The 143823-nt window shown below is 41.8% G+C and overlaps 4 protein-coding genes across 12 annotated transcripts; 2 read left to right on the plus strand and 2 right to left on the minus strand.

Annotated features, from left to right (window-relative positions):
* Positions 1 to 650: 650 nt before the first annotated feature.
* On the plus strand, positions 651 to 57013 carry LOC311429967 (complement C4-A-like). Of its 3 annotated transcripts, XM_084506275.1 has the most exons (42): positions 651 to 834; positions 11878 to 11960; positions 14672 to 14864; positions 15722 to 15905; positions 16716 to 16786; positions 17188 to 17273; positions 17786 to 17868; positions 18843 to 18930; positions 22461 to 22566; positions 22744 to 22867; positions 24796 to 24911; positions 25581 to 25748; positions 26483 to 26680; positions 28378 to 28569; positions 29593 to 29742; positions 30146 to 30272; positions 30633 to 30704; positions 31553 to 31756; positions 32265 to 32376; positions 32602 to 32672; positions 33281 to 33420; positions 34412 to 34624; positions 35938 to 35989; positions 36529 to 36609; positions 37642 to 37845; positions 39346 to 39421; positions 39807 to 39963; positions 41471 to 41569; positions 41909 to 42077; positions 43067 to 43233; positions 43673 to 43831; positions 44445 to 44504; positions 44948 to 45041; positions 45727 to 45898; positions 47881 to 47968; positions 48547 to 48621; positions 49847 to 49955; positions 50974 to 51063; positions 51426 to 51518; positions 52285 to 52368; positions 55922 to 56054; positions 56664 to 57013. In XM_084506275.1, exons 2-42 carry the CDS (start codon positions 11896 to 11898, stop codon positions 56800 to 56802), a joined length of 5064 nt encoding a protein of 1687 aa, XP_084362401.1. In that variant the 5' UTR covers positions 651 to 834; positions 11878 to 11895; the 3' UTR covers positions 56803 to 57013. The 3 variants fall into 3 exon arrangements, with proteins under 3 accessions (XP_084362401.1, XP_084362402.1, XP_084362400.1); XM_084506276.1 differs by lacking the exon at positions 11878 to 11960 and having other exon boundaries at positions 652 to 834; XM_084506274.1 differs by lacking the exon at positions 651 to 834 and having other exon boundaries at positions 11812 to 11960.
* A 556-nt stretch (positions 57014 to 57569) lies between these two features.
* STOML3 (stomatin like 3) lies at positions 57570 to 71919 on the minus strand. Of its 4 annotated transcripts, none has more exons than XM_084506283.1 (8): positions 69551 to 71919; positions 65738 to 65858; positions 63928 to 64031; positions 63018 to 63090; positions 61706 to 61788; positions 60485 to 60688; positions 59502 to 59636; positions 57570 to 59348 (listed from the first exon to the last, which is right to left on the minus strand). In XM_084506283.1, exons 3-8 carry the CDS (start codon positions 63967 to 63969, stop codon positions 59148 to 59150), a joined length of 738 nt encoding a protein of 245 aa, XP_084362409.1. In that variant the 5' UTR covers positions 63970 to 64031; positions 65738 to 65858; positions 69551 to 71919; the 3' UTR covers positions 57570 to 59147. The 4 variants fall into 4 exon arrangements, with proteins under 4 accessions (XP_084362409.1, XP_084362410.1, XP_084362408.1 ...); XM_084506284.1 differs by lacking the exon at positions 69551 to 71919 and adding an exon at positions 66388 to 66420; XM_084506282.1 differs by lacking the exon at positions 65738 to 65858.
* A 147-nt stretch (positions 71920 to 72066) lies between these two features.
* Positions 72067 to 93010, minus strand: PROSER1 (proline and serine rich 1). Of its 4 annotated transcripts, none has more exons than XM_084506279.1 (13): positions 92877 to 93010; positions 89636 to 89701; positions 88817 to 88885; positions 88276 to 88370; positions 86520 to 86613; positions 85921 to 86031; positions 85121 to 85204; positions 84143 to 84221; positions 81625 to 81720; positions 81458 to 81502; positions 77367 to 79131; positions 76573 to 76720; positions 72067 to 72395 (listed from the first exon to the last, which is right to left on the minus strand). In XM_084506279.1, exons 1-13 carry the CDS (start codon positions 92919 to 92921, stop codon positions 72390 to 72392), a joined length of 2703 nt encoding a protein of 900 aa, XP_084362405.1. In that variant the 5' UTR covers positions 92922 to 93010; the 3' UTR covers positions 72067 to 72389. The 4 variants fall into 4 exon arrangements, with proteins under 4 accessions (XP_084362405.1, XP_084362403.1, XP_084362406.1 ...); XM_084506277.1 differs by lacking the exon at positions 72067 to 72395 and adding an exon at positions 73474 to 75187; XM_084506280.1 differs by lacking the exons at positions 72067 to 72395; positions 92877 to 93010 and adding exons at positions 73474 to 75187; positions 90285 to 90499.
* Positions 93011 to 93279: 269 nt separating this feature from the next.
* Positions 93280 to 102455, plus strand: NHLRC3 (NHL repeat containing 3; the record flags this gene model as incomplete). Its single annotated transcript, XM_084506281.1, has 7 exons — positions 93280 to 93648; positions 94476 to 94628; positions 95638 to 95785; positions 96315 to 96515; positions 97630 to 97721; positions 99257 to 99369; positions 99900 to 102455. The coding sequence occupies 7 exons, from the start codon at positions 93280 to 93282 to the stop codon at positions 100126 to 100128; spliced, it is 1305 nt and encodes a 434-aa protein (XP_084362407.1). The 3' UTR covers positions 100129 to 102455.
* Between the last annotated feature and the right edge of the window lie 41368 nt (positions 102456 to 143823).

A 143823-nucleotide genomic window follows, 5' to 3' on the forward strand; every position in this document is an offset into this window, starting at 1 on the left:
GCTCTGGGACTGTCAGTTGCAGGGTCTGCTTCCAGCTTGTGCTCCTCAGTCATGGTCTGCTGCAGGGTGCTCAGGAGGGGCACAGCCCTTCCCCCAAATGCCTCATGCCTGGAAAGATGTGGTAAATGGCAAGTGAATGCACTGAGAAGAGAAGTTGAGTGACAGAAGTTCTCCAAACCATGTGTCAATACCTCTTCTATCCACCTTCCAACAAGATGCTGCAGCAGCAGGATTTCCCTATCCCAAGTGCTTACAGCCTGGGAGCAAGAAAGCATCATCCATGGCAACTTTATTCTTGAGATCTCCTCCTGGGCTTCCGCTCTCTTGGCTCCCCTTCTGTGACTGCTGCGAGCTGTTTGTGGTCGCTCAGTAGCCTAGAAATGACCCCGAGCGGAGAGAAAGGCTCAGTCAGTGTGCACGGGCCTCCAAGGGCCAGGGACAGCACGATGCTGCCAGCGTCTGGACCACGTGAGTCCTTTCTGCCAGGTCCCCAGACATTTTAAGCCTCCTTCATTTGGTGAAGGTAAAAAACTAAAATCCAATCAGGGAATGAGGGAAGCTGGCCGCTCAGCCTGCTGTGGGATGTGGTCCAAGGTGCCTCAAAGGGGCAGTAGAGGAGCAGCTTTACTCCCGAGTGCCCACAGGCTGGGACTTGGTGGTTTCTGGCACCCTCCAGCTGGGGAGGAAAGGGTCTCTTTGATCCAGCTGAGCCCTCAGTGTCCCCCTGCTGCCATCAGACCTAACCTTCAGCCTGTCCCTCACCAAACAGGCTGAGCATCTGCTCCTAAAGCGAACGGGGGAGCCTGAGACTTCAGGGACAGGACATCCCGCCTGGTGAGTAAGGGGGCTTCTGTGGCAAATAGGTTTTTCATGCCTCTGTCACACAGCCTTGGGCAAATCTGTTGGTTATAATAGATCGATGGCTAAGAAAAGAGATAAATATGTGCTTTCAAGAGAAGTATGCAGCCAAGAGATGCTGGCAGGTTAAAAGCCACTTGACTGCAGAAACAGTTTCACAAAGGCAGGCTGACTATTCAGAAAGACCTTCATCTGATGATGTGAGAACAAATAGTTCTGTCATCATCACTAACTTATTTCTTTGTTTATTTACTTTATTTACTTCTTTTTTCGCAAAAATAAATTCATTTTTCCTGTGTGCCTGTTGCCATTTCTCAAATGGCTGTGCTTTAAAGGAAAGCTATCAGGGACAGGACAGGACAGGACAGGACAGGACAGGACAGGACAGGACAGGACAGGACAGGACAGGACAGGAAAGGAAAGGAAAGGAAAGGAAAGGAAAGGAAAGGAAAGGAAAGGAAAGGAAAGGAAAGGAAAGGAAAGGAAAGGAAAGGAAAGGAAAGGAAAGGAAAGGAAAGGAAAGGAAAGGAAAGGAAAGGAAAGGAAAGGAAAGGAAAGGAAAGGAAAGGAAATCACATTTTCATTTTACAATTTTCATAAAATGTTTAAGTACTGGAAATGAAGTGCACCACAGCTGACTGTGCTTTTGTTCAGTCTAGCAAACAGCTCTTGTGGCATCAATGTGTTTCATTACACTGATGGGCAAAAATAGCCTTCACTGCTAAAGCAATTGTTAACAGCAGAAACATATAGAATTGGTATGGTTTGGGCTTGGCTGCTTCCTTCTGTATTCCTTTACTTATTTTCTTCCTCTTTTTCTCCTCCTTTAGCTCCTTCCTGTATTTCTTTTACTACACTTTTGCCATGTGAAAATGCAGAAAACATGCCACCTTCTGTTCTTTTCAGCAATTGCACAGTCCCTGAAGAGCTGACCCCCAGAAATCTCCCAAAAATGAGCACACGTGCACACACAGGTACATGCGGGCACATGCACATGAGTGTAAGCCTACATAGGCACGCATCTCCTAAATCCCTCTGAGCTATCAAGTTCCTCTCATGCACAGGTCTTTCTTTGGTTACAGGCCAGGACGACAAATGTGCTGACGGCAGGGTGTCCAAGGAAACCAGAACTAGGGCACCTCTGACCACTGCTGGATCCAGTCCCTCTCTCCTCTCCTCTCCTCTCCTCTCCTCTCCTCTCCTCTCCTCTCCTCTCCTCTCCTCTCCTCTCCTCTCCTCTCCTCTCCTCTCCTCTCCTCTCCTCTCCTCTCCTCTCCTCTCCTCTCCTCTCCTCTCCTCTCCTCTCCTCTCCTCTCCTCTCCTCTCCTCTCCTCTCCTCTCCTCTCCTCTCCTCTCCAATCCCTGATGCAAAGCTGCTGAAGGGCTCCTGCCAGCGCATCCCCACTTGCACCCTACTGTAGAAAGCAGTGGGGTGAGGAGATCTAAGAACTCGAAGAACAGGTCTGGTCCCAGATTTTACCTTCTGTCTCATGACTTTCCACCAGAGTTTTTGTATTGTGAGTGATCTCTTCTCCTCAAAAAAAAAAAAAAAAAAAAAAAAAAAAAAAAAAAAAAAAGTAAACATTTTTAAGGAGCATTAAAAAATCATAATGGGCATTTTTTACACCAGTACCCACCCCTCCACCAGTTTATGCCAGTAGCTCAGTCTTCAGTTATCCCAAATAAAGCACATTATGGATATTAGCAGACTGGTCTGCATATATTGACCGTGTCCGTATTTTCTCTACTGCCTTTTAAAGGGGTCAGCATAACTGCAGATAAACTTGGACCTCAGCAAGGCCTGCCTGGCTCCCTAAACCCCAAGGCATGGGAAATATTTTCTTTTCTCTGACCATGAATAAGTTTTGAGCTTCTTTCCCAGAAGCTGGGGCTGGGTACAGGAGTTTTAGGTTCTTTTAACTGAGGGCTTTGTGGTGGAAAATGATTTGGCAGGAGGCATTTCTGCTTTGGGTGGTAAGGGCAAAAAGTAGCATAGGAGGGATGGCAGGGGGCATATGCAGCTGTAGGAATGGTGCTTGGGGGTTGCCTTTGCAGGCAGACAGGGAGGTGCTCAAAGCACATCTCTCAAATGCATCAACATCTGCAGTAAAGGGGAGGATGCCTTATTCCTTACCTGCACTTGCATGAGGAGTATTCTGCTAAGTTCAGAGCTGCATTCTTCTGCACCTTATCCACATTATTTCTATGTGATCTCACACAGCTCTATGTAGAGCATCCTGCCTGTCTGGCTCCTTAGAGAGGTCACTTTCAGGTATTTGAGTTGTAGACCTGGTTATTTATTCTTTAAGAGCACTGTAAATACAATTAAGCCAGCCTTTATTTCTACTATAACCCCTGTGGCAGAAAGGCTAGCTTCAGACTGTAAAGAGGGATAAGTAATGAAAGTAAGATAAATATCCTCTAGTAGGTGTATTTTCCTTTCTGTTCTTCTAACCTCAGTGATATTTGTTATGGCAGAGGAGCCAGGACCTTCTCTGCCTATTGCTGTGTGCCAGAAAGGTGTTAGCATTCCTAAATAGGCGGCCTTATATCACAATGCCTTAATGTGCTTTAACGTCTGTGTCTGTAAAACTAGCCCTCTGCCTACCATGAAATATAGGGAGCTTAACGATGATTTAAAGTAATCCCCCCACGTCCCCCATAAGTGGAATTTTGCTGGAACAGAGAACAGGGGCCCCACATTTTCAAGGCATCTGTTTTCCCAGATAAGCTCTTGACTCACAAGGAGTGGGAAGAGACGAGCATGTTGCAGTAAATCAGAAAGTCCATAAGGTATGGAGTGGGGTCAGGATCCTGACTGCAATCACACTTCTGAAAGGATGCAAATGAGATAAGCCCTATTCTTGGCATTGAATGTAGTGGCCAGCACAGAGTATTTCATCATGCCTTATGGGGTCTAATGCCATGAGGCAGATATGGCTGGGAAGGACGTATTGTTTCTGACCAGCTCTGAGCTGTTCTGCCAACTAAGGACACACTGAATTTATTAAAAAATAATAATAATAATAAAATAAAAAATCCTGAACACCATAGCTTCTGCTGTTGCATTTTCTCTCAAAGTGACAGACAGGGCAAGAGGTCAAAAAGCTGGCCATAAACTTGGATTTGTGTCCAAACAGGACGGTTTTGGAGGCAGTCAAGTAAAGTCTGTGGAAATGTGATGTCAAGTGGTGAGCTGATCTCAACATCCCAAAACAAATCCCACCAGGGATGTCTCAGAAGATGGCATGTTTGATGCTCAACTGCCAGAGGGCCACCTGTGCGTGTCTGTGTTGCAGGAAGCACGGCCAAAAGCACAACAGACACCAGTATGGTCAGATCATGCTCCATTTTATTGCCCGAATAGCCTAACTTTTATAGTGAACTTAACAGAGGTGGATAGTGTTTCACACAAGATTATTGGTCAAAAGCACTCAGACAAACAACTACAAGAAAACAACCCCACCTGCAAGAAAACAACCCCCTTGTGATTAGCAGTCACATAGACCTTGTCCTTGAAGCCAGCGGCTGGTAACAATATTTTTCTAAATTCCTCAATAGGGCGATGTGGGAACGCTGTCATGGGAACTTCTCATAGTTGCCCTGGTAGCTTGGTTTGCTCAGCTGCAGAAAGCCATGGGATCTTTGCTGTTTCAAAAAATCCCTCAACATCTCTGGAAGGGGAGTTAGTCTTTTTTGTTCTTCTTTTGTGCATGCAGGAGTTTAGCCCTTCTTCCCTCAGACGAAAAGAAATGATCCTTAACAACCTGCACTGAGTGCCATGGAGCTCGGGCACCCAGCTCACACATCCCTGCACCCACCAACCCAGAGCTGAACCTTGCCACCCCTAGTGCCCGGCTTGGGATAAAAGGGGGTCTCTGAAAGCAGGGATGGCATCTTCACAGATCTTCAGGAAAATTTATTTCAATGGTGGGCAGCACATCTGCCCACTGGATGGCACCAGGGCTCTGTATGCACACACATACATTCCTCCAGCATGGTGGCTCTGCTCCATCAGCAGACCAAGTAGTGCTTTGCAAATGGACACAGCAAGGCCCTGGGAGCAAAAAGACAGAAATTTCAGATGTTAATGCTGTCACTGAAGATGCACAATGCTGTCACAGATAATATTGTTAAAGGGGGACATGATCTTTTATACACACACTGTGGCATGTTACAGAGATGGGAATATTCTGCAGAGTAGTTGTGTTTCCTTTCCATGCAGGCTTCAGTTACACAGAGCACACATGTATTACACACCTGGCCTTTCTACCTATATGATTTTGGGGAAAATATTTTTATTTTTTCAGACTGTGGCTTTTCAAAGTTTTCTTAATGCTGCTTCAAGCTATATCGCCAGCAGTGTGTGGTTACTGGGAGGTTTAGTGGAGTCTTCTTGCATAATTGCCTGCCTCAAAGTATATTAACATCCCATGTGTGACCTGGTCAGAGGCACTGATGTTGCCACAGTGAGCCAAAACATTTCAGTATCTCACTGTAAAATGCATACAGATAAACTACGGCAGATATTTATAGAATACTCACAGAATCAGAATATCCTGAGTTGGAAAGGACCCACAAGGATCATCAAGTCCAGCTCCTGGCTCCACATATGACCTTCCAGCACAGGGTTCCCACGGCCCCATCCAGGCGCCTTGTGCCACTCTCCCAGGAGGAGCCCCCACAGCCTCTCTGGGCAGCCTGGGCCAGTGCTCAGCCGCCCGCCCAGCACAGATGTGCTGCCTGGTGCTCAGAGGGAGTCTCCTGCCTGCCCCTTGGAGCCCAAAATACGTAGCAGGACACTTGCTCACATATTATCAAGGGCAGATCCAGGTTCCCTCCAAGATATGTTAACAAAATAAATGCAAACATCATCTGTGTTCACAGTTTGTCACAGTTACATCTTTTATCTCTAGGTGCAATGTGCAACCCACATAATCTGGGCAGGGTGTTACTGACCCAATTGTTGACAGCAGGGCTTTGGGGATATCCAACCAGTCCCCTTCTGAAGACATCAGTATTCCCAGCTGCACCTAAGCCAGCTTTCAGTGTCTTTTTCTGTATCATTTTGTGGGAGGCATTTTTCCGCAAAATTGTGTTGGCAAGAAGGAAGATTTCTGCTATGATGGCTGTACCCAGACAAGCAATACCCATCTGACAATACCAGGAGGCAGGTGGATCATCCAAATATCTGCAAAGGGTCAGAGCTGCATGGGTAAATCTCTGCAAAAAGAAGAGATCAGCATGCATCACCTGAGCAACTACCCCCCTGAGCTCCTACAGAAGTCATTCTGATTTTCTGGTTCAGCAAGACAGGAGATGCTCTGCCCACTCCCTGGGGAGGCACCAGAACTCCTGGCCCTGAAACGTGTGATAACTGAGCAGATTCTAATTGACAATAACAGCACAACTCTCCCAACACTGATATCCTGGCCCCTTTCCCCCTTTCTCTTTGAATTTCATCTCTGAACTTTAAAACCAAGGGATCAAAATAAGCAGGACAGCTTCTGATCCATGCGTGGAGTTGGCCTGAGCTGACTTGGGTGAGATGGAGATTGAAGCAGAGCCTTTTCCCAGGCTTAGGAGAGAAGTTCTTGTTCCTCGTGTTTCTCAGGGTTACTGTGTGAAGTAAATGTTTTAGATTTAATTAGCAGATTTGAGCAAATGAAAGGAAACTGTCTGTGACAGGCAGGCACCCAACGAGATGTAGTTGAGGATGTTATGTGTTGTTTTTTTTCCCTCCTTTTGTTTTGAAACATTTTTGAATATAACAGTAGGTCAGGAAACACAAGGAATGAAGGTCAGTGATGTTTTAAAATTAGTTCTCTAAATTCTGCCTTTAAAAATGTCTGGCTTTACTTAGTTTCATGGTATGCTCCCAAATCTGCAGATCAGGATGTGTAAGCTGGTTGTTTAACCTCCCCAAAATCCAGGGTCCTTAGTGAGAACAGCAAAATCTAGGGTACATTGGTTTTCCTCTTCACAGAGACTTTATATATATACATATATATATACATATATGGTTATTTATATATATATATTATATATATATGAAATGCCTCCTGGGTTTGTCTACTGCATTATATATATACAGTGCAGTAGACACAAGTAGGAGGGCTAAATGCAGAGCATTTAAAGGAAATATAGGCAAAAAGGCCAATATTTCATGGCAATAGCAAATAGAGCCTATATTCACTTTTTAATTCATGACAGTTTAGGTAAATTAAAAAAGAATAATTTCCATTCACATTGGTGCTAGGGAGAAATTACCCTTGCAGTTAAGAGGAGCTTTTCAAACTAGATGCACACTTCATGGTCTGCTGTTGAAAAAGGATTTGAAAATCTAATTTTCTGTAATGTCAGGAGTGAAATATTGCCTTTTGTGTTTGTCACAATTCTCTGTAGTGCAGCAAAGAGGGCATCACTGCAGCACTGGTTTGTGAAGTGTGCTCTGTGAAGTTGTCCTTTGTACCTTCCTGCCAGACAGAGCAGAAACTGAAAGAAGAGTTTGGTCTTGTTAACATTTAGGCAGATTAAGGGGGGGAAAGGATTTTTGGAAGAACTTCAAGCCAAAGAACAAAAACTACTGCTGGTGCTCACAACATGGTGAACACCTATAGATGAAGGTTTTCCAGGTGAAGCCACTGAAAGGACAGAGAGCATACATTCAAAATCAAGTCTATCTCACCCAGCTAAGGTTGGCTAGTTCCTTCTAGCACATATCTCAATCCCAGACTGCTGAACTGAACTCCAGGTCAGCAGAAGAATCAATAGCATACCTGATGAGTAAATATGAAAGGACTTTGCCTTTAGACAAAGGGCAGGCAGAATAATTATTTTAGGGTGAGTTTTCTGTGGTGTCTCTTATAAGCATGTGTTAGAGGCTTTCAAATGAGAGTTTAATTTTATCTTACTATGTTATATTTTAGCATGGCTTTGGACTGGACTATTTTGTGTCACAATAGAAATTACAGTCCCAGTCAGTCTGAAGAATTTGTGGTACAAGAGAAGCAGTGAAATGATTGTTTATACTAACCCCAAGAAGGACAAATAAAGCAGAAAGAATTTTAAGACTAGTTGTATAAATAATTATGAGACTGTATACACTTGCTCTTCTATGTTTATGAGATAGAGTGAGAAAATCCTTATTTAATTATAGTAGCTTATAATTTATATATATATAGTTTATATTTTGGACCAAACAAATTACAAATTTCAAATAAATTATGTTAAGAGTCATACCTCACAGAGAAGCAAAATTGTGCAAATCCAATTAAAAAAAAAAAAAAAAAAGTGAAAGCAAAATAAATAGCTTTTGCAAGGTTCCCTTTAAAAATTGATCCATGAAAGTGTTTCAGTGTGAGTTCATATGTGGTAGAGCGTAACAACTGCCAACCCAAAGAGCTATTTGTATAGCTGTATAAACAGATCTCGGTCCCCTGACAAACAAGCCAGACCAGACAAAGGAAACCTCCCCTGATAAAGACAGGCACAAGAGCAAGATTTTGGTATGACCCAGAGTTTCTTTTCCTTTGACTTCATGTTGCAGGCTTCTGCAAAGTGGTGTCTTTTCAACTGGGAGACATCCTTAATGTGTTTCTCAAGGAAAGGCCACTAAGCTTGAGGATGTTGTTTGTTTTTTTAAATAATCATAATCATAATCATAATCATAATAAATAATGTCTGACCAAGGGTGGCAGCCATGTAGACCGAGTGGTGGAACTGTCCCTGAAAATGGCCTTGCCATACTCTACATCTACTGCTGCTCTAAGATAACCTCCCTCCTTATTTTCCCTTTGGTCATGCAGTAGTGAGAAGTACTTATTTTGCAGTTAACAAGCCTCTTCCGCTCCCCAGGGAGAACAGAAACCATGTTCCCTAGAGATCTTCTTCCACAAACCTCTGCCTTTTCTTGAGCACAGACTGTCTTTGTGGTGGTAATCTCTGCTCTTCTTTACCAGTCTGTTTGTGTTTGGGAGGCCAGAGGCTCTGAGAAAGTTGTGATATTTGGCTTACAACTGAATCAGTTTGGTCGTCTATAACTGCAGTGGGAATGAGAGGGAGGGGAGGGGAGGGAGAGTAAAGTGAAAATAACTTTTGTTTAACAGTTCCTGTTTCTGATGTCCTGAACATCTCCCATAGAGCACAAATCTGGGCCCTGGGGACACTCAAGCACCTTCCCTCACCTTCTCCCTCCTGGCTGACAGCTAAAAGGAGCAGAAGTAGAAGCCAGTAGAGGAGGATGAAGACTACTGGAGAACTCACTTTGAAGGCACAGAAAACGATTAAAATTTCCTCTAATTTCTTCAGGATTGCTGATTCTGATGGCAGTCCCTCATCGGTGCTCACCTTAATCAGTGTTTTCTGTCTTTATTATTATAATAATCTGGGACATAAATTTTATTTTTCCATTGCAGGATATCTCAATTAAGCCTACTGAAGTTATCAATGCCATAAGTGTATCACTTGCTGGCCTGGTTGAATTTTCTCCTATATTAAATACTCGGAGAGTATTCATCTGATCCAACCAAATATTATTGCAATGGGGCTAATAAGGCATCATTTTGCTAGAAAGAAACTGAAAGAAATGTGGAACAAACATTTAGATTGGTTTCTGTCCAATGGTCTTTACAGTGTCACAGAACATCAGTGAACATCACATCCTTATAAAGCAAATATTTCCACATTTCTTAATTTTATACTGAGAACAATCCAAGGCTGCAGCCCATTCCTTTGGCTCAGTTCAGATATCACTTCTATGCTACTGAAATTTGGCTGTCCCAGCTAAAGCCCCGTGTACAATTGGCACATTGTATCTCCCTGCCAACAAGAGTCAAGCAGAGGCTCCTAGAAAATGGTCAGAAAGTCTGAGATAACTGGTAACATTTCTAACATAGCAGTATTTTATGTATAAATTGATTGGCATGGTGACGAGAAGCAAGTCCCTTTGAAGCAGTCAGCTGAGTGAATTAAAAAGTCTCCTTTATTCCTCATCACAGCTCTCACACAGCCTTAGGTCTCCGTGATGACAGAGTCCTATATTTGCCTTGCTGTGTTTATTAGCTGTTGAATTACTGCATGTTCTGTTCTTCAAGAATAAGTCTTATGGAGATCATCTGACTCCTTTTTGCTGCAGCTCTTTGGGATACTAGTGACCAGAGAAACCTAGATGGGCTTGGTCAGAAGACCTTCCTGAATCAACAGTTTATAATTAGGTTAAACCTCTGAAAGTAACAAAACAGCCATAATAAAAATATGATCATTCACTTTTTCACAAGCTAAAATCTATTTTTTTTTGTTTGTTTCATGATACTTTACACATTTATTTTTGATGGGCATAACAATTCTTGTTCCTCTGAACTGCAGGACAATTCCTACCACCTGCTAATATACTTTCAGTTCTCATTGTGCTCTTGCACTGACCTCATAATTTGTCTCAAGAACCACAGCATTAATCAAAAGTGGAATAATTTTACCTGTTAGTAGATACTTACCATAAGTAGATACCTGTTACCCTAAATTGTCTATGTCCTAAATTGTCTTTTGTTGTTGTTGTTTGTTTTGTTTTGTTTTCAAGTCAGTCCTTGCATGGGATAAATTTCAGTGTCTTGGCATAGCTTTTGATGATCTAAATTTGAAGCCAGAAATATTTTTGTTGCTACTGCCACTGGTACTTTCCATGACCACCACACTTGCCATCTATCCGTGTATGTCGCAGAGGGACCTATCATGTTTGTGGCACAATCAGGGTAAAATACTGAACTGCCTTGTTGATGCCTTACAGCTTCTTCTCTTCCCCTGCCTCCTTGTCTTGTAAAATCACTTGCTGGAAAATGCAGAACTGAGGAGCTGCTTATGTCAGCAAGGCAAGGGGTGTCTCCTAGGTGAGGCATGGGGTGAGGTGGGGGTCCTTTCACCCTCACAGCACAACACATTCAGACCTTGCTGTGAGGGTGAGGTCCTCTTACAAATAACAGTGTGCTGCCTTAAGGTTTCAGTTGCTAATAGTTAAAGACACCAGCTTAAATGAGATAGACTAAAGTGCAGTTTAACCCCAGACCTTGAGGGCAGCCACATGACCATTTCTGGGATGTGAGCTGCCTGAAGATCAGATGGGCATTTTTCCATTTTCAAGAATCAACAAAATGATGTTTGGGAGACAACAATCCAAGGCTTGCAAAAATGAGACACAAAGTGAGTTGCAGTTTGTTCTTTCATTTTGCTTTGATCAAAACTGGTTCTTGCACAAGCAGTTACATTTCAGACATATTTTTTCCTGTATTTGAGTATTCTGCATTTAAGGCATTGCGTGTCTTTTTTGAAGATGGAATGCCTTCTATTGATGTGTCATCTTACATGTTTATGCTAAGAGGAGTCTAATGACCCTCTGGGAAAACCCTTGGTCTTGACCATGAAGGAAAACTGTACTGACTAGCTCAGAGACATCCATTTTAATCCCACTAAAGTTAAAACAGATGATTTCCCTTTAAGCACTACAGATGGGATTGAGTTGTACAGGCAGATGTCCACCACAATTCCTTTTGTGCTATCTAAGCCAGAAGGAGCTTTCTCTCACCTTTGCTGGACTATAGAGATGCCTGGAGTTAAGTAATAACATAGAGAAGGGATCTGCCTCATGCAGTCATCTCCATTTTTGATTGCTTTAAAACCTCTCTTTTAGCCATGGTGACTTGTTTGATTTTGGGATTGACTTGGTAGTATTTGTGGGAATGCTGCACATGATTGTTAGTTACTGGAAGGTGACCATACTGAAGCTGGGAAGAGAATGAATGAATAACCAAATGTAAAATTCTGGCTAATCCAGAATGTCTCTCTCCCAAGCTATTAATTTGTGCATAATTAACATGTCTGTCATTATTGGTTGTACAGCTTTGCAGGTTATTAATAAATAACCAAGATAGGTAATGCTCTTACGTGCAGTGTGCCATCAGCCATTTCTTTCTAAGTGTACACAAAGGACACATTGACGGTGGATTTTTGGTATCTCTGTTTTTTCAGATGTTATAGAGTTTTCCAATGGAAAAGCTGGTATTTTTGACAAGCTTTTGTTTGCTGTTAGCCAATACACAGCAAGCACCATCGTAAGTACATTTTATTATTAACTTTTTCACTCCTAAGAAATCCCTTGAAACAGACAATAGGATATGCTCATGATCTTGGCAGAGAATTAAAAAGCCTATTCCTTGGAACACTGAAAATTTATCTAACCTTAAATAGAGAACCTGTAACTGCAAAAGGAAGAAACTTGATAGTGCTTTTGTTTTCCAACAGGAAAGATCTGCTCTCAGTGAAAAATAATTTAAGATGTCCTATTGAAGTATGATGTTCATAATGCTATTGCTGTTTGCTTAGCTTCTGACATTTACAGGATCTGCAAATCTTGGAAAAAAAAAAAAAAAAAAAAAAAAAAGTCATTCCTTTCTATAATCGATTTAATACATTACAGAAATCAAAGGTTTCATATCTGGGAGAGCTTCAGGGCTTTTCTGTACTTATTCTTTATTGTAGTAGATTTGCATATGTTGATACTGGTTCTTCTAGTTCTGGAGAAATAGATATAACTCTTTGAGAAATCCTATACAGCATGTTAAGGGTCCTTCAAACTGGTCCATAGGTCAGAGGGACAGAAGTCACTGTGTTCCCACCAGGATCAAGTAGATTCAGTCACTTACTATAGCTAGAGGAGAGTTCTGATGATATATCTGGGGCAGATGGGACAAGCCCTCTTCCCCTTCCATGCCAGACCACACTTGAAGTTATCTCCTGCCCCACATGCTTCCCTTTCTGCGTGGCTTTATCAAGGAGCAGATTTCTGCCTTCTAGAAATGCATCTGGATGCATGCTTCATCTTCAGTAAAGCGTAGGCATTGTCTTCTGTAAAAAAAAATCTTAGTGGGAATGGGGATTAAGGTATTTTTTTCCAAGGTAATTGGGTAGGGGACAAACACGGTGTTGAGTCGTCTACGTATGTTAAAATGAACATCATGCCAGAAAATATCATCATGATGCTTTGAGACCAGAGCTGGCTTTTCTCTGGCTAGCTGAGATTGTGGGCAGTGTAGGCTAATGGCCATATCGGTCTGAGCTATCACATAGATAAACTTTTAAATGACTAAAAAAAAAAAGGACCCTTTGGAAGATCCCTGATTTTCTTTGGGCTATTGCAGTGAGCAAATGTTGCATTCTCTTTTCTCTGTGTGAAGACGTGTTGTGTATAAGTTCACTCACTCCACTTTTGCTAGAGCCAGCAGACTCTAAGTGGGTGGCATAGTGGCACTTTCAGAACAAATCCCACTCAGTCTGCGAGAAATGGCAATGAACACAGCTGAAAGTGAAAAATTTCCCCTCATCATTCAAGCATTTGAATGCACAGAGATGTCTTGCCTGACTAAAGAATTAGAGAAAACATATGGAAACAATAAAGATTGGGATCAAGTGTTGCATAAGGATAGATGTAACTGAAAGACAAGTGTCATTAGTCATTGTAAACTAGAAATACTAGAAAGTAGTTTCATGAATGTACATGTAAAAATGACAAAACCTTTTAATGTTTATTGAAGTTTGCTCTGTGTTTTTCTTTCTCAAATTTCCTATGTTTATGTGAAGATTTACATTATGTGATACATTTCATTAATCATATAGAAGCAATTTTAGTTTCTATTGAAAAAATCATATCACCTTTAATCCCTCCTTGCTATATACTTTCATTTTATAAACTTAAGAAAGAAGAAATGTCAATTTAAAAAGGTAAATATATATATATATATAAATAAATACAGAAAAAAGAAAGAAGGAAAGTTCAGTCAAGCTATTCTGATAATGGTGCAATCATTTACTTTTTACCTCTTTAGAAAACTTCTGCAAAATAATCGTTGTCAAAAAATGGCTTTCTGAGCCCAGAACTGTTCTTCATGTATGTGCCATTAATGCCATTAATGCCATTAATACATAGCTCTTCCCATAGTTGTCCAACTTTTGTGGGTAAAGGGTACTTGAAAAAAGAGGTCAAGAGTCATGATCTACATTTTAAAGGTCATGAAAATAATTACTAAGTAATACCATGGAGATAAGAAAAAGGGAAATAATAGAGAGAAAACTGAATCTCAACCTGTTCCACAGTCTTGTTAAGGTTGTGGTCTTACTTTCCATGGTCTTGCATTACCAGCCTTTCATTAATGACATCATCTAAGGGAAGATCAGCTGCTTGAAATTCCATACATACAGTTACATATGAAATTGATACCTTCTGACATATTAAAGCATAACCTGGCATAATGTAGCTACTAGTACATGAAGATATGTGAATTCATAGTATCAAGTATGTACTTACACATATCCATTCATATGCATTGGCTCTTAATCCATGGCTGTTTGGTTTTTTTTTTTTTTGTCTTTAGAAAGTTGAGTCTGTAGAATTTTCTCCAAAGGTTCTAGGAGGCTATTAATAACATAAGCAGTCCCTGGGACATACGAATGTGTTTTTGTTGTTTTTGTGGTTGTTTTGCTCTGTTTTTCACCTGTCTATAGGGTTGATCTTTTGTAGGGCTTAAATGTGATGATTCAGAAATTGGGGTTCAGTCAGGGAGAAAATACCTTATTTTAACATATACTGTAACTAGCAAGTGCGGTGGGCTAGGTGATCTCCACAAGGCCCTTCCAACCTCAGCCATTTTGTGACAGTGGAACTGACAAGTCCACTTTTTTTTTTTTTTTTTTTTCTATACAATTCACATTGTCTGGACTTTGTATTATGCAGAATCATTTTGGTTAATGTACTTCTATGTTGTTTTAGATTTCTCATCACTGCCCCAAATGTGGTGCATGTGGGCACAGAGGAGACAATAACCATTCAAGTTCATGGAGCAAAAAGCCCCCTGCAAGTTACCGCATACTTCAAAGATGAGATGAGAAATCGACTTCTATCAGAGAGGATCGTCTTTAACCTTAACCAAGAGAATAACTACCAAGAGATGAAAAAACTGATGGTAAGTCTACCATCATAATGATGTGTTTTAAACACCTGGTGATATAAATTGCTTAATCATAAAACACATTAAACATATTGATATTTGGAACAGATTTTGGAAGAGTGCCTTTTCATCACTGTAGATCAGTAATGAAATTTAATTTTAAAACATTTAATTGTTTTGTAATTCTTTTATAGATACATTTTTTGTTTATCTGTTTGTGCGTGTAGCAGTTTAATTCCTGGGACTGTATTCTTGTCCTTATTTTCTTGGCCATCCTACAAGAGAGGGGAAAGCTTGAAAAACTTGTAAGTTGTTTAATGTAACTTTACACCCACTTTACATCATTTGCTGCTGACATGATTCTGTGAAGTCCAGCAGCATTTGATTCAGGAGTACTAGTTTGGGATATTTGGTTGGAAAACAGCACACAGCAAGACTTGGTTTAGATCTGATAACTAACAAAGCTAAAAGCTGAGGTGTCAAATCAGGTTCCTCTTGAACAAGATGTTTAGAAACCTGCATGAATTAAAGTTCTGATCTCAGGGACAAGATTTTAGCAAAGAAGGATTAGGGAATGCAGCTACCAAATGGTGTGGTAACTGAAATTTGACATGCATGTAGACTGAAGAAAAGTCACTGAGATTGAGTTATTGACACTGAACAATAAAAATTGTTATTTCTATGGCATAGAATGGAAGAATAACATTTCTACTTAAAAATAAGATGTCAAAGAAAGACTTGAGTATCTTCCGTTGAATGGTGCTAATTAAATGGTTTAAGCCTTTTGGGTAGTTTTGGCCCCCAGTTGTCTGGCTCCGAAGTTACCAAGTTCATGTCTGATTCTATGTGGTTCTTCTTTTTGTTATCTTCAGGTCAAGCCAGAATTTCTGCAGCAAGATGTGTTCAAGAAGAGTAAAAGGCCGTATATTCTGCTTGTCACCGAAAGCAGGGACCTTTACAAGGAGGCTGTTGAAAACATCCGCATCCTCCTGTCCTCCAAGAAAGGCTACATTTTCATTCAGACAGACAAGCCTATATACACACCAGATTCCAAAGGTTAAGATAAAAATGCAGCACTTCAGATGCTGAATATAAATGTTACAAGGGCATGATTTTAAAAAGTAAAAATGACTCGATTCTAGTTAAAGTAAATCTTGTTTTTAACCCCAGCTCTTTCTGTGCATAGCACACCACCACGCTAGATTTGCACTCTGCATCCAGGGCTTCTTCAGGGTCTGAAGTGCACATCAAGTGTGCATCACAGCAACTGTAATGGAGACGACACGGGATTCAGAAAGTCTTTCTCTCCATCCATTGGGAGAAATAAATAAAATAAAAAATCCACTTCTTGCTTAGAAAGCGTAGTAATGACTTTCTTTCTGAAAACAAAATAAATTGCAAGGACCTTCCAAGAAAGAAAGGACCTTCCTCCTGTTTGCAATGCCAGCACTAAGCATCCTTTGCACTTTAAGGCCACAATGGTTTTGTTACTTACTTTATTTAAAAGTAGAGGGAGGTAAAAAAAAAAAAAAAAAAAAAAAAAAGTAGTCCTTGACTGCATAAGGAACACAAGGGAGTGGGGGTGGGGGTGGGAGGGGAAGGAGGTAGAGTGGTGAAGTTCCCTGCATATTTTTCAGAAGTTGCTTTAAAGAGATACTTGTTCAATCATATAACGTGTAAGAATATGGAAGAATGCAATCTTTAAAAACAAACAAACAAACAAACAAAACATAATAATTTCTCTTCTTGAAAATAGTTTTATGTTAAACTTGATACTCATGTAAGAGCTAATAATAATTGTTATCTAGAAAAAACAGAAACAAATATGTGAACTCTTTTTTTTTTTTTTTTCCTTCTGCTAAACAGTAAAATACAGGATCTTCATTTTGGACAATGCTATGAGGCCAGCAGAAGACACAGTTACAATTACTGTGCTAGTGAGTATACAAAAAAAACCACACTACTTTTAATAAATGCTTAGTCAGAACAGGTACTATGAAGGGCTTCCACAAAAGGTACAAGAGTAAAGATGTATATATATATAAAAATATATTTTCTCTCATCTCATCTCATCTCATCTCATCTCATCTCATCTCATCTCATCTCATCTCATCTCATCTCATCTCATCTCATCTCATCTCATCTCATCAATACATATATATCGTGAGGTATAGCTACTAATTTTTGGCCAATGTCAGGTGCATGGAGGGAGATGTAAAGCATGAATATTAAGGTAAAGAACTAAATAGAGCATGTCATTCTTAGGACCAGTATAGGAACTTGAGCTTCTTGCTTGGCACCTGTTTTATGTTTGCATGTTTCCTCTCTCTCTCTACAGAATTCAAAAGGAATGGTGGTTAAAAAGTCAGAACGGAAAATAAAAACAGCGTTCAGTGAAAATTTTGAAATACCTGACATTGCCGAGTACGTTACTATGCCTTGTTCATTAAAACAGTTCACACATCCAAATGTCTCTTTCTACAGGCTTCCTTTAGGCACCTCATCTTGGCTTTAATGTTAATACACTATGGTTAACAACCTTTATCCTGCTAAGGAACAATTTGTCAAACTGCTTAACTGTTTGCACTACTGTATAACTACACTCATGATAACACTTCTGTAAAGGCTTCGCTTGTGAAGTGTAATACCTCTGATTTGAAACAGGCTTAAGCTTTTACTTAATATTCAACGTGTTTTTGCATGCTGGCCTGATTTTGACATCACAATGAAGATAAGCTATAGGGAATATATAGTGAGATCTCTATTTCTGTGGGATTTAAAAAAAAAAAAAAAAAAAAGTTAATAAATTGGTTTGGGAACAGATAAAAGAAAGGAAAAAGAAAGGAAAATAATAATATTTAGCAATAATTTAGATATGTTAAAATCATAAAATATCTGAGGAATCTTAAGTATTTTCTGCTGAATCTCAACTTTAGGCCTGGAAGCTGGAAAATCAAAGCCTGGTTTAATAGTTATGAAATGTCCAATGTTTCAGCGGAATTTGAAGTTAAAAAATATGGTAAGAGAATATTCAATTTGGATGATATATATGAGGCCATTGCTCTTAGTTACAAGATATACAGCAGTGATAAAACCTGACTGTAGTTAGGTACTAAGGACATGATTCACAATGTGTTCAGTTCCTCATGGCTATGTCTGATTTATGGAAGGAGAATTTTTGTGTGTCTTACATTTGGAATAACAAGCAATCAACAACAACAAAAACACATTTCATTTTTATACAAACTCAGCAACATTTGTCACAAATCATCCTTGTTCAGAGATGAGCTATTAAAACCATTCAAATGCTGGTTAAGAACTTCATTAAAGACTAGAATGGAAAAAAAAAAAATTAAAGATCTAGCCATTTTCTCACAGTGAAATGCAGTTTAGAAGATGATTTGAGTTGTCCCCGCATTCAGAAAATCTTTCTGTAAGGAAATACATGTATATAGTGTAAAAGAATAAAAACGTAGAAATACAAAAATTTGAAGGAATAAATAAATACGTGTGCTGAAATTATGCTTTCTTGAAAATTTGAGTATGTTTTGTTCCTTTAAAACAAACAAAGAGAAACAAACCCCTGGACTTTATGAAAATGTCATTTTAACAAATCTATGTGTTTTTTTAGCTAGTGGGTAACTAGTAACAGAGCAGTGGATCCTACTGCATCACCTGTAAATGCCTATATCGAGGATCAGATAATAAAATCAGAAAATTAGGATTTTCTGGATTACCGTCATGGGATAAATCCATATTTTGTGCTTCAAGACTGCTTCATTAGGTGAAGCAAATAAGAGTAAGGGAAAGTGATCAGGAGATTTTTTTCAGAATGCTGATCCAAACTAAAAGGCAGTTCCATCCTCTCAGGGGGTGTTGTAACATGCCAGGAGTTTATGATATGTTTAAATACACATGCCGTGACATTTTGTTGTCTTTTTTTTCTTTCTTTCTTCTTTTTTTCTTCTTTTTTTTTTTTTTTTTTTCATGTAGAGCTTCCATCTTTTGAAGTCAAGCTCATCCCACTCCAGCCATACTACTCCATCTGGAATGAGAACTTTATATTTGATATTGAGGCAAAGTAAGTGTGTTTAAATAAATGTTATTTTAAGATGCAAATAAGTAGGTAATGAACTTCACTGCTTCCTCCTCTCCTCATCATTAACAGTTAACCATGTTCAGGCTTTCCTTGAATCTGATTTTAGTCTTGCATAATCTCTGTTTCCTCTCCACTGACATTTGAGGCATCAGTGTAAAACACTACATGGGTCCAGGTGGTGGTGACCTAAAATGGAAAAAGATTTTCTGAATGCTTTATACTTTTAGAAATAGGATGGTGGTTTAGGATTCTCCTCTGTGTTGCTATAAAAGATTACAGACAAACTGATAGTCTGTTTTCCTTTATACTTTTTGATTTAAACATTTAGAAACAATCTAAAGCCTCAGATGTTGCTATTTAATGCAATTCAAACAGAGATGGATTAAAGTTTGGATGTGAAAATTTGGGGGTATGAAATCTCCACAAAGCCCAGTGAAGTTTGGAAGAAAAAATTTGAGAATTTTGAATTAATGTCTTGCTGTCTCTGTGGTGATTAAGTTAGGACCTGGTACAGGTGTTTTTTATTTTGGAAGAGGAATAAATTGTGTGAGAGGAGCACAGACAGCTGGTCTTCTTTCATAGTTGGGAGGAATCTTTTCAGTTTCAAAGAAACAAGGACCATTTTACTGCTTCTGTTCACCTTTTTATTTTCTTTGGTTTTGAGGATATGTATATATATCTTGCAATATATATCCTGAAATAAGGTACTCTGCATTATCTTAGTAACAATGAAATAATTATCCTGCTTATTTCTCCCTATTTAGACAAAAGCTCAGACATATTTTAGGACAATTTTGATGTGTGAGAAGAGAGTTGAACACACACTATCAGCTAGTAACGCCAGGCCTTCACTAAAAACACCTTCTTAAAAATGTCAGCACGTCCTGTTTTTTTCAGATTAACCATGTTCCTTAACATTCTTTAAAGATAAAATAAAAAAGGGATCACAACAAGTTATTGTAGTTTATATTGTTAAATTGTTGCTAGTGTTAAAGATTGGGTAAGTTTTATGCACATAAATAGTACCCAAGATACAGGAAAGTGAACAGTATAAAATGTATTAAATACTCATTACTTATTTTTGAGCCATTTAAAAAAAAAAAAAAAAAAATTACTGTATCTATTTACTTTTAATATTTTGATTATTAATGGTGTGCAATTTTTTGTTGCATAATACAAAAATAACTGCATAATTTTTGCATAATACAAAAAAAAATACAATAATAACTGTTTATACTACTCTTATATCCTCACAATTAATGTTAGTATATGTTATGACAGTGAGTTTAAGTTCTGGTAATTTACTAATACAGAACAATTTTTTTTCATTATATCAAGGTATTTAATTAAGCTTATTAGTCAAAGCCCCCTGGAGTAGTGTTTTTTTGCAAACATACATATAACTGAATAGTATAAGAATATGTTCCTGATTAGTCACTGTTGGGCAGTAATTTGCATCATCTCAGTATTCGATGGGATTGGTAAGGAGGAGATAGTCAATACAGAAGGGAGGAAAGAGCCAGGTATTAAAATTGTTAATATAGTATGCAGATTACAGTAAAAAAGCCTCATCTATACAGCTAAACTTTGTGACTTTGTCAAGCACTGACAGCAACTGACCTTTCAAGTAACTGTGCTTAAAGCTTTAATTAGATAGGCATTAAATATTAACGTTAAACTATGGGAGTGTTACATGGTTTAAATATCATCACTCCTGACACCATGTCTGTTTCATCTTGCATTTGACTTCAGAAAACCCTCCACCTTGAGAACAGCGAACAAATTATTGTTAAAAATTATCTGAGTTATTATTATTATAATAATCTGAGTTATAATTATTATAACATATATTCTGAGTTATTATTTATTAGGTGTTCCCCTTACATGAGGAATTACTCTCAGGAGGCTTTGGTTGTACTTGAACATGACACCTTTGAAGCACGTGTGCAGTTAGTGGAACTGTCCCAGGAAAGGTTCCCAAGACATGGAGCTTGAATACTAGCCCTTTGGCTAGTGCTTGTCACAGGCCTGGCCTTAGCCATGGAGCACTCCCCAGATAACTCTATTAACTTTAATCATAATTACCTGATAATATCAGTGATAACTGGCTTTAATATTTTGATCCTTTATAATCTTTTCACTTTATGCCTTTGCAGCACTCAATTTTGAGTTTACAGATGGAACAATTCCTTCATATATGCTTCAATCCACATTACTATCATTTTTAAGAGGAAAAATGATGTTGAATATGATGTTGTTTTTTTTTGTTTGTTTATTTGTTTTAATTGGAAAAGGTCCTAGCGGGGTTAAACAGGCTTGCTTGACTTTCATCACAATCAACAGATAGAATTCCTGATAACTGAACTTACTTCTCTGAATTGGCCATGCGTGTAATGAACAGTTATTTGATATATTAATTGTTGTTTCTCATATTGATCGTTGTTTCTCTCAGTTCTTTCATTTTAAGCAGTTTTCATAACAATTGCCTCATAGTCCACTGAGAAACCTCACTTTTGAATTTTAGCACTGGTATAGATCAGTGCTGCTGATCAAGCCAGTTCAAAAGAATCACCATTTAAAAAAAAAAAAAAATCCATTATAGAACTGAAAAGAAACAGGATTTCCACAAGCAAGTGACAACAACACTGGAGGTTGGACTAGATGACAGTTACAGGTCCCTCACACAAACCATTCTGTTTCTATGGCATGAGTACAGGCACAGTACAAGCTGTGCTGCAGGAGGATGCCATCTGCCAGGGTTTCCTTGAGAAAGGAGCCTGCCAGGTCCAACAATGTGCCCTGTTCTATCTCTCCATCCATTGAACTCTCCCAGTAGGGAGAGCTCAATGGTGTTCTGACCAGATGCGTATCTGGCAAATAGTTCACTTAGAAGGGGTCTCTGTGCTACATTGCCTAAATGTATAGAAGATGCACAGGGTGGCCGGTGTCTACTTTGCCTAGTGCAGATATGAAAACTTCAGCAGGTGAGCTCTGACTCTGGAAGTCTTCAGAGGTACAAACACTTCACATTGGTCCCTGATACAATTGCTCCGCTCATGAGTTATCTAATACAAAGGAATTAGCTGTTCTTCCAAATTAAATAGATGCCTCCCTTGCTGTCTGTGAAGGGGATGAATTTCAAGAGACCTCACGTATCTCCCCAACTAAAGTTTTCCTTAATTTGTAAAATAAAACAAAATAAAATAAAATGTTTAAATTACTGCAGTACATGTATTTATTTTGTCAGATGATGTCTCCAGATGTGATTCTGTCAATGCAGTTTACTCCATATATTTGTCAGGATGTGAAATCAGTGCTTTGTACATGGATATCTTACAAAAGTCTTCCTTATCAGTGGGTGGGACTATTTTTCATTTACAAGCTATTAGTTACAGTCAGAATACCCACAAATATCCCTATTTTATTGCAGCATAAAATGAATAGTCTGATTTATGCTCACCTCACTTTTATAAATTTACTGATTAATCTCCCTTCTTTTCTTCCTTCCAAAGGCACTCTTATGGAAAAGGGATTCAAGGAGCTGCATACGTGCGATTTGGAATAATAGATGGAACTGAGAATAAAGTCTTTCTTCCAGGCCTGGAACAACAGCTATCAGTAAGTACTGGAGTTCAGTGGAATTATTCATATTTACCCCAGGTGAGCTGAATACTGTAAGAAATCATCAAAAGATAGATCCATGTACTACCACAGTCATGCTATGAGCAACAAATTTGTGCTAATCGCAACAAACCAGCAAGGGCTGTCACTTTTTTTTTTCCACTTCTGTTTTAGATTCAAAATGGAAAAGGAAGAGTTACTTTAAATACATCACGTTTGGAAGAAAAACTAAGTAGGAGTATTTCTACTCTAGAAGGGTTTCATTTATACGTTGCTGTTACTGCTGTAGAAACTGCAAGTGAGTATACAATGCCTTAGCTGATGCAGTCTGTAATATTTATGTTGATCTTCTTCTGGGATGATCCTTCACGTGGGAGATCTTGGCCCATGTTAAGCAGCCCTGTGAGGATATCTAAGATATTCTAGACTATCTGAAGCAGCATCAGTCAACTCTTTGGAAGCAACTAAATTGCTTCCCTTGAGACCTTGTTTGAGCACTTGCTTCAGCCAGGCCTACTCCTTACCTACAAAGTTACTAGCTGGGCTCTGTGCCTTAACTTGCTTTGCTCCTCAGCTTGTTGAGCTATTGGTGTAAAGGTGAGACATATACCACAGCCACAGTGTGATGTAGAGAAGGATCTAACCCTTATGACTCCTTATGCCTTCCCACAGTTTTATCAGACTGTATCTTATTGCCATCTTTCCACACCTAGTGCTGCAGTAAGCCATCTACAGAAACATTCTGCTGTTAGATTATTAGTTGATCATTTCAACAGTCCCCCTAGATTCCTATTGAAAATGTGATGCCTAGGAGATCATGTTCCCAGCATACCAGCTGGCCAAGAACTGGCAGCAAACCCTAGCTCCCTCTTCTGGGAGCCACTTAAATCAGACCTAAAACTGAAGAACCCCATCCCCACCTCATTGTAGCCTCCCATGAGGTAGCTGTAGAGCGATGGAGCTGACCCTTCAAACTTAGACAATATTTGTCCTATTGTTGTTTAAGATGGGATTGGTCTGTTTTATTTTAGTAGTCTGGAGTAAAATATCTCGTCAGAGCTAGATACTGAGACACTTGTATATTCAGTAGGCAGGATGGATGGGATAAACAGTACTCTAGGGGTGTTGGTTCCCGCTGACTGTAAAAGTAGTCTAGTTACTCAGCTTAGAATTACTAGAATCCTAAAAAATATCCTAAAAATACTGAATATTTATCAGAATTCCTTAGAATCTTAAAATTAAGTCAAATGCATTCAACTTGCAGCCGTGCAAGTTTATAGTATATTTACTGTAGGCACCTGTATGTACTATTCCTACAGCACCTATTGCAAGAGACTTTCCATCCCATTACCACACCAGCATGATGTATCTCATCATGCAACACAGTCTCTACAACTCTGTGAACACTTCCTCTCCTCTCCACACACAGGTTGCCTCCACACTTGCAGACTTGCTGGCTTTAATGTTACTTATATGCATGACAGGGCAAGGCCAGCAGACTCTACTGGCGCCTTTGAAGCTCAGAGTGTTAAAAGTAAAAAATAAGGACTTTGAATGTAAGCTTTTTTTTTTTTTTTTTTTTTTTTTTTTTTTAGTTTAAAGCAAGTCATGTTTTTAGAAGTAGCTGGAGGAAGTGCTTTAACTAGAAATTAGCATCTTAGATGAGAAGCAGATGTCATTACCAGTAGCCAAAACTGAAATAAATAAATAGATAAATAAATAAAAACTTTCAGAAAATTAGAGATTTAAGTCCCCCTACTGATTCTGAATGACTTTTTCATGAGATTTTACACAACCTTCTCCCAGTAACAAAGCCCAAGCTGGTCAGAGAGGCAGGACCACAGCCTCAGCACAAACAGTTGTATTTGTGCATTCTGTGTCTGCAAACGCCTTGTACCAACTGATGTGTTAGAGGTGAATTTTTGTGCTGTGAGGAAAACAGCCCTTTGCAGCTCTCCATTTCCAAGCTGTGGAGAGCAGGCAGCTGCCAGTGCCATCCTGCTGGAGCAGCAGACACTTGGAGCTGCCCTTGCACTGACCCTGCCCTGGTTGGTCCGTATCCATCTCTTCGTCTTCTCAGGACTGAAGATCTTTGGGGAGAGTTCATATTTTAATTTGCTTTATATGCACTGCTTAAAATGGGATGAATCATAAAAATGGAAAACCATAATAAGCAAGTAAATAGTTACCGCTCTCACAGCAACATATACTGTTTGGTATTAACAGGTGGTGAGATGAGGGAAGAGGAACTCAGCAATGTGAAGTTTGTGAAATCTCCTTATGTGGTTGATCTGTCTAACACCAAAAAGTACTTTGTGCCTGGAGCCCCCTTCTCTGTTGTGGTATGTAGTATTTAGCTATCTGTTCTTCCATAGCAAGGGATTTATATCTGTTATGTTTATAAAATCCTTATCTGATCCACTGGGAGTTCTGTAGGAGAGACCTTCAGGAACAGGACCAACAAGGAGCTACTGTTGGTGTTTCTGGTTTGTCTTCAGCTTAAACAGGGAAATCAAAGCCAGAAACTTCGGTGTTTCTGTTCTGGAAGTCATCTGTGCACTATTGCACTGCAATGGTTTATAAAACATGTAACAGTCTCTTCCTCTTTCATTATGGAAATGTTAAAAGAATCACATTTCATTAGATCAATCCTATATCAAATTAAAGTTCTGAAAAATGAAATACAGGGTGTTTACTTTTTTTTAAAGTGCATTTAACTTTTTTCTTTTTTTTTCCTTTTTTAACTTCACACCTTCAAGTTTTCCTACAACATTTTCTATAAGTAATTAAGGCTAGCAATTTATCTAAAAGTAGTTAAAGTAAACTATCTCTGGGATCTGATGAGATCTGTAACAGATGCTACATGAAAATATGGAGCAGCTGTTAATCTGTGTTCATTGATTTTTATCTTAGAAGGAGTCCAGACTTAGTCAATCACTACCCTTCACTACCCTTCCTTCAAATAATGGAAAAAGACTTTTTTTTTTTTTTTTTTTTTTTTTTTTATATAGGCCTCTGTCACTTTGGTTGATGGCTCTCCTGCTGCCTCTCTGTCTGTCACTGCTACTGTCACCTCACCTGGAAAGTCCTCCATGAAGAAGACTGCACCTTCTAATAAAGAGGGCCTAGTCCACTTTACATTCGACATCCCTGCAGATGCCCAAACACTTCAAATAATGGTAAAGAAAACCCAAACATTCAGGTTTAAAAACATACTGTTGAGAAGAGCTCATAAGACTGTTGCAAACTTGTGACTTGTGAAGATGTTCAGTTTTCATTGTTAGCACAGAGAAGGGAACATGATTTCTTACACCATAGCTTTGCATAACTTTGTCAAGGTTGTATAAGATATTACATAGATCAGAGCCCTGAGGGATGCCTCACTGAAGTTAATGACATTCTTGTACATCAGACCTTTGGGAATATGTGTATGGGTCATGGCACAACTTTGTGTGGTTCAGATGTGCATTTTCTTGGCATGGGGGAAGGGAATGGAACTGTAAACAACACCATGAGAAGTAACACCAAATGATGAGAAGAGGCTGTAGGAAAAGTTCATGTCCAATACAGACTCTAGTCTACATTTGGACTATATCAGAGGGTTCAATTATGTGCACAATATAGAAAGAGAAAAAAAGCTGTTGAAGTACCACTCTGTGATCTTAAACCATAGATTCTGATTCAGAAGAAGACAGACCTGAAAACTATCAAGCAGAAATATGGCAAAAGACCAAATAGCATCAGGTAATAAGTAGTGAAAATCATGTGTTTTTACAGATGCCAGGTTCTGCTAATGAATCTTAGTAAAGCCTCATTTCATTTCCCAGCATTTTCTAAATAACCCAGCAAGATATGAATTAAGACTGACATTATTGTCTCTTAACGGACACTTTGTCCTTTTTTCCTCTGACAGGTAAAGGCTGAAGAAGGAAAAGAAAAATTAGAATCACCAGAAGCCAGTATCAGAGCTGAAAGATACCAGTCTGCTAACCACAACTACCTCAGCATCAGCATCCCACATACTGTCCTGGCACCCGGAGATACCTTACGTGTTACTTTGAACGACATTCATCAGTCTGGCAGTGGAAAGATTGACTATTTCTATTATATGGTAAATGGAATAGCGGCATATAAATAATTTATTTTGGAAATTATATTCTCCAGAATATCTGTTTATTTACTAATATATGGGAAGCCAGAGGGGGTCCAATGAAGCCAAGATGATACTTACCGAGAGGTTGAGCCAACTGGGCTTCTTAGGTGTGGGAAAAAAGAGGCTAAGAGAGAGTTACTAATAACCTAAAATTACTTGAAGAGAAATTAAAGACATAACATAGACACACTTTCCTAGGATGTACCATGCAATATGGCCATGCCATCCAATATGGACAGGCACTACGTTGAGCCGGGGGCAATACTACAGCTTGAAAGACTCATTTTGGAAAAGTCTTTTCACTAATGATGAATATAATACTGAAATAATTTCCACAGAGATTTTAGGGAATTGCCACCCTCTGAAGCATTCAACACTCACTTAGAAAAAAAAAAACATATCTGATCTACTTACACTGACCAATTTTTGAGCAGACAGTTAGACCAGAGACTGCCACCAGTCCCTTTGTGATACATATTTACATATATATGTTTGGATTCATAATATTTTTTTATTTTTTTTTCTGGAGAAGGAGACATGACCATGAATTTTGTTCTGTAGTTTCTAATAGTCTAGAGCAACTAGGCCAATATGCATAATGTTTACATAATTATGTGGGTATACACATTTATTAAAAATACCAAGTTGACAGCCTCCCACTCCTTCCAATCTGAATTCTTTCTTTTTAAAAGTCAGTATTAAATATTGTTTTTATTGATATGATTCTTATAAATACCTTTTCTTCAGCTACTACAAAATTGCCTACCTTGTTGTGAGCAAATCATATGTATAGCTATATGATTCTCTCCCCACAAATAGAAAACCTAGTCATATTCTAAAGGATCTTGAATATCTCAGAAAATGCCTGTTGTAGTTAATTACTGCTTATTTCATGAATAATACATGATTCTTAAATTGCCGAGGATCCATATTACTTCCATCTGATATCAGTTAACAGGCAAGTCACTGTCATCTCCAACAGAATATGTCATGAAGGGCCATGGAAGGCTTTGGCTGTTAGGGTCTTAGATAGAATCCTGAAATTGGACCCAAAGATAGTTCTGTAAATGCAAAAGCCAGGATACAATTGTGCTCAGCCAGGACCAGGCATGCAAAGTTATTTAATGTTCTGAAGGAGACAAATGTATTCATGGATACGTTCCAGGAGCGAATCTGTTGAATGTCAAACGTGTTTAATTCCCTTTCTCTCTCTTTTACTCATAATTTCCCTTGGCAGCTAAAATTTCCCAGGCTAATAAGCATCATGAGCAACAGCTCCCATTTATTTTTAATAGGACTTTGATACTTTGGAATAATTGCATCCCGAGGAGTTACGTTTAGGTTTGCAGGGGCTGTTTTAATTAGGGGGCTCGGCATAGGGTTGGAGTTGCTGCTTCTGGGCATTTGTAAGGTATAGCACTGGGCAGGCAGGGTGATGAGGACACTACTGGAACTTGGTGGTGAGACTCTCTCCCAGATTTTGGTCCCCTAAATGAGGTCTGTGAGGATTTCATCAGATGGCCCCAGATAATTATATCCATTATATATATATATATATATATACACACACATATATATATAATGCCATGTACTGCCCGATCTATTCTGTTATCACTATGCTCATTCACTTTCTTACGTTTGTTTCCACTTTGCAGGTTGTGGCAAAGGGACAAGCTGAGCTTTTGGGAAGAGTCCCCTCCTCAAACAAAGCAATAAACCTCAAAATCACTGAGAAGATGGTTCCCACCTTTCGCTTCTTAGCTTACTACTTTGTTGAAAACCAGGGCCGTCAAGAGATTGTTGCTGATTCTGTATGGGTAGACGTTATGGACGTCTGTGAAGGAAAGGTACTTTCAAAGCAAATAACTTCTGATTCTGTATTCCAAAATGATAATAAAAATCACCAGAGAGAGTGCAGACCTGGGGCTGAAAAGTGAAAAGCATGATGGACATTTTCATTTTTTATTGAAAAAGACAATCATCAGGATTCTTGCTAAAAGGTGAAAGACTCCCAGGGATGATATCAGAGACAATTTTCTTCTATAGGACAGGCTGTGCCTCAAAAAGATGAAAAATATGGTTTCACAGAGGTAAATCCCTCTATGTATGTGCATAGATAATAGAAATCTACAGGGAAATGCCAGCAGGACTCCTGAGAGATAGAATCCCTTGAGAGCTTTGTTTTTCTGCAGTATGATTCATCAAATGAAGGAAAGTGAACTTATCAGGAAAAAAAAAAAAAAAAAAAAAAAAAAAAAGAAAGAAAGAATTTTCAGTAATTTTCAACTTATTTATTTTTATTCTTTTCTGAAATTTTGTAGCACTTCAAAAGCACTTCTTAACAATTATTTTCAGTAGAAAAAAAAATGTGGACAAAATAGGAGTCCTCCTATGCTTTTCCTTCACCTTCCTTCTCCTTTTGGTATTATAAAATAATAATAAAAAAATAAATTTATTTAAAAAAAAAAAAAGAATATTTTTCACTAGAGCATGAAACTCAACTGCTGAAAACTGTCAGCCATCCAAAATTACTTTTGTTTCCATTGGAAAACAATGAAGAGTTGTTTCAAAGCTATATTGAAAGCCCTGGTTCAGCAAAGCCCTTACACATACTTTTAATTCACATTGGTGCTTATGTCCCATTGAAAGGTAATGTCCAATATCCTGCACACAAGACTTTAAACCTTCCTCTTTGTCCACCAGTGGGAGGTATCTTTCAGAAGACAGGATCCCAAGCAGAAACACTGCATAATGGAAATGTACCCCAGCCTCATGCTGGTGACAGACACAGCTGATAGTATTCCTTGCCCAAAGAATGTTTGTGCTTTATTAACAAATGTGACATTTTTGTTTCAATGTTTTCTGTTTAGATTAAAGTGAGAACAGAACATCAGATGTATGAACCAACAGACAGCGTCAATTTATTGATTGAAACGGACCATGCGGGAACAATTGCCTTAGCTGTGATTGATAAAGCAGTTTTTATTCTGAACAAGAAAAATAAACTTACAGCCAAAAAAGTAAGAAAACTTTAAGAAGAAAGTATCATATCTACTAGTCAAGAAAAATTTTCCATGACTAATGAGAAGATTAAATGAAACTAGTGGTTATTAAATCCTTAATCAAATTTTTGTTAAACTTGAAAAGGTTTTTCTCTTGAAATTTTAGATTTAAAATGAGCAGTCAGAATTTCCATGCTACATCAGATGAGACTATAAATTATAAAAAAAAAAAAAAGCATTAATTGAAATTATGTGCCAACTAAAACATTCCTCAGCTTTAATCTCACTTTCCAAGTGTAGTTCATCCCACCAGTTTGTTTTGCTTCTGCAAGTCAAAAGTAGTAAGAATTTTATAATATAAATAATAATAATAATACTCTTGCAAATGTGTGCAATTCATCTATGCTATTTTATTTGGCAGGTATTTAATGCAATGAATTCGTATGATCTTGGATGTTCTGCAGGTGGTGGTAGAGACAGTGCTCAAGTTTTTACTGATGTTGGTCTGGCCTTTTTATCAGACACAATTAAATCCAAGGTTCGGGAAGGTACGTGAAATCTGCCCTTTGCTTTAGTTGTTTGTACAAATCACCATACATATGGTGAGGCTGATAGCTTGAAAATCAAATCATTTTATCATGTTGTTGTTGTAAGAACCACCTTCCCTCTGGATTTTTCTTTTCCTTTTCTTCCACTGGGTGATGGGAGCTCAGACAGCCCAGATGTTGGCTGATGGTCCTTTGGCACCCAGCTCACCCGGGATCAGCCAAAGCTGGCTGGGGTTGTAAGGTGCCTCTGCAAAAGGCAGGTCTTCTGTGAATGAGGTGGGTCCTTCCACAAGTGACCTGAATGGTCAGGCTATTATTGCCATAGCGTCGTAACAAAGCTATTCTCTTCTGCTTTCTCAGGGTACACGTGCCTCCAAGCTACCGGAAGACAGAAGAGATCTTTGGATTTCCGGCAGAAAATTTCAGGAATTGGTATGTTCATTCATCTAGGTTTCCTGAAAGGCTATTAGGAGAGGGGATCTGCTGGGAAACTAAGTAAAGGACACCAAGATAGTCATAGTCCCAGTTGTTGTGTTACGTGATTTAACATAGAATATGTGTGTATACTATGCCTTGTGACATGATGCATCATCTATCAAAACAAACCAAAAAACAAAGGCAAAGATCAGTCTGGATAGGCATGAAAACTAGTTCAACATCTTATAATAAACCCAGATGTGAAGTACTTCAACAAGATATCATGCTATGGAATCAGTTTTGGCCTTACATTTTTTCAAACTTATTTTTATAGACAGAAGTTGTTTTATTGCCTCTCCCTCATTTTTTTTTCCTTGACATTCTGCTTCAAAGTTGTGCCAGCTTTGGTACTTGTGTTCCAAGTAAGAGAATTGCCAGTACAATATTGGACCTAAATTTTAAAAAATATGCAATAAATTATTTCTTTTTTAAATGTTCCTTTAGACCAATTTCCAAAAGGTGATTTTTGGTATTTCCTTGACAGAAGACACAAGGGCTTGAAACACACAGCTTTGACTATTTCTATCATGACTTCTAATTCCAACATATCAAGGGGACATTTTTAATTCACAGTCTCTATTTGAAGTGAAGCATACACTAGAATACTTGAGATGGTGTAGGACCTATGCTTTGCTCCTGTGTTTATGGACTGATTTTAGAATGGAAAGTAGGTCCCTGGATGCAGGTAGACTGTTGCAATATTAATAAACTTAATATTAACTGCTAGTAATGACAGGAATGAACACAATGAACACTTCCTGCTGCTTCCACAGCACTAATTCTGGGCTTTATTTACATTGCAGTCAGCAAATATCAAGACCCTGGTCTTCGAAAATGCTGTGAAGATGGAATGAAATTAATTCCCATGAGGTTTTCTTGTCTGCAAAGACTATCAAAGGTTGCTGGCTCCCCTGGATGCAAAGAGGCTTTCAAGACCTGTTGTGAAAATGCCACAGCCCTCAGGAAGGAGGCAGCAAAGAAGAAAGTCAGAGTGGGCTTGGCACGATGTAAAGAATGGTGATATGCAACTGTCTAAAAAAAATGACCCTTCACTGGGGGGCAAGGGGGGGCTAAGGGTTGTCTACACTGCTACTGTCACCAAAAAAAAAAACCTTCACATTGAGAATGACCACATTCAGAGTGATCTCTGCTATCATGTTTCTCATTCACTGTCACAAATATGTGATGGTGGGAACATCTTTGCCACTTATTAGTTAAGGGGAGTAGGTGACTATTTTCTTGTTTGGCAGCATGCAATTATTGAACTTAGAAATAATTATTTTTTTTTTCTTTTTTCCAATGAAAATCTGTAGTCATTGGTGTTTTTTTGTTTTGTTTTATTTTGTTTTGTTTTTGTTTTGTTTTGTTTTGTTTAATGTACAGGATTAAATCCGTATGAAGTCTTTTCATTCTGAGTACTTTTCACACTACCTTCTCTCTGTCAGATGCCCTGCTAGACAGTGTAAGGTCATCAGCCAAAACCCTCAGAAGAGAATCCCCACCTTTGTTTTTCAGACTTTGATGAACAAGACGAAGTATTTGATGAAATGTCTCTCAACTTACGCAGTTATTTTCCTGAGAGCTGGTGGTGGAATTTTAAAGAAGTGAAAAATCCTGGAAATCATAGGTACGGTATTACCTGACTAGATGAATACACCTAAGTTTGTACAGTAAAATGTATATAAATATCAGTTGCATATGTTATCTGATACAGAGGAATTCAGAATATTTGCAAGTGTGTTGTCTCAACAACTGAGGGATTTTTTTCCCCTTAAAATATTCAAAGTTTTGCAAATAGCAATGTTTACACATATAAACTCTTCTTAATACATTTTTTTTGTGTGTTTTTTAGTGTAAAAAACATCGCTCCTGACTCTATAACTACCTGGGAAGTCCAGGCAGTAAGCATATCTCCCGAGAAAGGTACGCAATTGCTATTCTATTGGGTTACTCTGTGCGGATGAATAGAGAATGTGTAATTTTCAAAACAGATGTCAAGTTGACAGAGTATGACAGTCTATACTGAAAAGCTACTGGGGGTTTTTACCACGATGTTTACTTCTCTTCTCTTTCATGTCATATTAAAGCTGGAATGTAAAGGATAGATGTATATTTACAAAAACAGGATGAAATGAGCTACAAAGGAAGATGTACCAAACACTCAGAAGAGTCTTCTTTTCTTTCAAATCTCTAAAACTTCTAGTTTATTTTCCACACAGCTGTTATCTTACACAAGAAAGGCAGTGGTGATAACACTGCTTTGTATTTTAATTTTTGAGGGAGTGAGTTCTGACCATCTGTACCCAAGGGTTCAGTAATGGTCATGGAGTTTATTTACAGAGCGTGAAGAAAGGTCATTATGTTTTAAACTCAGCTTTTGCAGGAAGGCTGGGCCACTTTTCATTCACAGAAGCTACTGACATCACTGCCAATTTTTACCTGTTAAGAACCATGTCCATAATTCCAGGCACTTTTATTTGACTTATGTTAAATGTGTAATTCACAAGTATGCTTTTTTTTTTCTATCCCAGGATTTTGCATAGCTGACCCCCACACCTTTGATGTTTTCAAAGACTTTTTTGTGTCCTTGAGATTACCATACTCAGTTAAACGACATGAACAGCTGGAAATAAAAGCAGTGATTTACAACTATCTGCCTGAAGATCTCCAGGTAATATTAGCATCAACTAGTGTGATATAGATAGATGATAGATAGATAGATAGATAGATAGATAGATAGATAGATAGATAGATAGATAGATAGATCTCAGAGACAGACTCAGTATAGGGTGATTCATGTATATTGCCTATTGCTAACAAACTAGAGCAATGAGAAACTAAAAGTAAACTAAAGACACCTTCCCCCCATCCACCCTCTTCTACCTCCTCTCCCCAAGCAGCACAAGAGAACAGGGAATGGAGGCTGTGGTCAGTCCCTGATGCTTCATCTCCGATGCCCCTTCATGGTCCCTCTCTGCCCCTGCTCCCTGTGGGGTCCCTCCCACGGGATGCCCTTCTTCCTGAACTGAGCCTGCGGGGGCTGTCCACAGGCAGCAGCTCTTCAAGAACTGCTCCCACACGGCTCCATACCACAGGGTCCATCCATCCCCCAGGAGCAAACTGCTCCAGCACAGGTCCCCCACGGGTGGGCGGCAGCTCCCCCCAGCCCCCTGCTCCTGCATGGGCTCCTCTCCATGGGCTGCAACTCCGGCCCAGGGCCTGCTCCTGTGGGGGCTCTCCATGGGCCCCAGCCTCCTCCAGGCCACATTAATTCTGCTCTCCCAGAGGCACAACCAGCATCACTCACTGGCTCAGCTCTGGCCAGCAGTGTGTCCCTTTGGAGCTGGCTGGAGCTGGCTTTCATCTGACATGGGGCACCCTCTGGACTGTTCTTATAGAACAGAGGCCACCTCTGCAGCCCCTCTGCTGCCAAAAGTGCCATGTAAGGCCAATACAAGCACAGGAAATTCAGGGGAGCTGATTGGAAATCACTTTCGCTCTTGCAAAATGTCTGTATTGCTGTTTCCTTTTTAAGCAAAAGCAAAAGTCTTGTGTTATATCTGTTTCTCATTTCCCTCTCTTATCTCGACATGGTGGAGCTGAGCATTTCCCCATGCAGTGATGCGCCAGCCCTGACTGCAGGCCTTGCCTTGTCCCCGCAGGTCACAGTGACAATGGATGCAGTGAAGGGGCTATGCACTGCAGAGGCCACAGAGAAGTCAGTGCAGCTGAAACTGCTGGTTAAGGGGAACTCTGCAACACCAGCCTATTTCTCAGTTGTTCCTCTGATTGTGGGAGAAATTCCAATTACTATTTCTGCTTTTGACCAAACTTCAGGGTACGGTGATAGTATTAGGAAGAACCTCAAAGTTGTGGTAAGTAGAGCCAGTTGAGGGTGGACACTTCATGAATATATATTGCTCCTCAAATACAATATTCTCTATGTGTGGAGCTCTTGTGGAGGGAGTGATATCCAAGAAACATAAGGCTGGAAGCAATCTCATGAAACCTGTTTCTCAGCAAAGACTGAGCTATAACAGGGGGAAGAAAAAAAAAATGGAGGAAGAAAATCTGTGGTGAGCTTGTAAGTAGTATACATGGAAAGACAAAAAGGCATCCTTCTACCAGTAGCATTGCAACAACATCCTTTGCAGTCAGTGTACATTTCTTAATCTTTAACTTCTACCTGTTTAATCAACATTTGCAAACAGTCTTTTTCTTTTATGAAGCCAAGATTGAAAATATTCATCTAGGAATACTTTGAGAAGCAGCTTCTGCTAAACATAAAGTTTAATACTATTATTGTATATCTAGTTAATTGGTCTCCAAGCTTAACGATTGCAGAGGTAAAACACATGCAGGCAAGCAAAGACATTGTATTGATTATTTGATATATTGGTTCTTTTTTTTTTTTTTTTTTTTTTTTTTTTTTTTTTCACTTTGAAAATTGAACTTTAGCCTTCTCTTCTAAGCCTTTTAAAAAAATAAATTACTTTTCAAAAGTCAGCACTGATCTGCACAGACTCATTACAGAATCGAAGTAGGACACTGAGAGCCCTTTTCAATCCACACAAAAAGTGCAGAATATGAATCTCTGCAGCATTAGTGCCAAGGTGCAACCTTGTGGGCAAAGATAATGCATGTGATGCTGGGGACTTGCTGTTGTTACAGACCATAACTGTTCTGGAGATAAACACAGCGTTTAGTGGTACACCAGAACAACATAATTGTCTGTAGAAAAAGCTTTATTAAAATACAGGCTTTTTAATGATGAATGTGTGGAAATCAGAAGGGAAAAATTTTTGAGTTTTAACAAGATAAACTCAGAACTCAGTGGATTTCATAGAAAAAAGGTTTATATAAGTAAGTGCACCTGTGAAATTGACTTGTATAGTCACAAAGCTGAGAATAGACTTTAAAGTTTCATTTTTCTGGTTTATCTTTGGTTTCATCAAGGGAAATGTGTCGGTAATAACAAAAAATCAGTATAATTCATTAGTGTTTCAACTGGGAAACTGAAATTCTGATTTCAAGCTTCCTTTTTACCTGGAAAGAAATTTTACTTCAAAATGACCTATTTCTGCCATCTGCTGGTATAATGAAAAGGTAGAGATATGGTTGTCTTGCAGCTTAATCTCAGGTGTGAGTGGTGGCAAAAGTTTTGACTTTTCTTTCTTCATTTACACAGGCTGAAGGTGTATTAGAGAGAGAAGAACAGACCTTTTGCATTAATAGTGACGGTAAGTTACACTTAGGGGTTAGATATGTATCAGGTCTGGGATAGGAATAGGGGTTGTAAAGCCTGATGTGAATATCTGACAGCTGTGATGAAGCATTTCATAAGGTAAAAACACTCTTCATCCAAAACATAGGACAAAAAAAAAAAAAAAAAGTAAAAAACTTAGAAAAGAAAAATAATTTTATTCTAAATGTCTGGAATTCATTTGTGTTACATCTGTGTTTATAGGTAGCATTTTTAAAATATTAAGTAGGCCTCTATTTTATTCAGTAATGGAACTTAACATAGATTTAAAAAAATCAAATAAGGAATGGAAATTAAAGTCTTCCTTTAAAGTAAAAAATGCTGTTGATTAAAAAATAAAATTAAGAAAGATAAGCATTTTCTTTCATAATTTTCATTTAATATTTCTGATAACAATTCTGTTGTAAATTTCATCAGCTGTAAGACATTTAATTAAAAGTATGTTTTAAAATTGTACTGTACTTTTTTATGCTTAAAGAGTTTTGATGTGGATCACTATTTATTATTTCTTTGTAGTTGAGTCCCATACACTGGATCTGAACAGACCATCTAATATGGTACCAGGTTCTGACAGTCGTGTATTTGTTAACCTGAAAGGTAAATGTTATTTTCCATCAATAAATTTCTGTGGGTAAGAAGAGACACACACCTTGTGCTGTTCATTTCAGAACACCAAGTCTTCATTCCTTCCTATTTTTTTTTACCATGATCAAAATGGTCTCCCTTACATGCCAGAGTCACAAAAGAAAACAGCCCCTAGTTTAATCCAGTAGTTCACCTCTTTCTAATTACTCCTTCTCTTTTGTATTGGATATAATACTTTTATGCAGTCCATCCTGCCTCACTGCACTGAGGCTAACTTTCTGGGAAGGCCAGAGAAGAAAGGAAGAGTTCACCTTCTTTGGTAACTCCACACTGCATGACCCCTGTAGAAATTTTCTTTATTCTTCAGAAATAAGGATGCTACACTCTGATGTATAAATTCTGGAAAGATCTGTTTTTCTGAAGAGAAGAATCATATATTAATTTAATCAAATAATCTTATACATACATATGCTCATGCATACATATTTTAAAAACATTTAATATTCTTATTAAATATAAAAATTATTTTTCTCAGGAACTGTACAATAATGCATCCTTGATGCAAAGACTATTCCATTTCAAATCCTTGTTCTAAAGTATGGACATACTTAAACTCATTAAGTGAGAAAATTGTAGAGGGAAAAAAAAAAAATGCCCCAGAAGCTTGACATGATTAAGGCATGATTTTTATTGTTGTTTTTTTTTTCCCATCTGTGGGAGGATCAAGTCTGGTTTGACAAGACCTTTCTAGTCTGAATCTGAGGCACCAGTCTTTCCCCTGCTCCTTGCTTGCCTCCCTCTAACAGCCTCAGGACTCTTTCTCTTCCATCCTCCTTCATTGTCTCCAACTTTCCCAGGGCGTGGGAGCTCACCTTTGTTCTTCTCCAACATATAGACATAAGTGGCTGCAAACTGTTTAATAATGAGATACAGGCAACTGTGTAATCAGGGCGTGCTGGGGTGTCACTCTGTGGTTAGTATTGCATTTATTCATGTTATACCAGTCAGTTTGAAATATAGAATGTCTTATGTCTTTTACAACAGGAGATCCCATGGGTGATTCTGTTGAAAACTGTCTTAGTCTCAATGGAATTGAGAAACTTATTAAGGTGCCCACGGGTTGTGCCGAGCAAACAATGGTGAAGATGGCCCCCACAGTCTATGCTATTGAGTACTTGGATGCCAGCGAGCAGTGGAAGAACTTTAATCCTGAACGTAAGGTTGAAGCCATCAAGATGATTGAAAAAGGTACACAGTAAAAACACAGACACCATCTGATACTGGCTTTGTTATCTCCTTGCATTGCACATTAACCACTGCTGCTCTCAAAAGGAGTGAGCCTTGTCTTAACACAGCCAAGCAGAAATGCCACTGACAACCTGCAGATGGACATGAGAAACAAAATGAGTGAGGAGGATTTAGGTGGTTGTCTGCTTGCATCTGACATTGCAGAGTGTTGGCATTCACAGTCCACCCTCTCTCTTGCCTAATTTAGAAGTGGAAAGTAAAATATGAGCTGATCAACAGTAACTCTTCTCAGATCAAATAGACATAAATGGGCAGTTGCAGAGTATGAATCATTTCAGACTAATGTAGATGTGCACAAGAGAGCAAGATGAATCATGTTCTAAAAATGTTATTTTCTATCCCCCTGGGTCATAAACATTGATTAAGATGACCAGCTCAAATTTAGGCATCTCTGCTACAGATGTCTGTTTTTGGCAAAAGCTGTATCACTAAAGAAACTCCCAATGGTAATCATGATATTACTATTCTCTCTTGCACACTTGGGTATTCCCTACATGAGCTAGAATAACTCCAACAGCCTTGAGCAGAGCAATGGAAGAAGTTTACTTTGGGAGAGGACAGCTGAAGGGCTGCTTCTTCAAGAGTCCATTGCAAGACGTGGTCCCAGGATGATGTTAAATGCACACCAAAGCCAGGGCCACAGCATCTGGAAGTGGAGATGTCTCAGCTCACAGGCACTAACACTGAGCTTGAATGCTATCAGTATTGTATCAGGTATCATGGATCTTTCTAATTGTAGTGGTGTGCACATGGCATAAAGCCTACTGAAGAAGAAAGGTAAAAATAGAGATTAAAAAAAATACATGCTAATAGTTGCTGAATGGAAGTCGTTGCCCGTTTACCTAAGATTGTCCAAAGTGACATGATGTCTTGCTACTTTTATAACTTGCTGTTTGTTATAACATACATATAATGATATAAACACCAACATTTAGTCTTTAGATTATGTTTTTACTGATTCTTATTGAAGAACATCACTGGGGTAGAAAATGAGTTGTGTAGAACAGAGGCAACAACTCATGATTTTAAAACATTCATCTGACATGAGTAGATATTTTCTATGCTTTTTGATTCTATGCACCATAAAGTCAACAGCTTGGCAAATTGGGGAATGGGGAATAATAATGGGGAATAAGCCTCACAAGATTCACCATGCAGAAAGTGCCTTGGTAGCCATGTATCTATAGAAATCTGCAGTTGTCAGGTTGTTCTCATTGCTCTGTTAAATCAGACAAAACAAAATAATGTCTAAATCTTGCATTTTTTCTGTGTAAAAGTCTGCTGACACAGGTATTTCATTTTTGCTGTACTGGTGAACATCTCCATGCACACATCCACTAGTCAATGATGAACACATCCATGTTAATACAAGTGCTGTACGAAAATGGCCAAGAAATATGTGTATCTTCTGAGCAATTATATGGTGTCTTGTTCCCACAGGTTATACTAGACTGCTTGAGTTTCAGAAAAATGATGGTTCCTATGGAGCATTTAAATCAACCCCCAGTAGTGTATGGTAAGCATATTTTTCATAATCAGCTTTGGTTCTTTTATGTGCTTTTTTTTTTTTTTTTTTTTTTTTCCCCAAAATACCACTGCTATCATTTAATGCATAATTATTGGGGGTGGTGGTCAAAATCTGGTGATTGTGGTGTTGCCTATGTACTTTTGTCAATGGATAGTGAGTCTTATAAGTCTCTGTGAGTGTTCAGTCCTTGATGAAAGAGAATTATACTGAGCCCCAGATTATTTTGCATTTGCCACAGAGTGTTCACACTATCATTGTGAGTACATTGTATTGAATGTGAGTCTACATGCAGATTGAGAATGTTTTTTTCCCATTAATATACTCATCTATAAATATATGTCAGCATAACTTTGGAACATTTTCTTTTGTGCAGGTTAACTGCTTTCATTGTTAAAGTACTCACAAGGTGCAAAGAATACATTAGTATTGAAGACAATCATATACGCAATTCGATTACATACTTGCTTATTCAACAGCAGGAAGATGGTTCATTCCACGACCATCATCCAGTATTGGACAGGACTATGCAGGTAAGTCATTAGTATTAAGAAGATTCTGTTACATCTTTAAGGTTGCTAGAGATCACAAGGAATATTCTGAAATGTTGAGTAACAATACATGTTTTTAAAAGAAAATAAAAAAAAGCAACACTGCAATGTAAGTACAAAATCTGTAAAGTAAAATGAGTCTGTTAACAGATCCATCAGAGAAACATGGCTAGGATGTCACCACCTTTATCTTTTAATCCCATCTTGGGTGATTTTACAGCTGACCTGTACCTCTAGAGGATGTAGAAAACTAGCTCTTTTTGCTTGGTAAAAATCATGTTTTTTATTGACAAAAAGCTATAAATTCAAACAATCATAACTTATATTTGAAGGGACCTCCGGAGGTCATCTAGTCCAGACCCCACTCAGGAGAGGTCTAATTAGATCAGGTTGCCCAGGGCCATGTCCAGCTCAGTCTTGAGCACCTACAAAGATGGAGATCCCACATCCTCTCTGGGTAACCTATTTCATTATTTAATGACTCTCATGAAAAGCAAAAATCTTAATATTTAATCAGAATTTCCAAGAGTATATGCTAGCCTACACATCTCCTATAAGTATCCAGAAAAACTAAATTGTTACTCTCTATGCATCTAGGATATAAAAACAATATGAACCTTCCAGAAACCATTGAAAATGAAGATATCTTCGCATTGACCTTACAAAGAAAAATATATATATATATATTAATTATATAATTAAAATCAATAGTGTGGATTTTACCCTCAAAGCCAGTTCCACAGCTTATATAATGATGTTAAAAACCATCTCAGGAACTGGCTAAAAAGCTTTTTAACCTTTGTTTATGCTAGCATACTTATCTTCTATTTCACATTTGCTTCAGGAACTGCTCATAATACTTTTGTACAGACATGAGTCTCTCCAAAGAAACAATCTGTCCTTCTCCAAAGGGTAAACATTTGGGGCTGAGTGAAACAGAAGGGTAATAATGATCCTATTGTCAAAGAAAAGCATGAGCAAAATAATCAGAAAGAAGAAAAGAAATGAAAATGCACATCTTCAGGGAAAAAAAAAAAAAAAAAAAAGCTACAGGGGGCACTGTGTTTACTGTGTTTAGCTTATCAAGAAGAGTGGGCAATGATCTTGTAATGGTGAATAAATGCTTTTACAAGGGAAAGGTTCTTGGTTTTAAAGTGCTTTTGAATATATAGGGAGTAGCAGACAAGCAAAAACAGTTGAAGCTAGGACCAGTCCAAACAAAAACTGCAAATCTTTAGTATTGAGTTAATTACATTTTTTATCACCAGATGAAGGATGTGGTGGGTTCTCAATCTCTTAACATTGCCATAGTAGAAGATATGCTATTAGACAGACACAAGTTGTTGAACAAAATTGAAGGGTGAAACTGCATGTTTTGTGGTTAGATGTTTTGACAAGATCCTCATCTTTATTAAAAGTAATTTTGTACACTTAATCATAAGCAAGAACATGTACGTTTTACTTTTCCTTTTCATGTTTCATCTTCCAGGGTGGCATTGGGACAGCAGAAGAGAATTTGGCACTAACAGCCTTTGTAACCATAGCATTGCAACATACTCTACAGATTTACAAAGAGTCACCTGATGTGGTAGGAAACCTATCTATAACCTTGAAGGCATTTTCACAATGGCATGTCCACCCCACTGTCTTAAAGTACTGGGGATGGCAAGGTCTGTTTAATACATCTGCAGACAGGAAAAAGTGCAGTTGCCTAATGCAACTTGTTGCATTATTATTAGTTGCAAGGTGTTTTGAGCTACACACTCCATCACTGATGGCTTTAATCACAAAGCAAAAATTATTAAAAGTGTGTTAAAAATGACTGTACTAGTAATTATTAAAAGTGTGTTAAAAATGACTGTACTAGTACTCACTAACAGTTAGTAGTCTTGATGAGCTTTTCAGATGGATCCTATTGTTTTCACAGGTACAAGCTGTTAGAAGAGCTGTAGCTTACATGAAAATGCAACTTCCAAGGAATACTAACTGCTATTCTACAGCCATCACTGCTTATGCTCTGACGCTTGTTCAGTCTGATGGTGGTGAAGCCCAGTCGGTGAAAGAAAAGTTAAAGAGCTGTTCTGTTTTTAATTCAGGTACTAGTAACTATTCTTGAAAATTCAACTAGAATCACTCCTCATAATTAAAGTGCTTTGAGCACTCTGGTATAACAATAAAGCAAAATCAAGTAAGTGAAGGGCATTGAATTTTATAAAAATGTGTATGTATATGTGCAATATACTTAAGTATTTTAATTACATAACCATATATGTAATTTGTGTAATTGATATCACTACAAAGTAAAAATTTAACACTGTGTATTTTGCTTGTGATCTTATCTGTTACTGGAGATGGAACAAAACCATAGTAAATAGACAATCATCTTTTCTGCTTCCCTTGCTGCTTACAAAGTTTCTACACCACTAAAGCACATCTTTTTTTCTGACCCTGTCCTCCTCCCTCCCTTCCCCTCCACCCCCTCCCCCCCCATACACACAAAAATAAGTGTAAGCCAGTAAGCAGAAACTTTTGGTGGGTTGTGGGAATGAGTAGCTAGAGTAGCTACATATGCAAAAAGTGTAGAATTTGTGAGGAAGAGGAAAGATGCCCTTGCCATCTTCAGAGCTCTCCTTGAGTTCTGAGTGCTTTGTTTCAGCTCCACATGGACATCACTTCTTCCCCTTCATTTTATGGCTGGGATCAATGCTGAGTCAGTTGGTTGTATGGCTGCACTTCCCAGCTATTAGTTTCTCAATTTTTGAGAAATAAATTATGGTTTAATAGACACAGCTTAAGTGTAGGGACTTACAGAGATAATTAATATGTTTGTCACTGGGTTACCACTGAACACAGTGCTACCACTCCATCACATGGACATCACTGTACAATGGGGTCATTAGACTGTGATGATTACAAAAGCCAAAACTGAAAATGGCATGTTTTTCTTTTCCATTATTTCTGCTTCCCTATTAATACATTGGTCTCATGACAACAACTGTGTCTTGTGGTTCCTTAGTGCTATGGCATGCAATATCAATTGTGTAGGCTTTTACCAAGGGGATTCAAAACTGAGTTATTCTTGCAGAAAAGCAGCAGCGTTACTGGGGAAATGGCAACGATGCAGTCTCGGTGGAAACCACTGCATACGCATTGCTTCAAGCATTGCTCCTGAGAGACCTGGAGTATGCAACGCCTATTGCTACGTGGCTGATGGAAAGGAAGAACTACGGTGGTGGATACTGCTCTACACAGGTGCTTCACCATCAGCCCACATGGCGTTTTGGGATGTGGGAAGAAAATAGTAGATCCCTGATGACTTTATTATTTAGGTTTGAAAGCATCATAACAATTAATCCTAAACTTCTGCAAACTTTGGTTTATGAAACACCCAAGATTTTGGCCCCTTAATTGACAGTATTATGAGCCGGCAAAGATTCTTTGTCTTTATGAAGATTTGTAATTGTCAAGGATCAGACCTGCAGTGTTTTGGGGATTTTAATGACAAAAGAAGAAGATGGGTAGTGAAAAAAAAGAATAGTCTGTGCAGATGGGAACAGACAGATAGAGGAGAACTTCAAATCAGCAAAAAGGGTAGAACTGAAGAATAGCTTCAGGTAACTAAGCAACCTTATGTACTGTTGAAATAACCTGTTATGATTTTTACTTTTATTTTTATTTCTGTCTCACCTAGGACACAGTGGTGGCCCTGGAAGCAATGTCAGCATACAGCATACAGGCACTAGATACTGGTTCTACCAATCTAACTGTAAAACTGGGAACACCTGGAAGACAAAAAGACTACACTATTGTTTTGACTGGTAGTGATGATGGAATTCAGAAGGAGCTAGAGGTACACAACCATTCATTGTTCCAAGATTTTTTTTTTTCCTCAGACAGGAGAAACATTGGGCTACTTGGCATAGTTTTTCTCATGTTAAACAATCGTGATAGATGAGTCATGCTGGTTTTCAACAGTTTAATCTGTAAAACAACCACATAATATTTTTAGAGAGAGAAAAAAAAAATCAACAGCTGCTTATCAGGAAAATTTAGAGGCCCTGCACTGCTCCTTCAAGAACTTTGGTGATGTGAACATTCCCCAACAGTGGCAAGGAGCCAGGATCCCATTCAAAATCTTGCTAAGGAGTGAAGAAGGGAGCAGGGAAATATTCTGCTATTCAGTGCGATTGGACCTGTGGAAATGTCAAATCCTGGCTACAAAAAGGAAAGTGAAGTCAGGAAAAATTTGTCTCCTGGGCCCCAGAATAGCAGAATAAGATGCTCCAGCCCAGCACATTAAAAATCACATTAGGCTTGGGGTCTCACAACCCCTTCCATAGCAATATATTTCCCATGTCTCAATTTTGAGGGGAAAAGCCATAGAAGACTATTAAGATCACAGGAAAGTAATACATCAGATGCTGAGCGCACACTAAATCTCTACATTTTGCTTTTGCTTGCAGTTTGATCTTGGGAGAAAACTTCAAGTGTCTGTACAAGGCAGAGGAAACGGGACAATGAGTGTAAGCCATAAATCAGAAATTAAAAGTCCAACTGGACTTCTTTAATTCCTGTTTTGAAAACCAAGTGAAAAATTACTTCCCATGGCTTCAACCTTTCTTCTCCTACCACCAAACTTCTAAAATTCATGGCCTACCATCTGCACTGATAAACATTTACTGTTGCCTATATTTAACACCATGAAATACATGAAAAGTTAATTAGAAAATACTGCAAATAGAGGTGGCTGGAGTTTCAAAGAATGTTTTGTGGTGTGGATGGGGAGTTGTGTCAAAGGTCCCTGGCCATTTGGGGTTTGCACATGGACCTCCCCTGTGTCTAGTCTGTGCCTATGAGACACTCCACATTCGCATGTCTCATCAACATTTGCTGAAGTCCTGGATGAGTAAATCCCTTGTCATTTAAAAAATTTTTAATGGGTTTGATGGTTGTGCTTTTGTCTTAGGTCTTGAAAATGTACTGGTCATCTGAGGTGAAAAACAACATATGTAATGACCTGATTTTGACAGTGGAAATGGAAGGGAGGGTTAAGTATGCTGGTGAGTGAAAAGAGATGTGGTTGAGTATCAAAGGAGATGTGTTTGACCAAGTGATAATAATAATGAATGGTTTTCCAGACTCAGAGAGTGGGAATAAATTTGAATAGTTAAATAGCTCTCTGAGTGATTGTGGGTGCAGAGGGTACCTAATAGATACATTGGTACTATCAGTAACTCTTCTGTTGCTGGGAGGAGAGGGGGGATAAACTCCCATCATGGTGTTCCTGGCTGCCATGCAGGGAAAGTTCAGCTTAGCTCTTTGGCTAATGGAGACCTACCAAGTGGTCTTAAAATATTCTTTGGGGCAGGTCTGTTTTAGACATTTTCATATGAGCAAGGCTATATTTTCCTTTCCCTGAAGTGTAGAATCATCCCCTCTGCCTATGTCTGCATTTTTTTTTTTTCTGTTTGAATAGGTAAACTTTTGAGACAGGGATTGTAGTTTATATATAAATGTATGGCCCAAACTCCATTCTTAGCTAGATCTGCTTGTTCTTACTATAATTATCCCTCATATTTTAACTTTGGACTGATTAGAAATACTGAGACGGTGTACCACAAACTTTTATAAAGCCCATGGAGATGGCATGACTGCCCACTTGTATTTATCATTATACAAAAAGGAATCAAATTAGCAGTTCCTCAGTCAAATATATGCATGGCTGATTGTGTTTATCACCTCCAGATTCTATATACTCTGAGGAATACTATAATTATGAAGACTCTCCTGCTGCAGACGACAGTACATATGATGAGCCCCTGTCTAAAATAGACTGGTTTGATATCCGCAGCAGAACAAAAAGGGATGTGGTCTCTCCCAGTACAGAAGAATCTCTGCAATACAAAGTCTGTGTCAGGTAGGTTTGGAGATCAAGCCTTCGTTAAGAGATATATTCATTTTTATTTGCAGTTTTTCTTGGTTGCCCTCTTCATATTCATGAGCTCAGCATTCCACCTGGCAACCTGGCAGGTACACATGCATGGTGAATCTACATCCTCAATTCCAGTTTCCATACAGTGTAGGGTTAGAGAGTTTATGTAGACCTCAAACACCCATTGCAGTTTATGCCTCGACAGACTCATTGATGATGACTCGTTCTCTGGGGAGACTGAATTTTCTGGCTACCTAATCATTTGAAAGAAGCCATTTATTATGAGAAGAGAGCCAGGCTCTTTTCAGTGATGCCCAGTGACAGATCAAGAGGCAATGGGCACAAAATCACAGAATCACCGAATCACAGAATTTCTAGGTTGGAAGAGACCTCCAAGATCACCTAGTCCAACCTCTGACCTAAGACTAACAGTCCCCACCAAACCATATCCCTAAGCTCTACATCTAAACGTCTTTTAAAGACTTCCAGGGATGGTGACTCCACCACTTCCCTGGGCAGCCTGTTCCAACGTCTAACAACCCTTTCGGTAAAGAAGTTCTTCCTAAGATCCAACCTAAAACTCCCCTGGCACAACTTAAGCCCATTCCCCCTCATCCTGTCATCAGGCACAGTTTCCATCTAAACTTCAAGAAGCATTTCTCTACTGTGTAGGTGATAAAGCACTGGAATAGGTTTTCCAAAGAGGTTGTGGAGTCTCCTTTCTTGGAGGTCTTTAAAAGTCATATGGATATGGTCCTGGGCAACTTGCTATAGATGTCTCTGCTTGAGCAAGGGGGTCAGATGAGATGACTTCTAGTGGTCCCTTCCCACCTCAACCATTCTGTGATTAATAAAGTAGATACAATTGGAAAACAGTAATAATACATTTACAGAGGTTTTGTTGTTGTTGTTGTTGTTGTTTGGTTGGTTGGTTTTTGAGAGAGATGCTATTATTTCCTTCATGGTTGCACTCTTGCCTCATAAAAAAGAAAAGATATCTACTACTATGTGGGGGAGGAGAGAAGGCAGAAGTGGTATCCTGTTGGTATGGAAGTCAAGAAAAGGCAAGGAAAGAAATTCTCCAAACTCAGGAAAGAACTCTTTGGAAAGAAATTCTCCAGTGCAGAGTAACACTGGAACTTGCTCCCTCTCACAGTTTGGCAGGGTTTGCAGAAGCCCAAAGTAGTATCTGCCCTGAGTTCACCTTCTAGAGAGGAGCAGAGTGGTGGAACATTTTGTTCACCAGAAGAATTTAGCTTTTCCATTGACTTTTGTCAGAGCCTCAGAAGCAGTTTTTTTTATCCCTCTTCCTAGACAGTGACAAGAACTTCCCCAGACAGGGCAGGACTGGAATTACTCCAATTCCCAAGCTTCTCTCTTCTTGGTTAACCGTGCATTCAGTGAACTGTCTGCTGGTTGAAGCATTATTTTTCTCATTCGTCACTATGAAACATCTAAAACATCTATCAACTATCAAATCCACGGTTCAGAAAGAGATACTGAGTGCTAGGGCAAGGCTTAAAATAAGATTCTGACTTTGAAGAGTAAGAGCAGTATAAATTTAACTTATAAGAAATTTAACAAGCCACTTTCCTAGCTCCTCCTCTCTTTACATAATGAAAAACAGACACTTTACAAGTGCTGTTTACCTTCCCTGTCTTTCTTCAACCGTATTTTTATGGTGGGATAAACAGTACTTTGAAGGTGATTGTTTCTGTCTATCAGCTATTAAAAAAAAAAAAAAAAAAAAAAAAAAAAAAAAAGCCTAGGTGAGAGACGTGTTTTGTATGACCATTTGACTAGTTTAGGTGAGTAATTTTGCCTCATGACTCTTAATGAGGCAAAAATAACAATCAACTTCAGACTGGATTTTTGTCTCACACTTAGCAAACCTGAAGAACTAAACTTTCCAAACAAAGCTGGCAGTTCTGTGCAGATGTTCACTGTTGCTGGTATTCCTTATAAAGGTCCACAGGTTCCAATCCACCAAAGATGTCCCTGGTCGATCTCTCTCTGCTGAGTGGCTTGGAGCCTGACACAAAGGAACTTGAACAGGTGAGAAACGCATTTTTTGTGGAATCCTTTATAGCCTTTTCTATATATATTTTGTCTTCATAAATATTTCCAAAGTCCATGGAATAATCAGAGTAAAACAGATTTTGGATATTCTTGTTTTGAAAATGTGATGAGCATGAAAATGTGATGAGCAGAGTTCAGCCTTTATTTCTGTGAAGTAGAAATTAGGGCATGTCTTTGGATGGCATTTAAATATTTTCCTGTCTTTACACATATTGCCATCCCCACTAGCAATAATCTCATACAGCACATCAGCATGGTGTCTCCTGTGCTTACAAGAGGGGTGTTAAAAATGTCTTTCAGAAGGAGGGAAATGAAGCAGTGAAGGCAGCTAGAGGTGTATTTTTTTTTATTTTTTTTTTATGAGACATGCCGGTTTGATGGAGGTTTGTCCAGGTTTCTGCTTTCAGGTACTGTTTCTTTTAGGGTAGAAGAAAGAAGGCAGAATAAAACAAACACTTGAACAAAGCAAAACAGAATACAGAGGATGATAGCAATTGTGCTACTGTTCTGTTAGGTTTTTGTTCTGATATTGTTTCTTTGTTGTTTTCCTGCAGTTGGTAACATCTTCAGACAAATACATTCAGCACTTTGAGTATAAGGAAGGAAAGGTTTTACTCTACTTTGGTGAGGTAAACAAACCCAATGGTTTTCTGTTTCGCTATTTCAGTTTTGTTTTGCTTTGTTTTTAAACCTTACCATCATTGTTTTTCACACTGCATTACCTTCCCGTGACTTTTGCCATATATTATTATTCAATAGTTCAGTTCATATGGAGTAGGAAAGGGAAAGATGCACCTTCATCCCCTCCATTTCCATGTTATGGATGATATAGTCTGTGTTTCAGGTTTGGGCTTCAGTCCCCAAAATGAGAACTCCTCTCTAGCCAGAAGAGTTGCCTTCATCCAAAATTAATGAAGCATTATTTGGTGGTCCTGAAAATTTGACTGGCATGTAAAGTTCAATATTTCTGGATCAAGAGCCATTCAGTAACAAACAGATGTGATCTTCAAACCGCCTAGTTTCTGTGTATACTGCCCTATGTTTTGGATTATGACTCCATCCTACTACACTCAATGATCCTGGTGGGTCCCTTCCAAATCAGGTATGATTGTATGGCAGCCAGGAGGGCCAACTGTACCCTGGGGTGCATCAGGCCCAGCACTGCCAGCCAGGCAAGGGAAGGGATTGTCCTGCTCTGCTCTGCGCTAGGCGGCCTCACCTCCAGCACTGTGTGCAGCTCTGGGTGCCACGGTGTAAGGAGGGCACAAAGGAGTGCCCAGAGGAGTGGCTGAGGTCCCTGGGTTTGCTCAGCCCAGAGCAGAGCAGGCTGAGGGGAGGCCTCATGGCGGCCTGCAGCTCCCTCACGAGGGGAGCGGAGGGGCAGGCGCTGAGCTCTGCTCTCTGGGGACAGCGACAGGACCCGAGGGAACGGCATGGAGCTGGGACAGGGGCGGGTCAGGCTGGGGGTTAGGGAAAGGATCTGCACCAAGAAGTTGGTTGGGCACTTGGACAGGCTCCCCAGGGCAGTGGTCATGGAAATGAGCCTGCCAGATTCAAGAAGTGTTTGAACAATGCTCTCACACATATGTTTACTTTTTAGGTAGTCCTGTGTTGGATTCAATGGTCCTGGTGGGTTCCTTCCAACTCAGGATATCCCATGATTTTATAATTCATAACATCTCCCAGTAAAATCATGGAAGAAAATGGCTTCTTCAGATTGAAGGCAGAGCTATCAGGATTAACTCACCAGTGCCATCAGAAACAAGCATTCAGTGGCTAGTATAGGCATAAATGAATAAGGAACTGACAGCAGATATTTTACTCATCACAGCTATTTTTTTTTTTTTTCTCCAGCTCACAACTGGACCAGATCCCGACTGTATAACATTTGGGGCAAAGCAAATTAATCCGATGGGCTTGGTTCAGCCAGCAAATGCAATCCTTTATGATTTTTACAATCCTGGTAAGGACAAAGAAAAAAAGATGTAACTTACCAAAGAGATACTCTCAAGAGCAAACTCCAGTCTATTGAAAAGTATTTTTAATGCCTTTTAGTGTTTTTAAAAACATGAAACCGTCTGACTTTGCTGAGAGTTAAAATAGCCTGTCTGAAATTATTAGTACCACAGTTGAAGATTATCTAAATTGAGATCTTTTAAGGAAGGGTCTGTTGTTGCAAATGGATTGGAAATAGAAACTTTTACACTTATGGATTTTTAAATAAGGTTTCCTGACATCTCGTTTCTCTTGGTATTATTAATTATGTTACATTCAGTTATCTTTTCGCTCAAGCTTTCTATACATGTAAGATAGGCAGCCTCAGAGGTTTGGCTTATGTATTGTGCTTCCTGGGCAACCAGTCTCATTACCCATTCAGAGAAGATTAAATGCAAATCATCCCCATTTGCCAGAATCATAAAAACAATATTTGAAAATTAGATCAAACCTCTGCTTTGCCTGAAGCTGAGGAATTCCTGACAATTTACACTGCTTAAAATTTGTTCATGCTGACTTTTTGGTCTAATGGCTATAGATACTAGGTTTAACCTATTAACTGGTTTAAAACTGGTAATCTAATCTCCTTCCTCTGATACAGTGCAGTGCTTATTGCTGCACTATTGCCAAAGGTGATTTTTTAAGATGGATGTTTTTCAGAGAAAAGAAAAAGAAAGGGGTGTGGGGTGGAGGAGGGTGGGGGGCAAGAGCACAACTTAAAAAACAAAAAACAAAACAAAACAAAACAACAAAAAAAAAAAAACAACAGAAACAGTAGCCCAGATTCTTGTCCAGCTGAAAGTCAAGGTGATCCCTCTACTGTAGGTGTTTAGGCTACAGGTCTTTGTGGTACAAGGTACATCTCATCCTTTAGTGCTCTGATTTGTCTGGACCAGGGAAAAGCTGGGCTGCAAATGTTAGAGCCTATTGCTTAGGCTCTTCCACCTGAGATATATAAGCCAATCCATTTTATTTCTTTTCCACAGACAGAAAGTGCAGTGTCTTCTACAATGCTCCCCAGCACAGCGCCATGCTTTCGAAGGTGTGTCAGGCCAATGCTTGCCAGTGTGCAGAAGGTAAGGAATGACTGAACATGCCAATTTAAAAGAAACATTAACATGAGAATTGTTATGCCCAGAAAGGACCAGTACATTTAGCCTAATGCATTACACAGGACACAAAGTGTCCTCTAGTATGCTTGGTACCAAACTGAAAACTTTTGTTCTGAAGATATGATTGTTTTGATAGTTTCATGTGATATATATAACCATATGTATATGTACATAAAAAAAAAGCACTCCATCACACTTCTAACAAAGTAATTCTGCTGTTTTATTTTGTTCTCTGTTGTAATGTTGAGTGGATGAGTGATTGTATGCTATATCTATCTAAATATCCATACCTGCAGAGACAGATACATTTATTTTCCTCATTCTAGGTCCCTGCCCAAGACAAAAATCTACTTTCAGTAAAACTGTAACAGAAAACTCACGTTTTAATTTTGTGTGCTACCAGCCTATTGCAGATTATGGTAAGGCATGAAAGACAATTGTTGATGTGTTTTAAAAACAATTAATTTAAAAAAAAAAATGAATAAATTTGAATCCTTGTATGCCTAAACCTTTCCTGAAATGAGTAGAGTTTCTGCATCTGGCCTGGGGGCTGAGAAGATGAAGTAAAGCCATCCAGGGGTGAAGGGGGAAAGTAAAGACGTCTGATAGCTGTAGTGGTATGTTGAAGAAGGAAAAGTAGATAACATTGCATTGCAGGGTTTAGAAAAGTCCAGTGGTGGGGATATCATTGACCCCATGATCTGTAATGTTTCAGAATGGAGATAGAGAGTAGTTTTTACAGTCAACATGCCATAGTTTAGCAGCTCCTTTTACAGAGTTAGGTGAATATTTTCTCTTTGGTTAATTTACCTTTCTGGCCTCTTCTTTGAGTGGAAAGTTAGAAACGCTACTGAAGGAAAACTGTTTCAGCAGCTTTGGTGACTTAGATATGATCATATCTAAGGATGGGGAAAAAAAGTGAGAACTGAATCACAAACTATCTTATTCTAAAAAGTATATATGCGAAGGGAATACAAGTCTAGAGGTTGATGATTTGTAGCTGCCTTTCTAAAAGTATATTAGATACACAGCATAACTATCTTGTTGTCTTTTATGATCTTATGGTTTGTGAATAGATGATATACTGACCTCCACATTGACATCTGGTGAAAGCATACCTATTTTTCAGTTCTGTATGTAACTTCATGTTTCTACCCAGACTCACAAAGTTGTTGTCTGTTGCAGTGTATGAGGTGGAGCTTCTCAACAGTACACAGAAGAATGTTTTTGATTATTATGAGGTCAAAATTGAGAGAATCCTTAAAGCCTGTAAGTATCAAAATGTTTGGCTCCTTTAGTTCACCTTTAGGAAAATGTTGATTAAATGCTAACCAGCAGTAGTCATACAGGTGTCTTCTCTTGCTGCCAGAAGTACAATCAAATATATTTATACATTAAGCCTGAAAGTAGACTGATTTCTTGAAAGACTCCAAGGTTGCTTTGGTTCACATTGTGCAGCAATCCCAGAGCACGTGACCTTCACTCCTTTCAAATGAAACTAATCCAGAAGATACATTACAGCTGCATTCAGTCCCTGGCTCCAAATTGGAGCTAGTCTAAAGTAAACCCTCCAAGAAACATGTGGATATTATGTCCTTTGCATCAATTATTTCACTCTGTAGACTGCTGATCCACATTTTTTTCTACTGTAGAAGTACCCAGTAGCTTCTGTTTTGATATGGGATGAATGCTTGAAGTACTCAGTTTGTTACTCAGTTGATCACTAAGCACTTGCAACCCTCGCAGAACAGGCTAAGACTTGTCCACAGCAACTTGCCAGTATTGGATGACTTGAAACCAATGAACACAGAAAAACCTCCAGGACATTGATTTAATAATTGAGATAACAAAAGAAGCAGCCTTTCTCTTCATTTCTTAGGTTGCAGTGTAAATATTTACACAGCTCTCAGAAAATGTCCTTTTGGAGACGTGCCTTCCCAGCTGTCTCTGTGTGAATGCTATTTTATCAGCATCATCAGTGAACACTGATATTCTTCAAAACTATTTCTGGGGAGGCTGTCAGATGATTTCTCAGACTTCATTCCACCAAGCCATCATGTGGTTGTCAGTTTTGAGTTTGGCAGACAGAGACTGTCTTTAAAGAACAACTTTAAATGTTTCAAAATCTTCACTGCCTTGAACAGAATTATTATTTCACTTCCTTGATCTTTACCCAGAGGGTTGGTGATATCATCCAGTCCTTTACAGCACACAATGTGATCTGTGCACCACATCCAGTTACTATCAGAAAACCAGGTCCATACTTCATGTGTCCAGAGATAGCATTGGTGATACCCAGGGCTTTCCATATGCAGGGACATCATAATATAATTTAGTGATCAAAACACTGGTTTGGGGAGTTTACAATACCATGATGGAAAATTTAATTAATCCCCCTGCAATACCTACAGACTCTAAAGCACTTAGAGTTCTGGGTCTCACTGCATTTGTTCTTGCAACTCATGGGCAAGTGCTGGAAAGATTTTCCTTCTTGACACTTGAAAGAGATTTCCTTTGAATCTGAAATTGAACAGAAGAGGTGACTTCTCACATTCCCACTTTCTTCTTTAAAATACTCCTTGGTTTGTGTGGTATGAGGCAGCTTATGAGCATCAGTGGGTTATGAAGATTTTCAACAGGGTTGGGAAAGACTGGGAAGTGGCATTAAGCCATGATGATGAAGGAAAAGCAAGATGTTGTGTCCAAATCAGCTCATCACTGAATTGAATTGTTATATTCTGTATTTTCTTTGACTGTTTTGAGTGAGGCTTGTCTTTGTTGCCATCATCAAGGGCAGATGAGAATTAGCACATGAATTCTCATTTTCTGGACTCCGGGCATTATTTTAGTAAGAATCCTTGCAGATAAAAGTTGCTTTAGAAGAGAGATGGAAAAACTCATTTGTGTTTTGGAGTCAGCAAAAGAGAAGGAGCACTCCCTGGATTATTTTGATTATTAAAAGAATAACTGCATGTGTTTTAGATTACTAATGTTTATGCTTTCCTTTGAGTCCTTTATGGGAAAAGTATGGCAAATACACAACAGCACAGAATCTTTTTTTTTCTTTTTTTCTATTTGTTTGTTTGTTTGTTTGTTTGTTTACCATTATGCTTTCTAAAGCTTGAAGTAATTTTTCCATACATTCTGCTTGGAAAGTTTTTGTTTATTTGTTTTTAAATTGGAGATTGAAAATTGCAAATTACATAACTGTTAAAGTAACAGCTCAAAGGCCTACGATCCTCAGAGTCTGAATTCTGTCAGGACATTTGTGAAGCAAACAAAATGAGAAGTACCATGGTAATTTAAACACAATGAACCCGAGGCAAAACATTATAATTTTCTCAAGTATTTCTGATCCGTCTTTGCATCCCTTTATGTTCTTTGAACAAAATGAAAATTCAGTACGCCATGTAGAACAGGAACAACAGAAAGATCATTATATGAGAAAATCTACAGTACTGAATTATTCTTTGGAAATATGCAAATGTAAAGCAGCATACAGTACTGAAAACTGACTTTTCTCTGGCCTATAAGTACCATATGTAAAATTAATTCAAGTTTTAACTAGGAAATTGATATGGTTCTTAGTGCTAGGTTTCACAGTTCAATGCTCTATGTCAAATTCTCTGAAATCTTATTAGTGTTAAAATATTTTTTATTCTTCAGGGTTTTATTCTCTTCCTAGGATTTCATTTTGAATACTAAACTTTTCATACCTGTAATACAATACTTTGGATAGAGGAGGCTGCACAAGTTTGTTAGCTGATAGATGATAGTGTTTTACCTGCAATCTAATCTGTTTTGTCATTGGATTGGTCACCACCATTGTGCATGATGCTTTGCGTTATGGTTAGAGAGAATGTGGGAAATAGTCAGGCACTGGGACAGGTTGCCCAGGGAGGTGGTAGAGTCACCGTCCCTGGGGGTGTTCAAGGAAAGGTTGCATGTGGTGCATAGGGACATGGTTTAGTGGGTGACATTGGCAGTAGGGTGATGGTTGGACCAGATGATCTTGAAGGCCTCTTCCCACCCTAATGATTCTATGATTCTAAATTAATGTACTGATGTTATCTGCTTCTTTTTGTTTATTTTGTTTTGTTTTGTTTTGTTTTTCAAAAAACTTTGGGAACTTTGTAAGGACTTTGTAAGCTGGTATTCTAGCCAAAAAATGCAGTATCCTCATGACCTATGTTAGCTTGTTGAATAAGTATCTTTCCAGCTCTCGTGTCATTGCACTAATGGGGTGTGCAGCTCTTGAAAGAATAATCATCTGGGCCAGAATCCAGACCACAATCTTCTAAGGCATTTTAATGTGGAGATCTCTAAGTACATGTCCTATAGAACAGCTTCAGGAGGAACAGCACAGGGGTTAAATCAGTGAAATTCAGCACATTAAGTAGTGTGAGTTTTTAAAACTACCTGCTGCATTGTTGAACCACAAGTCACTTGAATTTAGTTTGCTAGCTCTTAAGACCACTATAAACCTGAGCAATCTGAAATATAGTATGTTTTCTTTTTTCTTTTGACTTTTTTTTTTCAATCTCTAAGATTTAAAGAAACCCAATAAGATTTGAAAGATCTCTATAGCAAAAGCTGCTTCAATAACTATTAAGGAGCTTAAGACATCCAGCAAAGAAAAAAATGACATGCTTTTAGCTGGGTAATGTTAGTATGTCTTACTACAGCATGGCCATTTACTCCCAAATGAGATATAATCTTGGTTTAACAATGGAGTAAATACTCACAAAGGTTTGTGTCCTGTGGGCTATGGTTCTGCTCTTTATCATGAAATTTTATGGATTTTTCTCTTCTCATGTCACAGCTGCTGATGAAAGCATCCAAGTGGGTGCCCATCGACAGTTCCTAAAACGCTCCACTTGCAGGCTAAACATGGTACCTGGCAAACGATACCTTCTCATGGGGAAAGATGGGCAAACTGTTGATTGCAATGACAAGTAAGTGCATAGTTCCTGAGCCACAAGAGTGCTATCACGAATCAAAATGGTACTCAAACTATTAAAATGCCTCCAGAAAGCAAAAGGAGGGACAGATTTCTCAGGGACTAACTCCGCTGCCTTTACTAAAATGTGGTGTACCACTCCATAATCAAAAGGGCAACTGTGAGGAACAGCTGAGCCACGCAAAACTAGAGACTATGTCTAAAAGGAGCCCTCAAAGTTTTCTACGTCATGAGTGCAGCTCATTATTCTCCTTTCTCATTTTCACACTTGAGTGAAGAAAAAGGGAATTTATCTGAGGAGGAATTTAGTCTGCCTCTATTAAGCTTTTAGTGAGGAAGACATCTTAAATGTTTGATTTCCCTGCACAAAAGTGGAGAAAGGTAGTGCCTTTGAAACTTCAAGGAGGGAGACCACAGTCAACCAAATTGTAAGTGCCACTTCCTAAAATCTTAAAAGGTCCCACCAATATGAGTGCTTAAGTTAAGTGCACTTAAATTAAGTGCACCGCGGTGGAGGGAGGCAGCCTCACAAGGTTTATGCTTTCTAGTTGCTCCATGTCAGCAGTGATAACTGACCTCATTTATCCCTCCCTCTTGCACTCAGGATGCAGTACTTCCTTGACTCCCAAGCCTGGGTAGAGAAAATTCCAGACGACAGCGAGTGCCGCACCACCCTGCACCGGCAAGCCTGTGCTCACCTGCAGGAGTTCATGAGCAAGCATGACAACCTCTGCCTCTTCTGAAAGATTGCTCCGCTCCTCACATCCCACCCGTGTTACTGCAACTCAGCTCCTTCCTATTTTTTTCTTGCAAATCCTGTACATTGAAGAGGCACCTGAGACATGGCAGAGCTGCTTCTGTTGCTAGCTGTTCTTCTTCCAGTGGCATACTTGTTGAGTGGGACTTCTTCCTGTAGATGTATGTGCAAGGCTAATATAACAAAAATTACAGTTACTCTACTGGTTGTTGTGTTTTTTGTCCCTGACATGGGTGAAGAGGGAGAAGGAATTTCTGTCTCCCTGACCCATTACTCAATAGGGCAATTATCCTGCAGGGGATTAAATTAGTCTTTTTTTTTTTTTTTTTTTTTTTTTAAGCAGACAACTGTGCTTGAAAAGATGATTAATTTCCCTAAATGTTGTCACTGGATGATAAAGAGGCCAAAAAAATTTCGTGGGTCAAAAAGAAAACTGTGCATTCATGGGTTTACCAAGCACAGCCTGTGATATGATGAAAGAAAAGGGATACTAGTACTCACACTTCAGCACATCAGTTCATTTCTGATATTAATTGTAGGACCACATGTGGGTGAACAAATGACCCCACTTGTACCCACAGCAGGATTCCCATACACACTTCTGAAGCAGGAACTGGCTCAGCATCAGGGACGGATGACTGGGCTGGATGTGCCCTGTGCCTGACCCTGGAGCCCTGCACGGGCTAGTGAATAGCTCACCAAGGGCACAGAGTTATTTTCTAATTGCAGTCTGCAGTCACATGTCTTTCAAGCTTTTCCTTTCTACAGTTTAATTAATTTGCATTGCTTTAAAGTAATGATGCAATCTGTGGGTGCATTTCTGTAACACACTGATGCTTCTGTGGCTATGCAAAGCAGCTCTGTAGTGGAGATGAAACAGTTGTCTGGGAGAGGCAGGGGAATTCTTCTGCCATAGTTATAAAGGCTTCCACAAAAGACAAACTAAATTGAGAATGAAAAATAACACCCAAATTCAAAACATCTCTTTTCTTAGGATAGGAGCCTTTCTGCCAAATGTTAGGAAGAATGATTTGTGAATGCAGGTTTTACATCTTTGCCAACAAAAATGCCATTTGGCAGTCATGTCTGAAGCAGGGAAGAGAGCTGCAATGAAAAGCTGTGTTTGCTGAGCAGGTCACCATCCTCAGATGCTCACACCACTGCCTTTGTGCCAGCAGTTACTGAGTGCAAAAATTTGTCACCTGGACTGCTTGTGCTACCTTGCAGCCAAAATTAGATGGGCCTGTATCAACAATATAATTAGCAAATCCATGCTGTTCTCATGAATTTGAAGTCAAATGACCTTACCATATAGAGGGGCAGCAGTGAGCCTTGTGTGGACGAGACACTACACAGCTGCATCTACCAGAGCAGCTATACCACAAGAGACTTCAGATTCAAGTACAGACAGCCCATCGCTGGATGGCAGCAATGTGAACAGCCCACAGAATCACAGCCCAGCTGCTTTTGGAGGCTGTAAACTCAGCTAGTATAGCTGAACTCAGATATCAGCCATGTCCCCACTCAGCTGCAAGGAATTGCATGGGTGGAGGGTGGGGAAGGCTCATTTTATGAAAATCTGCACTACCACTTTATGATATCTGCAAGGCAGAATAAGAAACCTCTTATGGGTGAAAGAGAGACACTTAAATTAACATAGGATAATTTGTTTTCCCTGAGGTTTGCATCAGTCTTCAAATTTAGGAAATGTGACTGCAATATGTGGACGTATATTCTCTTCCCATTACAAAGCTTAGACAAACGTCAGTGATACAGCAAAATCCCATTTAGGTCAGTAAAGCAACTGCTAATTTTTCTCACAGAAGATAAAGAATAGGCTGTTCCACTGACATACCAATGATCCAGTAATTCTGTTGACAGTTATGAAAGAATACTAAGAATACTAAGGTTGGGACCAAATCCTTCTTTCCACTCCACAGGACTTGATTAATACACCAGTATCTGACCCTTCTGCTGTGTGGAACAGGTTTGTAATCTCATCAGGAGCCCATAGGTTCTTAATTAGCAGACAGATCATCAAATAATTGCTATGCCCAAGCACTTGCAATAGGTGGTGAAAGCATTAAAATTTCTTATTAGGTCTCACACAAATTTTACATATTTTCTTCCATTTCACCTGGAGATGAATCTAAGATGAAACTGCTTGGTGCCTGTATTTTGCAACCTTCAGTGCTCAAAGGCAGTCTCCTAGTGTGCGAACTATGTGTGGTTATTAAACTATTTCTACTCTAGCTTTGGTAATCTGGAACCCTTTGCTTGCTGAGAAACCCTTTAAATCTCTCAGCCCAAGCAGCTAGCAAAGAACAGTCTCTATCCCCCTCTATTTTTCTGTCCCAAATTTTCAAACATATTAACAGGGAGAGGGAAGACAATGGTGGAATTGTTCTCTGCTGCCAAAGTTGTTAAAGTTTGCAGGTAGCGCAGCTGAAGACCTGCTGTGGAGTTGGCCAGCACCACGGAGGCCTGCTTGAGGGCTTTAGAAGCATTCCTCTCTCCCTCTGCTGCCACAACCTGCAACATAAGAGAAATGGAAATGGCATTGCAACACTGACCATAGCAGGGAAAAGTCACCTTTACAACAAGGAGAAAACAAAGATGCACTTGGATGCCCAGGACAAAGGTGTGGGACATTGTAGCCTGTGAGTAGACAGCCATGGGTCTCACCTTAGCTCTTGCCTCTTGTGCAGCTTCTGCTTCAGCTGCCATCGTCCTCTGCATGGCCACGGGAATCCTGATGTCTTTGATCTCCACACGAGCCACTTTGATTCCCCACTGCTCCGTGGCACTGTCGAGGATGTCCTTAGAGACAAGCACCAGCATGAAGAGCACAGTGGTTGGAGAGAGAACACAGTGTGATTTACTGCTGCCTTGACAGGAGAGGCAGAGGGCAGACCTGCACAGCAGGAAGATGGAGCCCTCCTGGGGTGCTAGTACCCATGGTGGTGTGAGCATGGCAGGTATCTCTGCCTTATGAAACTCCTCCTGATCAACACCTGTGTCTGAGACAGGGAGCTGGTTGGTACCTGAAGTTTCTCTCTTACGTAGGGCTCTTGTAGGGGCTCCCTCCTGCCCCCTAATCTATGATTCTCACCCTTTCTTTAGGCAGACACTTACCAAACTTCTCTCTTTTACAAAGTAATACAATAGCAACTTCTGAGAGCAATTGTCATTGTACAAACATATTGGTGACTCACACGTCACAGCCCTGCAGCACTCAGGATCTGTGTTGGAGCACCATAACCATCAAACTCCTCAGTTCTGTACTTGTAGCCATTATGGCACAAGACCTGACAATTTAAACCTCAATCAAGGGTCTGCTACAGATAGAGCTTCCCACAAAGAGCTGACGTGTTTCTCATTGCTTGAGCAATCTCTGAGCGAAGTCTGCTTATGCTGATTTATTCAACTCACTGGATAATTTCAGCAGCTTCACTGCTTTTTGATGGAAAATAATTCTTCTACAGGAATCTGGGGAAATACATTTTCACTAATTCTTTCTTACTTCAGGCAATGAGAAGTATAACTGAAACGACCATTCAGGAAAATTTTGCTATCACTATTAAGGAAAATAAGGGAGATTGTTTCTAATTTGCCACTCCCCAGAACAAATCTCCCTGCTTACCAATGAATTCACGAGCCGGATTTACCTGGATACCATGAGCAATCTCTTCTCGACCAGCCAGGAGCTGAGCCAAGCTCTTTGTACCCAGCACATTTCTCAGGGTCGTCTGTGCCAGGAGGAAGGTGGCTGCATGGACATCGGTGACGTTGGCAACAGCACTGACCGCACTGTGGATCCTGTAGTACACCACCCCATCCACTTGGGTGGTAACAGCATCTTTTGTCAGAATCTGCATCGTAGAAACATGCAGAATTACAGAAGGGTCCAGTAACACACCCCTTGACAAGGAAGGGGAATTACTGTTATTCCTTTTCCTTAAGTGATGAAGAGAGCCTGATAATTCAAGGAAATTAAGCATTTGTTTTGTTTTCTTTGGTTTCTTCCTTTTCAAGAAAATCATTTTTGCAACAGCAACAGTTTGAACCAGGGCAAAATGTTACACATACTATTGAAACAGTACTTTAAAAGCTAGGTGAATCTCATCACCTGCATGAATTTCTGCTGCAATAATAAAGAATGCTTACCCTGTCTATTTCTTGCAGAAAGTGCCAGAACTGGTTTTACACATTGCATGTCATTTGGAAGACCAGTGCAACTTTAACCAAGCAATGTATTTGTAAGAAACACATACAAATTAAATCAAAGGTGAAAATCAAAGTGCAAAAATCAGTGAAAAGAAACTCCAAAAGCTATTTCAGTGTTCATAAAGGAGTTTTTTTTCATTTTTGCCAGTGCAAGGAGAGGCAAATGCCCTGTGCCTCAGCAGACAGCTGGCCTCAGCTGAGCATTGATGATGCTACACTGTTTTTTCCCTCCTCAGCACCTTTTCCCACCACAGAAACTCTGCCAACAGCTGCAGAAATCTTGCCAAAAGCTGCTAAACCTTGTACAGCACAAGTACTGCAACCATTTTCCTTCCTGCCTTCTATTTTGGGGGATCCACCCCTGCAGCCTCTCTTCTCTCATCCCATCTATCTTCTATTTGGAGCTCCGACCCCACCTTCTTTATCTTTTATCTCACACATCAGCAAGAAGAGTCTGCTTGGCCTGCAATGATTCACCTGTGGGTTTTCATAAGTAGAAGTTTTGTAAGCTGTTTGGAAGTCAGAAGATACAGCAAATAAGCTAAACTGTATATGACAGCTCACAGCTGCAAGACTACAAAACACCCACACTATTTTTGATCGTGCCACAAACCAGCTCCATGTTTCACTTCTCTTTTGGGTGGCTGCTAGAGAATAGTTACCTCTTGTGGAGGAATGTTACAGGTAACAGTTCGAAGATCAACCCTGATAAACGTATCTGTACATGGAAGTATGAGGATCAAACCTGAAAAATAAAAATAATTAGATGAAATGCTTTGGAGAGATGAGTATAGAGCCAGGTACCAGCACAATGCAAACAGATGAAAATATCCACAGTGTGGGGAATGAGCCAGGGAGCCGTGCAGCACTTTATTACTGCAGCTGTCCTTCTGTTGCAGGAGGTGACAGCAGAGAAGTTCTGCATTTTCAAGCAACAGAGGGGAATGCAGATATCTGCAAAGATGTGAACTTATCAGGCATTAATGGCTTAGAGCTCTGGGCAGGGAATGGACAGACTTCCATTCTGGTTTCAAATCTGCCATGAGACTTTTGGCAAAAATTCCTTCCAGGCCTTTGCTTATTTTCTTCTCTTTCAATCATAACTCATTTGCAGTATAATGTGTTTGACCCCAGGAAAGACACCTCCCTTCTCCAGAGTCCTCTACCACCTGTAGAAGTTCATATTTGGAACGTTGTCCTCAAATCTGAACTATCCTGTGAAGTGGGAGACTTGACACTATTTTTTTAACCTCTGCACCTTGCTTAGGTGCCCAGAGCCATGCAGAGGAGTTCAGCATCTGCCCTAGCTGTATTTTGGACCACATTGCTATTATTTAGGAGGAAAGACAGTATCTGAAAAGGACTTTTTCCTTTTATTTCAACTCCCAATTTGCCCAGTTTCACTGCACAAAGGTGGTAATTGTATGTAATTACTTGGTGTTGTTGGTTTTGTGTTGTATTTGCAGTTTGTATCCTCATCTTAGGTGACTGTAACAGACTCTGTGTGGGTGCAGAGTGTGGGAAGGCTCCTGCGCTGAAACATTCACAATTTTCAGAGCACAATACAGCTAAAGAGCTGGCAACAAAAAGTAACTTTGGAAGTGAGGAATAAGGAGAGTGGCCATGATCACCCCAAAAAAATTCTGTGGCAGAGCTGAAGGCTCTACAGTCACCCACCAGTGCCTGCAGCATGGAAGCTTCTGTCATCCCATATATGCAACAGCAAAGCCATTACCTTGTCTTTGCTTAAACCCGAAGGTCTTTAACCTTATGTGTTGTGCTGTGATAACTGGGTGGCATTACTTTCTATTCAGAAAACATAACATAACAAACAAACATAAACCAGCTTGCAGGCAAAGGAACTGCAGCAGAGGACCTTCTCACCCTCCCTTCTGCTGTGAAGGTTTTATGGGCCTTTGCAGTTCTCTGTGCGGTTACAGTGCATCTTAATAGAATAAAACTGCATGCATTCACCTGGTCCCTTTGATTTCTTAGGCAGTATACGTCCCAGCCGAAATACAACAGCGCGTTCATATTCTCTGACAACCTAGGAAAATATTTTAAAATTAGAATTTTACAACTAATCCTATTCCTCCATTCTAGTATATATTTTTAAATATATATATGTATTTGACATCCACATTATGTGAGAAATACAGCTAATATAGAGACTAACAAAACTGCAAGTCACAAAGCATTTTTATGTTTTCTCACCTCATCCTTTGCTGGAAAAAACTCAGACCTTGGCCCTGTGAATAAGTCATAAAATAGACCAAATATACAAGAAACGTCACTGATTTAACGATGCTATCCACAACTCTTTCAACATCACTGCTACACTCAGAAGAGCTAGTTATAGGCAGAGTAAAATATCTCTCACATCAGATAATCTACTCAACTACTTCAGACAGTAGGATGACTCATGTTCTGGGGTTCACAGCAATCATCCTGGTAATTCACCTCTAAAAACTGCTTTAAATGAATCATATTATGCCCGCATCTTTAAGGGACTGTGGGCTTAGGTTGCATAGTCCCTCACTGTTGGGACTTGACTCCTTTTTCTCTCATTACCTATGTTAATGACTATTGCTGGCAGCATCACATGACTTCTTCAAAAACATTTTTAGATTTATTCTCCCAATGTGTTGTAAAGCAAGGAAGACAAGGAAGCTTAACTGATTGTGGAAGCTGACATGGGAAGAAATCAAATGAGTAAGTTGTGGTGCTACAGAAAGTCAGTGGAAGTCCGTGGATCTCTTGGTCCCAGACCACAAGCCCTTATTTCCAAAAAGCTAATGTGTGCTTTAATAGATCAATAAATAAATAGATCAAACAATAATGGCAATAGATTGTTCTTTCTGTGCCTCACATCCCACTAGCTTACCTTGATACATGCCCAGATGGAAAAAGGAAAGGTAATAACCATCAACAGGAAAGAAATTGAAACCAGGATCCAGCCACAGACACCAATTCCTTCCCGCCTATCAGCTATAAAAGAATAGGGAAAAAAAAGCAATGAATGCAAATCCTGAAAAAAAAGTTATCAAAGAGAAGTAGATCTAACCTACTACAATAATGATGATCTGCAAAGCCTACAAAGACTTGGTCTCTCTTTCCTCCCTCTCAACACTCACCAAAAACACCAAACCACAAACATCCTCCTGCATGAAAAATTAAAAGGTTTAGAAACCATGTTTTGCAGCAGGAAAGAAGGCAGAAAAGCGACAGGCATTGCCAAAGCTGGGAGCTTGAAGAAATAAATGATCAGGTGGAATATCCATGGATATGAATCAATGTCAGTGTGCCATGGCTGGGACAAGAGATTTAATTTATATGAAGCAGGTAGTAAGTAAAATGAGGGAAAGTCCTGCTATCTTTAGATGGAAGCTTTGAGGAATACTGATGGACCAGTTCCTCCACTGAAAGATGAGATTCAGAATCAGTGCTTGTCAAAATGCACACCCAGGTACTTTGGGTAGCTCTCTCACTGTGTTTAGCTCTTCCCATCCCAAAATATTAATTTAATTATCTTAGTGCCTGAAGGGAAGGCAGTGGTGAGTTGTTGTTCATGTACTAAAAGTTTGGGAGGGTTTTTGTAGGGGAAAGGGGATCAAAGAGCTACTGGTCTTCAGAGAGATTAGCAGCTGGAGCTGCTGAGGTCTTCACAGAAGAGGCAGAGAAAAGGGTGAGGAATGGACAGGCCAGTCCTGCTGTAAGGACTGAGTGATGCAATGTCAACTGAATGTTGCTGAAAGCAGACACGTGTTTGAATTGAAGAGGTGCAAGAAAAGCAGAAGAAGCAGGGATGCCAGCTGGGCATCCATTGAGAAGAGGACTCCTGCAGGCATGACCATCAGCAGAAACAAAGCTGAACTCAGCAGGCTATGCTTCAGCCCTTCCCAACACACTTCATCACAGGCAGAAGAGGAGACAAAGGCTCAGAGGTCTTCTGAGCATTGGGAATTTCTGACATAAAATAAAATTCATGTAATGACAGAAACTGATAAATAAGGAAAAAAAAATAAATAAAGCTTTATTTTATACTTTCAGAGAAAAACTTGTCACCAGTGAGACAGCATGAGGTTACCGGATCCCCAGGGCACAAGTTAACAGAGCAGTGGAGCTGGACTGACAGGTTTGTCAGAAAACCCCTGGTGATCCTGCAGGAGACACACACCACCCCTCCCGCAATGCTGGCCTCTTGTAGGAAACTTCACACAGAGCTCCTTACAGGCTCTGGCAAGGAAGCCACACTAACTGCACACCTGGATGTTACAACTGAGCACTTTGCTTCTTGTAGGTTTTCCCCTACCACCTCTGAGGTCCTCACTAGGGGTTTAATCACTCATAACTAAGTTTGGGTCTGATAGGGCCCGGTTTGAGGCCTCTCTCTGAATGCTGGCTGTGAGAGCTGGGCACAGAACTGCTGCACTGGGAGCTTGGCTTTCCTCCTCACCCTTTCTGACAAATAATCTGAAATCCCTGGTTGGGGCATCATCAGCTATTCTGTAATCACTGGTAGAGATGGTTTGAGGAGCTCCTCTGCGTAAATTATAATGCAGACCCCAAGGCGATGTGTTTGAAGGCAGGACTTGTAAAATTTTATGTGAAAAGCTTTAACACTTTCACTGGTACTTGTTTACCACACGACATTCTTCACATTACAGCAATGGTGCACAGGCTACAAAAGGTACCTGCAGTACCAGCAGTCAAGTGTCTTCTAATCAGTGGAGAGAAGGTCAAAGGAACTTATGGAGGGGTGTTCACGTCTGATCATGAGCATACAACGCTCTGCTTTCTCCCTCTTCATTGCACCTAAACGATTAGCATAGAGAGATGCCTGAAAATCCTTTTCTCCAGTGCCAAGTTTGGCCATGAAGAATGGCCCTCAAAAGCTTATTTCAGATTGTAGCATCATCTGCCACCACCCACCTGAGACCACTGTGAAGATAGATGGGAATGACACAATCCTAATAGGACTAACACAACACACAGACGAGGGGAGGGGGTTGGCAGAGAACAAATGCCTCTGTGGATAGATATGTAAGTGTCTGAGAAGGGGAAGGTCAAGGTATCACCACTATGGGTAAGAAGCTGTCGTGGTTTAACCCGGCTGGCAGCTAAATACCACGCAGCCGTTCGCTCACCCTCCCCCCTCCCTCTCTGGGACGGGGGAGAGAAATGGAAAGTGAAGCCCGTGAGTTGAGATAAAGACAGTTTAATAAGACAGGAAAATAATAATAGCAAAATAATAATAACAATAATAACAATAATGTTACAATGGTGATAATAGGAAAGTAATAATAATATGTACAAACAAGTGATGCACAATGCAATTGCTCACCACCCGCTGACCGATGCCCAGCCTAACCCCGAGCAGTCCGCCCCCCCCCCCCCCGGCTAGCCACCCCTATATATTGTTTAGCATGACGTCAGATGGTATGGAATACCCCTTTGGCTAGTTTGGGTCACCTGTCCTGGGTCTGTCCCCTCCCAGCTCTTACTGCACCCCCAGCCTGCCTGTTGGCAGGACAGAGCAAAAGGCTGAGATGTCCTTGGCTTGGTATAAGCACTGCTCTGCAACAATTAAAACATCGGGGTGTTATCAGCACTCTTCTCATCCTAAGTCAAAACACAGCATTCCACCAGCTACTAGGAAGAAAATTAATTCTGTTCTAACTGAAACCAGGACAGAAGCACACGTCTAAACCTTGACAAAGTTCTACTGACTCCTTCGTGAGACCTGTCCTGGAGATCCTGATGGGAGCTAAAAGTGCAGATTCCAATGAGAAAAGCAGTGAATGAAAATACACCTGCTTAACAGTGAATCCAGACCTAATCTCCAAAGGACATCACAAATATACTCTGATTACACCAAAACTTCAAACCATTTAGCCACAAGACAAATGAAGATTTCTAGAAAAAGACAATTGTGAAGAATAACAACTACCCAACATATGACTGACTTGATTTTGCCATCCCCATATATTGACTATAGTAGTCACAACCAGCAAAAACCTCCCTCAGGTCTAGAGGCCATAGCAAACTAAAAGGTGCAATACACTGCAAAATGAAAGGTCATGGAGAACAGGAGAGGTGCCTGAGGACTGGAAGAAAGCCAATGTCATGCAAGAAGAAGAACCCAGGCAACTAATGGCCAGCCAGCCTCATCTCTATCCCTGGAAAGGTGATGGAGCAGCTCATCCTGATGGTTATCTCCAAGCATTTGGATGATAAGAAGGTGATCAAGAGTAGTCAACATGGATTCACGAAGGGGAAGTCATGCTTAACCAATCTGATAACCTTCTATGAGGGGATGACTAGCTGAATAGATGAGGGGAGAGTGGTAGATGTTGTCTACCTTGACTCCAGCAAAGATTTTGACACTGCCTACCATAATACTCTCATAGACAAGCTCTGGAAATGTGGCCTGGATGACTGTGGACTGCGGACAGTGAGGTGGATTGAGAACAGGCTGGATAGCAGAGCTCAGAGGGTTGTGCTCAGTAGTGTGCAGTCTAGTTGGAGGCCTGTAGCTAACAGTGTTCCCCAGGGGTCAGTACTGTGTCCAGTGCTATTCAATTCACTCAACAACCTGGATGATGGAACTGCGTGCAAGTTTGATGATGACGCAAATCTCGGAGGAGTGGCTGATACCCCAGAGAGCTGTGCTACCATTCAGAGGGACCTCAACAGGCTGGAGGGTTGGGCTGAGAGGAACCTCATGAAGTTCAACAAAGGGCAAGTGCAGGGTCCTGCCCCTAGGAATAATCCCAAGCACTGGTACAGGCTGGGGACATAGCCACTGGAGAGCAGCTCTGCAGAGAGAGACCTGGCAGTTCTGGTAGACAGCAGGCTGACCATGAGCCAGCAATGTGCCTTTGTGGCCAAGAATCTGCATTCTGAGCTGCATTCAAAGGAATGTTGCCAGCAGGTCAAGAGAGGCGATTCTCCCCCTCTACTCAGTCCTGGTGAAGCCACATCTGGAGCATCCCTTCCTTCTGTTGTATCAACTACACCACTCAGCTTGATGTTGTCTGCAAACTTGAGGGGGTTGCATTCAATCCTGCTGTCTATGCCATTGTTAAAGATATTAAAAAATGTTGGTCCAAGACAGACCCCTGAGGGACATGACTCATCAACAGCCTCCACCCGGACATGGAGCTGTTGACCACCCTTCTCTGGGTTTGGTCTTCAAGCCAATTCCTTATCCACTGAATGGCCCACCCATCAAACACATCTCTCCAATTTGAAGACCAGGATGTCATGTGGGACTGTGTCAAAGGCCTTGCAGAAATCCAGGTAGATGACATTGGTCAGTCTTCCCTTGTCAACTGATGCAGCCATAGAAAGTCACCAGATTGGTCAGGCATGATTTGCCCTTGGTGAAGCTGTGCTGGCTGTCCTGGATCACCTCCTTGTCTTGCATGTGCCCTGACACTGCTTCCAGGAGGATCGTTTCCATGATCTTGCCAGGCACAGAGGTGAGGCTCACTAGTCTGTAGTTCCCTGGGTCCTCCTTTCAACCATTTCTAAAAATGGGAGTGATGTTTACCTTTTTCCAGTCACCAGGGACTTCACCTGACTGCCAGAACTTTTCAGGTATGACAGAGAGAGGCTTGGCAGCTCCATCAGCCAGTTCCTTCAGGACCCTGGGATGCACAGCATCAGGCCCCATAGACTTGTACCTGTTCACTTCCATCAGGTGGTCTCAAACCTGCTCTTTACTTACAGTAGGAGGGACTTTGTTCCCCCAGCCCTCATCTATGGGCTCAGGGAAATGAAAGACTTGGGAAGACTGACTGGCAGTGAAGACTGAGGCGAAGAAATTGCTGAGTACCTCAGCCTTCTCCATGTCTGTCGTTATCGGTTCGCCCTTCTCATCCAGCAGAGGGGGTAGATAGGCTCTCCTTGGCCTTTCTTTTCTGCCAGCGTACCTAGAGACTCCCTTCTTGTCATTCTTTGCATCCCTTGCCAAGATCAGCTGTATCCATGCCTTGGCTTTCCTGCCCCCATCCCTACACACCCAGACAGCATCCCTGTGCTCTTCCTAGGTCATATGTCCCTGCTTCCCCTGCCTGTGCATTTCCTTCTTGCACCCCAGTCTGACCAGCAGGCCCTTGCCCAGCCATACCAGTTGGTATCAGCTCCCTTGCTTGAAGGGAGTACCAGGTGTTCGTTACACAATCCCAACCACATTAAGTGTCCTTTTTGGGCTGAAAAATTACTTTGCCTTTCTTCACTTACACCTATTTTTCCCTTTCTACTCTGTCCCTATGTGTATGCTGACTTGGTCATTTTAGTCCCTGAGGTCATTATCCTGGAAGGTAAATGCTGAAGCATTCTGGCAGGGCAGTATGAGGTAATTTGTCATGTCACTTACAGCAGCAGATTCTGAATTTTCATCTCCAACATATAAGGGAGACCTGCAATGAATGCCTGGATTCAGATGTACTTTTGGATTATTACTGAGAAAAACACAAATGCACACAAAAAATGAGGCTTACCAATTAGATGCTCTGTGTTGTTTTTCTTGGGTGTCTCTCTCTGGGGATCCATCTCATTCTAGGGAAGTTCTGATCCCCTCACAAAGACAGCAGCATACCTTGAAACACCAGAGCACTCATACAAAGCACAGAAAAGGGAAGCTCTGTGAGAGAAGAAATCCCCACTTGCACGAGAGCCCTCTGGGAGTCAGTAACCCTGGTGAGGATGGCATGTTTACAGAAACAAAGTCTCGCAGGTCACTGTTACCTCTGATGTAACTCCACGCTCTTCTGTGGCAGGTTTTTGGCTGGGAATACACATGGCCCAGCTGGTTTTACACCCTACAGTATCCAAGCTGGAAATCATTTCTGTGGGTCACAGTAATATCTGCCACCAAAGATGAAAACAAAAAGCAAGACAAAACAGAAAGAAAAGATAAAGCTAGTGGGTGTAGACTGAGTACTGCTCACTTCTTAGTAGGTGAAGTCCCCCTGCCGTGTGGAATATCTCTTCAAACATTTCTTGATACTTTGCAGCACAGTGTGTTGAACCCTCTTGTGCTAGATAACCAATAAAATAAAAACCCAGTAGAAGAATTTCAGCCCCCCAAGTGTTAAAGTTTTCTCCCAAATAAGAGTAATCTTCTAAAACACCTTCCTTCCAATACTGGCATCAAACCAAGTATAATTGGTCTCTCAGCAGAGAGCAGACTTCTCAAAGGACACAAAACTGCTGCATGTAATGAGAAAAAATAAGGGGTGGTTTTTCATACTTAATTTACAAATTTAACTTACAGTTGCATTAATTCAATGGTTGTTTTCTGTGGGCATCCATCATCTAGAGTACCTTGGAAGAGCTGGCTCCAGCTTCATGCAACATAAGTCTTCATCAGTGTCAGTCATCACATTGGTCCCAGATGGGTCATTCAAAGCTTATTGCTCCCCGGACAACCCTTACAGCTTCACAAAGACAGGAACCTAACTCCACTGAATGGGCATTTTAAATCACTGTGAAAGCCATAAGCACAGCTTGCAAAACGGGGATTCACATGTTTATCGTAATGCCTTCCCTAACATATCACAGTATCTGTATGAAGTCATTTGTTGCATTTTCCTAATTATTTGGCCTGTCATGCTTAGGCTGCAAGATCAAACCTGTCCATGACAAAAATCCTACTAATAGTGCAGCATGGGTGAAGAGTTAGAAAAAATGTGTGCTTTTAATTATTTCACAAGAAAAATCTAACATGCAAAACTACCCCATTTTTTTTTTAAATCAACCGTTTTATGGAAAATGGCTTGTAATAAATGAAGTTATCTGAATGCTACAATCTACACAGCGGCTTACACCGTCAGATAGATGAGCAAAACATTAAAATCTAACAGAAATAATCGCTCCCTGCTGTTTTCTGGGAATACCCCGAGGTGCTTGTAAAAATATCCCTTGAAATGTGGCTCAAACAGATGGTATTTTTCTTTGATGTTGAGGAACATCACTGTACTACTTTGTGTTAACTTCCGCTGCACTTTTATTCTTTCATTTTCAAAAATTTGAAGTCAAAGTCAGGGCAATTATAATCCTTTTTCCTTGGGGCTATGCTGGGAATGTGGCTAACAGTCACTAGTTCTCATGTCTTCAAGTACAAAATACACGAGCATTGAAGCAGTCTGCAAGCTGGAATTTTACTAGCGCTGAACAACCTGGTACAGATCTGCAGTACTGAGCAGTATCACAAAGAAAAACAGCTGAAGTCCAAAGCCACTTTAGCAAGGCTTATTGACTTAGATGTAGCATCAGGTGAATGGTAGGTGGCCATTGAGGGATTTCTGCAGTGTTCTGATGTAGCTAACACAACTTCTAGTCCTAAAACAGCACAAAGACACGATGATTTGGTGCTTACCTGTAAACAGTCCATTCTCCAACATTTCCCTGCACCAATAGCTCCATTTGCAAAATGTGACCAGTCCTTTACAGTTCAAAGTTTCCATCTGCTCGTACTACCCATTGATATATTTGCATATCATAAGATTTGCATACAACATAGTTAGTTTTTCTTTCTATGATCTTTTTAGGCCCATATTACTCTTTCCCTCACATGGATCAGTGGCTTTAGCCATCCCCTAAAGACTTCTCAGCCTCTTCCTCTTCCGGCCCTGAACAGACACTAGCCTATTTGCTTCAGGCTTCTCATTCATCTCCCTCAGATAAAAATTTAGAAGGGGCAGGACATAGAAAATCTTAATACTTGTAGGAACATCCACACATTGCTCCTTCTCCTTTAATGTGAAAAAGACATCAGCTTTCAAGAGCAGAAAATGTGGAGATGACAAGGAGAGACCCCTTTGGCTACACTTCACTACAACATAAATAAATATGAGAGAAAGTCAATCAAAGGGGTCCCTTACCTCTCAGCCTAGAAATGCAGACAATCTGCAAGAAAGTAAGAATGCTCGTATCGTAAGTTTCTTAAGCTGCAATTAAAGTACCTGTAACAAATAGCAAAACCTGTAGTTGCAAACATAGTCCCAATATGTTCTCATGTTCTGAATGAAGGTTTTATTTCAAAGAATGTTTCACTACACCTTTGTAGTCTCTCAGCATGGCTGAAATACAGCAGTAAGAAGCAACCAAACAATCAAATCACAATTAGTCCAGACTTAAGTCACACAGCAACAGTCCTTTCCCAACATAATCTCAGTGTAAGATCTGGCACGGTTTGCCTCAGGAGCAGGCTTTTCCCTGGCTTTTTAAAATGGGGCTCAAGTAAGCATGAAAGAACTCAAAACAAATCATCCCCTTCAGAAATTCCAAGGTTGGGTCACAGGAGCTTGCTTCAAGCTGCAGTGCAGAACACTGACTTTATTCCTGAGGAGAAAAAATTAATAAAAGACAATTTTACATCAGGAAAGACTTTTAAAAAACTGAAACTTACCTTAATCCTAACCACTTGACAGTTCAATTTACAATATCCTGTTCAACACGGTTCAGTAAGAGTCAGAGAGCCCATTCTAGAGAAAACACTGTCGATAGTTTAATGCTTCTTAACCAATTTATTCACTTGCCTGACATTGATGACAAGCTTCTCTCTATCATGACACCAGCTGTGCATGAAATTCTCTTTTCTTGGTAAAGGACATTTCCCAGCAGGTAGGCACCACTTATGAAGTACATTGTTTCGGGATAACATTTAATACAGTGGATAGTAACTACTTCTCACCTGACTGCATTTGGAGAAACAAGATCTCACCATCTCCTACATATCTTTGAGATGTCTAAGGTTCAGACAGAAAAAATCCACCACAAACACACAACCCATGACCATTCAATATATGTTTTCAGAAACAGACATACAAAGTGCTTACATTTGATAAAGCAGGGCATAATAGCTGATGTTTGGTACTTGTTTTAAAGAACAAGGTAAAGTGAGTTAAAGTTTTTTTTTGATTGCTTGGTCAGGAAACTCGGACTCAAATCAGTGATCAAACTCAGCACCTTGGTAAAGTTACAAAATAAACACTAATATTATTATTTTCTCCTTCTCCAATTGATCTACAAATCTACAAAGAACAGCCTGTAAAAGGAATGAAGACCAGAGTACTGAAAGATGGTTGAATTTTTTTCTGCAGATTTCTTGAATCAAGAGGTAAGGCACTAACTTTAAAAGCAGTTCAAAGTGGAGAATCATTAGAAAGCAACAGCTTTCATGAAATAAAAAAATTGTGAAAAAGCAACATATTTCTAAATTTAAAGTAATATGTTATTTTGATTATAAAAATGCAAGACTACCTCAATTGCTGACAAAGTATGTAGGACACTATTAAGTTTTCTATCTAAACACTTCATGGGGTATCTCTGTTACCACTCTTTAGGAAACCTATTTTATAATTCAGTATCTAATTCTCCATCATAAAAACCAGCATAAGTAATATCAAACATGAGGAAGTGTCTTAGCAAAAACAAATTTATTCATCTATTTTTTAAGCAAATAGGTAAATGGTCAGCAAAGCCTTTTTGCCATGACTGTAAACTTTTTATTTTAAAAAATTGTGTTAAAAACCAGTACAGGAATTTCCATTAATGTTCTAAAAAAGTTTGTTCACATCTTGAAAGAAAATACATTAGCAACATCTCCCAGCAGAATTCATCTTTAAAAAAGTAAAACTCTAGGTGCAGAGCTTTTCTACATTATAGTATCTTCTACGTTTTAATTTAACCACAAGATTGAATATCATTCATCTCTGTTATCTCTAAAACATGATCAGGAGTTTACCTTACATAGATGATATTCAATGATATTCAATGATGTGTTACACATTGCCACAGGTACTAGCATTATTAAAAGAGTGCACAACTGAATTTCACTAACAAAGCAAGACTTTTCTATATACTGCATCATTACCCTTCCTAACCAATACAGTTAATTTAGCTCTATGCCTTTAAAATCATGTACATTTTCCAAGGAAAAATACTAAAAAACCCATGGTCCAAATTCTGCTCCCACTTACATTCACAGGATAACTCATAAGCACCATCAGGTTGTGGTTTATAGCCAAAAAGCTAAGAGAGAACCAGTGGGTTTGTGAATATAAGGGAGAAAAGAACTTGACACATGTCTGTAAACATTCACAAAAGTCTGCAGTCAAAAGTGCCGGATAGGCAGCCTATCCGCAGTACAATTATTTCATTCACAGAGAGGTGTGGGGGTAGGGAAAATGTTACGGAACATTATTTTAGATGCAAATTAAAAGGCTTTTTATGGACTTTGGAAAGACATATTTCCAGCTAGCTAAACCATACTCCAGTAAAACGTAATCCACTTCTATCCAAATACAATACAGCACCATCTCCTAGATCTCCTGCTCAGATTCTGACAGAGTACTCAATTCAGCAGCAAGCCCATGACAATATCTCAAAGCATAAGAATACCCCCAAGCCCCTCTGATCTAGTCTCCCCTTAACATACTACTGATGCTAACAGGAGATCCTCACACATACAAATAAAAGATCTGAAGAACCATACACTGATCTTGATCTATGCACGCACGAGAGGCGTGCAGCTAGACTAAAGATCATCTACAGCTTTAAGTATCTAATTTCAGTCTAGATCTCATTCTATATTAACCACATATACCATACAAAACGTAACAGAAGAATAGGTGCTTATACACACTATTATGTATACTTGTTCTCCCCATTCAGTTTGAAAGCCAATTGCTCTATTTACACATGCCTGTTTGAACGTTCTTGATCCTGTAAGAAGCCAAACATTCAATTTCTAAGATACAAGTAGAGTCAGGGATGCTCAGCAATTCACAGGATCAGACCCTGAATCAGTTAAATGCAATCACAAATTAGGTTTGACATCTGACGCAGTTGCCTGCAATCATTTTATCCTCACGTTTCCCCCTCTTTCCCCAATTCAGACCACAATCCCACTCAAGCAGAGTGCTCCCACTAAAGTGGAGTCAGCCTTCAAAGTGAATAGGATCAGGCTCTGTCAAGCAACCACTGCAGTCTTTAAAAATGTCTGGTATTTATTGCCATCCACTCTGGGGCAGACTTGTCTGCAGTGAAAATGGTGTTCCTGGTGTTGATGGATAGTTAGCAAAACCTTCAGGCTGAGCTGTATAGTTCTCCAGAGCAGAAGCAGAGTGTGCCTTCAAGGAAGAGAAGAAGTTAGGAAACAGCACAGATAAAAACAAACAAAAACCTAAATCAAGCAAAATTTCAGGCACAATACCGGTCATACTCAAGCCAAAACAAAAAATACTTAAAGTTTAATCTGAAATATGCAAAGAGTGAAGATGAGCAATGCAGCTATATGCATGTGTTAAACTGCAGTGCAATTATTGCTCTGAAATACCAGAGTGAGAAAAGCAGTTGGATTAAGAGGAAACATGAAGAAGCATTATTGGCATTTATTTTTCAGTGTAGGAAGCCGCAGCTGATCTGGAAGGCATAGCTTAATTAGAAGCTGTAGTATTTCACTGACTCTGAGCCTTCTTTATCTACATTGCTCAAGTGTTCACTTCAATGATTTTAACTTGTAAACAAGAAAAACATTTCCTCAATGCAATCTGCATACATAGATCTACACAGAATAATTTCCAGAGCTGGAAAAGCAACATGGTTGAGATTAAGTCATTTGCTTCTTTTGATCTATTTCCTCTGATATTCAAGAGGTATCTGATAGTATTCTGCATATTGAACAGTATTAGACACGTGCTCCATCTCAAAAATTCATGTGCCACAGAACAGAGAAATCATCAATTTGAGGCACTTAACTGTCTGTTCTAGTATTTTGTATAGAAGGACAAAAATTCTTCCAGAATCCTTATTCTGTACAGAAGCCTTTTTAAACAACAGATAAATTAAATGTCTAAATTATCTAATACAAATGATGATAGCTTCAATTAACCTCTGTAGGCTGCTGACTGCAATGAGTTGTTTCATGGACAAGAGAGATGATGAAACTACATATTACCTACAGCCACCTCAAGCTTATATTATGGGGACTATATTTGTGGTAACTGTCAAGACAAAGGCACTACAACAGCAAACACAAATTCAATAAAATCTGACTGTGGATGTAGAGAGGTGCATAAGTAAAGACAAAGTGGTTTTCCAAAGTATTAAAATGTCAGACTGGAACTGAGCTCAGATTTTGCACCTACATGGTCAGCTCACTAGATTTAACATAAATCTATATAAAATTTTTACTCTCTTGCCTTTTCTTTTTTTTTTCTTTCACACCTCATTTCACAAAGTTTTTTTTTTGTTGTTGTTGTTGTTGTTGTTTTTCTGAAAGAGTTTAATTACATTTATAACCTCCAAAAGCACTGTATATTGATTGGTCCCCCCAGACCTTCAGTAAAAACATTTATCTGAGTCATTCTTTTTCATCATCCTTGTAACTGGTTCTCAGACAGGTTAGAGGTTTTAAACCATTTACGTATTTAAACTAATCCCTAGAAGTTGACACTGAAATACACGTTCAAACAATTACTGGAAGGAAAATAGTATCAACAAATAGGCACATTACCTGTAGTAGTGCCGACTGTGCAGCCGCACTATGCTGCAATTCCTGTAAGGAAGATTGTGTGGCACTTTGGGGAAAGCCAGGGATACCAGGGAGAGATAAAAGACCAGGAAAAACTGCATTTCCCGGTGTCTGTAGTCCAGAAGTCAAACTGAAAGAAATGAAGATGTGGCTGTTACTAGGAATATCTGCATGACATTTTATCCTATCTTTCTCTCTGTATAAGTTTATGCCTATATTAATTTCTAAACCACATAAAGGCCAGAATTTCCAAACAGAAGCCCACTCTTTACCCGCCTACAAATTATTCATGCACACACAAACCAAGACCATCTGGAACACAATGTGCCTAAGAAGGGAACTCAGAAATTTTTGTATCTTGTCTGGGCCTACTATTCATACACAAAAAACATACACAAAACTCTGCTAAGTACTTCCTTAAAATATGGGAACATCTAGGAACATCGTCTGCCATTACCTGGACACGTCAATGGATGCCAACGTGGAATCCATTCACATAAAGGCCTAGGAGGTGCCAAGTATCCTCATCTGGGACACAAGACTACTCAGCACCTCGCTGGGTTAGACTGTGGTAACCAGAATGACCAAGAGCAACCTATTTAGTAGCTACTTTATTAGTTTCTAAAGACAGCTGGCAATGTACTGGTGAACTAAGTTTACAATTTAACTGTAATTACTAACTGTGACTGAAAATAATGTCTATGCATAAAGTAAAACCACAGTTTTGCTCAAGAGAAAAAGAAATGGTTCTGACCTCCTTCAGAAACAAAACATACCCAGCCTGTGCAACAAGTGCAGAGTTGAAGTTTGAGCTAAAGGCCGAGGCAAACCCTGGCAGGACCGGAGCCGGAGATGGGGCTGTGGCAGCTGCCGGCAACGGTGCAACTGCTGCTACTGCAGAAGATGCCTGGAGGCCAGGGAAAGAAGGGAGAGCAGGAGTGACAGAGGGTGTGTTAGAGACAGGAAAACCAGGGAAGGATGGGTTTGATGATCCCAGAGGTCCCTGGGCAACAGAAAAAAGGGAAGGGACAGCACTGGACAAGTTAAGCGAAAAGGGTGGAGCGGAGACTGTTGCTGAGGCGGCGAGTCCTGAGAGTACGGCGGCTGTGGAGCTCACATGAGGGGCAGACACAGCTGAAGCAGTTGTAGACGGAGTAGCTAACAAAGACCCTGGGAGAGTGACGGGTGGTGTAAGTGCTGGATTACCAGTAAAAGCAAAGTTACTGGTTAGAGACGTGAAAGGAGGAAGTCCATTAAATACGGGGGCAATGGGAGCAGTGGAGCCATGGGGGGCGAGGGAAATGGAAGCCAGAGAACTGGAGTTGTTTAGAGGAGCACTCAAGGAGGAGAGACCTGACAGCGCTGGATTCAGGGAACTGGGTAAACTGACTGGCACTGAAGCTGCTGAGGTGTATGCACGCCCAAGCGCTGACAGTCCTATAGTGCCATGAGAAGGGCCAGCTGAGTGAGAAGGACCTTTGAAGGCTGAGAGGGTAGGACTCATGGGTTCTGTTTTGACTAGAACCTGTGGAATACTTGTGGTAGCTGGGGCTGATGAGAGCTGCTGGTCAGGATTAGTAGGGCTCGTGCCATGCAAGAGGGAGGCTGATGAGCCACAGCTGACTGGCATAATCGATGGTGAAGTGGTCAAAGGTGACTGTGCAGGCAATGTTGGAGGAGTGGAACTAGAATTGGTCACAGATGGGGATGGAAGACCTGGAAAAATGGCCAGCCCAGGTGTGGAGGAACGCTGTGGGGTGGGGGTGGCTGATGGAGTATAACATTTGTTGACAGAAGAAGTGGGAGGGTCAGAGCTTTGATTAGCTAGAGCAGAAAGAGAGGCAAGCTCACTCGTCATAGCAGAAGGTAAAGCAGATGAATTGATTAATGAAGTGTCATTTGATGTCAGAAATCCTTTTAAGACAGACAAAATTGGGTTAGGCAGGCTAAGTGAACCAGGAATGGTGGTGGCAGGAGAATTAGCAACTGTAGAGGGAACAGGACTAGAAATCCCTTGGACATTGGGTGGCAAGGACAAAGGGAGACCAGCAAAAACTGATGACAATGGAGTGGGATTGTTAGCTGAAGCAACTGAAGAGGTTGCAGAGAAAGGGAGGCCAGCAAATGGTGCAGTAGCAGATGCAAAAGCTTCATTAGGTGCAGGCGTGGCACATGGTGTGGAAGAACCTTGTGGAGCTGGTGTAGCAGTGGGTATAGAAGCCAGCCCAGAGAAAACTGCAGGGATGGGTGTAGAGGTAGCACTGTGAACAGAGGTGACAGGAACACCAGGCAATGACAGGGATTTGATGACAGTCGGGGTTGGAGTGGATGGCTGAGATGTATGGATGGAAGAGGAGACCTGTCCTGGGAAAACAGGAAGGACAGGGGTAGACATGTTCATCCCAGAGATGAGTGGAGTTGCAGGTGCTAATGGATGGCTTATTGCCTTGACAGGTGATGGGGTAGGGACTGGAGTAGCAGCAGGTGTTGAAGGATTAGAACCATGAGGAGTAAAGAGCTGATTCGCTTGTGCAGAAAAAGCTGCAAAGAAACAAAACTGGTAAGAATACTTGAAACTGTCAGAAATGTTTGAAATCAACACAAAACACATTTTATACAGCATTTCAAATTATGATACACAGGCAATAGCTAACATATAACATCTATATATAAAAAAATCCACACTGGAAACGAAACGGTATGTACAAACACATCACACAAGCTGTACATGACGTATGCTACCACTTCTCTTTAGAGCACTTTGTGACATTCACCACCTTTTCATAATCTCATGCAAGACAGTTGAGATATTCACGTATACTCCATAAGAACAGTTAAGTGATACAGGTAAACACCCTCCCTCTGATTCCTAAAATCTAGCGTTACCCAAACCACATCTAACATTCCACTGGCGTCAGATCACCTGGGCTCCTCTGCATTCACTCTCACTGAAGGTCACAATTTCCTTCAGAACCACTTAATTCAATGTATCATGATTTCAGAGAAGTTTAGTCAACATCTGAAGAAAGCTGATTTCAGGTGCTGGTATTTTTCTTTCTTTCAAACCAGGTCATTCTCTTCACTGTGTTTCCTTCATACTTTGACTCTAAGAAGGTATGCTTTTAAATTCATGTATCACACTACAGTATTAAACTAACATTGGCACTTGACCTTATCAACAAGTATTTCTGGAAGTCTGAAGCCAGGCGTCTATAATTGAGGCAAGTACCTGACACTACGAGTATGGACTTAAATCAACCCTACAAAGCAAGTAAAAGAGACATCAGTCAAGCTGAAGGAAAACAGGGAGGCACACGGCTAACAGGGCTGAGGAGGTTTGGCAGAAAAAAATGCCTTTATGAACACTGGCACATCAAGAACCTGATATCTCTACATCTAGATCCTTGTGGAATATAAACATGTTGATTAATCTCAAATAACCCTCATATTTTATTTTACCTTTAAAATGGTCTAGCTTGCCAATGGTCTGCAAGCAGATCATTGATACAACCAGCCAAACTCAACACCCCTAAGTTTAAAATAGTCTAGATTTCTCTCCCATATAAATTCTATGAATACACAAAACTAAAAATTGAATATTTAAAATCCTGGATCTAAGTTGATACAACAAATTTTGTTATTTTGTTACATATTTTATTTTTTATTTTATATTCTATTTTATTATGTATCTTGAAACTCTAAAATGAGTAAGCTTGCAAACAGACCACTTCCTTGTATATAGCCTTTTCCAAAAACCTAGACCTAGACTGCTCTGATCTGGATTCTGTCTGTTCCTTCAAGTTTCCAAGTTGAATATTCTCCTAATGATCACAGTTTGTAATCTTGTCAGCAAAGATAAACACCAAAGAAACACAGCAGGAATAGAGCTATTACTGAATTTCTTTTCCTAAGAGACTCTTTTACTCCTTACACTGTACTGATTTACCTGCATGAACTACCTTGTAAATTCATGCACACTGAAAAGGTATATATGAATAAAGTGATTCTTTGAAATAGCAGCCTTCCTGTAGAACCATCCTTGGGCATAGGAGAAAAGACAAAATGTAACTTTTTTTTTTCCTCTGGAAATATTTACAGGAGCTAAACTTATCATGGTCATGCTATCTATTTTGAGTATTTGCTAATATGTCTGACTCAACATAGCAGATTCTTGGTTTATATTTGTCAAAGTTAACAAAGTTTTTATCAAACACTTTCTGTAAGTAGCTCAACTTCCAATTTATTATTATTATTTGTATAATATCACCTCAATCCCCAATCTCCAGTACACTAAGTACCACATAAATACAGACCAAAAAAACGCACAATTCTCTTCTGAAAAAAGAATTGGAATTTAAAGTGTAAGACAAAATTGCAGGAGACATACTTGGATTTAACAGTTAAGACATTCTACATATGGATTGCAACAAACAAAGAACAAAGAATCTCTCTTCTGTATTCCTAGTCTTCCATTGCAACTAATATATGAAATTAAAAAGTGTATAGATTTTCAAATAGATGTCTGAGGTTTTTAACAACTGTAAAAAATACTAATGAAGTGTTTCAGTGCACTACGTTGCAAAGCATATCTTGATTTAACTTTTTGCATTTCTTACATACATATACAGATACTTAAGAATATAAAACTTAATGAGCTAACACAAATGGACAGATTTTAACTGTTTAATACTTTTAAGTGTAAAATGCCTGAAAATTTTTATCAGTTTTCAAGAGATTCTCTTGCAACAGCAATTAAATACATAGATCGTTATGGAAATCCTACTAAACAAATAAGTTATTTACATTTTCAGAATAATTAGTGGAGTTACAAACAACACAATAAGCCCCCTGCAGATTTGCAATTTACCTTGATTTTGGGAAGGTTTTGCCTGGCTGGAAAGGTCCTCATTTTCTAAACAGAGAACAACAGCTAATTACTTAAAAGCAAATGGAACTCGAGCAGTGAATGATCCAGTCAGAACAAGGAAGGAGGAGAAAATATCATGAACATTTTTAAAACTATGCATGCTTTACCTGCTACCACTTGATTAGCAGTATATGGTGGAGGAGCTGGTAAGCCTGGAGCTATGACATTAGCCATTGGAACTAAGCCAGCATTGTTGTAAGCACCTAAAAGAAGAAATGCAACATACACCTTAATTGCCAGAAGAACACGCATAAGAATGACCTAGGAAATGTCTTCCCTTGGAAAGAACATTTTCAAGATTATAAGACATTACTTCACCAAAAAGCCAGTTGTTAATCATCCAGGCTGCTGCCAATGTCTGCCTGAGTGACATGCACTGTGATCCAAATTTTACTAAGGGCAGTTCTCTCATCATTTTTTACAACAGAACCAAGCAGAAGTAGAAATTAAAATTTTGCACCTTGAAAGAGCCTGAAAAAGACAGGTTTCAATTGCTTTCACTTCCATGTAGCCTGAAAAACTTAAAGGGGAGTAAAGAATCAGAGTATCTGCAGCATCATTTGTTCTTTTTCTATTCCTAACTTAAAGGCTGTTGCAGCTCTTCTTTTAATATTAAAGCCTTTACAAACAAAAGAGCCAAACATACCAATGATCACGCTCAGCCCTCTCATCACTAGTCAGAAAATTCAGAGAATGATGTCACATCTCTGTACAAATAAAATTCTTAATCAACCACTCTTCAATATTTATTTAAATGTGAAGAAATCAAAATGGGATAGCAGATGATTTTTATATAAAATGCTTATTGTACTTAACATGTCAAAAAAAACTTTCTTCCCCTCCTTATTCTTTGGAGCAACTTGAACTGCTGTTTGATAGCTATAGCATACAGTTCTGATGAAGAGTATAAGAATTTAACTCACAGTAATATAAATACAATTCACAATGGTCCTGAATGACTATTTTAAGAGTATATAAACTCATGCTTCATTGTAAAAGGCACCACTTGAAAAATACTCCAAGTGCGGTAATTTAACATAAAAAAACCCTTTCTGATTTCACAGTTTCATAGAAGTTCTTCTTAATGTTATGATTTCTTGCAGGACAACTCATGATCCAAAATCAGAGAAGTAACTAATAATCACTGTGTCACGGAGGAAGCAGATATTATACCATAACATGTAAGAGGCAGAAAATAAAACATCATTCCAACTTTTCTACCCATTGCTTGAATCAGATTCAATAATTTCAGGTCAGTAACTGCAATCTCATTAAAAACAATTTTATATACAGGTATGTATCATTAGCTGTCAGTTCCCTTGTCACAAGGGCTTTCTAAAACCACGCTGCAGTTTAATAAGTCCCTGAAACCATAAAAAACTATTCTATATACTAAAATGTACTAGTATTTATGTCCAGTCACAGGCCAAATTTTGTGCCCTAACTGATTTTGCATAGGATTTATTTAATATAAATTTGAACTGGTCTGCAAGTTTACAGTACACTTTTTGGAGAGCAAGCCATTTCTAGGGCACAAGTCATCAGACTTTAGCTGCTAGTACTGCCCATTTTTCTGGACTGATATAAAGAGATTAGTAGACATTAAGTTGATTAGATGACTCACTTTTCAATATCCTTGCCAAATGGTCTATCACACTTTCTCATCAATTGCCTTAAAAACTCCCTGAAATTCCTAACACCAGTGAAAAGCAAGCTTGCAAACCAGAGCACTCTTCATTTTGTAGTACAGTATGTCAAGACCAAGAAGAGTTTTCATCTGCTGCACAAAAAGACTTCTGCCTGCCTATATAAGTACTCCAACCTCCTATTCCAACGAAATGTCAGTTTTATAGTCCTGCAAGCAAAGTCTGTGTCACTTATTTGTGTCACTTGCTAGGAAGAGCACTTCGGCAGATTGAGTCCAGTTGCAGCTGAGACAAGTGTTACCAAGTGCCTTGCTATCACCACTAATGTCTTAAATTAAACAACTGATGCAGCAGAACATAGAGAGGAACTTACAAAGAAAGGCTCTGTCTTGCCTGAGGCACAAGGATAGGAACAGTCAGGCAAAATGTAAAGTAGCAAGGGCAACTGTTATGTCCCTTCTGAGACTGAAATCTACATGCCTAAAATTTTCTTTTAGGAAACTGTATTCCATTGTGACAGGCAGCAAAGTGCTTTTACTGAAGTTAACCGAGAAACAAATTACAGCAAGTTGCTACATCTTTCCACCCAACTCAGTGCTGTGCATGACCATATCCTAAGTTTGGCACGACAGCAACAAGTCAACAGACTTGCCAAGCCAAAATTCAAACCTCGGTCAAACATTAAAACAAAGACACAGCCCTAGTTTTGTCCAACACACATGCCTCCCATAAATGAATTACTCTGGCATCAAACAGGATTGGTATTCTGTCTTACGATGTTGGTGTTCAAAAAATAATTAAATATATATTCCTCTTTTTGTCAACTCTGTATTCTTGACAAAGAGGTAGAAACCAGTACCCAGAGCATGCTTAGGGAGCACAAACCAATTTCAGAAATGGTCAGAAAACTGACACTGAATTACTTAAAAGGCAAATGTATGAAACAATAGTATCAACCTAAAACATATAGAAGCCTTACTTGGTGCAATAGTTGCATGTGGCCGACATGGTGGGATGGGGTATGGAACAGGCTTGTGTGGATTGTAGGTTGATGGAGCCTACACAAACGAAAAACAAACAGAAGAAGCAATAATGAATGCATTACCTGTTGTTTCACAGAAACCTAACATTAGATACTATTACAGGCAGCTGTTCTTCACAGTAAATATATTTATGATATCAAATTCCTTTGCAATATCCACAATGACAGCAAATATTTCATTATTTCTAAAGAGAATGAAACAAACATCACTTTAGATTTTAATGTAAAACTGAGCACAGGTGGGAAAGGAAACTCCTTCCTGTAGTCTTCACACTCTGCAGTCTTGGAACGATTTCCCATTTTAAAGATAAAGCAGATCTAAAACTAATGAATGTTGCCTTTAAAATAATACAGATCAGTGGGAAATATTTCGTAATAAAAGTGTAAATAAAACATTAGAACAATACTTCCAAATAGCATTAGCTTCTTTGAAAGTTTGTCCTATGTGCTTAAAAACATTGAAATATAGATCAGAAAAAAGAACCTTCCCCTAAAGCACTGCCATAATTCACACTTCCAAGATGCATTTTTATGTTCATGTAGCAAAACCCCAGAGACTGTAACATAAAATTGTATACATTTGTGCCTAAATCTTCTAGTAGCTCATGACAAACTACTAAAATTGCTTTTAGTTTTCTCTTCTGCTACTGTAGTTTAAATTCTGCCTTTGAATGCATGCATGCTGTATCCACTAGAGAATCATATTCTCTGAAGAAATAATATAGAGTTTGATTCTTTTAAAGTTAAATACAAAAATTTTAGGTCATATTATCTTTATTATAAAAGCCCAGCTTTGTTTAAATTGCTGCTCTTCTTGAAACATTAACAGTATTTAAGATAAAAGCCTTATTAAATCCGCAGTCAGATTTTTTTTTTCTTAAAAGTTTCATTAATTCATTCATTTGTTACACATACTGGTTTGGATGGTCCAAGTATACGGGCTGCTATTCCCTTTCCTTCATTAGTACACTCTTCTGTGTCCTTTTTGATAGGAGTTCCCTGAAACAAGAGAAAATCATCTATTAGGTATTAATTTAGAAATAAATCTTGCTATAGAATTGCTGATATATTTGCCTTATTTCTAAACCAAATTGAGTTTTTGAATATTCTGAAAGTGACACTTAATAATGTCTGTTAGAAAAAATAAACTGTCTTCTATGCTTGTTAAATGTGAAGTGAGAGCATTCCAATAGCTTGGCATGCAACATTGGGCTTTTCCTCTAAAGAGATGCATGGTAAACAAGTCCACGTTTCTGACATAATCAGAATTCTGAGTTTTGACCTCTGTACATGATAACTTACATTTCCATTTCTTGAAATGTTCACAGGAAATATTCAATTTGGCTGTTCAAGAACTACACTAAGATTATCAGTAGTAATGTAGTGACCGTATTAGGCCATCTTACTTACCTACCAGGAAGGCTCCTTATATCTCTTCTGATTCTGCCATATATTCCTATAGTTTATTTACAATGTTTTTCTTTATAAGAACAGCACCTTATTTATGCAGTAATCTTTATACAAAGCAGCACAGGAAAAATGCACTAGTAAAAATAATGCAAATACACTGTGAAAGTGTTATGGGGTACTATAATAAAAAACATTGCTTTCAATTCCACTCCTCCTTACGTCTATACAAATCCTAGTTTGGTTATACTATAATGAATCCTAAATCAAGAATGCTGTGAAAAGCAAAGGCATAAGATTGTGCTTACTGGAAAAATTCCATTTATACGGCTTGGTTTGCCCTTGGGATAAGGGTTGCCAGGAATCATGCCACACGATGATATCATAGCATGGGGAGCCTTACAACCTGTTTTTGAAGCCTGCAAAACAATCAAGAAAGGTCATTATTTGCTATCAAGTTCAATGCTTTAAAGAAATATATTAATATTTCACGACATTTAGACTGCATAAATCAACCTACAGGGAACAACTCAAAGCTTTGCCTCTGTCAGATCTTACCAAATAGTCCTCGTGAGGTTCTGCCAAAGTCCGCTTTGCTTTGAGTAACTCTACTCACCCCACCTCTGCTTGTACTGAACTTAGGGTTGAACACTTGGTCTTCTCTAAAACAAACTCAGACTGTTTCCTTAAGTATTGTTTGTCTCTGAACCTATTTTCCATATTATTCTGATGTCTGACAAAAACTTCCCTTTTTTTTAAGCACGTATTTTGCAGCTTCTTCTTTTAGCCTGCTTTCCACCAGTTGTTCCCAGCAGTCCTCATAGGAAGTCTTCACCCCGCAATGCCCATAAGGATGCAAACAATACAATATTTGACAGAATCAAGGAAACTAGAGTATCTGGACTACCTGCTCAAGAATTCTTCTGCACCTTTTCTTCTCTGACATATTAATTCTGAACAGATCTTCAATAAGGCGGTAATTCTGAGCATCAACAATGTTGCTACAAATAAAAACGATGACAAATGATTACTACCATTCCATATGCTTATCACAAATAATGTACTACTGAAAAGCCAGTATCCAACAATACATTAAAAAGCATAATTAGTTCAGGTCATAATGTTACTATTATTATTAAAGCAAAAAACTCAGGCTTAAGTATGGACTTTGTACCTCTAAGTGAAACATGGTATCAAAATTGCTGATGAATGTGGAACAATGGACAACAATGGCTGGACTTCATGGTAAAAATAGCTATGCTGACAAAATGGATTTTGCATTACAGCATTTTGTCAGAAAAATTTAATTACTACTAGCATACAATTCCCAGCACAGCAGAAAACCACCAGCTAATGAGTTCATCACTGTTTCTTACTACACTGGTAGGCAAACAAATTTTCATCCTATTTATTCCACAGTGAAAAAGATGAAACCCCTGGCAATTCTATCCACATTCTGCAGAGCTTGTGAAAGTCCTCACATACCTCCAAAAACTACCCTTCCTTTCTTCTTGTTCCTCTCCCAAAAATAACACTAGACACTCCAAGAAGAACAACAAAATCTGCATGTACAGGAAGCCTAATGTCTGATTCCACCTGCCTTTTTCAAAACCCTGACCACAGCACCTTTACTGCTGTCAAATATCACACCCCCACCAAGCTACTGGAAACATAAAACAGCTGCTTAAAGGACAAATTATCAAAGGAGAAAAATATTAGAATAAACAGAATCAGCAGAATGTTGAAGAAAGCCAAGAAAAATACCTTATAGATGGTATTAAAATGTGATCGATCACACCAGCTGAAGTGTAACAACAGAAGAGCCTATGAGCTCCAATTCTATTTCAAGAAGCAGGACAGGTTAGTTTATTATGCCATCCTTTAGGATGCCCTGTTTTGCTTTCGTCTGAAGAGATTAGGAGCATTCATACAGATTCTCACAGCTCAACTCCAAAAATAAGGTCGTGCCTATATCCTCAATCTATGGGTATCTATATCACAAATCTGTATCCCTCCAAATGTTTAAACCAGCACAGCATTCATATGCAAGGCAGACATACAAAATGCAAAAAAAAAAAAAAGAAAACACACTACCACCACCAGAAACCAAACAGAAAAGTTCCAATATAAACATGTGTAAGAGGTAAATTTTTTGAGGCTGCTATGCATAGTTGGAAAAAAAAAAAACACTTTCTATACAATCATACATTTAGAAAATCTATACATCTTTTACAGACATTAAATCAGTAAACAAAACGTGTCAATTTAAAAGTAGTATTTACTTAACTCATTTTTATATATGTAATACTTAGAGGACTTGCAAATGCAAAAGGGTAAATGCTCAGAGCGCTCTGGTCTCAAGCCTTTTACATTTCAGTGAGCAGAAATAGGCTTAATGCCCTCTTCATTTTCAAAAATATTTAAAGACCACTGCAAAGCAACACTTTTCTAGCAAACAGAAGAGGCGTGCACAAGACTCAGATGGAATTCTGCACAATGTCTGCTTCTATTTTTTCTTTTACAGCCCTATCAATAATGGATATGTGCTTTCCCTTAACTGGCCACAGTTCTTCATTCTAGAAGTATATTAAGTTTTACATACTCAAACGTTAGCAAAATACAATAAATACATCATAAGGAAATACAGCATGAGAGGTACTTACGAAGCTAAGATTTCAAGGGCGATAAGTTTATCTTTACTGAATGTGAAGCAGTTGAGAATATTAACCATTTTTGATGCGGGCACTGCCACTATTTTCTGACAAGCAAGCAAGAAAAAAAAAAGTGGATATAAAACAATGCACTACAATTACTTTAAAATAAAAATGACACTCAGTAACAGCTTTGTATCATGTATTTCAGCAAACAAATATTTATTTAATTTCTGTGAAGGAGATTATATGTGCTAAATCCTGTACAAGGAACACTACAAAGCATTTGTCAAAAGCAGAGATATTAGGAAGGTTAACACTAGTTAGAGGGCTACATTATTCTCGTGTTACACAGGAAAGTCAAATATACTTTAGTGAGAAAAAAATACCCTGGTTAAATGTATGAGATTTCATTAAAAAAAAAAAAAAAAAAAAAAAAGGAAACACTGAAGATTAAAGGGTAGACCCATCAGTTGCAAAAGCACACATCATAAATTTAAAATGAGATTAAAAGAGCAAACATACTCCACAAAATGATTCCACTAGAACTTACATGTTGTAAAGCCTTTATTGCCTTGAGCTGTGGTTCAGCCCAAGAAAAGTATCTCAGTAATTCAACAACCTGCAACAGAAAAGCCATCAATTAATCTTTTATGTATATTCAAAAGTGATGCTAATAGATAGCATCAACATCATCTTTCCATTCTTGGAATACAGTGGTATACAGCTAAAAACACAAACCTATCTGTAATATTTGACTACCTCAGTGCCCATCAATATCTAATGTTCTTTTTATGTCCAAGTAGTCTCCTAAATAATCATCCTATGTCTTGAGATGATATGGAAGTATTTAAAATAGATACTTATTCCTCTTTATGTATTTCTATATATCCACAATTGCCACAGTATGAGAATAAAAAAAAAAAAAAAGCCTTTGTAAAAGCTTATTAACATGCACTATGTCAAACAACATATTTACTAAACGTGGATAGAAAGCAAAGAATCAAGCAAGCAAGCAAACAACAACAACAACAATAAAAAACAGATAGAACCAAAATAACAGCTGGGTACTTATTGTAATACACCAATTTAGAAGATACATGCAAAATAATCCCAAATTCCATGATTAATTGCCCCAATTTTCCTCACACAAGAGGAGCTAAAATGCAATGGTTTTGCTAACATAAAATAACTTAGTATTACTTTTAGCAGATTAATGTTGATATAATAATTAGAAAATATATCTCCCTAGTTAATAAATGAAAAAGTGAGTATGATCAGCCTCAGTATGACCGAAAATGCAGTCTTTCTGTACCACTAAACACACAAAACCAACAGCTCCCATTAAATCCATGACAGTGTTGACTTTTACCTGTTCACTAGAGAAGTATCCATGAACATATTCAATAGCTTTTAATTTGTACTCAGTCAATACAGCCTAGAAGATACAGGGGGGGAAACAAAAAAAGACAAAACACATCAGTAGCCCCTCAAAATTAAAATTATAGCACAATCATCTGTTAGATCAAACTATTAATCTAAAAAACATACCCAACCTTACAAAATGACCTTTGCATCAATTAACTGCAGTATTTCTAAGTGACACTATATTCCTCAGTGAATTAAAGGAACAATGAAAAGCAGAGACACCATTTAATTTTTCTGTTTTAAAAAATACTCATTTGGGTTTAATTCATTTCACATTGTTTTTTTAGTTTAAAACTGAACTGAAAGAACATCATATTCTTCCTTTTGCCACTATGGTTTACATCAACATTATGCTAAATACAGTTCATTATTCACTCAATCCCCTTGTACGTTCCTATAACATAATTAGCAGAGTGTCTTACTGCAGTGAATTTATGTAGAGACTGGGTAACAAGACTGGATGGACAGAATTAAGTATGCCAGAAATGTGATGTTGTCTTATCATTACCTTACCACAGTTCAAAATTGAACATGCAACCATTAAAACGAAGGAAGCAAGGCAGCTTAATGCAGTACTGGCCTCCACTTCTGACCTGGTGGTAAGACAGTTTTGTTGACAATCACGCAGGCCAGCAGCTTGGGTTGCCTCCCTCTCCTTGTGCTCTGCTCACTGGTACTCATGCAGCACAGGAAGACAGGACACCTTCTTCTCCAGTTTCCAAGCCCCCCATCTATCTCTAGCTCTTACGCTAAATATCCTGGTCATCTTCAGCTTCATCCACCCCCATTTCTCCTTTCCCCAACTGCATAGCATAGCCCTAAAACCGCCCCCCTACTCTTTCTGATTTTTGCCCCTTGCTCCTCCACACAGACAGAAATGAAGGTCTCCATCACTGCAATCTGTCTGTAGGAGCACAGCTGTGCAGAAACACACTTGCACACTGATTGAGGCAAACCCCTCTACCTCATTAAGAGACCAAGACTACCAGAAACACTGAAGCCACAGGAGATTCACAGCCACTTCTACATCATCATTTTTAATTCTCTCCCATCCTTCTCTTCCCATATAAAGGGAAAAAAAAGAAAATAACATGTCATGTAACAGTTTCTTTACAAAAAGAAATGTCAGTCCTTAAATCAACAACAGAATGACATAACAAAAATAGCACAAACAGAAAGCAGTGCTCTGAAAAGGATATTTTGTTAATAATCCTAAATATGTATGGGGAAAGATGGCACTAAGCTACACATTAAGACATTTGAATAATTCTTTCCTGATAATTGTGGGGTGGAAATGAAATGTACCCACACTAATTACTTGTGAGCCAGTTAATAAATAAGGTTCTACTCCAGAGCTAGACTAAGTTTAAACAAAGAGCTACCAACAAAGATACAGATGTCACATTGATACAGCACAGCTAGTCTTAACAGCGCAGTGCTGATCCTTAGATGAACTGTAAATTTGGTTTACAGGAATACAGGCAGAAAGCATACAGGAAATATAATTGCCTGCAATCACATGTCAAAACCCCTTTTGTCTGAAGCATTTAGTAATCACAGAGCGTATTCTGAAGGGCTGCAATGCAGACATGATGTTTGAAACATTACTCATTCCCACCACCGATTCTCAGAAAAAGTACTTCACGTGCAAGTTGCTCCTTGATTTTTTCCCCAAATTTTCCATAAAATATCTTAGACTAGGATAGAAGTCCACACCCTGAAACCTCTTAATCTGTCTTTTTTAGATGGTTACACAGCATACATATACATACCCCTAAACCCATCTGTTTTATTAAGGGGTGTTTGAGGCCCTACACAAAAAGCAAGCGAGTGCTGTGGTGCTAAGGAAGACCATCACTGGGGCTCTGTGCAGGGGTGGTTTGTACCTTGGTGCACCCCAAAAGGACACTACTCCCACCACAGTCACTGTGGCCCCGAGCACTGGCTGGACCAAACCTGTTCTCTGTAGCACCCCAGTGTCTGCAGGCAAACACCCCCCCCAAAACAGCTCATGATAACAAACTCCCAGGACAAGCCCTTCCTTTCCTCACCACCACAGCTTTACCAGCACACTAGTGACATACATCACCCCTGCTTTAATGTTTCAGCTACAGCAAAACGCCTCACTGCAGGTTTGCACTTCCCACACAAGGCAGGAACCATCCTTTTATTTGTGTCTCAGTACCTGAAGGGTCCAGACATTTTTTTCTACCTCCTTGTCCACTTCCAGCAGTTGGGGAACTGCCCTAAACACTGATCTCTAGTTCCTCTGTTAAAAGCAAGCCTCTGTGCAGAAAGAAGTGAGAGCATCTGTCAGATAACGGGAAGCCTGGGTTTCACAGAATCACAGAACCATCTAGGTAGGAAGAGACCTCCAAGATCACCTAGTCCAACCTCTGACCTAACACTAAGTTTTCCACTAAACCATATCCCTAAGCTCTACATCTAAACATCTTTTAAAGACCTCCAGGGATGGTGACTCCACCACTTCCCTGGGCAGCCCATTCCAATGCCTAACGAGGCTTTGTTTGTGTCTCTGCTTCCCACATCAAGCAAATATTTTGCTCAGGGCATTTTTAACAGGTGATGTGCAAACAGAACCCATGAAGGGGACCAAAATCCAGGCCTCCACAACCTGGAGGAAGGCATGCACATGCTCCTGAGCAGGGGGAGATGGCAAAATGCATCTTGGTCATCAGCCCTCTTATGTGTTTCATCTCCAAAATACATACAAAAAATAACTCACATTATAAGCCCACTTCTCCAGATGAACTAAGCAAATGCCCTCCCCTCACTTAAGAGCTATTCGGTTAGTTTGACTTTTCATCCTGCTCTACCTTGAGAGAGAAAAAGTCATGATAAATTATTCCAATGTTTATTTCAGACAAGCATTTTTTTAAGTGCATCTGGTCCACGCTTTCAGCACTGAATTAACATCACGTCAGTTTTCTCAGAGAATAAAAGTATCTCAAACAGAGCAAGCACATCACAACAGCCATATGCTATTATATTTGATATACAATGACTAGGATATACCAATAACACAGAATTATAGTTTTTCAAACTGAAGTGCAATTTAACCTTTATTGGAGCCTCGAGTGATTATTAAAAAACACAAATGAACGTGGTGTGTTCATCATATTTTAGATGAAATGGTTAATCTGGCATGCAAAACGAAAAGTTACCTTTCTAATTTCATCCAGCACGGTCTCAAACGATTTCTTATCCATCTTTATGAGTTCATTCAATGCAGATATACGAAAAGGGTAGGGGAAAAAAAAAATACTCCACGCCAAAGATTTTAACGAGACGATATATAAAAATACATATAATTAGCTAAGATATATAGATTAGTTAAAAATTTATAGATTAGCTAAAAAACACCGAGCAGGACGGGCGGCCCGGGCTCTCCCCAGCCCCTGGGGCTAGCGCTGACGGCTCTGCACGGCGGCTGGCCGCGGGACAGACGGACAGGGACAGACGGGCGGCAGCGGGGCCATCCCGCTCGCCATGGCCCGGCACCGAGCTGAGGCGAGGCGCTGAGAAGCTCCGCTGCCCCGGTCCTGCCGCTCTGCTGGGCGCGCCGCTATGACGCCAAATCTGGGCACCGCTCGCCTCCCGCGGTGCCTGAGGAGAAGCAGCACCCCCGAGGCGGCCCCGCAGCTCTCCCGGCTCTTCAGAAACGCCGCACGCAGCGCGGAGCCTTCCCCCCATGCGCTGCCTCCTCCTCCTCCTCTCCTCATCCCCGCCGGGCCGGCGCCATTTTGGGCACCCCGCCGCCATTTTGTGGGCGGGCGCTGCCCGGGGCCCAAGCCGGTGTCACGGGGCTGCCATGGCAACGCCGCCCGCCCGGCCCGGCCCGGCCTCGCCTCCATGAGGGGGAAGCGGGCGCTGGGGCCGTGGCTGGTGATGGCGGGCGCCCTGCTGGTGCTGCTCGGCCTCATCGGGGGCTCGCAGGTGGGCGGGAGGCGCCGGCACGGCCCCGGGGGGTGTCCGGTGTGTGTGGGGAGGGTGTCGGGGTGTGTGGGGAGCGGAGCGCTGTGGTAGCTTGGGGCGTTCTGGATTCCGATCCACGGACCCCTACCTCCAGCGGACAGCAACATTAAAAGGTTTTTAGTCATTAGCGATTCCCCGTTTTGTGAGTGCTTAGCTCCAGCCGGATTCCTCAGCGCTGAGGTCCCCGCCCGGTGCTTGCAGGAGAGCAGCTGTGCTCCCTTCCCTTCCTCGGCTCCGCCAGCACAGCCAAAAAGCTGCAGCTGCTTTCCTTCCATTGCATTTTAAAGTGCATACATGGGCTGGAGCTGTGCTGTTCCTACTTACGCTTCCTCATTTCTACGGTGTAGCTTTCCTTCTTGATCTGTGTTGTCCTATTTTTCCGATTTCATTGCTTTTTTAAGTAGTCATTGATTTGGTTGCATTTGAAACCTTCTCTCCTGTTTTCCTCTTTGGTGTGGGTCCATTGACAGGTAGCAACAGCAACTTCGATACAAGAAGTTTCAGGGTGTGTTTTTTGCCTTCAAGTTCCAGAGCTTCCCCAATCCAACCGGCTTTGTTATTTAATTACCAGTTTGTTAAAGTTTTCTCAATTATAGTCCAAAATGATAACTAAAAACCTGTTTCTATTTAACTTTCATAACCTGAATAAATCCATTTACTTAGTAGTGTAAGTACAGTTACTTTCTATTGCCGGTTCTGATCCTCACATTTATTAAAACTGGATGTAAACAAACATCCCACCGTTGTATAATCTAACTGCTAAAGGATATGTATTTTTGTATTCTCAGGTGTTGAAAGCATTTGATTACTTTTATCCTTCGAAGGGACAGCAACAGATGTACAAGTTGGACATAAGCTGGCCTAAAATTCCAGAGTATTTCACTGGCCAAACGTTTTGTGTTGCTGTTGATTCTCTTCATGGTTTGGTCTATGTGGGACAAGTGAGTGAGAGTACTAAATTTCTCTTCTTCTTAATCCAATGTATTTGTGCCTTTAAAATGTCTGCTTTAAGTGTATTTATATTTACAGATACGTGTAATTCCATATGTGTATGTATTTACATGTTTGCGTGTAAACTATAATATCTGTATAATAATTTTATATATAAAAAATACTTTTAAATTTTATATTTTATATAATATAAATATCAGGAAATATATACTTCCTACTAATTTCAATATAATAACAACATTTAAAGTATAGAAAGTAATTACTGTATCAAAATTAGTGAAAATATAAGTATAGATCTTTCTGCCTTACCTATTTTAAAAGAAGTTCTGGGATCATACTTTTTTGTCCTTTTTTAAAAAAATAATTAAATTTCTGTGATATTAACACATGATCTAAATTAACTGAGTCATAGTAGCCTCTTTTCTAACTGTAAGTTCCAGTGTGTTTCTGGGGCATCTTGGCTAGTGCCCTTCCTCTCATCCAGCCTTTGTCCCATGGAATCAAAGCCCCGCAGTTAAAATAAATGGGGTTCAGTTACTTGCATTACCTATGAATTGTATTTTTAGATCATGGATAAGGTGATCTCTCTGTAGAAACTGGTGGGGTTTAGTTACAAAGTACAGCATGAGTACTTTAGTACCATGTAGCTAACAAGTACAGTTAGGTTTTTTGTACCTGTGTTGTGCTTGATGTATTTTTCATCAAGAATATATAAATACGATTCAAAATGAAAATCAAGATAATGCAGGAGCTTGGCTGCTCTGAAAATTGGACTCTATGTGATTTAAGTTGAAGGCCAGAATGAGTGGAGGGTTTTGCATGTTAAATTTGGACCCTTCTCTCTTTCCTGTTTCAACTGGAAAAAATGACAACTACCAGTTTCAAGAGACTTCCATGATTCACGAAGCATTGAAAAAAAACTTACAAGGAGGAATTTTCAGAAGTTTGATTATTTGGTTAATATGTTTTCGTAATAGAACTTTTTTTTTGCTTTTTCAGAGGGGAGATGATGTACCAAAGGTACTTGTATTCTCAGAGGAAGGTTATTTTCTTTACTCCTGGAATGATACAGTTGAAATGCCTCATGGTATCTTTGTATTAAACACCGCAACTGATAGTTCAGTGTGGATCACAGATGTTGGAGCAGGTATGCAAGGTGGAGATGTGAAAAGTATTAGGCAGGGAAGAAAATGCAAATTGTGCAGATATTACTTTAAATAGCCTATTTATTTAAATAAGGCTTTCAAATAATTCTGAAACAGATCTGTGCTTTTCTTGCCAGGAACAAACTGCTCAGGTGCTGCATAAAATAGTCTGAAGGTTCATGAGTAGTTCTATGTGTTTGTTTATAGTGTCTAAATTTAGCAAAGACATATTTTGTTTTACTTTTTTTTTCCAGGAGAAGGATAAGGGAAAAAATACCTTGTGGCTGTGAGACTTGTCTTCTGCCCTAGGTTAGGTGACTGTAATCCAACAATAAATATAATAAATACTGCTGTAGCCTATGGATTTGCTAACCCACAGTCGTGGTCTCACGGTGTAATTTTGTTTTGATTCATTGAACTCACTTGCTAGTATCAGGAGATTTTCCTTTTAATCTCTGTAATCAATTGTAATACTTACTGTTTTGTTTTGTTTTGTTAAGACATTTTTGCACTTTTTAAATCTTACTTCAGGAAAATATGGGCACACCGTGAAACAGTACAGCCCTTCTGGTAAACTTTTACAAATCTTGGGCACGCCAGGGAATGCTGGTTCAAGTTTGAATCCGATACAATTTGATCAACCAGCAGAGATTTTTGTAGAGGAAAGTGGAGATATGTATGTTGTGGATGGAGATGGAGGAATGAATAACAGACTGCTCAAACTGTCCACAGGTATGGAAAAATAAACTTCTGCAGCAGGTGGCAATTGCAACTCGAATTTTAAATAATAACTTGAGAATACTGTTAAGTGGGGACTAGGTTGGACGGCTACTTTTGAAATTAGCTTGAAGACTTTGTTGGATCAGATCCTGTTTTACTGCTTGTCACATAGTAGAAATCTAATTGTTTATGACAAGAAGGTGAGAGAGTGAATTTGTTCAGTCTTGAGGACAAAAGACTAAGGTAGTTTCTTACCACTGTCTTCAAGTTACTGATAGGAGGGTATAGAGAAGACAGAGCCATAGATTTCTGGGATGTGAGCAATGGAAGAATGAGGCATGAACAAAAGTTGCAAGGAAGGGGAAATTCCAGTTTGATTCTGAGGAGGGATTCACTGAAGGGTGGGTGATCAGTCAGTGAGTAGTTTTCCCAGAGAGGCTGGGCAGTCTCCACCCTTGTAGGTGCTCAAAATTTGATATGAGCACCCTGATTTAACTTCAGGTTTTGATTTATTAATACCAGCCCTACTTTGACAGACAGGTTGAGCCAGGCGGTGTCTAGGGATCCTTTTATTCTGATTCTGATTAGCTTGTTCATATTCCCCAGTAGATGATCAGTGTTGGTTAGGGCAGTGAGTGACGAGTCTGTGCGTGGCTGCAGCTGGAGAAAGGGGGAGGTGTGGCAGTTTCTCCCTTGCACTATTCGCTTCTTAAAACAGTCAGCTAACATTTAGTTTGCAAAAAGATAAATTCTTAAAACTCAAAACTGACTCAAAACTGCCATAATGAAAAACATCAGTTTTCTAAACAAATGGGTATCATACTCATTCAGTTGTTTCTTTTTTATTATTATTATTTTTCAATATAGTGCTTAACAAAGCCTTGAACTGTGGCTGCATTTCTGTAACCATAATCATGAAACCACTAATAACAATCCAGTAGTCGCTGTAGTAGTTCCAGTATTTCCAGTATCAGAAGTACTGTGTTTAAAATTCCAGGTTTAGAAACACCATCTTTTAAAAGTGACTGAAAATAACTTTGCAAGAGAATGACTTAAAGCTAAAGTTATTTTATTTTTCTTCTTACTTCATTTTTTCCTTTTATTTTACATGGTGCTTACTGCTTAGATTATAAAGAGATCTGGCTGAGTGGAGAAAATGGGACCGGCATTGGCCAGTTCAAGATTCCTCATAGCGTGACAGTGGATCGTTATGGAAGGGTAATGATTTAAAGGACTTTTTTTTTTTTTATTTTATTTTTTTTTTTTTTAGATGTAAACAAGCCTGTTGGCAGATTAATTTGAAAAATACAAGTTGTATTTCTTGTTCCTTGACCTGTTGGGAACTGGGTTATTTTATGTGGCTTACAGTTTACAGTGTGAAAGCAGTTGCGAGCTGAAGTTTCACACTGAAGATTCTGCTAAAGTAGCCATCTCCAAGGTTGACACAAGAGTCCTGCCAGTTACTGTCTGTTGTTGCATGGATATTGGCAATGTTCCTCTTACAGTATCTCACAGGTTGCCATGGTGAGAGTAGAGCAGAATTTTGTTCTGTAACAAATATCTACCCAAGCACTTAAGTTTCTTCAATTTCATATTTGGAAATTGCAGATAAGCTTAAGAAGATGGTAAGGCACTGTACTGGCCAGGTTGCGGGCATCTGTCCTCATCCACATGCAGCTCAAAGCATTCAAGATTCTACTTCTTCCAGATATTAATTGTAATCTGACTTCTGCCCTGCTGTTCTTAATATTTTGCTCCCTAATACTCTTCAGGAAAAAAAAGATCACTTGGCTAAAACATCTTAAATAGCTGTTTTCAGCTAATTCTGATGATGCTGTCTGAACCAGAATAAGAAGTGTTTATAGAAATCACTTCTCTGCCAAAACTGGCAGGGTGGGAGGGAGAAAAGATATGGCAAATTGGTGTGGAAAGGGAACCGTGAGTATACGCATTCAAAGACAGCAATTGTGATGGGCCTAGAAATTATTGCCGAGGTGGCATTGATCATCAGCCCAGGTCATTCATTGTCAATTCCTAAGAAATCTGAGAGTGCTGTAGTGGTGTTTCACTTAAAAATAGCGATGAAGGATCTCAGGTCAACTTCTTTATTGCTCCCTTTTGGGTGATATCCCAGAAAAGTGATGAGGCTTACTTATCTGACTGACAGGTTGTCAACAGCTAAAATTTCAGTGATTGTAGTAAATGAGATGTTTTCCTTGGAACTATCTAGTGGTATTGCTAGCTTATCATGTTTGTTAACACAGGGTGGGACTGAGACAAGCTTCACAAAACTACTTAAACAAAGCATGCTGAAAATGTCCTTAGTGTTGAAGTTGCTCAATATTTGTAGTAGTTTTAAACATATCTGTGTCTACAGATGCAGTCATCAGAGGTTTGGATCATGAGACTACTGTTAAAAAACAAATTGTTAATGGGTGACAGACCAGTACCTCTAGAATTGAAAAGCAGTGCATATGTTCTCACTGGGGGATATGGATATATTCCCATTGAGTATATTTGTATCACAGCCACAGAAATGAAGAGAGGGCATTGATTTCTCTGCTAAAATAATATAAAAATAATTTTGCTTGGCAGTTTGTTTTAAATATGGAAGTCATATCTACTTAGCTTTGAATGTGAAGGTGTGTTCCTCCTAGGTGTACTTTTTTACTTCAGGATACTTTGCTTATGTAAGAAACTGATGTGTTTAATTTGTTCTATTTGTGAATAGCCATAATTTTTGTTCATTGTAGGTATGGGTTGCAGACAGAGACAACAAAAGAATCCAGGTTTTTGATAAAGTGACAGGGGAATGGCTCGGGGCTTGGAGTAGCTGTTTCTCAGAAGACGGACCCTATTCTGTCAGGTATTGCTGAACGGTTCTTTTAGAAACATGCAATTACGTAAATAAAAGATACACTCTTATTGGTGAGCTATAATGTTGATATCTAATGCCTGATGACAAGGAGTTAACCAGTTTTATTAACGGCGAGCTGGGTCCTGATCACATGCAGAGATCTACACAGTTGTATGCTGACATGGCAGAGGAATCCTGGTTTTATAACAGGCCATGTGGATTCAAGTGCTGAATTGGGAATTTTGTTTTAAAGTTGTATTTTGTTGGCCTTGCTGTTGCAGCTTTTACAGGAAGAGATAGTCTTGAATGAATTTTCTGTAACATAATCTGTCTCAAGGAGTAGCAACATACAGAGCTAAGTTTACAAGTTAATTCTCAGTGTTTCGCTGCATTTAGTCTACTGTACCCTTCAAAAACTTGAATATTAAGGAAGGAGTGTTTTTTGTTTGCTTGGTTGTTTTTTTTTAAGCGTATCATTATGTTTCCATGGGATGTCACATGGAGTGCATGATTCAAAAACACGTTTCTCTCTTTCACAGATTTACTTCCGATTACAAGTATCTGATTGTAGCTCAGATGAATATCAACCGTTTGGCAATCTTGGCAGCACCACCAGTTGGCATTATTGGGGACTGTGCTATAGTCAACGCAATCCAGCTGGCAGATGAAACCAAGCCACACCTTGTAGATATAGACATGAAGAGCGGAGCAATCTATATTGCAGAGATTGGAGCCCAGCAAGTACAAAAATATGTACCCATAAGCTGATGGTTTCCCACAACAACCATGGCACAAGCTCTATGACGTGTGAGACCTATGACGGCATTTTCCTGAGTTTTTTTTTGTGGCTTGTGTTTCTTTAGACAAGCACAGAACATTGTGCTCCTAAAAGTCTAGGGCTAAGAATCTGCCCTAGCTGCAGTTCTGGAGAAGTACTTGGTCTTGATCTGTTAATCATTTTAGCAATGCAATGATGGCTTTTGCTATTGTTGCTGGGAATTTGAAAATGACTTTGTGTCTTAATTTTATAAAATTTTGTAAACACAGCTGCTGTTCTTCAATGTGTAGGGCGTCATCTTGAGGCTCTTCTAATTTGCCTGTGTGCATTGGTAAGTGAAGGTCAGGTCTCGTCTGAAGGAAGTGTATAAATGATTGATTTCCTGGTAATCAGACACCTCATTTTAACGTTTCTTCAGTTGTTTTTTGGAACTCTGTGCTGACGCTGCCCAACACAGAATACAGGGATGCATTATGGTGTTGAATAAGACGCTGCTGGATACCGTGTCAGTGCTGATGCTGGCATCTCCCTTCAGTGGCTAATGACACTGCAGTGAAATCAAAGTTTCCAGTTTCAGCTAAAGCAGTCAAGTCTGTAACAGGCTACAGTTAACTTGATCATAGGCATGTCAAACTAAATTAGATGTGCACAGCAGCCAAGTACTGATTCTTAACCATGTCAGTTCTTAACCTGATCTGATTTACATCAGGATGAGTTTCTGTTCATCAGGATTTCATAGTGGAACATATCAAAGTTTAACTCATTTAAGTTCCTCATGGAAAACAAATCCGACTTTCCTAGGAAACTCTTAATTGGCATTAGAGGCCTAGGAGACACATGATTTTCTGCCAGTGCTCCATTTCCAGTCTGGAGTCGTTTCATTTTCTTTACAGGTTGCTACAAAATTTTAAGTTCATTTTATAGTATAGAGGGAGTACATGAGTACATGTAACAATAGTTACATGAAAGGGATGGAGAAAATGGCATGGCAGACGAGACCAAGGGGAGAAATGACACTTAGAGTGAGTAACTGAGTACTTCTCTAAAGCTGTGCACTCGTATTCCATGTTCATCTACTACCTTTTCAAAACATTTCAGAGGATTTGTTCTGTTTCCACACAGTAAAATAAGTGTGTGGAATGATTTTAATGGTAATTACTAGCTAAGGGACACTTTTTTCTTTTTTACTTCCTTAGAAAGGAATATAGGAAATTGAATTATTCTGATGGGGGATATCCATATCAGTGAATGTTAGCAAATGCATCTTTGTCTGGCAGGTTTTAATCTAAGACGCCAAAATTTCTGGGTCAGCAGATGGGAAAACTGTCCAGAAAGGCCAGATTCATATATTTAGTGGAATGTAATTCAGCTGTGAAGCCTGATGCCCTGATTTCAGTGCTATTTGAGATTAATGCACCAAATATAAATGCTTTGTTGTTGGCTATGGCCACAATAATAAAGGCAGATCTAACCTAACTGCCCTTGTGCCAGCCTCAAAGCCAGGACCTTGAGGTTATACATGTACACTAGCAAATACGACCCATGATTCACATGGTGTCGAATGGAATTTAATAAGCAATATTTGTTAGCTGAAAAGGCAGCAGTACTTCCTCTAGACCTAGGCAGATAGGTCCACATAGCTTTGCAGTGTGCTGTGTGGACTTTTTAACTAGGTCACCACTAGCTCAGGGATCTCTGTGCTTTGTGCAATTTAGCTATTTCTCACCTTCAGAAGGTGGATTTCTTTGTAAAAATGTTACCAAAATATCTTTATATATATGAACATATCTTGGTGGCTTAAGGGATTCAGGCACATTGATTATTCCTCGTCACATCTCATCGTTATTTATTTTGTCTTTGTCACATCCATTTGAAAGAGAACTAGAAACTTTCTGGGAACATGTTTCTGTTTTCTCTGAAGGAGTGGTGCACTTGCGGATGTTGACAAGTAAGTTATACAAGTTTCTGTTTGCTGCAGGGACGTGTTACCAAGTCTATGTTTATGGGGGCTTTTGCAGCCCCTAGAAATGGGGAATATTCATACAGTTTTGTCTGAATTTACTGAAATAGGCCACGATGCCAAAAAATGCCTTACACTTGGGAATTGGGTATCTGCTAAGAAGGGAAGTATATGGTATGAGATGCTCAGACTCCTTTTCACCTTACTGTCTGTGGCCAAACTGAGAAAATGATTGATTTGTGCACTAACTTTCTAATTCTGTGTGGCTTTTCTTATGTATCATTCTGAAACTGATCTCTGAAAGATTGTGTAACAGGATAACTTGGTAAAATAAATTGAGAATTTTTCATTATAAAAGGTTTGGGCTCCTTTTTTCTTTATTAATATCAATACATCTTATTACAGTGGATTACTCTTCTGAATACAGGGTTCCCAGCACTTAAGTGATGGTATTAGCAATTATTAAATACCTTATTAAAATGGGATCTAAAATTCCATATTGTCTTTTTACAATGCTATTTCTGTAGCCCATCTCTTTTGTGTTCTGATTTGTGTATAAAAAAGCACAAATCTCTTCCAGATGTTTTCATCTGAATAATTTGTAAAATAGGACAGTAAATTACATAAGTACAAAACATGGAAAAAAATAGATTGTATACCCTTTTAATGATAGCTGGGAAATTAAAAACAAATTAGCAAAATACTCCTTAATATAGAATCAGATTTTATTTCCTGAGAAGACTTATGGAGCAATCTATTTAGTTTTCAGAAGATCAGGAAGGGAATTCTCCTTAAGATAGAAATACTTGCACAAGAAGAAAAATAACATACTACAGTGTTAACCAGGCAAAGAAGAACGCATGACTGCTAGAACCCAAGAAATTCTATTTTTACTTGAAGTATGCCATTTTTTAACCATGAGAATTTATTGCTGGAGCATCAAAATAAATAAAACAAGAATAGACCATATTTTGATGGCTCCAAATTTGGGATTTATTTTTTTTTCAGTTGATCCTGGTCTTTGGGTGAGTGCCTGGATTATTAAGTGGATGACATTCCCAGAAAGTAAAACCATGGCTAATAGAATCTTCTCTCTCTTCTAAGTTTCTAAGATCTATCGATACAATTCAGTTTAATTTTTCCCAGTGATGCTAACCAGACATATCTTTTCTGTTATAGTCAGCAATGGATTTAAGCATGTCTCCCTGGTGAAAACCAAAAGAAGATAGGTTTGTGCCAAGCAAGATCACTTTAGTGAGGCTGAGCTATCTCAGTTCAGAGCTGCAGGGGAGGGTGCACTGGGATGTACGTGGGTCTGCTTATTATTGTAAGCTCACTGCCTTCAGGTGGTTATTAACCTTTTTGAAGCGTTAAGTGGTTAGTTATCTTAGTTGACACTTCCTTTCTCAACCATTTGTAACCTGAGAAACCTTCACGAGTGATCTATGAGCAAGAAGTGAGCATTTGCTATCGTTGAAGTTGCTTGAATGAACCGTAAGAGGGCACCAAACGCTTGCTGATGCTTGGCAGTGTAGCCGTATACTAGCAAAGTAAACATAATTCCTGAATATTTGGAGTAAGTCAACAAAGAAAATGAATTGCTGCAGACTTCCTTTCTCTGTTCAAAACAGACTGCTTTAAACACAAGCAAATAATTGTATTACAGTCATTTTGGTGTATTACTACTGGATTTATGTCCATTTTACGTTTATTTCCATTATTTTTCCTAGAAAAAATTAGTAATTCAGTGTCCAGAGACTACTGTGTATGGTGAATTGATTCTTCTATTCCTTATGCCACTGATTTAAATGGAAATACTCCTGATAGGTTGCTTTGGAAACATAATAATTCATAATAGTATAACTGTAGCAGTATAATTATACAAAAGAGCAATGCTGGTGTATTTCCCTACAGAGATGACCCCAAGTGAGATTAGAGCTAAGCTTACTGGAGCTGATTCACCAGTTTCATTCTGCTCCTACTGCTTCTAAAACCCTCCTATGATTTTGTTTTATTATTTTATTCTACTTTTTTTTTTGTTTGCATCTGCAAAAACTATTTGCCAGCAGTTAGCATAAAAAAGTTTCAACACAGACTTTCCATGAGATAAATGTTTTGAAATATTTGAGTCTTTCAGAGTTCATAGAGCATCAGTCATTTTGCTTATATAAAATTTGAAAGTGGAGGCATGTTAATTTTTGCATCCACGACAATTTGTTGCTGAATTAAAGCCCAAGCAACACTAATGCAAATAAGATATGAACTTTGTCATAGGATCATGTTTTGAGGCTGAGGAAAATAAGTATGATTATATAACTGGATCTGCAAAACAGAGGTAAATTAACTTTGCCAGTTACATCAGAAACAAGCCTGCTAACTATGTTTTACAAACGAATTAAGACCTAAGAATTTTTGGACAACTGAAGTCTGTATCTTTTAATCCTTCCCAATGCACAATAAAAAATCATTAAAAAAGAGGAAGGCTTCACATTTAGTTTAGATTTGCTTGGCTTCAACCTCATGTTTTCTATTTTCAGCTATCTTAGAAATGTGGCTAATACAGGATTTTTTTTTTACTTATTCCCCATGGAGTCATTTACAATTGATGACTCAGTCATCTTTTGCCTCACTCCCTCTGTAAAACTGTACAGATCAGAAAGCTTGCCTTGCAGAGGGAAAACTGGTAAGGCTTTAATTTAAAAATGTTGTCATAATACTTTATTTTTATTTAAAAATCCAAAAGAATGCTCACTGCTTGATAGGAGGTCTGGATACTAGATTTCTGAAATGTCTACTTTTGCTCAGAACTGCTTTAGTACCAGTGGAAAAAAGACACATGGATAATATGGTTTAAGGAGAAAAAAAAAAAAAAAAAGCAACAAACCAACACACGTTTGTGAGGATTCTGGAGAGGACTACCAGAACTAACTGGCAGCGCTACCTCACCAATCCACAAAAATCGTAATGAAAGAATGGATGTACCATGATATGCCAAAAAAAAAAAAAAAGTCACTTTTACTTTTGACAGGAGAAGACATGTTTTGCAAATCTATTAAAGGTCATTGGAAGAATCTCTGGCTGTATCCTACCATGATGTGTAGTATCACCAGTTTCATCATTGAAGGCATCTCCATGAACATGCTTTCTTCCCTATAGCTGCTGCTCTGAAAAAGTTTGGCTTCAGAGCTCTGTGAGGACGTGCAGTCTGCCAGCATGCAGAGGTGGGGTAGAGTATAAAGATGGGTGAAGAGATGTGCTGTCCATCAGGCCATCAGGTGGGTCATGCAGGAGGAAATGATAGCTTGAAAGGAAGATGAGAGCTTGCAAACATCCTAAGATTTTAGGGTTGGAGGCACTTTTTGAACAAAACAAGCAGTTACAAAGTCAGTTTCTTGGTCTTACTGAAAACTTGGCTGATGAAGAGTCCCTCCTCTTGCAAGCTCTCATACTGAGGCCTCCTAAACCATGTACTTTTAATCAGAAGTCTTGACAAAGCTGATTGGAGCTGCCCTTATTTCAGTCCAGTCCTGTTTTTATGTTCTCCCCGAGGTTCATGCCCTGGCTGCCTGTAGAACCTGTGCAGTGTTCCAAACGTGAAAAGCCCTATATTGCTGTGTCAGGTAACAAAATTGCAAAAAAACATTTACAATTTTCTGTAAAAGAGCACACCCTTGGTCTGACACGAATGTGAAGTAGCACAAGCCTAGGCTAATTTTTGTTCCAAGATCAGATCTCTTGCAGGGATGGCTTGCCCAGCAGACAGCTTCTGATTTTCACTCTGCCTAATGCCCTTGTAAATTTTCCTTCTCAAAGACAATTGAGTCAGGAGAAAACACAGATCATAGCCAATATTTATTAAACACCTTTTACTAATTAAGCTGTTATTAATAGAATCAAGCTGTTATGATTAATAGCAGATAACTATTTCACATTGTCTTCACGTACCCACTCCCAGCCTCCATGCAGACAGCTACTGGGCCAGAGCACCATCTGGGAGGTCCACCTCAGCCTCCTCAGGGGCAGAGGGTCACACAGATATACCAGTGGCTCTGGGAAGTCAATCAGCAAGTCCTTCAGGGGGTCTTTTTCTTGAATAATAGAATATCCTGAGTTGGAAGGGATCATCAAGTCCCATAATCTGAAAAGGCAGGCTTGCTGGCAGCATTGGAGAGGCCTCCTCCAAAGCAGAGCTGGCCACCAGGCTCTGCTAGGGACACTGCCAGCTGTTTTGGAGCCCCTGCAGTCCTAAGAAGTACTCATGTGCGGTCTGGGGCATCACATCTGCTTCTCCCTGTGTCCTTCCTGCTCTGCATCAGTCCCAAGGGCCCTTCAGTCCTTCTGAGCACCACGTTCATTCTCCAACAGAGGAAGCAATCATGCTGCTGTTGTAAAGCCCACAACGGTCTGCAGACAAGCATGGCAACGTTTGCAAGGGAATATAATATCTTTCATTAGCCCAGTTGTGACTGTTAAAAATGGGAGACAAGCTTTTGAATATGCAAATCCTTGTGTATTTCTTTTTTTTTACAACTATCTCACTTGATGTAATAAAGTGTATCACCTCCCCCAGCAAATCTTGGCTTGCTCAAGAAATAGAAGTCATGGAAGAAGTTTCAGATTCTATGTATTGCATCTCCTAAACATGCACACTCACGTGTACATAGATTAGATATATCAGGAGAGGTGTGTGTAGCAGATGCAGTGTATATAATCTAACTGTCATGTATGTTACGTTTTTATTGAAATAATTTGGGTCACAGGCATACTGGGAGAGAAAAGTGATAGCAGACATTTCTATAATGAAACCGTCTAAGCCACCCAATGTCAGCAGTTCCCTGCTACATTTTTACTGTCTATTTATATGTATGACAAAGACACGGCCCTTACCCTGGAGGCTATTGCCAAAAAAATGGACTGGTGTAAGAGAAAAGCAATATATGATTCGGTAAGAAAAACAAGCCTGTCTGAAACCCCATACTCTCAAAAGGTCCACTAGGTCCCTCAGCTCAGGTGTCCCAAGAAGTACAGTTGCAACTAACCCAGTGAGTCAATTCTAGTGTATGATTTTAATGGATTTTATGGCTCACTGCTCTGCTTGTGTGAAATTTCATCTGGGATAAGAAAGGAATAATATCCTCTTGACCTAAAATCTTTATCAGCAAAGAAACATTTGCAGCTTGATCTACAAAATCTCAAAACCCATTAATTATTTCAAAAGGGAAAAAAAAAAAAAAAAGTGCTTGGCACTACACAGTAGATGAGATGAAAGCATGTGCCCTGCCAAGAACTTGACATAAGCACATTACAGATAATGGAAACAGTGGAAAAATTAAGAGATAGGAAATTCTGAGTGGAAAAATTAAGAGAGAGGAAATTCTGAGTGCCTGCTAAAAAGGTGTATTATGAACATGTTTGTTAGCTTGGGGAAGGATTTATTTTTCACTGGGATGTGGTTAGGGGTGAATCCAAGCGAACAAAGCATTCAACATTTAGGTAAACCACAGTGGCCTTTAATAAACGTATGCCTCCATGAGACAGGCTGGAAACACAGCCTTTTCCTCAGACAAAGCTTTACTCAAGCCTAGTCAAATTAAACGTGATTAACAGTGCACACATCTGAAGAGCGAGGCAGATATTTGCCCCGGGACAGCGGTTTCAAGCCGGAGGTGCTGATTAGGCTCCAGAGGAGGAGAGGCAAGTGGCTTTGGCCTCCCCTTGGCATTGTGCTGCCGTCTTATCTGGGGACCTGTGTCAGATCCTAACCCCCGGTGCCTCGTTCCTCTTCCTTGCAACTCCAGTAAAGAAAATCCTGGGGACTTTGGTGGGCATCCGCTTATGAAAATGTGAGCTGTGGGATTAAGTAAATCCGATCGTGTCACCGAGCTGAAAGTTTTCAAAATTTGCCTTATTTTAGACACTGCTTTTTTTGCTTTTGACCTTTGATGTTGAAACATCCAGGTTGAAATCACCCATGCAATGGATTTGCTTTAGCTTCTGCTGAAATCCGTGACTTCTAAGAAAGTATATTGTTTCGTGCTTATTTAAAAGAACTGCAAAACCTGGAGAAGCTCTATCGCTTTCTTACTAAATATGGCTTTAAATTCAGCAAAGGGCACGTCCCCTGCATGAGATAATTTCCACTTGTTATTCCTGTGGAAAATATGCGAATGTTTGGCTGTGCAGGGAGCCTGCAGAGGACCAAGGAATGGGCAGCTGGAGGAGGAGCATCCAGCAGAGGACACTGAATGAGACAGGAGCCCCTGGGGAGAAAATAAATTGGGTGGTGATGTTATCAAAGATTGCAGCCTTGATGCACGTGGGGAGAGGACAAATTTAGGGTAACACGGTTAGCATTAATTCTGACACTTCCTAGGTTTTTGCCTGCTTGCGTTAGCAGAATTAATGAGGTTTTTAATGTGTGTATGTGCATGTAAAGCAATGTTTTTTGACAATGCCCCTTTAACCTGGTAATCCTTTTCATAATTTGCAATACCTTGACACACAGTGTTACTCAACGGAAACAGCTGTTTTGCAAAGCGCACCCTGAGACATAACTGAGGAGCACATAAAATTACAATGAAAAGCATGTTTTTGCTGTTATGGCAAAAAATAGCCAATGCCAACAGAGGTGCATTTCGTTTCTCCTTTGGATCTTATTTCCTACTTGCAGTTTTCCTTACAGCTGTGTCTGATGGTGTGCTGAAGAGGAGGAGGGAAAACTGTCCACTGGAGTTCTCATGAGCCTGCAGTAAAAGCAACCTGTGGGCTTTTCAGAGTTACTCATTTTTGCTATTTCGGCAATCAGATCTACATTTTGCTCCTTCTTAAGTTGATTTTTTTTCCTCTCCCCCCTGCCTCTACACAGATACACATACAGAATAGGCCAGTGTCCCCTCTCCCACATAGCTTTCCATAAAAGATTCTTCCTGTTGTTTGCAAATAGGATTTTGAATCACAAGTAGCATTGGACTAATAATTCCCTGTAGTGAACTACAACAGGTGTTTTCCCCTCTGCACCTCTTCGAATTACTGACTGCTTTTTCTTAATGCTTTTACAGCTTTGATAAGTTTTTACGTTTAAGACATTTCTCCAAAGTATTTTGCTGGTGAGCAGAGTTTGTTTTATGGTTGGTCCTTTCGTCTCCTTAGCATCTTATTATTTTATCAGTTAAGATTTTACGAGTAGTAGTCCTATCTTGCTAAAATTTGCAAATCAAATTCATTTTAATTTAAAGGAGAATGATTTGATGGTAGTGTCTGTTGGGTTCAGTTAAAATAAATCAAAACACACTCTGTGTAGCTGAAATTGTCTTGAAAGCAGAAAGGCAGTTGCAGTGTAAATCTGTGGGGGTGGAGGTGATGAATTATACTGTGAAGGAAAATGAAAACCAGATGGCACTTGCCAAACACCAACACAGTGCAATTATGCACAGTGGAGGCATAACCATGTAGCATGTACGCAAACCTGTTATCTACACCCTCACCAGACTGCTGAGAGGAGTGCAGCTCCAGTTTTACTGAAGTGTCTGGTGACCCTGGAGTTTTGCAAGATTAAGACAAAGCAGCAGCTTGGGCTGAACAAGCCCAGGGTGGAGAAGAGATGGGGCACAGGCATTATTATGGGAGCTCCCTGGCACTGCTGGCTTTGCCCAGTTATGAATCCAGCCTTGATACAGGAGGAATCCAGACCTGATACAGAAGGAAGACCCCAAAGAAAAGAGTAAAATCCCAACTGCACTGCAGTCAGCCATAAAATTGTCACTGACAGCTACAGCAGAAACAGGATTTCCCCCTGTGCAAACAGACTGCTTTTGTTGTTGCTGTTGACCCCGCTCACGAGGACTGCAGAAAGCATGAGCAGGCACAACCTGGTGACAGGGGACTGGCATCAGGGCTGGGCTGATTCTGCTGCCCCAGAGCATTCACAGTTTACAAGCTGGGGAGAGGAGCTGTAAGTGAACAGAAGCTTCTGCTCAGCAGCGAGTTACTGCTTATTAAATGCCGTTGCTTGAATTTCTTTGCAACTTTAAAGTAGATTTTCCAATCACCAGATGAGTCATCCCCCTAATCCTCTTTATTTTGCCAACAGACAAGTGAAAAGACCCAACTGATATACAGCTTGGCATGTTGCCATTTTACGATTCAATTTACTATCGTAATTGTTTGTTGTTCTGCTTTGTTCCTGCAAAATTGATGGATTATAATAATTTTTTTTGCATATTGTATTTCTCTTTCAGTCCTTAGATCTAGAGAAAGGTATTTGAGCCTTTTTTTTTTGCAAGTGAACCACAGCAGGGGCATGCCATTTTTGTTTAGAGGCATCTAGGATAACCTTTATTATCAATATACGTTATTAGCAACATTAAGGAGGAAAATTGATTCCCAGGAAAATCCTTCTGGGCAGTTCCCCATCAGTGGAAAGGTCACGGCACTGCAGAGTTAAAACCTTATTATCTCCACATGACAATTCTTGCTGGGTTTGTTTCAGCTAAAGTATCTTGTGAGATGGTCATATGAGTGCTTTATGACTGAATGAAGCAATCTGCAGAAGACACTTCCCCCTTGGCAGGGACTCGCCACTCTGCAGCTGCGATGCAGTGACTGACAGCATGCCTGCTGCAAGGGAAGATGCACATCAAAAAGGGAAAGGCTGACACACCGTGTGGGTACACATTTGTAGGGGTTCTGCCATGCAAGGATTCAAGGTGAAGAAGTTCAGTCCATTTACATTTCAAAACTGGACTATACTTCAGCTTGGGTGAATGTTGCATGTCACAACACTGAGAGGCTCTCCGCAGTGAGAACTTCCAGGTGAGACCTCTCATCCACTGCATTGTGCAGGCAAGGGCCTGACAGATCTATCAGATATTTTCTGGCAAGAACCTCCTGGCTAGGAGGCCACCTATGTGTGGCATGAGGCCATATGCCCAAGTTGGAGGGGTCAGAGCTTTCTGGGGTAGGGTTGAGTTCACACATGGTGCCTTCTGGAAGCTGTTGCTGGAAAAAAATCTGTCCCCAGAAGCATGCATGCGCTTTGTCTTGAAACAAAAGCCTGGTGGAGAGCTAGCAAGCAAACAAAAATTTCAGCAGAGTTGGGGTCCAGTACTTAGGCTCACTCCCTGCCCCCCATTTCTCAGCAGTACTGGCATACCAAGACTCATCACCTTATTTTAGCCAGAACAGTGTCACCAAATGAGCAGAAAGGGGGTGACAAAAATCATATCCAACACTGCACACGCCCATGCTCTGCAAGGAAGCAGACATTCCCATCAGGTGCTGTTAGTTTAACCCAGAAAAAAAAAAAAAAAATTGTTGGCAGGGAAAGACTCTTCCGTCTCTCAAGTCAAAGTGCCTCTTGGGACTTCTTCCAGGGAACACAGCACATGCCCCACCTCCTGCTCAAGGTCCCATCCAAAATTATGGTTTCATCTTATGCAAAACAGCCTAATTTTTTTGGCAGAAAACTTGAAAATGAATACTGCAGCTTAATCATGGAAATTCTTCTCTTTTTAATAGGATTTTATGCCTGGCTAATAAATAAGTTGTCTTTCAAATGAAATCTGCCCCAACTCTGTTCTCCCACTGGATCCCAGCCCAGCTAGGAGAGGTGGAAACTCTGGAGAAGTTCTGCTTTCTCTGACAATAATCGATGCTGTTGAGTGACACACAATGGCAATATCTTTATTTATTTATTTATTGAGTTGCTATCATTAATCTCTGTTGTACTACTGCCTGCTCTCTATCCCCATGGATTTAAAACAAATATTACAAACAAAACAAAACAAATATTACAAACAAAAACAAATATTACAAACAAAAATATGACAATCAAACTATCTTCCCAGCTACCTTGCTGGTCATGATCTCCACGAATCACTGTTGTGCTGGGTGGACACAGGCTCCTCAGAACAACAAAAATGTTTTTATTTATCTGTGAGGCAACCAGTACAGCAGCAGCACTTTTGAATGCAGACAATAACTCACTTCTGGCACTGTCTTGTGCCGTGTTAATATGAAAATGCAATGCTGATTTGGTTTGTTTGTTTTGTGTATGGAGATTGATGCTAAATTTCCCCCTGCAAATCCAACAGGATCGTTGTGGTTTAAGATAATTGCATAGCTTAGCAGAGTTGTAAAACTGCAGTTGATTCTGGCCTTGAGAGCCTGCTTTCATGTGCCTCAGGTTCATCGCCTGAAATTGAGTGCCAATTTGTTCAACAATCCACCATTTATTTATTTATTTAAACTTAAAATAATCAAGATAGGTTCCCAAGGCTCTATGGTCCTGCCATACTAAATTATGCAAAAAATACCATTGAGTGAAACCTCAGCAGTTCAGCCAGCCAGCTATCTACCTCTGCTGTCATCTGGAAAGCATGCTTCTATCTCCTTTGAAAGCCTCTCACATAAATGTCTTTTGCAGTCTTGCTTGGAAAGTCAGCAAATTCAATGTCTTCAAACGAAAAAGAGGAACAATTTCCAGAGCCATAAGAAATAGCACTTCACAAGCTCCCCCCTGTGCTTTTCCCAGTTTCTAGGTCTTATGGCTTCTGAAGGCAGGCTATTTTGGGGCATACGAAGCCCAGACCACAGAGGACTTTACTGTTCACACAGATACTGAGAGTGTGGGAGGACGGGACACTGCACTGGAAGGTAAAACCACAGATGTACTCTCTCTGCTTTCCCAGGCAAATATCATAAACTCCAAGCAGACTCCAAGGCGCTGAACACAGCCCCTGGGACACCAACATCTTGTATCTTGTATTTAGATACTTTGCCTGGATTTCAGCTTTTGCTCTGCATTTTACTTTAACCATCATACATTTACTTTACTAACCATCATAAGGGTCACACTGTCAGTGTCTGTGCCCAAGAGGGAAGTCTGTATGTGCCTAATGAGACACATGTGATGAAAACTGGCTGGAAAGGATGCTTGCAAAGGAAGAAGGAAATCATAAACAAAGTAGGCTTAAAAATAGTGAACTTATTTTAACTAGGACTTGGTCTCCTGCTTGGTCTTCCTAAAGTTCAGTTCAATGATACAATGGCACACTGGCATAAACAGCATACACATATTATAACATGTCCTTACCTCTCCAAAATGCATGCCCACATCCAGTCTTCCTACAGGCACTGACCTTTGACCTGTAATAACTCCTGTGCTCGCAAATTGTCTGTGAAAGTGCTTGTAGACCTCCAAGACAAGGTCTGCATGCAGCAGTCCAGCACAATTCAGGCAGTTTCACAAAGCACTTTCTGCAATCCACAGAGAACAACAGGCCCTGCCCAGCCAAGGATGCTGCCTACCCAGCAAAGCTCCTGACTCAGGGGTCTTAAGTTTTGTGGCTGAATCTGGGCTTGTTGCCCACCTGCATCTTTTGTCACCTCAGTGGCTGTACCTTGAGATGGACTGTAAAAGCCCCAGTAAACTAGAGGCCCAGTACTAGGCAGGAACAAAGTACCCTTCTGAAACCCAGTATGAAAACCCTAAAAATGTAAGGGTAGTGGAAATGTGACTGAGAGAAGACCAGAATTTAGCTAGATCCCTAAGTCCCCTTTTTACAGATGTGACCTTCATATCTTACAATAAAGAGTAGAGCCAAGTACAAACACCTTCCAGAATTAAGGAGTTTTACATTCTTTGAAAATCCTCCTCTGCAGGCTTCAGCCAAGGCCATGTACCAAATGTAACAAAACTGTGGGGCTCTGTCCTTCAGCATTTCTGTGATTCTTCTCGGGACTGTTAAACACCCTGGGCCCAAGATTGCTTATTGTTTCATGTTGGAAGCTCACTACTTTCAGTAATTTCTGAATGAAAGACTCCTTATAATGTGGAAAAGGGAAAGACTGTGGCATATTTCTATGTATTCAGGGATTTCAAAATCAGAAGCAGCAGTGAGATTATGTGTTAGACATCCTTTTAACCCTGGCTGTATATTGTCATTTCTATTGTGGCTTTGTTGAAGCCTCTGAAAAAATCTCAGCCTTCCAAGCTAGGTAGGGTGGTAAAAAATTATTCAAGAGTTAGGGAGCACAATCCAGAGAACTGAAGTGAAAGTGCCTGCAACTTGTTTTGCTGAAATTACCAGTATGTGTAATTAAATCACATGTATGCAGGCTGTATGTTTCAGCAAAGTTGGGTTTAAGCTGTTTTTCTTCTCAAAAGACAACAACAGCTCCCTCTTTCCCACAGGTGAATGCATTTTAGATATGTTAGTAGGTAAAGCAGACAGAGCAGCTGCAGGTTTAATTAAACGTTTGCCTAACCACGTAAAGAGACAGTGATATATCTTCATAGCATCTGGCAGTTTAACCATTCGCTAGTCATCCTATAATTAGCATGCTGGTGAATTTAATAGAAAACTGTTCTAATGTAGTGCCAGATGGTCCTTCTGACTGACAAGGGGAATGGCAATTTCTGTCATGTTTACTTCAAGGGTAGCAGAACAGTCAAAAAGATCCTTCTTTGAGCACAACGCTGATGAAGTAAGAGGTCGTGTTTGCTGTCTTCTGAAAGCAATAGCTTTGCATATTGCTATATGGAGTAAGAACGATTCATGAACTTCCCCTCAAAAGTTTTCCTTAGCTTTCCTTGTTTATTTCTCTTATGTTATAAATGAATTAGCTTGCTTGTGTTTGCAGAAGAGCTCTGCATAAGTCAACTTTAGCATCCCAAGGTCCTGAGGGACAGGAGGAGGTGGGGGACGTAAAAGCAGTGCTGAGTGAGGTCTGCTCCCCAGAGAGGCCTGGGTGTCAGCCCCTGACCTTCACAGGGGAACTTCAAATTAGCTCTAATGCTACACAAATGACTCAGCTACAGCTCCGTTCATTAGAGAAATTAGCTTTGACTAGGCAACTAGTGAAATGGCAAGACAATTAAAATAAGGAATATCAATGGAGAAGAAAATTAGAAGACAGAGCAGTTCTTGTTGTTAATAAATGAAGAAAATTATTATGTAGCCAATGGAAAATTTTGATAAACTTCAGTGTCATTCTGGACTTTATAATAGATTTTACTGGATTTAATAGTCAGACTATAGCAATCTTGTTATCAAAGAATGTTTTGTAACTAAAATCCTCTGGAAGAAGATACTGTATGGAACCGATAGATCTCAGTGGTTCTTTCATTTTGAAGCTGGATGCAGCCTATTAAGCCAAAGACTCTTTCATGACAGGTATTGATCAAGTTCCAGTTAAGCACCAGCTAACATTTTGAACAGCAAAACTTGCTGGCTGGTTTTCATACAGCCTGTATGTACAATCCCTTTTCTTTAAATAATAAAATGGATGGATTGATCCATCCATCTCTACTGTCAAAATGTCAGTGTAGGAGCTCATTACAGCAGACTGTTACCTTATCAACATGAGCAGCACATTCCTTACTAATATCCTGAGCCCCTCTCTACAGAGAACAACTGCTCTTAATGTGAGGCTCTTTCAAAATTCATCCAGACTGATGGAGATCTCCAGCTGCTTTTATGGGCCCCTGCAGTGATCCTGATCGAAAGACCATTGTACATCAAGGATCCACATAACAGTGAACCTGAGTAGGCACAAGTCTGTGCTGCACGTATAGCATCACCTTCAGGCCTGTGCCGTGCTGCACATCTCCCTCAGCCGCAGGACAAACTCAGCTGGGTGATGATAACAGGAGCCTGCAGACAGCTCCCACTCCGACCTGGTGATTGCACCACCTGCACGGCCTTGCCTTTATCTAAAAGCGCACTGAGTTCTCATGAGAACATCCTCTGTGTTTGACAGAAGAAATGATGAATAGAGCTGTTTTCTTGTAAGAAATCCTATATGAGCTTGAATGAGCTAACCGAGGTAACCTCTTCTACCGACGGTGTCTGCACAGCATGCTGCGCGTGGAGGGGAGGCCTGCCCGGCGCTGCACAACTCGGGGATCCTGACTTCTGAAGGGACGTAAGATTTACTAAAATTTTCTCTTTCTTGTTATTGTTAGCTTTGATACTTAGCATTTCAGATATGTTACAAAGCCCGGCTGCTTTTCTTACTGGGAGCATAACTGGCCCAAAGCACCCGGTGCAACAGGCAGGTCCCAGCGCAAAAAGATTTTGTGGAGAAAGGATGCAAAGGGAGAGGGGGTGCCTGGCTGGCCCGCACGCTGGGCTGGTGGCAGCCACCAGGCCTCTAGCCCAGGCGGCTGTCACAGAGGTCTGGGAAAGCAAGATATTGTCAGATCACCTCACTGCTGAAACATTAACGTGCCTCAGGAAACGTGAGGTCAGGGGAAGCCAGGCCGGGTGGCCCCACAGCAGCGGTGGGCAGCGAGCAGTGGGGAGTGCAGGACATGGGGGGCAGTGGGATGGAGGCCTCGGGGGATGCGGGGTGGGCGGCGGGGTCGGGGGATGTGTGTGGCTGCAGCAGGCCTCTCCAGCCACCGGTGATTGCTGGGGTGATGGGGGGCATGGAGCCACCTGCGGGGTGTGCGGCTTCCTTCATTCCCCCTCTGTGTGGCACCCTGCAAACCAGGCTGGGGAGGGGGCGGCCCCTCTCCTGCACAGCTCAGCCATTTGGTCTGCTCCCCCCACACACTGCGGGGGACCGGTGCCTGCACACTCCCCTCTGCGTGTAATACAGCTGAGCTGGCAAAATACGCAATGGGTTGTGGCTCGGCTGGGCACGGGGGCAGAGGTGGCCCTAATTCACAGAAATCCACCCTGCTACCCCAATAATGAGCAGGCAAACATTCACGCATTCTGGGGTGCCAGGGTGGAAGAGCAGACTGGAGGAGTCTGTTGGGGGGGGATGCTGAAGGTGAGGTTGGACATCAGCTTGCTGAGAGGGTGATCAAGCACTGGAACAGGTTTCCTGGGGGAGGGGGGTGTTGTCACGGCATCAAGTCTGTCGGTGTTCAAGAAACATTTGGACAATGTTGTTAGATATAAGGTTGGTCTGTTATGTTGTCCCATGCAGGGTCAGGAGTTGGTTTCAATGATCGTCCTGGGTCCCTGTGAGAAACACCTTGTGGCCAATAACGTAGGCTCAGGCGATGATCTCAGTGAAGTAGTACTTTTTTATTCGCGATTGCAATGGCAGGTGTCCTGCAAGCAGGAGCGCACCTACTAGTTCCATAACACAGTTTATATAATTTATTTCTCGACTGGGACCCTGCCCTGTTTCCCTATTGATTGCATGGTCCAGGGTCACAATCTATCCGATGCTTTACAGATAATACATGGCTTTCAGTTGCCTGCCTGTTATCGTTCAAATTTCTAGTGACTTTTCACTCTGTGAGGTGGTAATGTTTCTTCCCTTATCTGACTTGGCTTGACACCCCATGATTTTTGCTTAATTGAGCTAAACAGTCTGATTGTTACCTGCATTTTTCAAGGTTTTCTGGTAAGCTTTCTGAAGCATATCAATGCCACATTCCTTCCCTCTAAAGAATGTAACATCTCTAAAAAAAAACCCTCTTTCTTACACGGTCACATACACCCAGTAAATGCTTTTCTGTTGAATATTGATTTAGTACTTGTCTTTCTTCCCCTCCTGCCCCCCATACATTGAGCATTCCCAAGAAGCAGCATGTCTGGTACTTTCTGTGCTTATGTTACCCATTCTGGTGCAAAACCAATGTTTTTGTTCCCACAGTCCCTTCCACCTCGGGATCTTCTATGATTCTGTGATCTGTCCTGGCAGCCAGGGCTATTGAAACTGCCCACGTGGTGGGACGGGGTAACTCTGAGTGTGCGCAGGTCAGCTTTACCTGAGCTGGGGCTGGGCACTAGCAGTGGGGAGGAGGTTCAGTTTGTGGACATTGCCTCTTGTCTGGTCACTGGATACCACAGAAGCTTAGGGGTGTCCTCCTTTCAGATACTGGTATACACTGAAGAGCTATCCCTTTGCCTTCTCTTCTCTTTCTGAACAGTCTCATCCCTCTCAGCCTTTCCTCCTGTGAGAGACTCCCCAGTCCCCTCATCATCTAAGGTGTGGCTCAGAGGAGAGGGATCACAACCCTCAACCTGCTGGCAACACTCCACCTAATGCAGCCCAGAGTACCATTAGCCTTCTTTGCAACGAGAGCACTCACGTTCAGCTGGGTGTCCATCAGGACCCCAGATCCTATTCCGTCAAGCCACTTTCCAGCTGGGCAGCTGCCAGCATGTACTGGTGCCCGGGGTTGTTTCTCCCCAGGTGAACTTTGCTTTCTCCTTGTTGTACTTGGTTCAACAGAACTGAGGTTCTTGTCAGACCATTTCTCCAGCCTGTTGTTTTGGTAGGCAGCTAACCACCAAACACTCTCTCAGGTCCCTCCGCTCAGCAGGATGGGAGGTGGGGGGAGATGGGGAATGAATAGGATGGAGGAAAAAACTTGCAGGTTTGAGATAGGAGTAGCTTAATGAAAGAATAGCAAAGGTTGCAATGAAAAGAAGAAAAAAGTACTCACTACTTCCCACCAGCAGGCTATGTTCAGATACTGCCTGGGAGGCAGGGCCTCAGTGTATGTAGAAAACAAACAGCTTCATAACAAGTGTTTCCTCCCTTCTCCTTTTTCACCCAGCTTCTATTGCAGAGCATGACATCATATAGAGTCACAGAATGGCTTGGGTTGGAAGGGACCTTAAAGATCATCTAACTCCAACCTCCCTGCCATAGGTAGGGATGCCACCCATTAGATCAGGTTTGCCAGGGCCCCATCCATCCTGGCCTTGAACACCTCCAGGGATGGGGCATCCACAGCTTCTCTGGGCAACCTGTGCCAGGGCCTCATTGCCCTTATACTGAATAATTTCTTCCTAATACTTACACCAATTTTAGTTTAACAAACTCTAGTCAGATCTGTTGTTATGTCAACCTTTTGTGCCTCACGTTGGGTGCCAAAAGGACTGTTGTGGTTTAACCCAGCCAGCAGCTAAGCACCACACAGCCGTTCACTCACCCTCCTCCCTCCCTCTCTGGGATGGGTGAGAGAAACAGGAAAATTAAGCCTGTGCGTTGAAATAGAGACAGTTTATTAAGACAGGATAATAATAATAATGTGTATGAAACAAGTGATGTGCAACGCAATTGCTGACTACCCGCTGACCGATGTCCAGCTTATCCCCAAGCAGCTGCCCCCCCCCAGCCAGCCACCCCTATATATTGTTTAGCATGACGTCAGATGGTATGGAATACCCCTTTGGCCAGTTTGGGTCAGCTGTCCCCCCCCCAGCTCCTGCTGCACCCCCAGCCTGCCCACTGGCAGGACAGAGCGAGAAGCTGAAAAGTCCTTGGCTTGGTGTAAGCACTGCTCTGCAACAATTAAAACGTCAGCATGTTATCAACACTCTTCTCATCCTAATCCAACACATAGCACCCTACCAGCTACTTGAAGGATAATTAACTCTATGCTAGCTGAAACCAGGACAGTGTGACATCAGGTGTTATGGAATATCCCTTTGGTTGGTTTAGGTCAGCTGCCCTGGTGATGTCCCCTCCCCATCACTTGCCCACCCCCAGTCTGCTGGCTCTTGGGGGCTTGGAGGGAGTCCTGATGCAGTGTCAGTATTATTCAGCAATGGACACAACACTGGAGTGATATCAGTGCTGTTCTAGCTACGAGTGCAGAGCGCAGCACTGTGTGGGCTGCTGCAGGGAAAGGTGACTCCATCCTAGAAAGACCCAACATAAGGACCTGGCACTTGCTCTTGTTAAAATTCATGCTGTTGGTGAGTGCTCAGCTCTCTGATCTGTCCAGATCTCTCTCTGCAAGGCTTTTCCATCCTCTGCTCCAACAGCTCTTCCCAGTTGAGTATCATCAGAAAACTTACTCAAAACACCTTCTAGTCCTACATCCAAATCATTTATAAAAACATTGAAAAGAACTGTCCCTAAAATGGAGCCCTGGGGGACCCCACAGGTGACTGACCAGCAGCCTGATGTAGTCCCATTTACCATAACACTTCGAGTGCTACCATCAGCCAATTGCTCACCCATCATATGATGTTTTTGTCTAGCTGTATTCTGGACATTTTATCCAGTAGGATCTTATGAGAAACTGTATCAAAAGCTTTATTGAAATCCAAAAAGATCACATCAGCTGGCTTCCCGTGGTCGACTAAATTTGTGATCTTACCATAAAAAGAAATTAAATTTGTTAAAAAGCACCTACCCCTCATGAACCCTTGTTGGCTGGGACCTATGACTACATTGTCCTCCAGGTGCATTTCAATAACTCCCAGGATAATCTTCTCCATAATTTTACTAGGCACTAAGGTGAGACTGACAGGCCTGTAGTTACTAGGGTCTTTATCTTGCCCTTTCTGAAAATAGGCATAACATTTGCCAGCTTCCAGTCAACCAGAACCTCTCCAGATTCCCAACACCATTGAAAAATAATCGACAGAGGTCCCATGATCACAGAATGTTAGGGATTGGAAGGGACCTTGAAAGATCATCTAGTCCAATCCCCCTGTTGGAGCCGGAATACCTAGATCAGGCCACACAGAAATGTGTCCAGGTGGGTTTTGAATGTCTCCAGAGAAGCAGACTCCACACCCTCCCTGGGCAGCCTGGTCCAGTGCTCTGTACCCTCACCATAAAAGTTTTGTCTCATATTTAAGCAGAACCTCCTATTTTCCAGCTTACACCCATTGCCCCCAGTCCTATCATTACAGAATCACAGAATCACAGAATTTCTAGGTTGGAAGAGACCTCAAGATCATCAAGTCCAACCTCTGACCTAACGCTAACAGTCCTCCACTAAACCATATCCCTAAGCTCTACATCTAAACGTCTTTTAAAGACTTCCAGGGATGGTGACTCCACCACTTCCCTGGGCAGCCCATTCCAATGCCTAACAACCCTTTCGGTAAAGAAGTTCTTCCTAAGATCCAACTTAAACCTCCCCTGGTGCAACCTAAGCCCATTCCCCCTCGTCCTGTCACCAGGCACGTGGGAGAACAGACCAACCCCCACCTGGCTACAGCCTCCTTTAAGGTACCTGTAGAGAGCAATAAGGTCACCCCTGAGCCTCCTTTTCTCCAGGCTGAACAACCCCAGCTCCCTCAGCTGTTCCTTGTAAGACTTGTTCTCCAGACCCCTCACCAGCTTTGTTGCCCTTCTCTGGACTCGCTCAAGCACCTCAATGTCTTTCTTGTAGCGAGGGGTCCAAAACTGAACACAGTACTCGAGGTGCGGCCTCACCAGAGCTGAGTACAGGGGGACGATCACTTCCCTAGCCCTGCTGGTCACACTGTTCCTAATACAAGCCAGGATGCCGTTGGCCTTCTTGGCCACCTGAGCACACTGCTGGCTCATATTCAGCCGACTATCCACCAATACTCCCAGGTCCTTCTCTGCCTGGCAGCTTTCCAACCACTCATCTCCCAGCCTGTAGCTCTGCTTGGGGTTATTGCGCCCCAGGTGCAGGACCCGGCACTTGGCCTTGTTGAACTTCATCCAGTTGACCTCAGCCCATCGGTCCAGCCTATCCAGATCCTCCTGCAGAGCTTTCCTACCCTCAAGCAGATCGACACACGCACCTAACTTGGTGTCATCTGCAAACTTACTGAGGGTGCACTCGATCCCCTCATCCAGGGCAATATCTTTAAAGATATTAAAGAGGACTGGCCCTAATGCTGAGCCCTGGGGGATGCCACTAGTGACTGGCCTCCAACCGGACTTGACTCCATTCACCGCAACTCTTTGGGCCCAGCTATCCAGCCAGTTTCTAACCCAACGAAGCGTGCGCCAGTCCAAGCCACTAGCAGCCAGTTTCTTGAGGAGAATGCTGTAGGAAACGGTGTCAAAGGCCTTACTGAAGTCAAGGTAGACCACATCCACAGCCTTTCCCTCGTCCACCCAGCGCGTCACTTTGTCATAGAAGGAGATCAGGTTCGTCAAGCAGGACCTGCCTTTCATAAACCCATGCTGACTGGGCCTGATCGCCTGCTTCCCCTGCAAGTGCTGCATGATGACTCTCAAGATAATCTGCTCCATGAGCTTCTCTGGCACTGAGGTCAAACTGACAGGCCTGTAGTTTCCCGGGTCAGTCCTCTGGCCCTTCTTGTAGATGGGCATCATGTTTGCTAGCCGCCAGTCAACTGGGACCTCCCTCGATCGCCAGGACTGCTGATAAATGATGGACAGTGGCTTGGCCAGCTCCTCTGCCAGTTCTCTCAGTACCCTTGGGTGGATCCCATCCGGCCCCATCGATTTGTGCACATCCAAGTGCCGTAGCAGGTCACCAACCAGTTCTTCGTGGATAGTGAGGGCCACATCCTGCTCCCCATCCCCTTCCACCAGCTCAGGGTACTGGGTATCCAGAGAACATCCGGTATTGCCGCTAAAGACTGAGGCAAAGAAGGCATTGAGCACCTCCGCCTTTTCCTCATCTTTTGTAACAAGGTTTCCCCCCGCATCCAGTAAAGGATGGAGATTCTTCTTAATCCTCCGTTTTGCATTGATATATTTGTAAAAACATTTTTTGTTATCTTTAACGGCAGTAGCCAGATTCAGCGCAGGATGAGCTTTGGCCTTTCTAATTTTGTCCCTGCACAGCCTCGCAACATCCTTATAGTCCTCCTGAGTGGCCCGCCCTCTTTTCCAAAGGTCATAAACCCTCTTTTTATTCCTAAACTCAAGCCACAACTCTCTGTTCAGCCAGGCTGGTCTTTCACGCTGGCTCGTCTTTGGGCACGTTGGGACAGACCGCTCCTGTGCCATTAAGATTTCCTTCTTGAAGAGTGCCCAGCCTTCCAGGACTCCTCTGCCCTTCAGAATTGCCTCCGAAGGGACTCTGCCATCCAGTGTCCTGAGCAGCTCAAAGTCAGCCCTCCGGAAGTCCAATACAGCGGTTTTACTTTTACAACGGTCCCCTTCCTGGCCTCGCCAAGAACAGAGAACTCCACCTAAGAGCACTCAGACAAACAACTACAAGAAAACAACCCCACCTGCAAGAAAACAACCCCCTTGTGATTAGCAGTCACGTAGACCTTGTCCTTCAAGCCAGCAGCTGGCAACAATATTTCTCTAAATTCCTCAATTGGGCGATGTGGGAACACTGTCATGGGAACTTCTCATAGTCGTCCTGGTAGCTTGGTTTGCTCAGCTGTGGCGAGCCATGGGATCTTTGCTGTTTCAAAAATCCCTCAACAGATGCTGTGCACTGGACTTCATCAGGGTCTTTAGGTGTCTGGGCATTGTTCAAATCACTATAAATCATCTCCAGCACAGCTAATTCCCACAGGTGCTGGAGACCTGTGGGAATTCTCCGTATTAAACCACATTATCCATAGTGATCCACTTGCTTACTTGATATACAATATCTTCCTTGTGGGGATACCTTTCTTTCACAGCTGCCAGGAGTCGCTTCCAGAGGCTGAGAACCTGTGCCTCTCTCCCAATTACTCTATCAATGAGCCTTTGTCTAGAGAGGGATCCCAGCTGCTTGGCTTCCCTGTCTTCTAGTTGTTGGCTATTGGCCCCAGTGTCCCAGCTTCAAAGCAGCCAGGAGCGTACCTACTAGTTCCATAACACAGGTTATATAATTTATTTCTCAACTGGGACCCTGCCCTGTTTCCCTATTGATTGCATGGTCCAGGGTCACAATCTATCCGATGCTTTACAGATAATACATGGCTTTCAGTTGCCTGCCTGTTATTGTTCAAATTTCTAGTGACTTTTCACTCTGTGAGGTGGTAATGTTTCTTCCCTTATCTGACTTGGCTTGACACCCCATGATTTTTGCTTAATTGAGCTAAACAGTCTGATTGTTACCTGCAACTCCACCATTTCGTGGTCACTCTGCCCAAGACAGCTTCCGACCACCACATCTCCCACCAGTCCTTTTCTGTTTGTGAACAGAAGGTCTAGCGGGGCACCTCCCATGGTAGGCTCAGTATCCAGCTGCATCAGGAAGCTATCTTCCACGCTCTCCAGAAACCTCCTAGATTGTTTTCTCTGGGCTGTGTTGTGTTTCAGGATATGTCTGGGAAGTTGAAGTCCCCCATGAGAATAAGTGCTGATGATTTCGCAACTTCTGTCGGCTGCCTGTAGAACTCCTTATCCATCTCCTCATCCTGGTTCGGCGGTCTGTAACAGACCCCCAGCAGGATACTTGCCTTGTTGGCCTTTCCACCAATCCTAACCCACAGGAACTCAACCTTATCATTCCCAGCCTCGAGTTCCACAACATCAAAAGATTCTCTAATATAGAGAGCCACACTACCACCCCTTCTGTGCTGCCTGTCCCTTCTAAAGAGCTTACAGCCAGGCATTGCAGCACTCCAGTCATGAGACTGGTCCCACCATGTCTCCATGATGGCAACCAAGTCGTAGCCTGCCTGCTGCACGATGGCTTCCAGCTCCTCCTGTTTGTTACCCACGCTGCGTGCATTAGTGTAGATGCACGTCAGCTGGGCCATTGCCTTATCCCCCGGCCTTGCCATTGTTCCCCCTGGCACAGCTCCAACAAGCCTTGTTTCAGCCCCATCCCCCTTCTTACCTAGTTTAAAGCCCTCTCAATGAGCCCCGCCAGCTCCTGGCCCAGGATCCGTTTTCCCCTTAGAGATAGGGACCCGTCTGCGGCCATCAGGCCGGGTGCCGAGTAAAGCACCCCATGGTCAAAAAAAAACAAAATTTCTGTGCTGGCACCAGCCTCTGAGCCACGTGTTTATCAGGTGGGCTTTTTGTGTCCTGTCAGTACCCCTCCCTGCCACCGTAGGGATAGACGAAAACACCACCTGTACTCCCGCTCCCTCCACTAATCGCCCCAGCCCCCTAAAGTCCCGTTTGATAGCCTTGAGGCTTCTCTCTTCAATGTCATCACTACCTGCCTGGACTATCAAAAGAGGATAATAGTCAGAGGGGCGACCCAGGTTGGGAAGCTTCCTGGCAATGTCCCTGACCCTGGCCCCAGGGAGGCAGCACATTTCCCTATGGGTAGGGTCAGGCCGACAAATAGGGCCCTCTGTTCCCCTAAGAAGAGGGTCTCCCACAACAATAACCCTTCTGTCTTTCTTGGTGGAGGCAGTCCTGAGGCGTGGAGTTGACTTCCTCGCCCTAGGCATTCTCCTGGGTAGGCTTCCTACCTCATCCTCACCCACGGGTCTCTCAAGCTCCAGGGCCTCAAACCTGTTGCGTAAGAGCACCTGGGAAGGCGGGGCTGGAAGGGGAGGGCATCACCTTCGATGTCAAGCAGGGACCAGTCTCCATTCCTCCTCAACTCCCAGGTCCCTTCCCTCTGCCCGACAGCGACAGGGCAGGGGGTCCACCCCCATTTGGGGTGTCTCACCCCAGTACCTCTCCTTGCGGCCCTGCAGGGAGTTACTCCACCAGTCTATCTCCTGCTCACACTCCCTGATATCCCTCAACCTCTCCACCTCCTCCTTGTGTTCTGCCACCATGCGGACCAGGTCGTCCACCTGCTCGCACCTCACACACACAGTCTTTCTGCCTCCCGCCGATGGCAGCAACAGGCTCAGACACTCCCCGCATCCAGTGACCTGAACTGCTGCATTTTTGGACAGGCAGTCAGTCTGGGTGTGTACTGTCTTCCTGGAGAGAGCACCATGCCTGGTGGAGACCATTGCAGCCTAGCTAATGGGAGACTGTCATTACAGGAGGTTTTTGTATGGGCAGGGGGGAATGCTCTGCCCTCCCTGCTCATCCTGTTTGCCCGCCCTGCCTTGCTAACTGCTGCAACACTCTCTGCTTGCCCACCCTGGTCACCGTGCTCCTGGTCGCTCGTGCTCCCTAGGGGCTGCTTTTGAATGGCCAGGGGGAGGGGGCGCTGCTGGCTCCGCCTGCGCCTCATCAGCCTCCCTCATGAGGGTTGCCGGGTCCTGGCGGCTCCCTCAAGTAGGGAGCTTTTTCGATGCTGGAAAAAATAGCCCTGCCTGGCCCGATCCCCCGCTCTGCTGCAGAACGCGTCTGCCCCAGAGCCGATCGCCTCGGCAAGATGTCACTGAGAAGAGACTGGCTCCATCCTCCAGACCATCACCCTCTACATATTTATTGTTATAAATGAGGTCTCAACTGAATCTGAATTTTGTAATATTTATAAAACAAATATTTCTAAAAGGTATAAAAGGCAAGTAAACAGTGCTGGGTGTGCGGGGAGTCTACGCTCCACCAACACGCACACAAAAACATCAAACATTCTAAATATACAGAGCATTGCTTTACATACTAAACGCAAGTATGCCTATACATATGTACAATCAGGAAAGGTAACAAACAATCCTCTAAGTTCCATGACTTACTAAACTCGAGTACACCTATACATATGTAAAATCAGAAAAGGTAACAAACAATCCTCCAAGTTCCACGACTCAACAGTCTCCATTTTCCACTCCTTTTCTTGATTACATACAAGTCTCCATTTTCCATTCTCTTTGAACAATATGTCTTGCTTTAAGTTGTCAAGCAACTCAGTCTTCAGGCCTTATGTGTCCTGTTCTTCCCAGATCAAAGAAAACCATATCCATCTCCTTTTCAAGGCCAATAGGCCTGGGTCAAAAGGAACGTTCAGGTCACCAGGGGGTGTAACAGCAAAGGCCTCCGATGGCTGTAGCAGCAGAGGGGCCCATGGTGTAGCAGTCGGATCAGATGGGGTCTCACCAGGGCAGAGTAGGGGAGGAGGAGAACCTCTCTCGGGTTAGTAACCCCATATTTACAGACGTCCAGCTTGCTTAATCGGTCCTTAACCCAGTACTCATCAACCAAGGCAAACTCCTTTATTCTGACTTCCTCTGGGACCTCTGGGGGGGGGGGGGGGGGGGGAGGGGAGGGTTCCTCAGGGCAGCCTCTGGCAGTATAGACAGAGACCAAGAAGGCATTCAGTACCTCTGCCTTCTCTGTATCTTCTGTCACCAGGGCACCCACCTCGTTCATCATTCATTCAACCTTAAAGATCATCTAGTTTCAACCCCCCTGCTCTGGGCAGGGTTGCCAGCCACCACAGTAGCCTCCAGGGATGGGGCATCCACAACCTCTCTGGGCAACCTGTTCCACTGCCTCACCACCCTCTGAGTGAAAGACTTCCTCCTAATGTCTAACCTAAATCTCCCCTGCCTCAGTTTAAAACCATTTCCCTTTGTCCTATCACTATCAGCACATGTAAGCAGGTGTTCTTTGTTCTGTTTATACACTCCCTGTAAGTACTGGAAGGCTGCAATGAGGTCTCCCTGGAGCCTTCTCTTTTCCAAGCTAAACAAGCGCAGTTCCCTCAACCTTACTTCACAGGAGAGGTGCTCCAGCCCTCTGATCATATTGGTGGCCCTCCTCTGGACCTGTTCCAAGAGCTCCACATCCTTCTTGTGCTGGGGGCCCCAGGCCTGCACATAATATTCCAGGTGGGTTCTCACAAGAGCAGAGTAGAGGGGGACAATCACCTCCCTCTCCCTGCTGGCCACCCCTTTTCTAATGCAGCCCAAGACATATTTGGCCTTCCGAGCTGCAAGCGCACACTGCTGGCTCGTGTCCAGCTTCTCGTCCAGCAGGACCCCCAAGTTCTTCTCTGCAAAGCTGCTCTCAAGTTCTTCTTCTCCCAGTCTATATAAATACCTGGAGTTGCCCCAGCCCAAGTGCAACACCTTGCACTTGGCCTTGTTGAACCTCATTACGTTCTCATGGTCCCACTTCTCCAGCCTGTCCAAGTCCTTCTGGATGGCATCCCTTCCATCTGTTGTATCAACTACACTGCTCAGCATGGTGTCATCTGCAAATTTGCTGAGGGTGCACTTGATTTTGTCATATATGTCATTGATAAAGATGTTGAAGAGCACCGGTCCTAAGACCGACCCCTGAGGGACACCACTTGTGACCAGCCTCCACCCAGACACAGAATCATTGACCACAACCCTTTGGCTGCGACCAGACAACCAATTCTTTATCCACCTAACAGTCCATCCTTCAAATCCATACCTCTCCAATTTAGAGAGCAGAATGAGTCGAGGGACCATATCAAAGGCTTTGCTCAAGTTCAGGTGGATGATATCCATCGCTCTTCCTTTGTCCACCAATGCTGTCACTCCATCCTAGAAGACCACCAGATTGGTTAGGCAAGATCTGCCTTTGGTGAAGCCATGCTGGCCATCTTGGATCATCTCTTTATCTTGTACATACACTAACATGTCTTCCAGGAGGATCTGCTCTATGATCTTCCCAGATAAAGAGGTAAGGCTCATCAGCCTGTAGTTCCCCTGGTCTTCCTTTCTCCCTTTCTCAAAAATTGGAGTAATGTTTCTCTTTTTCCAGTCACCAGGGACTTCAGCCGACAACCACGATTTTTCAAATATGATGGAGAGTGGCTCAGCAACCACATCAGCCATCTCTCTCAGCACCCTGGAATGTATACCATTTGGCCCCATGGACTTATACACATCCAGTTTCATTAGGCAGTCCTGAACTTGTTCCACTTTCACAGTGGGACGGAATCCACTCCTCTCACACTCTCCTCGAGGTTCAGGGTCCTGACATGTGCCATAATGACCACACAGACACCTGGGTAAGTTTAAGGATCAATAACTTCAACCACTTTACTGAGGACAGACTCCCTTCTCATACCATTAGCTCTACAAGCAGTATTTTCCCACTAACTATTCATTGGTTAACAACGTTGCCCAGCAACAGCAAACATTTAGCAACTTCCATATCTTAACCGTTGGAGAACAAGAAGTTTGAGACAGCAAGGTGTCTTCTGAATCACCACTTTTTTCCTTCTAACTTGTTTACATTCCTCATGCCTTTATTGTTAAGAGTTCGATGGTATGGAAACATAGAATCATAGAATATCACAGAATCACAGAATTGTCTAGGTTGGAAGAGACCTCCAAGATCACCCAGTCTAACCTCTGACCTAACACTAACAAGTCCTCCATTAAACCATATGTAAGTTCACCTTAGTTTTTATCTTAAGCACCTTAGTTTTTCCAAAGATTATAAACCCACTTTTTATTCCTAAACTCTAGCCAGAACTCTCTGTTCAGCCAGGCCAGTCTTATTCCATGCTGGCTTGTCTTTGGGCACATGGTCTCCTGTGCCATTAATGTTTCCTTCTTGAAGAGTGCCCAACCTTCCTGGACTCTTCTGCCCTTCAGAATTGCCTCCCAAGGGACTCTGCCATCCAGTCTCCTGAACAGCTCAAAGTTTGCTCCCCAGAAGTCCAAGAGAGTAGTTTTACTGATCCCTCTCCTGACTTCGCCAAGAATAGAGAACTCCACCATTTTGTGGTCACTCTGCCCAAGACAGCTTCCGACCACCACATCTCCCACCAGTCCTTTTCTGTTTGTGAACAGAAGGTCTAGCGGGGCACCACCCCTGGTAGGCTCAAAAACCAGCTGCGTCAGGAAGCTATCTTCCACGCTCTCCAGAAACCTCCTAGACTGCTTTCTCTGGGCTGTGTTGTGTTTCCAGGATATGTCTGGGAAGTTGAATTCCCCCATGAGAATAAGTGCTGATGATTTCGCAACTTCTGCCAGCTGCCTGCAGAACTCCTCATCCATCTCCTCATCCTGGTTCGGCGGTCTGTAACAGACCCCCAGCAGGATGCTTACCTTGTTGGTCTACCTGCTGATCCTAATCCATAGGGACTCAACCTTATCATTCCCTGTCTCAAGTTCCACAACATCAAAACACTCTTTAATATAGAGAGCCACACCACCACCCTTTCTGTGCTGCCTGTCCCTTCTAAAGAGCTTACAGCCAGTCGTTGCACCACTCCAGTCATGGGAGTGGTCCCACCACGTTTCAGTGATGGCAACCAAGTCATAGTGATGACAACCAAGTCATAGATCATCCCCATCAAGTAGTGGACCCATGTTTTCTCTGGTCCTCCTTTTTCTGTTCACATATTTTAAAAAGCCCCTTTTATTGTCTCCCACAGTCATAGAATCATAGAATCACTAAGGCTGGAAGAGACCTTCAAGATCACCTGGTCCAGCCATCACCCTACTACCAATGTTGCCCACTAAACCATGTCCCTAAGTGCCACGTCCAACTTTTCCATGAACACTCCCCAGGACGGTGACTTCACCACCTGCCTGGACAACCCATTCCAGTGCCTGACTGTTCTTTCTGAGAAGAAATGCATCCTAATTTCCAACCTAAACCTCCCCTGGTGCAACTGGAGGCTGTTCCCTCTAGTCCTATTGCTAGTTACCTGCGAGAAGAGGCTGACCCACAACTTCCTTTCAGGTAGCTGTAGAGAGAATCATAGAATCATAGAAACACAAGGTTGGAAAGGACCTACTAGATCATCTAGTCCAACCGTCCTCCTAACACTGATACTACCACAGAATCACAGAATCACAAAATTTCTAGGTTGGAAGAGACCTCAAGATCATCGAGTCCAACCTCTGACCTAACGCTAACAGTCCCCACTAAACCATTTCCCTAAGCTCTACATCTAAACGTCTTTTGAAGACTTCCAGGGATGGTGACTCCACCACTTCCCTGGGCAGCCTGTTCCAGTGCCTCACAACCCTTTCAGTGAAGAAGTTCTTCCTAACATCTAACCTAAAACTCCCCTGGCTCAACTTAAGCCCATTCCCCCTCGTCCTGTCACCAGGCACGTGGGAGAACAGACCAACCCCCACCTCGCTACAGCCTCCTTTAAGGTATCTGTAAAGAGCAATAAGGTCACCCCTGAGCCTCCTTTTCTCCAGGCATGTGCTGCATTTTTTAACGGGTAGTCGCTCTGGGTGTGTACCGACTTCCTGGAGAGCACACCGTGCCTGGTGGAGACCATTATCACCTAGCTAACGGCTGTCGTTAAGGAGGTGTTCGTATGGGGGGGTGGTTGGTATGAGCCGCCCTTCCTGCTCGCCCTGCCTGGACAAACTGCTGCGCTAACTGCCGCGCCACTCCCTTCTGACGCGCCACGCCCTGTTTGCCCACCCTGTTCGCCGCGCTCCTGGTCGCTCCTGCTCCCTAGGGGCTGCTTTTGAATGGCCAGGGGGAGGGGACGCTGCTGGCTCCGCCTGCGCCTCGTCAGCCTCCCTCACGAGGGCTGCTGGGTCCTGGCTGCTCCCTCAAGTAGGCTCGATGCCGGAAAAATTAGCCCTGCCTCTGCTCCACTGCAGAATGCGTCTGCCCCAGAGCCGATCGCCTCGGCAAATGTGCGATCGACTATCCACTAAGCTATTACAGAATCATAGAATCATAGAATATCTCAAGTTGGAAGGGACCCATAAGGATCATCGAGTCCAACTCCTGGCACCACACAGGTTTACACAAAATTTTAGACCATGTGACTGCACGTTTGACATGTGTGACCATGTTTGCACATTCGAAACACTTCTTGAACTCCGACAGGCTTGGTGCAGTGACTCCTTCCCTGCATAGCCTGTTCCAGTGTGTGACCACCCTCTCAGTGAAGAACCTCTTCCTGATGTCTTGCCTAAACCTCCCCTGCCTCTGCTTGACACCATTCCCATACAAATTACCCTGTGGTGTGCATCCCTGATTCTCCCTTGCTTGAGTCAGAGAATGCTGGCACTTAATGGCTGAAAGAGTCTTCCGTCTAGGTGAGGAGGAAGTTATGTGTTCTTCTAACCATTGGGAGAGTGTTTCCACGGCTGAAGTGCAGGCCTGTATTGGGGCAGAGAGATTTTCCTTGTATTTATGAAGCTGGTTGGACACATTATCCACAGTTGGCCCCATCCCCTCCTCCCAGTCCATTGCTGCCACTGTGCTGGCATGTTATGAGGATGCAGCCTGTACAAACTTCCGCCACATGGATGCTTGTTGCAGGAAGAACGGCCGAAAGCACAACAGACACCAATATGGTCAGATCATGCTCCATTTTATTACCCGAATAGCCTGATTTTTATAGTGAACTTAACAGGGGCAGATAGTGTCTCACACAAGATTATTGGTCAAAAGCACTCAGACAAACAACTACAAGAAAACAACCCCACCTGCAAGAAAAAAAACCCCTTGTGATTAGCAGTCACGTAGACCTTGTCCTTCAAGCCAGCAGCTGGCAACAATATTTCTCTAAATTCCTCAATTGGGCGATGTGGGAACACTGTCATGGGAACTTCTCATTGTCGTCCTGGTAGCTTGGTTTGCTCAGCTGTGGCGAGCCATGGGATCTTTGCTGTTTCAAAAATCCCTCAACAGATGCTGTGCACTGGACTTCATCAGGGTCTTTAGGTGTCTGGGCATTGTTCAAATCACTATAAATCATCTCCAGCACAGCTAATTCCCACAGGTGCTGGAGACCTGTGGGAATTCTCCATATTAAACCACATTATCCATAGTGGTCCACTTGCTTACTTGATATACAATATCTTCCTTGTGGGGATACCTTTCTTTCACAGCTGCCAGGAGTCGCTTCCAGAGGCTGAGAACCTGTGCCTCTCTCCCAATTACTCTATCAATGAGCCTTTGTCTAGAGAGGGATCCCAGCTGCTTGGCTTCCCTGTCTTCTAGTTGTTGGCTATTGGCCCCAGTGTCCCAGCTTCAAAGCAGCCAGGTGAGGATGTGCTAATCTGGATGACGACTGAAGTCCTTTCGTATTTCTCGCAACTCACTCAAGGATAGAGATCGAGTGATTTTTGATTCATTTATGATTTCCGTCTCTTCTCCCTGATGTTGCCAAGATGACACTGCTTTAGAACTGCCTGCCTCTTGCTCTTTTCTCTCATCCTTTGGAGGAGCTTCTTCCCTTACTAAACGATCTGACTTCCGTTTCCATTGTTTTGTCTTTACTATAGGGGCGACAGATACCACAGATGGTTGGTCCTCTGGGGTGGTCACAGTGTGTGTTATCTCATCATCAAATTCAGAAACTTCCCTATCCCCTTGAGGGTGCTGGGAAGTGTTAATTGACACTTGATAGGCGTAAGCCAGACCCCAGCAGAGTGCAGCAAGCTGGTGGAGTTCTCTGGTATTGCCAGGGTCAGGGCATACGTCTTTCAAACATTCTACCAGTTTTCTTGGATTTTGCACTTATTCAGATGTGAAGTTAAGAACCATTGGAGGAGAAAACCATGACAGGTACCTGCCCATATCCCCACACACACCTTGCCACCCACAACTACTTTGTCTCAGGACAGGTCCTTGGATGATATTCTTAATAAATTGTTTGACCTTAGGGAGGAAGACAAACACTAGAACTAGTAATAGAAGGATAACATCCGACCAAGGGTATCCAAAATACTCAAAGGCTGCTGCAAGTAGCCCACAGGGAGAGAAAAAGAAGGCACCACCCCTGATATTATTCACAAATTGACTGCTAGGAGAGAAAAAGAAGGTGGTGTAATTCTTAATATTTCCAAAAAGATAATCTCCATGAGACCAGAATGATAACAGTGCAGGGCCTGAGTACCAGACGAAACTGAAGGCCGACATGTTACAGCACGATAAAGAAACCAAACACAGATTGCAACATATTCTCTGATCAGATATAGAGGAAAAAAGAGAACAGAGAATGCACTACATACAACATAGTCACACAGAAAAATATTAACAGCAAACAGAACGTTGTGACTAGCAAGTATGGTAGTTGTAAATAGTTGAATCAATTCTACTGTTATCTCAACCCTTGAGCCCCATGTTGGGCACCAAAAAAGGACTGTGGTGGTTTTACTCAGGTGGGCAGCCGAGTTCCACCACAACCGCTCTCTCACTCCCCCCCCTCCTCAAAGAGGAAGGAGGAGAAAATACAACACAAAGAGCTCGAGGTTTGAGATGAGAATGATTTAATTAAAGGGAAAGAGAATGGGGAGAAAAAGAAAAAAAATAAAGAAAAAATAAGGCTGTATGGAAGCACAGAGAGAAAGAAAAAAAAAAAAAGTTATTCTCTACTTCCCATCAACAAGTGATGTTTGGCCATGTCTTAGGAAGCAGGGCCTCAAAACACGTAGCGGTTGTTCAGGAGGACAGCCCCCTCCCCCATGAAAGCCCCCCTTTGTATTGCTGAGTGTGACATCAGGTGTTATGGAATATCCCTTTGATTGGTTTATGTCAGCTGCCCTGGCAATGTCCCCTCCCCATCCCCTCCCGATATCCTTCTTGTAGTGAGGGGCCCAAAGCTGAACACAGCACTTGAGGTGCAGTCTCACCAGAGCTGAGTAGAGGGGAATGATCACCTCCCTGTTCCTGCTGGCTATACTATTCCTGATACAAGCCAGGATGCTGTTGGCCTTCTTGGCCACCTGGGCATACTGCTGGTTCATGTTCAGGTGAGCATCAACCAGCACCCCCAGATCCTTCTCCTCTAAACAGCTTTTGAGCCATTCTGCCCCAAGCCTGTAGCACTACATGGGGTTGTTGTGACCAAAGTGCAGGACTTGGCACTTAGCCGTGTTGAGTCTCATCCCATTGGCCTTTGCTCATTGACCCAACTTGTCCAGGTCCCTCTGCAGGGCCTTCCTACCCTCCAACAGATCAACCCTTTCCCCCAGACTGGTGTCATCTGCAAACTTACTGAGGATGCACTCAATTACCTTGTCCACATCATCAATAAAGATATTAAAGAGGAGGGACCCCAACACTGACCCCTGGGGAACACCACTGGTGCCCGATTGCCAGCTGGATTTCACTCCATTCACCATCATTCTCTGGGCCTGGCTGTCCAGCCAGTTTTTAACCCAGCAAAGAGTGTGCCCTACTGGTAGGGGCAACATATATTGGCCCTCTGTTCCCCTCGGAAGGTACTCATCTACAACAATTACCCTTCTTTCCTTCTTAGAATCATAGAATCATAGAATATCCTGAGTTGGAAGGGACCCTTAAGGATCATCAAGTCCAACTCTTGACACCGCACAGGTCTACCCAAAAGTTCAGACCATGTGACTAAGTGCACAGTCCAATCTCTTCTTAAATTCAGACAGACTCGGTGCAGTGACCACTTCCCTGGGGAGCCTGTTCCAGTGTGCAACCACCCTCTCTGTGAAGAACCCCCTCCTGACGTCCAGCCTAAATTTCCCCTGCCTCAGCTTAACCCCGTTCCCGCGGGTCCTGTCACTAGTGTTAATGGAGAAAAGGTCTCCTGCCTCTCGACACCCCCTTACGAGGAAGTTGTAGACTGTGATGAGGTCTCCCCTCAGCCTCCTCTTCTCCAGGCTGAACAGGCCCAGTGACCTCAGCCGTTCCTCGTACGTCTTCCCCTCCAGGCCTTTCACCATCTTCGTAGCCATCCTCTGGACACTCTCCAACAGTTTCATGTCCTTTTTATACTGTGGTGCCCAGAACTGCACACAGTACTCGAGGTGAGGCCGCACCAGCGCAGAGTAGAGCGGGACAATCACCTCCCTTGACGTACTAGCAATGCCGTGCTTGATGCACCCCAGGACACGGTTGGCCCTCCTGGCTGCCAGGGCACACTGCTGGCTCATATTCAACTTGCTGTCTACCACGACCCCCAGATCCCTCTCTTCTAGGCTGCTCTCCAGCATCTCATCACCCAGTCTGTACGTGCAGCCAGGGTTTCCCCGTCCCAGGTGCAGGACCCGGCACTTGCTCTTATTGAACTTCATGCAGTTGGTGATCGCCCAGCTCTCCAACCTATCCAGATCCCTCTGCAAGGCCTTTCCACCCTCATTCGAGTCCACAACTCCTCCAAGTTTGGTGTCATCAGCGAACTTGCTCAAAATACCTTCTATTCCTACATCCAGATCGTTTATAAAAATATTGAAAAGTACCGGCCCTAAAATGGAGCCTTGAGGGACCCCACTGGTGACCGCCCACCAGCCTGACGCAGCCCCATTTACCATAACCCTTTGGGCCCTGCCCGTTAGCCAATTGCTCACCCATCGTATGATGTTTTTATTTAGCTGTATGGTGGACATTTTGTCCAGTAGGATCCTATGGGAAACCGTGTCAAAAGCCTTGCTGAAGTCCAAAAAAATCACATCAGCTGGTTTCCCTTGGTCCACCATACGGGTGATCTTATCATAAAAGGAAATCAGGTTAGTTAGGCAGGACCTACCCTTCACAAACCCATGCTGGCTGGGACCAATGACTGCTTTGTCCCCCAGGTGTGCCTCAATAAGTTCGAGAACCATCTTCTCCATGATTTTACCAGGCACTGACGTGAGACTGACAGGCCTGTAATTGCTAGGGTCTTCTTTCTGACCCTTCTTGAAAATCGGCACAACATTTGCCAGCTTCCAGTCTACTGGGACCTCTCCAAATTCCCAGGATCGTTGAAAAATAATTGAGAGAGGTTCCGCGATGACGTCCGCCAGCTCTTTCAGCACCCGGGGATGAATCCCATCCAGACCCATGGACTTGTAGGGATCCAGGTGGAGTAGCAAATCCCGCACACATTCAGGGTCGGTTGGGAGTTTGTCATCCCCACCGTCCCGGTCCTCCAGCTCAGGGCACCCTGGGTCCCGAAGCCCATCATCGGCATTGAAGACAGAGGCAAAGAAGGCGTTAAGCGTCTCTGCTTTGCCTATGTCATTGTCTGTGAGGAGACCTTCCCTATCAAGGAGCGGCCCTATGTATTCTTTAGTTCTCTTTTTTCCATTCACATATCTAAAAAAAACCTTTTTATTTTCTCTCACAGACACAGCCAGCTTCAACTCTAGGTGTGCTTTGGCCACACGAATTTTCTCCCTACAAACACGAACAGCATCCCTGTATTCTTTCCATGACACCTGGCCCTCCTTCCAGTAGTGAAACACTCTCTGTTTCCGCCTAATCTCCATTAGACTGTTCCTGGTCAGCCATGCCGGCCTCCTGCCCCGCCTGCCTGACTTGCGATATTTAGGAATTGCCTGATCTTGTGCTTCTAGGAGGCATCGCTTAAAGAATGACCAGCACTGGTGGACATCGAGGTCTTCAAGAGCAGTTTCCCAGGGGACCTTGCTGACTAGTTCCCTGAGCAGCCTGAAGTCCGCTTTCCCCATATCTAGGGTTGAGGTTTTGGTGGCACTTTTCCTTCTGTCACCGTAAATTTTGAACTCAACCACTTCATGGTCGCTATGACCAAGGCGGCCACCAATCACCACATCTCCCACCAGACCCTCTCTGTTTTCTAGCAACAGGTCTAGGAGGGCACCTTTCCTAGTTGGCTCCGTTAGCACCTGCACCAAGAAGTTATCATCTAGGTGCTTCATGAACCTCCTGGACTTGCTCATGTCAGCCGTGTGGCACTCCCAGTTAACGTCTGGCAAGTTGAAGTCCCCCATAAGGACAAGGGGAGTTAATCTCGAGGCCTCTCTTAGTTCTGTAAAGAATAATTTATCAGCGCTATCCTCCTGGCCAGGTGGTCTGTAATAGACTCCCACAACGACATCCCCTTTATTCATTCGTCCTTTGATCCTTACCCAGAGGCTCTCAACTTTGCCATTGCCGACCTGAAGTTCCACACAGTCCAGCCCCTGCTTCATATACATCACCACCCCACTACCTCGCCTACCCTGCCTGTCCCTCCTGAAGAGCGTGTAACCATCTATCGCAACACCCCAGTCACAGGACTCATCCCACCAGGTTTCGCTTATGCCGATGGTGTCGTAGTTGCGGGACTGGGCCAGGACTTCTAGCTCATCCATTTTATTCCTCATACTGCGTGCGTTCGTGTAGAAGCACTTCAGGTGCGTCTCCTTACACTCAGCACCTTGTGGATCTGACCGAAGGACCTCACTGGCACACAGCCCCTCTGATTCTAGCGTACCATCCCTTAGGTCTTCACCGGCGTGCCTGGTTTTAGCCCCTTCCCCCTTCGACTCTAGTTTAAAGCCCTATCTATCAGCCCTGCCAACTCCTGACCAAAGATCCTTACCCCTCTCCGAGAGAGGCGCATGCCATCCGGTGCCATCAGGCCCGGTGTAGCATAGACCTTCCCGTGATCAAAGAACCCAAAGTTCTGCTGGTCACATCAGTCTCGAAGCCACGAGTTTATGTGAACAGCACGCCTTTCAGCTTCGATCCCCCCTATCGGAAGGACAGAGGAAAACACAACCTGCGCCCCTGATCCTCTAAGTAGTCGCCCCAAGTAGGGAGCGGGCTTGCCTGTAATGCCAAGCAGGGACCTGTTTCCATCCCTCTGTATCTCTTAAGTCTCCTCCCTCTGCCTGACAGTGACAGGGCAGGAGGTCCACAACTATTTGGGGTGTTTCACCCTCGTGCCTTTCTCACAGGCCTGGCAGGGAGTTACTCCACCAGTATAACTCCTGCTCACACTCCATGATCTTTCCACCTCCTCCCTGAACTGTGCCACCAGCCTGATCAGATCCTGCAGCTGCTCACACCTCACGCAGGTGGTATCTCTGCCACCCCCTGTTGACAGCAACAAGCTCAGTCAATCCCTGCAGCTGGAGGCCTAACAGCCACATTTTGGGGTGGGCACTCAGTATGGGTTGCCACAGTCTTTTTGTAAAGAGCTTTCTGTCAAGTGGAAACCATGGCTATATTTGGTGTCTGAGAGGCAGCCGATAGGTGAGCCAGTCTCCTGAGCGAGGAGGGATGCTCTGCCCTTCCTACTCGCATGGCCTGTGCCATCTGCTGTGCCATGCCCTACTGCCACACCACACCCTGTGTGCCCATCCTGGTTATCCTGGGCTGCCAGCTCCTGGCAGTTCATTCAGCTGTCTTGAATTGCCTCGATGCAGGAAATCGAGGAAACCACTTCACAGAATCATAGAATGGTTTGGATTGGAAGGGACCTTGAAGATTACAGGATCAGAGAATCACAGAATGGCTGAGGTTGGGAGGGACCTCTGAAGGTCATCTAGTCCAACCCCCCTGCCAAGCAGGATTTCCTAGAGCACATGCACAGGATGACATCCAGGTGAGTTTTGAATATATCCAGAGAAGGAGACTCCACAACCTCTCTGAGCAACCTCTTCCGTTGCTCTGTTACCCTCACAGTAAAGAAGTGCCCCCTCATATTGAGACGGAACCTCCTGTACTTCTGTTTGTGCCCGTTGCCTCTCATCCTCTCACTGGGCACAACTGAAAAGAGTATGGTTCCATCCTCTTGACACCTTCCCCTTCAGATATTTCACAGGATCACAGAAATCACAGAATCACAGCATCACAGCATCACAGAATCAACTGTAGGAGTTGGAAGGGACCTCGAAAGATCACAGAATCACAGAATCACAGAATTTTCTAGGTTGGAAGAGACCTCAAGGTCATCGAGTCCAACCTCCAACCTAACGCTAACAGCCCTCCACTAAACCATATCCCTAAGCTCTACATCTAAACGTCTTTTGAAGACTTCCAAGGATGGTGACTCCACCACTTCCCTGGGCAGCCTGTTCCAGTGCCTCACAACCCTTTCAGTGAAGAAGTTCTTCCTAACATCTAGCCTAAAACTCCCCTGGCTCAACTTAAGCCCATTCCCCCTCGTCCTGTCACCAGGCACGTGGGAGAACAGGCCAACCCCCACCTCGCTACAGCCTCCCTTGAGGTACCTAAAAAGAGCGATAAGGTCGCCCCTGAGCCTCCTCTTCTCCAGGCTGAACAAGCCCAGCTCCCTCAGCCGCTCCTCGTAGGACTTGTTCTCCAGGCCCCTCACCAGCTTCGTCGCCCTTCTCTGCACCCGCTCAAGCACCTCGATGTCCTTCTTGTAGCGAGGGGCCCAAAACTGAACACAGTACTCGAGGTGCGGCCTCACCAGAGCTGAGTACAGGGGGACGATCACCTCCCTAGCCCTGCTGGTCACGCTGTTCCTAATACAAGCCAGGATGCCGTTGGCCTTCTTGGCCACCTGAGCACACTGCTGGCTCATATTCAGCCGACTATCCACCATCACTCCCAGGTCCTTCTCTGCCTGGCAGCTTTCCAACCATTCCTCTCCCAGCCTGTAGCTCTGCTTGGGATTATTGCGCCCCAGGTGCAGGACCCGGCACTTGGCCTTGTTAAACTTCATGCAGTTGACCTCAGCCCATCGGTGCAGCCTATCCAGATCCTCCTGCAGAGCTTTCCTACCCTCAAGCAGATCGACACACGCACCTAACTTGGTGTCATCTGCGAACTTACTGAGGGTGCACTCGATGCCCTCGTCCAGATCATCGATGAAGATATTAAAGAGGACCGGCCCCAGCACCGAGCCCTGGGGGACGCCACTAGTGACTGGCCTCCAACTGGACTTGGCTCCATTCACCACGACTCTTTGGGCCCGGCTATCCAGCCAGTTTCTAACCCAACGAAGCGTGCGCCAGTCCAAGCCAAGAGCAGCCAGTTTCTTGAGGAGAATGCTGTGGGAGACGGAGTCAAAAGCCTTGCTGAAGTCAAGGTAGACCACATCCACAGCCTTTCCCTCATCCACCCAGCGCGTCACTCTGTCATAGAAGGAGATCAGGTTCGTCAGGCATGACCTGCCTTTCATAAAGCCATGCTGACTGGGCCTGATCGCCTGCTTCCCCTTCAAGTGCTGCATGATGACTCTCAGGAGGATCTGCTCCATGAGCTTTCCTGGCACTGAGGTCAAACTGACAGGCCTGTAGTTTCCTGGGTCTGCCCTCCGGCCCTTCTTGTAGATGGGCGTCACGTTTGCTAGCCGCCAGTCGATTGGGACCTCCCCCGATAGCCAGGACTGTTGATAAATGATGGACAGTGGCTTGGCCAGCTCCTCTGCCAGTTCCCTCAGTACCCTTGGGTGGATCCCATCTGGCCCCATCGACTTGTGCACATCTAAGTGCCGTAGTAGGTCACCAACCAGTTCTTCATGGATAATGAGGGCCACATCCTGCTCCCCATCCCCTTCCACCAGCTCAGGGTACTGGGTATCCAGAGAACATCCGGTATTGCCGCTAAAGACTGAGGCAAAGAAGGCATTGAGCACCTCCGCCTTTTCCTCATCTCTTGTAACTAAGTTTCCCCCCGCATCCAGTAAAGGATGGAGATTCTCCTTAGTCCTCCTTTTTGTGTTGATGTATTTATAGAAACGTTTTTTGTTATCTTTAACGGCAGTAGCCAGATTGAGCTCCAGATGAGCTTTGGCCATCCTAATTTTGTCCCTGCACAGCCTCGCTACTTCTTTAAAGTCCTCCTTAGTGGCCTGCCCACTTTTCCAAAGCTTATAAACCCTCTTTTTCCTCCTAAGATCAAGCCACAATTCTCTGTTGAGCCAGGCCGGTCTTCTTCCCCGCCAGCTCGTCTTTGGGCACGTGGGAACAGACCGTTCCTGCGCCATTAAGACTTCCCTCTTGAAGAGCGCCCAGCCTTCCTGGACCCCTCTGCCCTTCAGAACCGCCTCCCAAGGGACTCCACCAACCAGTGTCCTGAGCAGCTCAAAGTCAGCCCTCCGAAAGTCCAATACAGCGGTTTTACTGGTCCCCTTCCTGGCCTCGCCAAGAATAGTGAACTCCACCATTGCGTGGTCACTCTGCCCTAGACAGCTCCCGACGATCACGTCCTCCACCAGTCCTTCTCTGTTTGTGAAGAGAAGGTCTAGCGGGGCACCTCCCCTGGTAGGCTCACTAACCAGCTGCGTCAGGAAGCTATCTTCCACGCTCTCCAGAAACCTCCTAGACTGCTTTCTCAGGGCTGTGTTGTGCTTCCAGGATATGTCAGGGAAGTTGAAGTCCCCCACGAGTACAAGAGCTGATGATTTTGCAACCTCTGTCAGCTGCCTGTAGAATTCCTCATCCGTCTCCTCATCCTGGTTCGGCGGTCTATAGCAGACCCCGACCAGGACACTAGCCTTGTTGTCCCTGCCGATCCTAACCCAAAGGGACTCGACCTTGTCATTCCCAACCTCGAGTTCTACAACCTCGAAAGACTCTCTAATATAGAGAGCCACACCACCACCCCTTCTATGCTGCCTGTCCCTTCTATAGAGCTTATAGCCAGGCATTGCAGCACTCCAGTCATGAGACTGGTCCCACCACGTCTCCGTGATGGCAACCAAGTCGTAGCCTGCCTGCCGCACGATGGCTTCCAGCTCCTCCTGTTTGTTACCCATGCTGCGTGCATTGGTGTAGATGCACTTCAGCTGGGCCATTGCCTTATCCTCCGGCCTTGCCATTGTTCCCCCTGGCACAGCCCCAACAATCCTAGCCTCAGCCCCATCCCCCTTCCTACCTAGTTTAAAGCCCTCTCAATGAGCCCTGCCAGTTCCTGGCCCAGGATCCTTTTTCCCCTAAAAGATAGGGACCCGTCTGCGGCCATCAGGCCAGGTGCTGAGTAAAGTGCCCCATGATCAAAAAACCCAAAATTTCTGCGTTGGCACCAGCCCCGGAGCCACGTGTTTAACAGGTGGGCTTTCCGTGTCCTCTCTGAACTCCTCCCTGCCACCATAGGGATGGACGAAAACACCACCTGCACTCCCGCTCCATCCACTAACCGACCCAGCCCCCTAAAGTCCCTTTTGATAGCCTTGAGGCTTCTCTCTTCGATGTTATCACTGCCCGCCTGGACTATCAAAAGGGGGTAATAGTCAGAGGGGCGTACCAGGTTAGGAAGCTTCCTGGCAACGTCCCTGACCCTGGCCCCAGGGAGACAGCAGACTTCCCTACGGGTAGGGTCCGGCCGACAAATAGGGCCCTCTGTTCCCCTAAGAATCGAGTCACCAACAACAATAACCCTCCTGTCTTTTTTGGTGGAGGCAGTCCTGAGGCGCGGAGTCGACCTCCTCGCTCCAGGCATCCTCCTGGGAACATTTGCTACCTCTTCCTCACACACCGGCCTCTCAATCTCTAGGGCCTCAAACCTGTTGTGTAAGGGCACCTGGGAAGGTGGGGCCGGAAGGGGAGAGCATCGCCTGCGATGTCGAGCAGGGACCTGTTTCCATTCCTCCTCAGCTCCCAGATCCCCTCCCTCTGCCCGACGGGGACAGGGCAGGGGGTCCGCCCCCATTTGGGGAGTCTCACCTCGGCACCTCCCCTTGAGGCCCTGCAGGGAGTTACTCCAGAAGTCTATCTCCCGCTCACACTCCCTGATGGCCCTCAACCTCTCCACCTCCTCCTTGAGCTCCGCCACCATGCGGACCAGGTCATCCACCTGCTCGCACCTCACGCACGCAGTTTCTCTGCCTCCCGCCGATAAATCAGCCCCCCATCAGCACGCAGTTTCTCTGCCTCCCGCCGATAAATAGATCATCGGGTCCAACCCCCCTGCCAAAGCAGGTTCCTCAGAGCAGGCTGCCCAGGTAGGCATCCAGACAGGCCTTGAATATCTCCAGAGAAGGAGACTCCACAACCTCCTGAGGCAGTCTGTTCATATGCTCCGTCACCCTCACCATGAAGAAGTTCTTTCGCATGTCAGTGCGGAACTTCCTGTGCTCTAACTTGCAGCCATTGCCCCTTGTCCTATCTCCACAAACCACTGAGAAGAAGTTGGCTACATCCTTTTGTCCCCCACCCTTCAGATATTTATATACATTTTTCTAATAGCAGCTTCCCAGGATCCACCCTGAATGACTATGAGAGGATAATAGTCCTCTGGTTTAATGAGTCGTGGCAGAGTCTTCCTAATGTCTCTGACACGTGCCCCAGGAAGACAGCACACTTCTCTGGCTCTGTTATTTGGGCGGCAGATAGGAGCCTCAGTGCCCCTCAGCAAGGAGTCCCCAATCACCAGGACTCTCCGCTCTTATTTTGTGGCACCGGTTACAATGCGGTGCTCCATCCGGCCCTGATCCTTATGTTCTGCACTTCCCCCAATCTTGACTCCCTTCTCGGGGTTGCTTCCCGGGTTCGGACTACTGTCCAGACCCTCAGCCTCTTCCACAACCTCCCTGAGCGCCTCAAATCTATTTCCCAGGGACACCGTGGGTGTCGGGGACAGACGTCTCTTTCTGCTCTGAGCCAAGACAAGGTTCCAGCCCCTTGTCTCTTGCGGACAGTCTAGCCCTCTCTTCTGCATGTGT

The sequence above is a fragment of the Aythya ferina genome (genome assembly GCF_964211825.1).
Source record: "Aythya ferina genome assembly, chromosome: 1".
NCBI classification, from domain to species: Eukaryota; Metazoa; Chordata; class Aves; order Anseriformes; family Anatidae; genus Aythya; species Aythya ferina.

Bases quoted from the DNA above. Each gene is read 5' to 3' on its own strand.
- STOML3 (XM_084506282.1), bottom strand. From the start codon at position 69,602: ATGGATCCCCAGAGAGAGACACCCAAGAAAAACAACACAGAGCATCTA. The intron at 63,091-63,927 runs GTAAGCTAGTGG...ATATTTTCCTAG, and splicing joins CCATCTGGGCATGTATCAAG to GTTGTCAGAGAATATGAACG. The intron at 59,349-59,501 runs GTGAGACCCATG...CTTATGTTGCAG, and splicing joins CACAAGAGGCAAGAGCTAAG to GTTGTGGCAGCAGAGGGAGA.
- LOC311429967 (XM_084506275.1), top strand. From the start codon at position 11,896: ATGGAAAAGCTGGTATTTTTGACAAGCTTTTGTTTGCTGTTAGCCAAT. The intron at 30,273-30,632 runs GTACGTGAAATC...CTGCTTTCTCAG, and splicing joins TAAATCCAAGGTTCGGGAAG to GGTACACGTGCCTCCAAGCT. The intron at 33,421-34,411 runs GTAATATTAGCA...TTGTCCCCGCAG, and splicing joins ATCTGCCTGAAGATCTCCAG to GTCACAGTGACAATGGATGC.
- PROSER1 (XM_084506277.1), bottom strand. From the start codon at position 92,921: ATGGATAAGAAATCGTTTGAGACCGTGCTGGATGAAATTAGAAAG. The intron at 85,205-85,920 runs GTAAGCACAATC...CTCTTGTTTCAG, and splicing joins GTATAAATGGAATTTTTCCA to GGAACTCCTATCAAAAAGGA. The intron at 75,188-76,572 runs GTAATGTGCCTA...TCTTCCTTGAAG, and splicing joins CACAGTCGGCACTACTACAG to GCACACTCTGCTTCTGCTCT.